The sequence below is a fragment of the Carassius gibelio genome, chromosome B23 (assembly GCF_023724105.1).
Source record: "Carassius gibelio isolate Cgi1373 ecotype wild population from Czech Republic chromosome B23, carGib1.2-hapl.c, whole genome shotgun sequence".
NCBI lineage: Eukaryota > Metazoa > Chordata > Actinopteri > Cypriniformes > Cyprinidae > Carassius > Carassius gibelio.
Window position 1 is genome coordinate 7,238,448 of NC_068418.1, and position 118,174 is coordinate 7,356,621.

Consider the following 118,174-nt stretch of genomic DNA (forward strand, 5'->3'; position numbering starts at 1 on the left):
ATATCATTTTCATGTGGAGCGAGGTCTGTAAGGTAATGTGAAAATAAACAGGGAAGTCTCAAATCCACCCCAATGACCGTGCTACAGTTCCATTTCTCATCAGAGATTTACACTGGAAAATTATGGTTTTCTATAGAGCTGGGGAGGGGAGGGTTCAAGGCACTGTCTGCCCTGCTCCCCACAATGTCATTATATCCAGCTAAATTAATTACTCAGAATTTCACAAAAACTTTAAGTCTTGCAATTTATTATAGATTGAATATATAGAAGTCTACATTTTGCATGAATATTTTGGTGGGGCACTGCCTTTACAGACGAGCCATGTCTGCACATACAGTCAGGTCCATGTATATTTTGACACAGCTGCAGACCAAAACATGTTCAAGTTACAGTAATGCATATGGGCTTGAAGTACACACTTTGAGCTTTAATTTCATGGTATTCTCATCACAATTGGAGGAAAGGTTAAGGAATTACACCTCTTTAATATGTACCAAGGGGGCCATAAGTTATTGGACAGTTGACTCAAAAGCCATTTCAAGGACAGATTTGGGCTATTCCTTCAGTATTTCTACACCAGTTAAGCTGCTCGCCTGGAGCTCAAGTCTCCGAAATTGGTGAAACACATTTTCAAATGGGCGTCATCTTTATAAATAAACCATATATTTTTGTTTTAAACAACTACATTCTCACCTGAAATACTTTTAAAACTACATTTCATGACACAATAACAGTAATGTTTAAAATATATTATGCAAATAAATGGTGGTTGAAATACCATTCAGCATGTTCAGTGCCCAAGTCCCAGTATCACCTTGAGAACAGGGACTTTCTGAGGGACAAATTTTTACTAGAACTTGATTTAGATCCTGGTTCCTTCAGTTATAACACAACAGGTCCAGGTCCAAAGTCTCCAGTTCCTGGTGAAAGTTACAGGTGTGGAAATGGGACTTAAGTGTGTCATTTGCATTTGAAAGCTGTGAATCACATCATGTGGTCAAATGATCTCTTCATACAAGTGAAACAGACAATTGTTAGGTTTCAAAAACAAAACAAATCCATCAGAGATCTAGCAGGAACATTAGGAATGAAAAAATCAACAGGTTGGTACATTCTGAGAAAAACAAAACAAAAAAAAGCACTAGTGAGCTCAGCAACAACAACACAAAATGGCCTGGACGTCCACGGAAGACAACAGTGATGGATGATCGGATGATACTCTCCATGGTAAAAAAAAAAAAATAATAATAATAACTTCCACAACATCCAGCCAAGAGAAGAGCACTCTCCAGGAGACAGATGTGTCACTGTCAAAGTCTACTATCAAGAGAAGACTGCACCAGAGCAAATGTAGAGGGTTCACCACAAGCTACAACCAAAGCCAGATTAGACTTAGCCAAAAATGTTAAAAAAGCCATACCACTTCTGGAAAAGCATTCTTTGGACGGCTGAAATTAAGATCAACCTGTACCAGAATGATGGGAAGAAAAAAGTATTTTGGAGGCTTGAAACAGCTCATGATCCAAAGCATACCACATCATCTGTGCAACATGGTGGAGCAGTGTGATGACATAAGCATGCATGGCTTACAGTGACACTGGTATTTAGTGATGATTAGATTAGATTCATTTTATTGTCATTGCACAATACAACGAAATTAAGTAGCAATCCTTGGTGTTATTCACACATAACATTAACAGTATTGGAACAATATACATTAAAAAGGAGCAGGATCTAATAAATATAAACAACAATAGGACAATGTGATAAAAAATATACAATTTGATACAATGGCATAGCATCTTAGGTTTGGGTTGCGGTGACCCTATGTACAAGTAGTGCAGTGGAAATGTAAACAATTAGTGCAAGAATTCAGTTAAAATCACACCAGCAGTTTCTCTTGCAGGTGGTTCTGCTTGAGGATTCTGAAGAAGTTGAGTCTCTGCTGTGCCTTCTTTACTGCTTCAGTGGTGTTGGTAGTCCAGGAGAGATCTGAAGAGATGTGTGCACCCAGGAACTTGAAAACAGGGACCCATTCCACACAGTCCCCATTGATGAGAAAAGCATTAAAAATGGCTAGATCTGATCACTTTTCGTCTCTTTTACAAGAAAATAAACATAATCCCAGGTATTTATTCAATACAGTGGATAAATTAACGGAAAAAACGCCTCAACAAGTGTTGACATTTCCCATCATCACAGCAGTAATGACTTTATGAACTACTTTACTTCTAAAATCGATACTATTGGAGATAAAATTGTAACCATGCAGCCATCAGCTACAGTATCACATCAGACAGTGCACTATAGACCCCCTGAGGAACAGTTCCCCTCATTCTCTACTATAGGAGAGGAAGAATTGTATAAACTTGATAAATTATCTAAACCATCAACATGTACAGTACAGACCAAAAGTTTGGACACACCTTCTCATTCAAAAAGTTTTCTTTATTTTCATGACTATGAAAATTGTAGAACCAAGAAGTATGACCATATTAGCCTGGTCCTGTCAACACTGCACTGGCTCCCTATCAAACATTGTATAGAATATTGCGTATTACTTATAAAGCCTCTATGAGAAATTTCTGTAATATATTAGTCATATCTGCTTTGCTTATATATATAAAATATAAAATATTTGTTTTTATGATCATACAAAGTGTGAATTTGTGAAAAAAGTTCTATATAAATAAAACAATACTATTATTATTATTATTTTGTCTGGTATTCCACTTTACTGCATTCTGACAGTGATTGATCATTGCTGTCTTGTGCTTTTGGTTGATGTATTTTCCCTGGATCATAATGCAACAAAAATTACCACTTCACACTCTCAGAATGAGCATGTGTGGGCTCAAATGTGTTTGCCAGAAACTTTCATTTTCCCACCTTCTTTTGTTTTGTCCTTTTTCCACCTCCTCAGTCTGTAGGCTGCTGCAAGCTTGGATTCATTTTCTAGCTCTGATTTCATCCAAAACATTTTTTATACAAAACTTGAAAGAATAGTCTTTTAATTATCATCATTTTACTTTATTTCTAACATCTGAACATTTAAGTTCAGTGAACCTGTGTTGGATTAATTTCTATTTGATTGTCATATTCTTGGCAGTGAGAACAGCACTGTGCCATTAATATGCTGCTCCCACACACACTGTGTGTTTGTATTATGTTAGATAAATATGGATTGTTTTTCTCACACATTCCTCCTTACACCGTTACTCATCTTCTGGACATTTTGGTGATGAGCAGACAGATCCCGCTCTTATACACTACATTCAACAGCAAAAATCATTTTCTTAATCAGATTTTTTTTCTAGTAAAACATCTAAACTTTCATAAAACCAAATTAATTCTACTTGAATATTACTGGAATATTACAATTTATAGTCAATGAATATATCTTGAATGAAATCGTTTTTGCTTTTTTTGTTTTTTACCCTATTGGCAAAGAATAAACCTCTAAAATGTATGTTAGATGATTTATTTCAGAGTAAGTATCTTTTTATAAATGGCTTACCATACATTTTCCCACCACTTACCCAATTAATATGATAAATACATTTGGTATATTGTGTTTCCTAGTACAAAGGCCATTAACAGAATGTGTGTATTTATGTATACATAATAAATAAACAAAGTACACATACATATATTATGTAAACAAAAACTTAAATTTTTTATGTGATTAATCGCAATTAATCGTTTGATAGCTCTAGATAAACACACACACACACACACACACTGTCTGCCTGCCCTGTGTTACCCGTTTGGATAAATGAAAGCTGTTCCCTTTCAGTCAGTCACTCATTCTTGATGTGACATCAATGACCGACGAATTGGGATCTTGTTTTGAAAGACCAATCTAGTTTGAGTGTAACTAAACGAGCCAAAGCACACGGGCACTACCCCCTGTTTGTGTTGCAGACAGAAATCTCCCCTGTGCACGCTAAAAATGCTTTTTCCCTAAAATAGCTTTCACAAGTGCGTCTTTTTAAAAACAATGTTGCGTGGCAAACTCAGTGATACATCTTCATAAAGACGATGTGGGTTTTGCTTTAGAAAATGTATCAACCGGGCATTTCTGGATGCGGTCGTTACCTGGCGCTGGGAGATTGTCACGATGCAGAGAGTACTGCTGGTTCCTCCTCCCTTGACGGTGTTGCAGCAAGGGGTTATATGGGGGTCCTCCTGGTGGAGCTCCATCCAGCAGGCTCCTCTTTCCCTTTAGCTTATCCTCTGTTCTGCAGCTCTGGCTCCACCGTGGCCTTCGGGATCCCTGCCTCTGCCTCAGTCGTCATCTGCTCTGTCTTTGACCTCTGGATTCCCCCTGTCGACCTGTCTCATTGATTCTCCATCTTCACCTCAGGCTCCTCCACCATGGCTCCTCCCTCTATCAGCTCCACAGTTGGTCACCTTCATGGCTGAGGCCTGGGTCATGCCTGGCTCCGGCTGCTCCAAGACCCTCCTGGCTCAGTTTAGTCTGCCCTGGCTCCTCCTGTTTATTCCTGGCTCCTCCTGTTTCCTCCCTGGCTCCTCCCTCCATTTGGTCCACCCTGGACTATGTTTGCCGCCCTTCTCCCAGGTGTCCGTCCTCCACCCGAACCTTCTCCCGAGTTCCCCTCCATCCCTCCATTTGTTGATCCTGCAGCCTTCTGGGAGGGGGGCGAACTGTCTGTGTTAATTTTTCTCTGTGACCATTTTATTTGAAATGTTGTCTGTTCCTTTGTCCGATGCCGTCAATACTACGTACTCTGTATTACCTGTCGGATTTATAAAGACTGTTCTGCGTGACTCTTTCAATCCTGAACAACAGACACCTGTGACAAATATAAATACTGAATGTCATTATCTGGCTGCCCCTTATGGAGGTTTAGACCAGAAATGTTTCAGCATGTTTTTAATTAGTGAACTGTAGTGAAGTATCTGTCAATATCATGGATGTATATACACACAAACTAGTTTTTTCAGACTTTGACGCTTAATTTCCATCATTTACTTGCATTGGATTGATTGACTGAGTTATAATGTGTGATTGTGTGTGTGTGTGTGTTGCTCACATGTCTCTTTCTATCTCACTGTGGATTTCTATTGCTGGAGTCACTGAGGCAGGAAAATGAACAAGGTCCAGTTTTCTCCCTGCAAAGTAAAATTAGACAGCAAACTAAATGAGGTAGTGCTGAAAGAAAGCCGAAAACAAAGCTGTCATGTAAGGAGATTGGATGTCTGCCCACTCGTTGCAGATCAGAGTCTCCGACTTCACATTATACATCTGATTCACTTACACTACAGAACAAGAGAGTAAAAAGATTATGTTCACATCATCAGCAATCTTGGAAGTAGTAGTGACCCTAATAACTAATGATTTTTTAGTCATTTATATTTTTTAGACAGCAGCTCATCTCTCAAAATATTGTAGCTTTTCCAAAAAATCATGGAGTAGCTCAACAAAATGCAGCATTGTTAATTTTTACATTTGTGTAAATGTCATTTTTAGATAGTGTAAAAATTTACATTTTGCTGAAAAATAGCCACAAGAATGAGAACTGAAATGAAAAAAGCCTATAATAAAAGCAACACAGTCAAATGCTTTTGCAGTAGGCATAAACTGACATAAACTGGAATAAGAATCCAAAAGGAATTGACAATTTTATAAATATAAACAACCCAGGCTCAGTGGGAAAATATGCATCACCCTACATTTCTGCAAAACGTAAAAAAATACCAATACATACAATTCACTGCCGTTTGCTGCTGAAATGAACATGTCAGTTGAATGTCAGTAAAACACCATCAACTTTGATTCCTTTTCACATAATTAAGACTAATTTTCATACAGTTTGTTACGACCACAGCCATAACACACTAGAGGACATAGACAACACAGCTCATACAATAGAGAATTTATTAACAAAATGATAGACATAACACTAGGAAAATTAAGGGGGGTAGGACACGACAAAAAGGCACACAGAGGTGCCATCCACCTCGCCCGCCACACAGATTTGGCTGCTTGGACTTCTTATGCCAAACATACAGCATCCACAGGTGCCGGCAATCAGTCCCTAATAAAACAAAGACAGAACACACTCGCACTCTAGAGAACAAACATATCAAAACTTAAAACAAACAAATCACAAATACATGAATATGTAACATAGTTCCTTGCACAATTCAATGTTATGACCTTAAAACACTTTTACCAAAGTGTATGAATTATTGGGCCTACTGTTATAATCTTTTGCTATAGTTTTTTTGCTGTAGTAAACTTGCTTGGTAGTCCACCTGATACAGTATTGAACTTGCAATGCAAAGCGCTTGTGTCCTGTGAAACAGAAATCATGACAAAATATGTTAAAAATAACATGATTGATTCACCAAATGTGTTTTTGTTCCACGCTTGCTCTTGTAAGTGGTATGTTATATATAGCAAGTGCAACAAAGTGCCACTCAAAACCTGATATTTCATTTCCGAACAGCTGTGATACTCCAGCAAACTTACAATTTTATTCACATCACTTAATCGCATGTTAGTTGCCTCTGCAAGCAAAAAATATTTTGATTGCACTGCTTGTTACCTGCATCATCCTTGTACTGTAGGTCTGTAAGGTACATGCCATGTTTTTATTTAAAGAAGTGGCTTGCTAAATTGTGTTCTCTGACTGATAAAACTAATTATTTGGTTGTACCAGCTAATACATAAACTAGTACATATTTTAAATGATCACCATGTGTTCTTGCAAACTTTATGCAACAGTACCTGTACTCTGATTAAATCCAAAAAGTGATGAGGTTTTTTTGGCGATAGGAAGAAAATTATGTCCTCTATCCAGGCTTGTCAGTAATCACTGTATGGCCAATATAAGACTGAGGCTATGTCTACATTAATCTGGACACATCTGAAAAAAAAAACAAAAAAAAAACACTCACTGTCCACACTAGCATTTTCAAGCTTTGCAAGCTTTTCTGAAACATCAGAAAAAGATTAAATAATTGTTATTAAGTTTTGCATGTGTAAAACTTCAAGCTAACTGTTACAACACAGAGAAAACAGTTCTTATGCTATTCTTGTAATGTGATAATTTTATTAACAAAATATCTCGCCCTCACTCACCATGGTCACTGGTTTAAAATGCAATTGCCCTTTTCACTGGACAAAAATTGAATTTCTATGAGGATTAATGTGAATGTAGCTAGACAAATGCCTTTTTTATAGGCCACTGTTTAAAAGCAGCTCTTTGTCTTGATCAAACTGAAGTAACATATGAACAACTATTAGCTCTCTGTTTTATTTTTCTGAAGTTTAATCTGGCTTTTTAAGCACTTTTGCTCTTTCATTCCTTCTTAATTACCCATAATAATTTTTTTTTCTGGAACTTTTCAGCAATAAAAATGTCTCAGGTTACGGATGTAACCATAGTTCCCTGAGTAGGGAACGAGACACTGTGTCCTCTAGAAGCCGCTATGGGGAACACCTTGTCATGACCCGTGTCTGAAGCATACGTTGACAAAACACCAACTTGTTGGCCGGCTATAGCCTCTGACGTCACTACCGGTGCTTTTATAAACAGGCACAGGGAGAACACATCATTCACTTCTTCATCTGAAGCTTGCATCCGAAGCATGGCAGGGAGCTAGAGGATGCAGTGTCCCCTTCCCTACTCAGGGAACCATGGTTACATTCATAACCTGAGACGTTCCCTTTCAAGGGAACTTCGAACTGCGTCCTCTAAGGGCATATAAACAAAACAGTCAGTGAAGATGAAGAAGAGGATGACGTGTTCTCTCTGTGCCTGTTTATAGTCGAGCCGGTAGTGATGTCAGAGGCAGTCGCCAGCCAACAAGTTGGTGTTTTGTCAATGTATGCTTCAGACGCGGGTCAGACAAGGTGTTCCCCATAGCGGCCCCTAGAGGACGCAGTTCGAAGTTCCCTTGAAAGGGAACTACTGGTATTCAATGGAGGGCCTGCCAGCTAGTCCCAAAATGCCAGCTCTAACTCACGTCAAGCATGAACTTTTAACTTGATGGAGAGACTGTGGCCCAGTACTTATAAAGGCTAGAGGCGCCTCTTCTAAAAAGTAAGAAGGCGTTTGTCAGACTCTTATTCTGTTTCTAGGGTGCAGAGAGTCCGTAAGTAGTTCGCGGGGATGAAGAATTGTAGCACAGAGTGCTGCTGGGAGAAAGTTATCTTTTAGATCACAATATATTTTCAATGAAGTACAAGGGGAATGCAGTGAAGGCATACTTCCCTGAAACTACTACAATCAGCAATAAGGGAGTGTGAGACACCTGCTTATATTCAATATACATTGTAAATGCCACCCTTTACAAACAACCTCAATTACACTCTAAGCAAACATACATTTGGAAACAGAATTAGATTTTACTGAAATTTCTAACACTGAATCAGTGTTTTCAGTGATATAATATCCCTACATTTGAAAACCACTTGCAAATTCTCCTTTGTGTAGCCAATGTGTCTTCTAATTGGTTTTGGCTGCTTGCGACAAAACCTTCAGAAAGTCTGTTTGAGGTAAGTAGTTGGTATTTCTCTTTTCGCAATCAATATTCAATTTCAGGCAGGTCAGAGAAGTGCCGAACTATGTCAGATATACTTCAGGCTCTGTTCCAGATCCTAGTGAGCTTCACTGCTGTCTGCTGCTCATATCGGCATCTGCTTTCTAAGGTGGCATCTTAACTGAAATGGAACCTTGTTTCATATGAATCGCTCCTCATGTGAAACTTTACACTTTCCTCTCAAAGAAATCAATCTCTTTCTTTAGCAAATAAAAGGGTGTTTGCTCAATATCTCTAAGTGCCAGTTCTGATTTAGGGGATGCACTATACCTCATACACTTTGTGGATCTTGATGTGGATTCATGCTTATTTTAATATTTTACAGAATAGTCAGTATACATTTTTATCAGTGTAACTTATCTGCAAGTTGCCAGGCATCAGAAGAGAATGGCACACCACACATTACTACAGTGATGGGCAGATGAGCGTCTCTGCATGAATAGCACATCAAACCTAGAGCAGCAGAAGACCACAGCAGCTCCAATCCTGACAACTAATAACATGAAATCTGTATGGTGGGCACAGACTCACTGAAACTGGACAGTAGAAGATTGGAAAACACCTGGTCGGGTGACTCTTCGGTTCTGACGTATAGGGTTAGAGTTCAGTGTAAACAACATAAATCCATGTATCCATCCTTGTCTCAACAGATCAGGCTGCCGTTATATTGGTGCAGTAAGTATTTTCTTGGCGTGCATTAGGGCCCCGATTAATTTTTTTTAATGTAAAGATTAAGTCTCAATATGGCTAACATATCTTCCAGCAAGTCATCTAAAGCTGGTTTCATAAACATGGAAGTGAGATTAATTTACTCTTTAGAGAGAGAGAGAGAGAGAGAGAGAGAGAGACCACACTCTAATGCCAATGGAAATAGTAGATTTTTAAAGGTGTTCTCACTTGGGTTGGTTTAACCTTAATCAATTAAGAGCTATCAGGCTGATCAAAGTACAACTTCTCACACTGAGGACTCATGGACAAAAGGTTCAAATGGTCACTGATGCTCCAGAAGGAAACACAGTGTATTAAGAGCCAGGTTGTGAACTTTTGAATGTGTAATTTTTTCTTATTTTGCCTATATATATATATATATATATATATATATATATATATATATATATATATATATATATATATATATATATATAATGTATATATATATATATATATATATATATATATATATATATATATATATATATATATTAGTACAGAACTTACCACAAGAGCTACAGAAGATACATGTTTTCCCAGAGAAATATTAAATACAAAATTCAGGTAAATTTAACCTGATCTTTAAATTCAAAAGATTTTTTCCTCTAGGCACTTAATGCATTGTTTCCTTCGGACCACTGAGCATTTGAACCTTCTGTAACACAGTATTAAGAATCAAGGGGATGTAAACTTTTGAAGGGGGTCATTTTTACAAATTAAACAATTATTTTCTCTTGTAAACTATATGTGAACATCATGTGTAAAATATCTTATTCAGGAAAGTACTAAATATAAAAAAAAACATGCTTTTTTGTACGATCCCTATTACTTTGGTAAAATAATTAATGTTTTGCAGATTCTGTAAAATTCTGACCTTGGCTGTAGGTTGTAGAACAAGGGTTTGGGTTATGGTTAAGTTATCAGTGTACCGACACATGTTAACTATGTGCAAGTAAATTAAAAGTAATTAGCATGCTTGCATGTAACTCAGTTGTATCAAATGATTGAGTACACAGTAGTTAAGGCCACCTAAAATAAAGTGTGTCCCCTGCTTTGGCCCTTGCTTTTTTAATTAATAACAATAATAACAGTAGTTAGTAGTAAGTAATATGTCCTATTTATTTTGATATCTATTTTGATGTCCTTTTATTTTAAAACATCAAAGTCTCAAGCTTTTATTTTGGTGGAAAACTGCAGTAAGTTTACAAATGCCTCATAACTCACATTAGACTAAATCACAGCCTTTTCCAGATTTGATAACATTGCTAAGATACGACCACAATTTCAGTTTAATTTCTATTGTAGGCAAATTTATAGTCGTTATATATATATATATATATATATATATATATATATATATATATATATATATATATATATATATGTGTGTGAACCAAAGATTCAAAGACCCACCATTCATAGAAGGAGCCGTTTACTGAATTCCTGAATGAATCAGCTGTTTGAACGAATCGATTTTTATCGGCATCTGCTGGTAGTTTTAGTTTCTTCTTTAGAGTATAATTTCAATTATTTAAAAAATAAATAAATTCTGTCATCATACAAGCCAGACTCACACTACAGGATTTTTAGCCCAATTTAGGCCAGATTTTCCTCTCCTGAAAATTGGAGCAAAAATCTTCTCGAGCACCTAGATCAGTCCTGATGTTCGGCATGGATTATCTGATAATGTGAGGTGTTCACAGATCAAATCTTGCACCTCCCGATCTGCTTGCACACAAATCGGGGCCACCCCAATCGTATCAAAACAAGTTTGATATTTAGGATTTAAATCGGGATGATGACTACATTTTGCTGTACGGCTCCGTTGGATATTGGAAACAAAAAAAAAATGCTATTAGACGTTTTGTAGTAATAGGACTGTCTGAATAATGTGTCGAAAATGTATCACAACCGTAAGGAGAAAGAGAAAGCACTGGGGTAAAATCACCTCAGATTTGAACGTGAGTGCAGAAAGCTGCTAGCATGCTAGCTAACATACAGTATGTAAACATTGCTGACAAGCTGCTGCAACCAATTAAGGTGCTGTAATTGGCCTCTATTTCTATTATATTTTCCCTTATTAATACATTTCCCCATTTTAATAGTTGATGTACAGTACTTGTTTTTAAACTGATTTAAACAATAACTCTGAGACGTTATGCCTGAACCATCAGATGATTGCCTTGCTTACTACTCTGCCTTCCTCCTTTTACATAAATAGTGACTTTCTGCTGTCCTCATGGATATTGTGCCAAAGTTATCAGCATTTCTACTTTGAATAGTCATGATAGCAGGTTAAAGGCTACAACACATACAACTCCATTCCACCATTCACTGGGAGTTTGACTGACAGGAGATCTGACCAACAATAATGCAGTATCCTCATTTTGTCCAACAAACAAATCAGGCAGGAGAGTAAATTAACATCTGTAGACTTGAAATGGTTTGTACGTATGTCTTTTTCGCAGTTAAAATAACATACCTTTTGATGTTCATTTGTGTTTATTTCATTTTTCTAACTATTAAAGAAGAAGAGATGATTATTTTACGTATTGCTTGAACTGAGGTGCTACACATCTGTCATGACACATTAAAGAGCCGCAAAACGTCTTTTATTGTTTGTATTTCTCACAAAATGACAAAATTTGAAAGCTGAAACTGTTTTATAGCATTCTGTCTGTTGGAGTATTGTCAGTTTCCTCTGCTCCGTGATGTATTTTTCACTGCATGAGATGATGATGTGTGGCGTGAGAGCCCCATGGCTTGTCAGATGTAGCAACAGTAACTAAGGGGGCAGGTCTTTGCGAAGGGTCAATTAACCCTGTTTTTATTTTTAACAGTATGTAACAAATTAAGATGATAGAGCTTAACCCAGATGATCTGAACTCACAACTATGTGCTTACTGCAGAAATCACAGTTAGAAAACTAGACTGGTTCTTTTCATCCACAACTATGATGTGTCTTTTGTAGAAAACACAAACAAAAGACTTCACAATAAAAGCCGCAGACTAAATGTTTGATGGATGACAGCACAATGAGGTAAGCTCTCAATAGATGACTCCTGAATCATGAATGTCTTATATTTACTTACAGAGCTGAGAAAAGTTTTATAGTTTCATTAATTATTTTTATGCTTTAATTCTGTGTCTGTGTATGAAGATTTGTTTCTTTAGATCTGAGCTGTCAGAAGAGGATATGCATCACATTTACTTCTCTGAATATCAAAACTCGTTCTATTCAATTCTTGTTTTTATTCAAGGTATTTTAGATGCCTCTTTTAAAGAAAACTTTTAGGCTACATCTCTTAGATTTGAGGTCATCTATGAACTAGTGTGCTCCTAAAAGTTGATTTGATGACATATTTTGGCACTTTTACTCCTGAAAGCCGACTAGCTGACAACAAATTTTACAACATAAATAAACTGTTCTAGTAAAATGCTTTTTAAAATGCAAACTAATGCCTTATGTTTTTTAAAATGTCCCACCTAATGGAAATACATCATTCATCAAACCATTTGACTTAATTTACAGATTTAAGCAATAGGAACTCATCTTCTCAGGATTATTATTTTTTTGATCGACACCTAATTTATCATTTTGTGATCACTTAATTAAATATCTTGTCATACCCAGCATCTGTTATTCGTTTACAGTGTATTAATTAGTTTGTTTTTGAACAGTGGAAATATAAATATGATGGAGTGAAATATTTTAATGAGGTCTGACAGACAAATCCACATGATGACAAAAGTGACAAAATATGTGGATTCTGATGAACTTTATTAACCATTTACTCATATTTCTAAGAGTGATATACAGTTAAAGAAACAGCCATAACACGTTTACCATGTTATAACACCATAATTACGTTTTTTTTTATTTCTTCATCTTTCCGATTGCAGTCAAATGTGACCTGGACATGTTTTGAGATTCAACATACTGTAATGACTGCTGTGTTTTAATAAATCCTCCACTTAATTGTTTCCAGTTTTGGATGGAAAATGTCTGTTGAAAGCAGTAACATTTCAGTACATTCAGGCACTTTGATTTATTTTGTTGTGTGGGATTACAAATTTAGAAAATGTTAAATCTAGGTTCCAATATAATAGTAGACTTTTTGGGGTAATAAAGTTGAGATCCAAGAAGCTCAAATCAGGAGAATCAAGTGTCTGAGACATTAACCTTTTGTCTTTGTGTTCTTCCTTGAAGCTCAAGGCACAGCTGTGCCTTTTGTCTCTATGATAATGTGAAGGTATCCGTGATACTGTCAGGCACCTCTGTATTTAAATGACACTGTTATGCTGATAAGATCAAGGCTGGGAAGATGCCAGTGTCTGGTATCTTCCTGATTGCATTTGCATGCTTTGTTAAAATGGTCTCCACCTCTACTGTATGGATCCCTCCCACTTGAATGTATATAATCTACAATGTCTTAAGGACAATTTAGACCTCTTGATGACTGCAGCGCCACGCAGAGCGTTCTCAATAAAAGAATCCTGCTGAAGATTACCCAAGAGTCTCCTGGTCTTCGTTTCTGAGTTCCCAACAGTTTTTGGTGCCGTGACCCGGATAGAGCTTCTCACCCGAATCCAGATTGAAACTGCAACCTCAACAAAGATCAGACTTCATTCCAGACTGAATCTTTCTGTACAACCAATGGTTGGTGAGTGTACCTCTATCCAAAAGAACCTTTAAGACCAGAACAAATGTGTTATCCTCTGCGCCGTCAGAGAAGAGTTAACAGACAGCTGTAGGGTTTGGTTAACTAAGTTACCCTCTAAAAATTATATTTTAGAGATGAAAATAATCCTCTGTATAGGCAGGGAATATTAGCATCACAAGCTAATATTTTGCTACCCTCTGTGTCTGGCAGGGAAGTTTAGCGTAAAGTGCTAAAAGTTTGTGTTAAGTGACCCTCTAAAAAGGATATTTTAGAGATGAAAATAATCCTCTGTTTAGCCAGGGAAGATTAGCATCACATGCTAATATTTTTGCTACCCTCTGTGTCTCGACAGGGAAGTTTAGCATAAAGTGCTAAAAGTTTGTGTTAAGTTACCCTCTAAAAAGGATATTTTAGAGATGAAAATAATCCTCTGTTTAGCCAGGGAAGATTAGCATCACATGCTAATATTGTGCTGCCCTCTGTGTCTGACAGGGAAGTTTAGCATTAAGTGCTAATAGTTTGTGTTAGAAGTGTCCTTTTGTGTCAGAAAGACATTACAAAATGTTGAGAAGAAATCCTAATCTGATTCCAACAACTAAGAAAGGTGGACTAGCTACTCCTTCATGGACAGACAGTGAGTTCAAATCATTGTTAGGACAGCACATGGACTCAATAGTGACAGAGTCAGTCAAATTGGATTTGATAAAGAAATTTGGTATTGATCCAGAAAAAGTATGGTCAATTGAAGAATGTAAAAAGGTACTAGGATCATGTATTCGCAAAAACAATGCGAAAGGCATTATCTGCTGCCACAGAGAATTTGGTTTAGCACTAGCTACGCAACATTCTCAGCGTACCTCAGAACTAGAGGAACAGATCAAAGAGCTCAGAGCCAGAGTATCCTCTTTGACTAAGAAACTGAATCGCAACAAAGCTGCAGCAAAAACTGATGTGGAAGTAGTTAGTCAGACTGATAACAATTATCCTGATTTACAAGCTTTCTTTGAAACAGATGTAGCCATCCAGTCAGTAACTGATGTAACTGTAGATTCAGTAAAGGTATGTGGTGCGAGGAGAAGATCTCAGAGAATTGAGGAAACTGAAAGTGTTCCTGCCAACTCTTCTGTTGTCCAAGTACAAACTGTTGCCAAAGGGCTAAGACCTAAAGATATAGAGAGACTATCCCAGAGCTTACCCTCTGTACGCACAAACTTTACTGAATTCAGAAGAGCATTGATCAGCAAAATGCGTCTCTATGACATGTCGTTAACAGAAGTCACACAGCTGATGTCACAAATACTTACTGAATCTGAATTCAACAGTTTTGAGTCTGCTGTTACTTCTGAACTACAACATGCCTGTAAAGATGAATTGAGAGAGGGAGTTCTGAGACAGTTAAAGAATATTGTTGGACCAAAAGTGGACTGGTCAAAGGTAACTAGTTGTGTACAGAAGGAGGCTGAAACTGTGAGTGAATACACTGAAAGATTTTGTCAGTCAGCAGTAACTTACAGTGGAATAATTGATGATAATGAAAGTGTGTTAGAGGACAAGGGACCATTAGTTCGCATCTGGTCAGATGGCCTTGTAGCTGAGTACAGAAAAGCTTTGCCATTCTTAGATCTAACTTGGTCTAACAAAACTCTCCGAAGTAATCTAGACAGTTTAGCTACTTGGGAAAGAAACTCTGATGTCAAAGCCAGAGTAAAGATTGCAGCAGCATCTTTTCAGGTCAAAACAGAGAACCGACCGAAACATAGAAGTCCTAGGAAGGAGGGTAGTTGTCATTTTTGTGGTAAAACTGGACACTGGATGAAAGAGTGTAGAAAAAGCAAGAAGACATTAAGAGAAATGAACAGCTTTACTCAGCTCCTACTCAGTCTACTTACCACACTGAATCTGCCCCTCCCCACGTCACCTAACTGTTGGAGCAGCTTGCTCAGGTGTTAACTGTAAGGGCTGTGAGTGCTTAACTTCCCCAGTAATGTGCAACAAAGATGAAACATCCTTTGTAAATATGTTTACTGTCACTTCCTTTCATTGAGCGAACGTTAAGTACACTCACAGCCTACCTTCAAAGCTATACTAAAGCACACTCCAGTCACTCCTATTCTTTTTTGGGTTATGATGTCTTGTTATGACTGATATTTCATTAGAGGATGGAGATGTCACCCAGTTAAGTTCACACAACAGCTACAGGGACAGACTAGGACACACACAGACCAGTTAGGAGCCCAGGGAAGAACCGAAGTGCAACAGGCCTCGGGGGCCAACCCTGTGGTGAAGACTTCCTAATAGGTTTCCCCTATCCGTAGTTTTATCCCCACCTCACTGGTCCATAGGTGTCAAATTACTTAAAACTAGTTTGAGAAAAACACTATACAATCACCAGACTTAAAACCACTATACGATCAACAGAAGTCTAAAAATGTCTATGCATGAATACTGCTTGTCTGCTGTTTTCTTTGTTTTTCTTGTGTTGCAGGTATGCGTGCATGAGAAGTCATTTCCATATGTGACACCCTGGTGTAAAGCATCACTTCAGACATCCATGAACAAGCTTCATGAGGACAAAGAGTCATCTGAGTGAATCAACATGCGAAATGGACTACAGAAAACAGACTTCACAGCTATTCTTACGCCATGGACTTCAAGACTTCCACTCTTATGCTACAAGATTTTTTCTGTGTCATCATGTAGTTTTTACAACGTGTTACCATCCATGCCATATGTGTCAACCGTTATGGTTCTAAAAATACACCTAAGTAAATCTAGTATAAGACACAGAATAAGTTAGACGTGCCTGTAACCTTTTCAAGTTACATGACTGAAGATGGGGCTTATGTTAACAAACATAGGCCATAGAATGGATTTATGAAAGTTTAAATTTGTATTATGTGAGAGTTATTAGAACTCTCAACGGGAGGACTGTGGGATTACAAATTTAGAAAATGTTAAATCTAGGTTCCAATATAATAGTAGACTTTTTGGGGTAATAAAGTTGAGATCCAAGAAGCTCAAATCAGGAGAATCAAGTGTCTGAGACATTAACCTTTTGTCTTTGTGTTCTTCCTTGAAGCTCAAGGCACAGCTGTGCCTTTTGTCTCTATGATAATGTGAAGGTATCCGTGATACTGTCAGGCACCTCTGTATTTAAATGACACTGTTATGCTGATAAGATCAAGGCTGGGAAGATGCCAGTGTCTGGTATCTTCCTGATTGCATTTGCATGCTTTGTTAAAATGGTCTCCACCTCTACTGTATGGATCCCTCCCACTTGAATGTATATAATCTACAATGTCTTAAGGACAATTTAGACCTCTTGATGACTGCAGCGCCACGCAGAGCGTTCTCAATAAAGAATCCTGCTGAAGATTACCCAAGAGTCTCCTGGTCTTCGTTTCTGAGTTCCCAACAGTTGTAAATATGCTTTGATGAAGCAGGCTGTTCAGGCTTCAAACACAAAGCACTAATTCAGTCCAATGTCTTTGGAGTGGCTCGCTTTGATTGATACTGCTTCAGTTTAAAGCAAAGCTCTTAGTTTGATTAAAACCATAGGAAAAGAAAACAGAGCAAATTTGGGTTGGAGTTTTGTTCACTGTGAAGCTTGGTTTATGAGTTCTTGTAAAGGAAATAGCTTTTAATTTCATTGTTGTGATTATTGCTCCACAGCGTTATCTGAACACTATGTTCCCCAACAAAACCTAATTTTCTCTTCTTCAGAAACAAACTTGCAGTTTTTATATGTAGAACAATTAATAATTAACCACATTACAGCAGCCAGTGATTAACTTACTTGCAAAGAAACACAGATGGTTTTTAATTTGTTTTCAATAAGCAATCAACTAAAGAACAATTAGTTCAGCATTTCTCAGGAGTGGGCCTTTACCTAGCCATACTCTACAAGGAAATGGATTTGCTTTTCATAAGGTACCTGGAATTAGATACTTTTAAATATTTGTTAGGTAAACAGGTCAATTTAGCTCAAAGGGAATCATTTAAGATTTTAAAGGGAATTTGAACAGAATCACTGTTTCACGGCTGTTCACGGAGACGCGCCTGCGGTTCAGTGAACGAGCCGTTTAACATCAAATCTGTGCTGGATATTAATATCCAAACTATAGTTAAACACTATCAATTAGCACAGTAACAAGATCGGCAGTTTAAGACATTAACTTGTAAGCACAAAACACAAGATACTTCTCTTTTCAATATGAATAAGGCTTTATTAGATAAATCTAAGACATATAAACTAATCTAACACATAAACGCACGCACTCACACATTCACACAAGTTGCAGGAAGATCGAAAGTTAGGGAAAGATGAGTTTAAGAGAATGGAAATATGGATTCCCAAGTTGACAGCAATACGTTAAATTGCATAGACATGAACAACCATCAATCACGTAATTAGCGCTCGCATTGAGTTCCTCAGTGGGGTTAAAATTATATTAGATACACCAGCACAAATGTCTGAGTCTGGAGGTAAAGTTACTTGCATCTCCTGTGAAAAAGGAGTCTTGGTGAAAGGGGTATCCCGAGGTCGTTGATCGGCTGGAAGTTCAGTCGCTGAAGTGACGTCTTGGGAAGCCCGTGGTTGTTGGGCGTTGGCTGAAAGTGCAGAGTCATGAATGATAGTCAAATGTGTGGGTTACACATAAATGAATATGGAGTTAAGCAATGGAATGATTCATTTATAATTCTTTTTGAGTTCATTCTGGTCCATATATCTGTACGAAAGAAGTTTCTTTGCCATTCTCTGGCAAAGGACTTTTCTGTGAAGACAGAGGTTTAAAGCCCTTCCCCCCCTTAGGAATTTCAGTCTGGTTCTGCTAGGTGGGGGGGGGGGGGGGGTCAATGGGACTTGTGCAGTACTCTCCTGGGTTTTCATGTGATGTCCAGTGTTGCATTTCAATTACGAACAACAAATTTGACAATCTCTTCATCGAATTAAAATTGTTAATAATTGTTCTATTGGTGTTAATGATGAAAGCTGTTGTGTGAACAAGTTGGTTGGTTGGTTATCTTGCTTGGTTCTTGTGGCACTAGAACTGATTTATGACTTCCTGAGGGAATTCGGCTCTCGCGTTTCAGACGCTTTGATAGACTCTTTAATTTGTCTGGTTCGACTAATTTCTGTTACATATTGTTACCACACTCACTTTTACACAATTCACAGAGCCAAAGTAATGTGTATCTCAGAAAGTTGTAATTCATTTAAATTTCAGTTTTAAACTTTCTGCCCCTCTGGTGTAAACTGTTCTGTAGTTTGTCTGTTTTATAAAACTATGAAAAATAAGATAATTCTAAAAGACGGATGCTAATTTGCCTGACATAGTAAATTGGCAATGTTTTTACATCACTTTAACTTTAAAAATAAGTTGAGTAAGCTACATGAAATTCAGTTTGATCTCTTTTAGTTTAAATGACTTGGATGAAATGCATTCCCAAAAAAAAAAAATTATGGAAGCAACTAAACATTTTAAGTTTTTAATTTTAGTTGAAATAAGCAGATTTTTACCGTGTAACCATATATGTGCTTCACAATTGTATTGCATGTGATTCATTAACAATATTTGCACAAAAAACCATTCCACACCCAATTTTTTAATTCAATTCAATTCAAGTTTATTTGTATAGCGCTTTTTACAATACAAATCATTACAAAGAAACTTTACAGAAAATTAAATTTCTACAATATTTAGTACTAGCTTTTAAAGTGGTGATTGTCAGTTTGTGCGCGTATGACATGATATTTCAGAGAAATTAATACAAGACGTAGTCAGCCAGATGATGAACATTATTAACAGTAGTTATTATATGATGCAGTCACATTTGTAACAGATTCACACTTGAACAATTTTTCATACTTACAGTACCAAGTGATCATGGAATGAGAGAAAACAGACTTCTTCCCATCATTATTAAGCCAACATAAAATTCGAATAGGCCCTGTTTACTTTCTTTATACACATTTATAATGATTTATTTGTGATTACGGCAACAATAGCAAATAAATGTGTGTTATAAATGTCAAATTTGGATGCACTTGTTCATCTTATGTCAATGATATTATGATAAATGAGCAGCTGCTCACCTCAATCTCATGACATGCCTCATCATAATCAACACATTTACTCTCAAAATTCATTGTGAGAGGCACATCAGTTGATTCTCTTTACAAACTCTAGTTTTTCTGACTTCTTCCACTGGCAAAGTGAGCTGTAAATGTGTTAGTGCTACATTTATAATGTCTTCCTCTATTCATTATCATTCAAAATGATAAAATCAACAGAAAAGGGCAGTTATCTTATCACTCACAGTGCTTCCTATTCCTATAAGATTGCATTAAAGAGTACACACACAGTGACTATACTCTCTTTCACAAAAAGTAGCTACAGACATTTCATACACTCTCAGAAAAAGAAAAAGAAAAAGAAAAAAAAGCACATATTGTACCTTTAGGGGCCATAGCTTGTCAATGGGGCAGCACCCCCAGAGGGACACCAATGTACACCTTTGTTATCCCTAAAGGGGTTCATAATAGTACCATAATGGCACACCTTAATGGTACATATTACAATTGTAAGGTACTAATATACGCACCGTTCAGAAGGTAAAAAAGGTACGGAAGGGTTTCTTTTAAAGGTACTGCAGTGACAAGCTGTTGTTATCCCTAAAGGTCCACTAATGGCACTTTTCTGAGAGTGTATGAAGATTGTGACAGAGACTTGAAAAGTGATGTTTTTTTCTGAATTAAAGTTCTTGACAGGTTGCAGTTAAATTACTTTGAATTGTGTGTGTGTGATTCAGAGTATTCTGAACAAAGAGTTTAATTTTGAACAATGCAGTGCTGACTGAATAAATTATGTGGTTATAAGCGCTTGATTTTTTATTTTTATTTTTGAAGGCTTTTTTCTGTTGTTGTGTTTTTTCAATGCTATCTCACGGCCAATTCGTACAAATTTGTACGACCTTACTCGTATGATTTTATACGATTCGTCTAAACCCCAGTGACGGTTAGGTTTAGGGGCGGGGTTAGGTGTAGGTCATTCGTACAAATTCATACGAATTTTGCAACTCGTAAAATACGTACGATTTGGCAACATTCATATGAATTTTTACAAGTGTCGTCTTACGAATTCGTACGAATAAGCCACCTTGTGAAAAATGTACGAATTGCCGTGAGATCGGGTTGGTTTTTTGTTACTTTTGTGGTAAAGTAATAATTTTTTGGTTAAATATTAAAATTTCTTGTATTTCCAATTAAACAATCTGGAAAGTTTCTCAGAGAAATGCAATGTACTGACTTCACACAGACACATGCACAAAATGAGTAATTCATTCAAAACAGTCTATATTTATATTTATATCTGTATTTTTGCAGTTTAGCATCTGTTGCAAATGAATCACCAACCTCAGACGTCATGTTCTTGTTTAGTTCTGATACCTGCTGGATCTTAATTGCATGTAATCAGAAGTCCCTTTTTAAGGGCTGTCAATTTATCTTGTTAACCTAATACAAAAAATGTCATGCGACATAAAGGACAAAGACACAAACCTGCATGTTTACACAGACCAACATTATTAAAACGTCACCTTAAAAAAAAAAAAAAAAATCTACCTTGAGTTCAGTTCTTTTTTTCTTCTAAAGTAACTTGTTTAAATTATAATTTGGGGACTTTCTTCATCAATTATTGCAAATTGTGATTTAATTTGATTTAATTTACAAGTATACATTGATTGATTGATGAAGTCCATGTGGTTTATTTCACTACTGAGCAGTTCAGTACATTTCTGAAAACATTTTGGATTTGTAATTCTAATTTTAAATTTAAAATTATCAGCCATGCGTTTCAAACAGCTATTCATTTTCATTTAGTAATTGTTGTGGTTCATTCACATTCATTTATTCAAAGTTCTGCTCCGTCAGTTCAACCACTATTGTGGGAGTCAACACTTATCTCTCTCAGACACACACAGCATTCGCGTCTCGTTTCTGTTTGTGTGAAATTATTTCAATAGTGTTTATCTGATTAAATGCAGTTCTCTCACAAACTCCATCTCTCTGTCTCATGATCTGATTATCTCTCTGATAGCTGTGCATGCAAGTGTCGAATGCCCTTACAAACATTTGAAGTGCAGAATCATAGTGTTACAGTGTGGCATCAGTATGCACATTATAAATATACTTGCTGCATCCAGAATCAAATACTTCATTACTTTATAGTATGCAAAAAAAGTTCAAAATGTCCAAAAGTCATAGTATTCAAAAAACAGTAGGTGAAAAGTACCTGGAAGACCTATTATTTCAGTGGGATTATGAAGAGCATGTCTGATGGACTCTTTAATATACAATGACAGGTGGGTAATATACAGGCACAGGTGGGTCATGTGACATGGCAGATGTAGTATAGAACTATACTGAACATACATTATAAAAAGATTACTGTGAAATATACAGTAACTTGCTGGCAACAATTGGCTAGTAAGTTGCAGTAATATATTCCACAGTATGCTGACTATAAATTTAATCACAGTAACTTACTGTAAATAGTTTAATTTGTATTACAGTAAACATCACAGTACCGTAATTGCAATCAGAGTAATAGAATGCTGTGTTACTGTTTTATTTGTATGTAGTGTGAAAGGAAGACATGGCTTTTGCCACAAAAATAACATTTATTGACTTTAAAATGTGAAAATACATAAGAAAGGCATAAAATAGATTTAAATTTTGTATTTTTCAGTCAGTAAACACTTTTTATTTTTTCATAAACCTAAAAATATATAGTTTTTTTTAACTATAAAATGCTGTTCCAGTATAGGGTATATGTCAAACATCACATAACAAACCAGAAAACTACTCATTACTGTCGCTTGTCATTGAAAGTGTTAACAACATTATAAAATAACAGCGAAAAATGTTGAGCAGTTTTAAAGTCTTACCTATTGTTACATTTTCTTTCAGTTTTGAAGCAATATCTTTGTGCAGTATCTAACAAGAGAAAAACAAATACACGGCTTCAAATGGCTAATCCACAGACATACACAGACACAATTCCAGAGTTGCTTTTATCCAGCAGTGTTAGTATTTTACCGAACTAATGATGTCATCAGATGCCAAGAATTAATATATATCAAAATTTGATGTGTTTTTTTTTTTTTGTAATAATATGCAAACATTTACCGGCTAATGTGGATGTCCAACCTCTCTCTCACGTGCTCTCTAACGGTGGACTCTGAAAGTAAAAAAAAAACAAATAAAGTTAACTTCATGAGTGAACACTGCAAATATAACAATAACGACAAAAAATATGAAAAAAATTATTAGCAACTTTAACTTTGAGGTCAAAAAAAATTATTTTTATCACATTGTTATATCTAGCTGAAGAAAAAAATCCTGCTCAAAATTACTGTATTATGATTCACAGGAAAATATAATTGTACTGTAACATTTTCCACTATTGTAATTTTAACCATGATGCTTTGCAGATTTACAGCAACGTACAAACATGTATACATGTTCTATATTATGGATTTGTTCATTAAATAGTAATAATGCTGTGAAAACTACATAAATTTGTTACAGTGTACTTTTTATGAGCTGAGTTCGAATTTAAATGCAGTACATACTCAGTATGTGTTTCTGGATGCATCAAGTGTGTTATTTTCCAAGAGGAAAAAATAATATATATATATTTCTCAATAGCATCTGCAAAAAGCAATACCACAGCAAATCCAGTAACAATGTATTTTTTCCTCAAAAGCACTCATTATGAACTTGGCACCTCGTAAACACAATTTCTGGACTAATAACTGGGTTCAGTGTGAGCATTTCTCTCACATTTGTGAGGTATTTACTGTATGTGTGAATTCGGAAAGTTATTTGGACTGGTGGAAGAACTTCAGAAACTGATCAAAACTTACTTAAGAACTTTATATATTTAAATGTAAATGATGTTTCTCACAGCAATTTGCTGCTATTCATTGCTTTCCATCAAAGTCAGTGGAGGTCACACACGTGTTCACTCAGGATGTATTATTGCTTTCTGTCTGCACAGTCATTTTGTTTGGTTGATGCCCATACATTTTTTGTTTCAGGCTTTGTTTAATCAGCATCTCCAATCTCCAGCATTGTCAAAAAAAAAAAAAAAAAACCTGTGAAAACATCTGCTTTGGATGGATAAAATAAATAAGAGTAAAAATGAAAGAGGTGCTTTCTACAGTGAAAAAGTGGTCTTATCTGAATCAAGAGAGAAATATGCACAGATCAGGTACTTTTTGCAAGTAGAGTTATTTTTTTTTGTCTAGAAGTGATGCTTTAGAGTTAAAACATCTCAATGGATTGGTTTCTTACAAACAGTTTTTGGCTTCAGAAGATGTTAATTGATGGACTGGAGCGGTGTGGATTTTTATTTAACTTTTTCTTTCTGAACAACAATCTTTGCAACCCATTCAAATGGAAACTTTCCCATATCTATAGTTTTACGATGAACATGATGATGATCCTGATCGCTGCATGATACAAATCCCATGTAGCCATCGGGATCTTGTTTGAAACCAGTACATGTAGGATGCCAGTTCTGCGTTTTCTGTAGTGGAGGAGTATCAACCACTCAGAGTAGGCATCTGCTCCATAACCAACACTGCTAAAAATAGATGAGGTGCTGGAAAATATCTGCTTCTACACCTCCGATAATAACATAACAATGGAACATGCACACAAACACAGTGACATTTTCAAAGTCATGCCTAAATATCGGTGACTGGTCATCTTCTGCCCCAAAAACACACACACTCTTTCTTTCTCAGTAAATGTAGCTTTTAAACAAAACTGCAATAATGCTTTTCATCTTTATTCTTTATCTGTCTTGCAGTCTAAATAAAGACTTTCAGTGAGACACAAGACTGCATTGGGATTATGGAAATAGATGAATAATATTAGCCTTTTGAAACCAGCTCAAAAAGATCATGTGACTGTAAAATACTTCACTGACAGAGAGAAACTCATACTCAAAACACCAAGCTGCTTGATCTAGTTCCTGGAATATACGGTGTACAGTATATTCACTTCAGAAGTGGTGAGGCTTTATATCAAAGTGGAACAGCAGTGAGTTGAGATGCTAAGTGTGGATCAGGGTATTATTGTGTGAAATAATGCCCACAGTTCGGTGACTCATCCATGATCCTCTTCTGTTTGGTCATGAGCGCTTATGGCTAACACAAATTTAACTGTAGGGTTGGATGACTACACTGCAAAAAAAAAAAAAAAAATTCTTTGTTTTGGTTTTCAGTAAAAAATATTTAAACATACAGACATGCTTTTATTATTATTATTATTATTATTATTATTATTATCAAATAAAGAAATCAATACATTTATTTGGCTTGGGTGACTGATCAAAAGTTAAAGAGCAAAAGATTACTAATAAAATCTGTTCTTTTGAACTTTTTTCTACTAATAATCAGTAATGTTACTTGAACACCAAATAAATATTAGAATATTTTGCATGGTAGTGAATCTTTAAATAGTGTTTTTTGGATTTGTATTTTATTATTATTATTATTATTTACAATTCAAATCAATTTGATTCTATTTTTTGGTTTAAGTAAATGTTAGGATAGTGTTATTGCTATTTAGATCTTTACATATCTTTTTCCTGGAAAAGGATGAAAATTCTGATAAATAAAGTGATTATTTTTGTGGTGTGATTATACCTCTATTGATATTCTCTTTTTTCCATCTCGTGCTTTTCCATTCAATGATTTATTCCTGTTTTGACTTGAGGTTCATTACTGGCATCTTCTGTTCAACCCTGTTCCCTTTATTTATTTCGTTTTTCTTTCTTTCTGGAGTAAAACTTCAAGTTTTCAATTCTTACATCAAGTCTCTCAGTGTGGTGACACTAGTCTTTATTTATTGAAAGGTCGAGTGGAAAGTGCTTTTCATTATGGCAGCTTATTTCAAGGGCAGGGGAACTGCTGTGCTAAATATATAACAAGAATATTGAGTTACATTCATAAATGAATGAAAGTGGCCTGTTAGAGGAGAAAAGGGGCAGATAGTCGAACAATAACCGTCACATTAGCAGTCAAGGGTGACAACTGCCTCAAGGTGCCTTTTCAAATGAAGACCATGTCAAGATGAATGAAGAATACCCAGACGAAGCTGTGAAACATTTCAAAAGATAAACAGAGCAGTAAACTCATGTGCTTACCACAACCATCTGTGCTGCATCTCACATTATGATTCTTGGCAAATAACAGCTAGTATCATCATGTTTAGTTGTTTTATACTCATTAAATGAACATTTGCTATTCATCATTCACAGGGATGTGCAACATTCAAAATGAAGTGAGTCTGGTACATTTTAAGCAAACAAAGTTTAAATAATGTATTTTATTTTCATTATGAATTACTCATAATATTAATATACACTGACATTCCAAAGGTTGGTATCAGTAAGCTTTTTAATGTTTTTTTTTTTCACATTTTTTTAATGTGGTCTTTTGTGCTGTATTTATTTGATTAAAAAAAAAAAAGATTATTAATATTACTTAATATTAATAATATTTATATTGTGGAATATTATTGCGATTTCTAATATTGGTTTCCTATTTGAATATACTTTAAAATACTATTTATTTCTGTGACGCAGCACTGACTTCTCAGCATCATTACTCCAGTCTTCCAGAAATCACTCTTACAAACTGATTTATTACCAGTACATCATTCATCATATTATATATCATATATAGCATGATTTCCGAAAGGATCATGTGACAATCTGGAGTAATGATGCTGAAAATTCAGCTTTGATCACAGCAATACATTTTATTTTAAAGTATATTAAAACGGAAAACTCTTGTTTTAAATTACAGTAATATTCCACAAATTTACAGTTTGTTTCTGTATTTTTGATTAAATAGATACAGCCTTGATGAGCAGAAGAAAAATCATACGTAAATGTCAAAAATCGTACTGATCCCTAACCGTTGAACGACAGATGAAAGTGTACAAACAAGTCCCCTTGTCCTCCCATCCAGTAGAGGGCGCTGTTCTCATGTCTCTGGATTGCAGACAGATGGACGGAGTCGTCCAAACTTCAAATGAAAGTCATTTTCGGCCCTCAACAGTGCTTCTTCATCTATATAGACCGCCGCCCTTCTGGCAGTGAGGTAGTACTGCACTTTCCTGAGTCTCCAGCCTAACACATACATCAGGAGTCCACACACGGCCGCGGTGGAACGACCCACTCCTGCGTTACAGTGAACATACACCGTGTGGCCGTTCTCCAGCAGTCCATAGAGCAAGAACACGGCCTGCGGCAGCATCTGTGTGCGACCTGCAGAGGGCAGAATTACAATACATATATCCAACAATAGAGCTGTTAGTAGTCTACACACTAAAACAAATCAATGCCTGACCTTCTGTGCTCATGTCTGGAGTGGGGATCCAGATGTACGAAAGGCCGTAGTCTTTGTACAGGTGCGTCATGGTCTCCGGGGTCATGGGTTGACTGAGGTCACGCCGGCAGCCATGGGAGTTGTTTACGACGTCCCATTCAGTCTGAAAGTTCATCACTGCTGTAACACCCAGTTCTTGTTTCAGCTTTAGGGTCACATGTTCGACCCGTCGAGGGCAGCTGCCCAACCAGACATGTGGCAGCACCCTAAGAAGAGAGAGAGGAAACATCGCAAACCAGTGACGGCCAATCAGAAGAGGACAATGGGCTGAAGAGGTCACATGTGCAAAAGTAAGAGTTTTTTTTTAGTAAAACTTATTATTTTGGTAACACTTAAAATCTTTATGGATAGTGCAATACAAAAGTAGTTATTTGTTATTTTAAAAGTAGCATAAATTATGCTTTGTAATGCAATTTATAATGCATTGTAAATCTCATGCATAATTTTAGACACAGTTAATACATCATAACACTTCTCAATTCATTGTTGCACTATGCATTTTAAATTTTGTTACAATTATTTACGACAACGACAAGATATAATGTATTACAATGCACATTATGAATAATTATAGAGCATTATACCCTTTAATAACCCTTTATAATGCATTAGACATAAAGGCTTTATGTAAAGTGTTACAGTTATTTTTTATTGCATGGTAGACCAGAGATCATCTGTGTATAGGAGTGTAATGAGAAGCAAAACAACAACAACAACAACAACAACAAAATAAATAAAATTGTATCGGTTTGATCAATATTGCACTCTTCCCTGGAAAATTCCCTCATGTGCCACCGGTGTAACATACGGTCACCCGCGCTTAATAGTTATATCATGGGATCCCAGAGCAAGAAGGAGAAATAGATGTGGCAGTTTGATAGGGGAGATCATAAAACATGTATTGTATTAAATAAATGTGCCTTTAACAGCTGCACAGACAGTGTTACTGCATAGTGATTTACCTTTTAGTGCCTTTTGTCACTGAAACAACCCCTTGACCCTTCGTATTCATCTTAGGACTGCAAACTGAAGGGATAGATTTCCAATCTCCTCCTCTTCTATCATTTAATGAATACACAATAATAGTTTTCTTAAAAACAAATGTACAGTAGCTATTCTAGTTTTTATGTTACAAATAATTTCTGTAATCTGAGAGGTGACTGAGAGCCTATGACAGCGCTGTGTAGATGTTTGTATCGGTGTACTGTGTGAATGTACTGGTCTGTTCCAGTGATGTACTGCCACTCAACCTTGAAGGGAAAGGATATTGCCTATGTTTTATCAAATGGTGTATTTGCAGGGCTTGTTTAGGAATATAATAAGCATGCGATTATGCCAAAGGACAAGTCTACAGAAGAATCAACAACTGCCCAGATGAGAAGTGCCCTCACAAGATTAATGACTCGCCTGCAGCCCTCAGGATCATTCCTAACGAAACTGTCCTTAGAGATAATACGATTTGTGTAAAGATAGCACAGAACAAAGAACACAGTATCTGTACTATTAGCCCAACAGTACCTATAGAAATGACATCAAATGATCCCTAAGACTAAGTACAAGTCTTTCTGTATTCTAAGTTATTTCAAGGCAGTCTCCTTTTACTCATTTCTTTCTCTTTTTGTTTTCTTTAGTAAACTCTGTCAACTGCTTGAACTCCAAATGTGACTCCTGGCCTTTATTGAGCATATTGGTCTCTCTATGGGCTTTAACTGTAACTCCCCTACACAGTTCATTCTGCACTGTTTGTCATGTCATGTCAATGTGTAAAGTTGACTTGGGCAAAGCAATGGTTACAATGAACACTGTAGCAACAGCAAATAAGCATAGCTTAACTGCAAGGCAATGCAAGGCGAGGCAAGGAAATCATTTTAAATGTACATTTTCAGGGTCTATTGTTTCTGAGACTCCCTCTCTTGTGAAAGTGAGAGCTCCAGACTCAAATAATGGAAATGCTAATGAGTGTTTAGTGGTGTGAGGAGACAGACTGACAGCCAGGGGAATGAAGGCAGGAAGGTCAGATACATCAGGTGAGAGATGTGTTTTTACCTCACAAACCCACATGCCTCTTTGAGGGAAAAGAATAAATGAGATGACTGAAGGGAAAGTGAATTTGCTGCAGGTTAATGGTCTGAAGCATTGAGTATGATCTATCCTCTGCCCAAAATCTTCTGCAGGGCAGGGCGCTTGGTTTGATGTCGAAGGCAATGACATGTATATATTTTTTTTTCTGTGGCCTAAGTGTCCAAATTCTTTTTGGTGCTGCTGTACACGATGTGAGAGGTGTGTGCAAAGCATCCCTTCCCTGTTAATGACTTGTTTGTGTGTGTGTGTGTGTGTGTGTGTTTGAGCACTGCATTAGAGGTGGGCACGTGTAGTGCATTTTAATTGAGAAAAGGTGACAAGTACAAGTTATGTTTAATTAGTGGTCAAAGACCTAACAAGCTCTACTTGATTTCTGTGAGAAAAAAACACAAAAAAAAAAAAACAAGATCCTTATATGTTTCCTTGGGACTTTGTGCATTCAACTGCCAGAGTTTATTTCACACTGTCCATTTGGTGTGAATTAGACTTTGTATTTATTACACGACAGACAGACACTGTTTCCTGAGTTTATGGTTGTTAGTTTCTTATGGAGTCAATGACAGACTTCTGTGAGAGTGAACAATGCGAACATTGACTCATACTGTGTCTTGTAGTTCATTTTCCTGTTCTCAGTCCTGTCATTGTAGCTTTTGTAATTCATGTTCCTTCAAGCCTTTAGAGAGAAAGACATGCACTTAATTGTGGGACGTGAGCACTTCAATATATATATATATATATATATAAACCTGTAATTGCAGATACTAATATTAATTAAATAAATGAATTGTTTGTACTGTTACTTACTGTTACAAAAATGCACTTTGTAATGTCCATTAAAAGTATCTATTGAGATGACTGTGCATTCTGTCTTAAAAAGACATCTCTGCCCTCTTGGAGTTACACCAGCCTCTTTGACACTGTAAGTCTGCCATTACTCTAATGGATTCCCCAACACCAGACTCAATGACCCAGAATTTTGTATCCACCTCCACTTTCAAATTTTGAGGTCAGATGTCAAACGAAACAAGCACTTATAGCTCATTGCCAAAGGAGTTAAGCGATTTAGAACCATTGAGCTAATTACATAGCACTGTTGAAACCACACACACAATTAAAAAGAGAGGGGAATAGAAAATAAAGTTAAATGCCTCTGGGTAATTAGATGTTACCATCTGTGGATTTAAGAGTTGGAAAATGCTTATGGCAAGTTAAATTTGCTGTTCACTGAGACACTTTACTCTGAATCAGATGTTTTCATTTTTAATATGACTCGTGTGTCCGCTTGTGTTTGTGAATTATGAGGAATCTTTGGCTGCTAGGTTAATAGGGTATTTGTTGGTTACTATGTGGTTTCTTATCAATGTAAAATCATTTTCAAACTAAATTTTTTAGTGGACCTGACATTACAATCGGATTTCAAAATTCTGCACAGGCAAACGGATGTAATTTTATCATCTGTTTGGAGGAAATCTCTTCTTTTCGCATCTCTTAGAAAAGTAACAGCCACAAAGTTTGAGATATCTTTAATGCCATTGACGAAATCCTCCAACTTTCCATGTTTTCACTGTTATACAGGAGGTGTTTCTTAAAGAGTACTGAATCTCTGTATAAAAAAACTTAAGATATTTAACAAAGAACACTGAACAAAATTGGAGAACACTTACAGATACCTTGAAGATATTGGTTTTAATTTGACACCTGGTGCTAATTTCCTTAATTATCTGACAAACCCTATTTACAGTAACTGGCAGCCTAACTTTCCAGTTTTACTGACCACTGTTAGATGGTGGGCCATTCCAAAGTCACTTATACCCTCCGACGGGAGGTGTTTCTGATAAAGGCCAAAGGGATGACCCTTTTTAGTCATTGCAAGAGTAACTGGTCATTTTAAAACTGCGATTTCTTGAATCAGTTCAACACAGCAACTGGAATTGCTTTCCAGTTCAGCACTGAAGAGGGTACGGATCTGTCTGCAAGTTTAAAGGTTTACATTTTTTGACTTCATAAGCAAAAAACTTTTACTAAATGAATAAATAACATGATATGTTTGTAGATATTTAAGAAGCATGCTATTTTTAGATTGTTTACACTGTTTCTCTGAAAAATAATGCTATAGCCAGTAATTCTACTCTGTAATATGAGTTTCGGGTAGATCGCGGGTCGGAACTGCAGCAATTTCAACCGCTAGCTGGCAATATTACAAACTGCACAATGCAGTTTAATTTGATAATTAACTTATCAAATTAAAGTGCAAGGCTTGACACGTGTCCTCAATCTGGAAAACCTGTTTGAGAGTCGAGTCTGAGTAGAAGGGAGGAGGAGAAACAGCTCTCTCCAATATTTAGAATTTGGACTGCAGAACCCATTTCATCCACTAGCTGCCAATCTTACAAAGTGCACCTTTAAGAGAAGTCGAACTGAAAGTGCATTCTGTAGTGAATCTCTTTTCTCTTCAGTAAAAAAATAAATAAATAAAAAGGCTAATCTAACCTTTGAAGAGCATGTTGTGTGGAGAGAGGAGAACTGGTCCAAACTAGTGATGAAAGCAAGTTCAATTCTTTGGAGTCTGATGGAAAACTGATGGTGTTTGTCGTCAAACTGAGGAAAGACTGAAGTACAAGTGTGCAAAGATGTCAGTGAAAGGTGGAGGAGGAAGTGTCATGGTTTAGGAGATGTTTTGGGGTGGGCCCAAAGATCTAAACCTGATTAAAAATATTTAGAAAATCCTTGGTGACAAAGTTACGGCTAAGAACCCCACTACAGTCAATGAACTGTGGAAGAGGTTGGAAGAAGAGTGGACCATGACCACACCAGAGCAGTGTGAGAGACTAGTGATGTACTGTGGCCACAGCTGTGCTGAAGTCATTCAAAGCATTGGCCTCTACACTTCCTACTAATTTTGCTGTAACCTTCAGAAATTTCACTTGTAATCTTTCTTCCTGCAACAATCATTGATGTTCTCATTTTTGATTACTTGATAAATAAAGGGTTTTTGTTGAAGTGCCTTAGTTACTTTGTAAAACACTGTTCTAATAGTATGGCACAGCCACAAATAAAATTCCTAATATTCTGAATGATGAAGATTACATTATTTCTGGATAAAATCAAGTGTTCATACAGTAAATTGTTCTCTAATTTTGATCTCTACTGTATGTTTTGATCAACCCTCTGAATCACTTCCAGAGGTAAGCTGTATCCCAAAGTGAAGGGTGTGCACTTTGAAGCGAGTGCGAGTGGCAGCGAGAGCGTCCTGGGACAGGTGAGGAAGCGAGCGCCCTGGGAGTGAGAGCGTCCTGGGACAGGTGAGGGAACAAGCACCCTGGGAGCGAGAGCGTCCTGGGACAGGTGAGGGAGCGAGCGCCCTGGGACAGGTGAGGGACCGAGCGCCCTGGGACAGGTGAGGGAGCAAGCACCCTGGGAGCGAGAGCGTCCTGGGACAGGTGAGGGACCGAGCGCCCTGGGACAGGTGAGGGAGCGAGCGTCCTGGGACAGGTGAGGGACCGAGCGCCCTGGGACAGGTGAGGGAGCGAGCGCCCTGGGACAGGTGAGGGAGCGAGCGCCCTGGGACAGGTGAGGGACCGAGCGCCCTGGGACAGGTGAGGGAGCAAGCACCCTGGGAGCGAGAGCGTCCTGGGACAGGTGAGGGACCGAGCGCCCTGGGACAGGTGAGGGAGCGAGCGTCCTGGGACAGGTGAGGGAGCGAGCGCCCTGGGACAGGTGAGGGAGCGAGCGCCCTGGGACAGGTGAGGGAGCGAGCGCCCTGGGAGCAAAAGAGTCCTGGGACAGGTGAGGGAGCAAGCGCCCTTGGAGCGAGAGCGTCCTGGGACAGGTGAGGGAGCAAGCGCCCTTGGAGCGAGAGCGTCCTGGGACAGGTGAGGGAGCGAGCGCCCTGGGAGTGAGAGCGTCCTGGGACAGGTGAGGGAGCGAGCGCCCTGGGACAGGTGAGGGAGCGAGCACCCTGGGACAGGTGAGGGAGCGAGCGCCCTGGGAGCGAAAGAGTCCTGGGACAGGTGAGGGAGCGAGCGCCCTGGGAGTGAGAGCGTCCTGGGACAGGTGAGGGAGCGAGCGCCCTGGGAGCGAAAGAGTCCTGGGACAGGTGAGGGAGCAAGCGCCCTTGGAGTGAGAGCGTCCTGGGACAGGTGAGGGAGCGAGCGCCCTGGGAGCGAAAGAGTCCTGGGACAGGTGAGGGAGCAAGTGCCCTGGGAGTGAGAGCGTCCTGGGACAGGTGAGGGAGCAAGCACCCGGGGAGCGAGAGCGTCCTGTGACAGGTGAGCGAGCAAGCACCCGGGGAGCGAGAGCGTCCTGGGACAGGTGAGGGAGCGAGCGCCCTGGTACAGGTGAGGGAGCGAGCGCCCTGGGACAGGTGAGGGAGCGATCGCGCCCTGGGAGAGGTGAGGGAGCGAGCACCCTGGGACAGGTGAGGGAGCGAGCACCCTGGGACAGGTGAGGGAGCGAGCGCCCTGGGAGCGAAAGAGTCCTGGGACAGGTGAGGGAGCAAGCGCCCTTGGAGCGAGAGCGTCCTGGGACAGGTGAGGGAGCGAGCGCCCTGGGAGTGAGAGCGTCCTGGGACAGGTGAGGGAGCGAGCGCCCTGGGACAGGTGAGGGAGCGAGCCCCCTGGGAGCGAAAGAGTCCTGGGACAGGTGAGGGAGCAAGCGCCCTTGGAGCGAGAGCGTCCTGGGACAGGTGAGGGAGCGAGCGCCCTGGGAGTGAGAGCGTCCTGGGACAGGTGAGGGAGCAAGTGCCCTGGGAGTGAGAGCGTCCTGGGACAGGTGAGGGAGCAAGCACCCGGGGAGCGAGAGCGTCCTGTGACAGGTGAGCGAGCAAGCACCCGGGGAGCGAGAGCGTCCTGGGACAGGTGAGGGAGCGAGCGCCCTGGTACAGGTGAGGGAGCAAGTGCCCTGGGAGTGAGAGCGTCCTGGGACAGGTGAGGGAGCAAGCACCCGGGGAGCGAGAGCGTCCTGTGACAGGTGAGCGAGCAAGCACCCGGGGAGCGAGAGCGTCCTGGGACAGGTGAGGGAGCGAGCGCCCTGGTACAGGTGAGGGAGCGAGCGCCCTGGGACAGGTGAGGGAGCGATCGCGCCCTGGGACAGGTGAGGGAGCAAGCAGCCTTGGAGCGAGAGCGTCCTGGGACAGGTGAGGGAGCGAGCGCCCTGGTACAGGTGAGGGAGCGAGCGCCCTGGGACAGGTGAGGGAGCGATCGCGCCCTGGGACAGGTGAGGGAGCAAGCAGCCTTGGAGCGAGAGCGTCCTGGGACAGGTGAGGGAGCGAGCGCCCTGGGAGCGATAGCGTCCTGGGACAGGTGAGGGAGCGAGCGTCCTGGGACAGGTGAGGGAGCGAGCGCCCTGGGAGTGAGAGCGTCCTGGGACAGGTGAGGGGGTGAGTGGAAGCTGGTCGAGCTTTTTAATTAAACAACCCAATTTCTGTATTTTATTTTTGTGATGCAAATTGAAATTAAATGAATAATCTGTAATTGTAATGTAATTTATTTGTAAATGAGCCCAAGTACTTTCTGTACACATTGTGATTTTTTGTTATGCATGTTCACAAGTGTAAATAAAAGAGTGTTGTATTAATGGTTATGTACATTTTTATTTTTTAATACACCTTGTAGCTTTTACACAAAATATTTTGTATATAAATTGTTTTTTGTCCAGTAATAATTTTTTTTTACACATTAAAACAAATTGTTATATATTTAGAACATAACTGGTTTAACATCAGAAAGACAACATCAATTTTAAACCCAGCCCTACAAACCCAACACAAACACTCTGGGGACCACTCTGTATGATGTACCACTGGCCAGACAGAAGAGAAACACCAGGGTCTGGATTGTGGCACCCCATCCGTGTTAACGTTCACTTCTCAGAAGATCCAGCAGCACTGTCAGGGCCTCGCTGCTCAGCCTAAAACCAATAAAAACCTGTCCAACACTGCCACATTCAGCTTTATCCTGCAGTACAAGGGTCTGGTCTGATTTAGGTAAAGAAGGAAAAGGGAAACTATTTAGACAAAGTAATTGGTAGAATAAATATTGAGATACTTTAGTTAACTAATTTTAGTAACTACCAATACCATATTGGGGGGGGGGGGGGGGACTAGTAGTCATTTTTAAAACCTTAGCTAAAGCGATAGTTCACCCAAAATTTAAAATTCCAAACCTTGAACAACTTAAGGGTGAAGTAAATAATTATAGAATTTTAATTCTTAACTGAACTATCCTTTAATTAAATGTATTATCTTGCATACTGTAATATACTTGAATATTTAAACTGCTTTGTGTGTGCATGTATTTTGTTTCCTTTTGTATCCATCCTTACATTATTCAAGTAAGTTCCAAGTCAATACCTGCCTTTAAAGCTGTATTCCCGCAATTAAGGATGCAGCATACCAGTGTAACTTACCTGCCATCGGTCTTGGCGCCTGAGGTGCGTCATCGGTGAATCATTCTCACCATCTCCTCCATTATGACGTTAAACATAAAAACAAAAATGAGCAAATCTGGCTCCACCTATCCTATCAGGATGACAGCTCTGCTCTCCCACCATTGCTCCATGACAGGAGTGGTAATTGGGAACCCCTGGTGGCACAATTAGGAAATCCTGCGAAGGCGGAGCGTCCTTCATGCACTTTAGAGGTTTGGCCTTCATAGTCTGCGACCTTCAAAGTGTGTGCCCTTAACTTTAAGTCGCAGCTGTGAACATGATTCTCTCAGCTTTTTGTTCAAAATGTTGCTTTTTTAATTACATTTACCCACATTAATGTCTTGACAAATGCATGATGCTAGAATAAAATGGTTTCATTTAAATGCAGAGGCTCTGTTCTTACTTTTGACATACTGCATGTTCAATAATTCATATAACAAAATATATAGAGGGCCATGAAATGTGTGTGAAATTAATAAAAAAAAATGCAGTAATGGTGGCAAAAAAAAACACAAGGAAAAACATGAAGTCTACAGTACAAAAGAAGTCACATGACTTAAGCAGTGATGCTGTGTTTAAATCCCAAGCTTTAAGTATGAGTAACAGTAATACTGATCCTTACCTTAAACACTAAAACAAAAGTGGGAACTGGCATTTGTTAAAATTGCTGCTTAAAATTTCAGAAGCAGCATGACAGTGAACGAGACTACTAGGAGCTCCTTGTAGAGGAACTCTTTGTTACGAGAGACTTATTAACTTTACAGTGTTATGAAATTACACTCACACAGTTTTATGAATATAAAACTAATAAAAAAGCAAACTGTTTTAATTTAGAGAGCAAGGGAGAGGGAGAGATAAAAGAAAAAGGGTGTTTCTGATGTGTATCTCTGAGCAGAATAGGATTGCGGTAGCTTAGTGTCTGATGTTCTGGACTTGTAATCCTTAATATAAAGCGATTAATATTAATGTCTGTTATCAGGATAGTTTCTTTGACCAAGACACTTCACTTCAGGTGACTCTATATCAGGGGTGTCCAATCCTGCTCACGGAGGGCCACCTTCCTGCCAAGCTCCAGCCCTAATTAAACACACATGAACTAGCTAATTAAGGTCAAGAAGATGACTCTCCAGCTGGACTGGACCCCCTGATCTGTGGAGACCGACAGTGATTCTGAGTGCCTAGCGTTTTCGACTGATGTCACGTGTCATTACGGGACCTTTATGGGTTGAGTGTAAATGCACATGTATTCCAGGTAATCACTGGCAGTGTGAAAGGGTCAAAATCTAGTGACCCGGGAACAATTGCCGGGACATATTACCCTTGTATTTTCCAGATTGGCAGTGTGAAACGGGCTTCAGAGAAATCTGAGCTGGGAACTTTCCGCTCATGCAAAAGTTCACACAGATTGTAATGAAATGACTGGATTTCTTAAATGAATTTTGGCAAGCAAAAGTATATGTGACTTCTCATTAAAACTCATGATGGATGGCAAATTCATTCACACATACTGGGAGAAGTGAATGGCCTGCTGTCCTGCTATGCTGAAGTAGAAGGTGGTAGTGTGTTTCATCTCATCTGTGTGGCCGGTCTCTTCGATCCAGTGACCAATCGGATGGCAGTATACCCCGTCCACCATGTTTCTGTCGTCATACACACAGTGCCGGTCATGATGCGGCCCACTGCCTACAGACACACACAGCAAACAATTACCAGTCATTTACAAATCATCTCAATCATTTACACACCAATGACAAACTAGAATCAATTATACAATGAAAAGCATATTCTTGTAAAAATCTAGTTTTTAGTTGTTCGCTCACACTTTATTTAAAGGTTCAATTCTCGCTGTTAACAAACAATTAACTACGATGCTTGCCTCAATGAATTTGCTGATTATTAATAGTTAGTATGGCAGCTATTAAGTTTAGGTAGGACTAGGGGTGTAGAATATGGTCATACAAAATATTGCTTTATAAGTATTAATAAACAGCCGATATGTTTATAATAGGCATGTCAATATCACAAAACTATGGAAGCCTGCATCGACAGACAGACAGACAGACAGACAGGTATATAGCATTTTTGTTCAAGCCTTATATTTCTGAAGGGGAAAGTCAATAGCCAATTAAATTATAATAGCCAATTAAATTGAGTGTTTATCAGACTCTGCAGGTCACCTGTTCCTGACCCCTGAGAGTTCACACTTAAAAGCTAAGGGTTTCTTCAATGATTCAGCAACTTCCTGTAATGGGCATAATCCTGCATAATTTTGATGGTCAAGCCATAAGCATGATTCATAAAACAATAAACATTCAAATGAGTCCTTGAGTTGCTAATACGGTATCGCCGTGCTGATCACACAGCCACACAGCAAACAAGCTCCTCACGCTGACTCATATAGCGTGAACAAAACCTAGGCCATTACCATCATGCTCACAGTCTCAGCTGAAGCCACACACTGTACATACACTGCATACTGTATACACCACACAGTACGAGGATGGTGGAGTTTAAATGTCTTAAAGCAATATTGCCATACAAAGCCAAAATGCAGTAAGTTTACCAAAACTGTTACTTATTTTTGCTTGTTTTGATATTCATTTCTAAAATCTCATTTTAAAAATAGACCGTTTCGACACTACATTCAGTAACAATGATAAAGCATTACAGTGGAATACAGAATGTTTTTGCGCTCAAAGGAATAGTTACCCCAAAAATGAAGCTTTGCTTTTTTGTAGTTAAGTTTGTTTCTTCATCAGATTTGCAGAAATGTAGCATTACATCATTTGCTGACTATCCTCCGCAGTGAATGGGTGCCGTCAGAATGAGAGTCCAAACAGTTGATAAAAACATCACAATAATCCACACCACTCCAGACCATCATTTAACGTCTTGAGAAGTGAAAATTTGTGTTTGTAAAAAACAAATCCATCATTAAGACGTTTTACATTTAAAAATGTGTTTTTTTTATTTTGCCCAAAATACGAGTCCATAATGCATAATAACACTTCCTCCAGTGATAATGTCCATCCTCTGTTGTCCTCTCACGTCACAATCCACCCACATATTAATTTAAAGCTATTTTGGACGTTTTTCACTTAAAAACAGTGATCTGTGAATAATTCTATCCTGACTTTTTCACTGGAGAAAGCGATGTTGGGTAGAAGAGGTTATCTGATGGACTGGAGTGGTGTGGATTACTGTGATGCATTTATCAGCTGTTTGGACTCCCATTCTGATGGCACCCATTCACTGCAGAGCATCCATTGCTGAGACACTGATGCAATACTACATTTCTCCAAATCTGATGGAGAAACAAACTCATCTACATGTAATCATTTAAAAATAAGTTTTGCTATCATTTCCACCCCACATGCAGCAGCTAGTCCTCTCTGAACTAAAAATGGTTCACACTCTATCATATGGTTTTTTCTACAATAAACAGAAAAAAAAAAACGGTGCAGAATTAGAGCCTGCTGAAGTGTACAGGCCAATACGTCCTAAACCAGGTCTGTCCATGTCCCAACTGAAACACTCCACTGATCAGAGTACTTTTATCTCAACTGGAGGACTGTCAATTCATGCTTGCTTACCTGAGGCATGCTCAGAGCAATCAACAAGCATCATTTCAATCCGAAAAACACATCTCAACACAATGAAGATCTTGGTTGTTTTCATATGAGACTGTGTGAATGGACAAGATGCCAGCAAACAATGGCTCAATCAAAACCTCATTCAACAGACGGCGTGAGCACTGGAGCAGATCGTCCATTTGTCAGGCGCAGGCGCATTCATTCAAACAAGAAACAAGACAGAATGAGAGAACCGCCGACAGCAGACTGGCTTCTCTGACAAACCAGGTCATGTTCAGGGTTGAATGACACTGCACTTTTCATCACTTTCAAATATTTGCCACTTGGCTCCCAAAGCAAAGTTTAAAGTTTGTTCTTATGGCAAATACTTTCCTACATGCTGTCTAAAAGAATAACACAAGACCGATAAAGGCAGTTAACAAACACGAATGCACAAACATATACTGGACAACATTTGTATATTATGCAGTATATTCCCAATCGATCCAAATCCTAGATCCTATAGATACAGATACAGTGACTTCAATACACTGTATATGATTTTGCAGTTTTACTTTTGCTGAAAATGACTTAAAAATAAGTGAAAAAATGTAATAAAAAATAGAAAGCAGTGTTAGTTTACTATCACTGATATTAATAGTGTAATATTTTGAATCAATGTTCGAATTCTTTATGTTTTACTTTATTTCAATTCATGTTTATTTTATTTAAAGTAAGAAAACGCCTTTTTTTATGTTTTTAAAGTTTTCAAGCATCTTCTTTTTCCCCTTTAAAAACAAGATTTGATCAAATGGGACCACAAAAGTTATTCAATTAATGAATCGCTGTAAGTCTCTCATTATAGAAGTTTGACCAACTATAATGACTTCCTCTTCTAATAACCCTTCAGATGTTAAAAAGTGTCCCCTTTGACATCATCACTTTCACTGAACACTGTATATCACACAGTACTTGATTCATGAATCCTTTTTATTTCATTTTAGTTTCAACATCCCGCTTAAAGTCGCATAGACGTGTCTCTTTGCTGTGATTCATCACACAGTCTAAGGTCCCAATCAACTGTTCCATAACAAACAAATAGGCCTACAATTAAATACGATAATTAGTAGTGAAGATAGCTTATTATTTCATATTGTATTTCTTGAAGGCTTTGAGGTGCAAGTCGTTATTTCTTAAATAGTGTTCAATAGTACTAACTTAAGAGTTAGCAACTGTAAACATGTTCAATGTCACACGTTAAATGGAAAAGGTTCATAATAATTTAGTGGTCTTACACGTCAGACTTTAAAACATCAGCTCCATCTGGTGCGTCAGTACATGTATTGCACTGTGTCCTTCATTAAAAGTGATGTTTCATTTAAACTGAAGCTGGGTAATCACTAGAAACAGTGTGTTTGTGTCGTGCCCACAGCTCGTCCATCTCCACCTACCTTCCCAAATGTAGTGGCCATCCACGCGCTTTATAAACTTGAAGTACAGCTCATCTGTAGGCGGCTCGGACAGACGCACGTCCCCGGTCCACAGACACGGTTCATCGGGGGACAGGACCGAGCGGCTCGGACTCATCTTCACACCTCGGTCCGGATCCCAGTGTCCCATCTCCGGCCGAGAGCCCACTACAAACACCTCGAGATCCAAACACTCTGGGGTCAGAATGACACCCACCCTGAACACAACCATGCCGTGTAAAAACACACAGGTGCTCTGAAACTGGGACTGATCTTCGTGCGTCCTCGGTCACTGACATTATAAATGTTTGCGTGCGCTAAAAATACACGCGGTACTTTTGACATTTAATGCGATACAGGGGCTGAGAGGGGACAATTGTGCGTTTTATAAGGTTGTAAAGATATCTCACTTTATACAGGACGGTTTGTAACACTGTACGTCAACTGTTCACTGTAAGTATCCTTCAGAAAGATGAATCCTCTATTCTATCTATTTTTGAGCAAATTTGAGATTACACTCGTATTTTTTATTGAAAAGACTGGATTTCTGACAGTAACGTACAAAAAAAAAAAAAAAAAAAACAGATAGGGTGATGTCAGGTAAAATGGGCCATCAGGTAAAATGGGCCATTTAAGGTTTGGGGGTCCTAGTCCCTCTGGAATTTAGAACCAATGTCTTCAAAATATTTCAAACTATTGTCATAACTGTGCTTAACAAGTAACAGGTGATTTAATTGGTTTATGGTTGCTATGGTGGGTGGGGTAATAATTCTTATCAAGACTGCAGCAGAGAGCTGCATGGTAAGTAGCCTGGCATACCAAATGTAACTAAACTATTATAAGGATGATAAATCTATAAAAAAACAAACATGCACATAAAAGAATTATGCATAATATCTGCCTTGATGGCATCAATCAGAAATAATGTTGTTAGTTTGGTATAGGAACATATTTTTTGAAAAAGTGATGTTTTTCTTGGCGGCCCAATTTACCTTAACCCACTCAGGTAAAATGGGCCACATGGTTTCAGCTAAAATGGGCCATCATCTGTGTCACTCACAAACACATATACACATGTGTGTGTGTGTAAATTAGCTGTTTTTTAAATTTAGCTGACGCTTTTATTCAAAGCGACTTACAATTAATATATATATATATATATATGTCAGAGGTAGCACGCCTCTGGAGCAACTAGAGATTAAGTGTCTTGCTCAGGGACACATTGGTGTCTCCCAGTGGATTTGAACCCAGGGCTCTCACACCAAAGGTGTACAAACATAAAATGTGATCCATGTTCTGCCTGGTTTCATGAGAGCTGTGGTGAAGAGAATGGTATCTGTGATGACGATGGTTTAATTTGCAAAGACTGTGTTTGAAAAAAACTTTCATCACACACACACACACACAAATCAGTTATCAGTTATCAATTTTGAATGTGAATTTTTGTAATTTGCACATTTTGTTCTAAATGTATTGTTCACACACACACACACACACACACAAAAAAAACACACACACGCATACACACCCAGACACACACACAACTAACATCAGTTCAATGATCTATGTTGTTCCAAAATTGACTTTTTTAATTGCACATTTGAATATGTGGGTTTGCACCCAAAATGTTTTTTTTTTAATGGCACATATGGATATGTTTATTTAATGCAGTTTAAATGTTATGTGGCTGTATAAGCAGTTGTTTTGAAATTAAAATTGATGATAAATTACTATTTCCCTTTGCAGTTTGACCGGCCCATTTTACCTGAACAGCTGGCCCATTTTACCTTAAACTGCTCATGCAAAAAAAGTTGGCACAACTGATGTTTCAAGAACTGTAGGGCCTAAATAATTATATTTTATTACATAATTTAAACACAAAATGATCAAAAACAGTCATTATTAATCATAAATACACATGGAATAGGCATATATGGTATTGTATTATTGTCCCAAACGATTTACCAAAAAGTGGCCCAATTTAGCTGATATCACCCTACATAAATAATTTTTTTTTTTTAATTTCGTTAAGGCCCTGTGGGCCCTCTTCTGTGCTTATGTGTGTATCGTTCGGCGAATACACAAATAAAGAGATGATTAAACCCATTTTAAGTGAAAAATTATTCATTCATATTTTAAGTTAATAATAATAATTGTTAATGCAACAAAATGTATAAATTGAGAACAGGCTATTATTAAATTCATAGTGTAATCCAATGCTTTTACAGTTCATCTAAACATTTAACTAATTATTGCATATTTTAATTGGCCTATTATTCATGCATTTTTAAGACCTTTCCAGATCCAGAAAATCTGATCACATCATCTGGTTTTATCATCACCGCGTAGCCTGCACTGGCTACCTGTTAAATTGCACATTGATTATAAAATACTGTCACTTAGTTATAAACCCTTGAATGGACTCTCTATCACACAAAACTCTGACCTAGAATATTCAAATCTACCTGTTTGTGAGGTTTACAGGCAAATAAAAATGTATTTTACTTTGCATGTAATTAAATGTGATACTGGAACACGAGTGCAGTTTTGCATACTTAAGTAGAACTTAAATACATAAATGTAATTTCATAATTTTGATGGTTTTGCAATATGGTTGTGTACTGATGAATGTACTGACCGAGTTTAACTGTAGTATAAACCTGTTTAACGTATGGATGAAGAAAGCAATTCATACAATTAAAACTTAATAAAATAACACCGAGCCAAAATAAAGATAATAAAATATATAGCTATTTTTAATTCATTTAAGTCAAAAACCACATGCAACTCCAATCAACGGCTGTACTGGCAATTCACCTGCTTATATCATGAACAAACAAACTAAGATCCAAAAAACAGACTTCATATAACATGGCTTGAGTAATACAATATATGGACTGCATTACCAAAAAAAACACACACACACACACAAAAAAAAAAAAAAAACACTTCAATTTGATTACATGGAAATGAACACACAAACTTGGGTGACACACAATTTGAGAAGCCTAAAACAGCTCCTAACACGAAAATGCTGCATAGCTTTCCATGAACCATGAAGGTTAAAAGAAACAGTTCTGTGGTGTTCCCATTAGCTGCAGATCACACCTTCAAATATTAGCCTCCACAAATTCCCACAGCACACATTTAAATGCAGACAGGTAAAGACATGTCACACATCACATACGCAAGTTATAGAGCAGGTTCTTTGTACTCAAATATATTGTTAGCTAAGCTTTTCCTGCTCACTCAATAGGAAACACAATAGCAGAGCATCTGTTTACTTCAGGTTAGTGAGGATCAGAGTGCAGACAGCCACAAGATTCAGTAAAGTGCAAATATTGACTTTAAATGCTGATATATGGTCGGCATGCTGATATTGAATGATATAGTACTGGAGAAAATGAATTTAAACAAGTTCAAGGTGTTTTAGTGCATATGCTTCAGTACAAAGAAAGCGTCCAAACAAAGACATTTGACTGAAATCCATTGGTGCCATTTCTGGATTAAGTCTTTAGGAGTGTGGCAATTGTAAAACTGCTGTAAATGGAAACCTCCTTTTCTATGATAATGTGAAAGGAAGAACAGCTCTCTTACTCTGAAGCCCAATATAAATCCAAGCCCTTGAAATCTTAAGCCTGACAGCTGTTCCCGGGACAGGGGGAAGTGCACCTGTCTGCAATGTCACCATAAAATGAAGCAAGACTGAATCATCCAAAAATAATCAAAGAAGGTGTCCTTTTTCAAAAAGTATCTTAACCAAACCATGCAAATATATACTATATTGTGGCTATGTACTGACAAGAACCAGAAGTCATTTTCTGATCATCTTTACAGAGATTATCTTGCGGTGTTAAAACTAATAAATCAAGTGCTGTTTGTCAGGTTAAGGATCATAAAATCCCACTGAATCAAGCCTTGTTTATTCTCCTTTAAACCAGTCCTTGGTCTTGATAAAGAAAGCATGGGTCTGTGTCAAAGAAACCATTAGCATCACACACCTTCAGACCAAATTAATCTTTGTTATATTATTAAAAAAATAATCTTAGCATCAAAACAAAAAAATATTTAGTTTTCTTTTATTTACACAGTGATATTATACTGTAGATCGAAGAGGTTAGATATTGAAGTGTTTTAGTTCTGTTTTGCAAACTAAGTTTTTCGTAGTGTTATGATACTGGTTTGAGAACCGACCGAAGCGATCTGCCGTCTCGTGTTAGCTCTCTGGTCGTGCACATGCAGGGCAGTGGAACCGCCTCCACCTGCCGGAGGACTTCATTGTATGGGCAATGTTTCAGATGGTCTGCCATGCTAGAGATGTCCGCAAACTCCCAGCGGTTAACTGGGCTAAAAGCTGTGCTGAAACGCCAAACCTGCAGGAAAACAAAGCAGTTACTTAATTTACAGCTTAACATAAGTTTATGGTAACACGTGTTATCCGTTTAGATGGTTTCATTCACTGCGTTTGGAAAAAGAGTACAGTCAGAAAGAAATAAACAAACTGTTTAACACATAAAAAAAAATATTACATAAAAATTATTCATATATATATATATATATATATATATATATATATATGGAATAGGTGTCTCTATTTCCTTCCACTGTTGAAAAATGAAGCCAAAATCGTATTAGAATAACAAACACTTGAACATACATCATTGTAATACTAAGTAGCTAAAATGACAGAAACCATCTTTGGGAAATAATAATTTTGAAGTGTAATTAGATTTTATTTTTTGTTGGTAATGTCCAATTAGTTTACATGAAGGCCAGGGTTTATAACCTATACTGCAGCCAGCCACTAGGGGCTAGGGGCAAAATGTTTTGGCTTCACTTTTCAGGACATGTGTTGGGCACACTTGGGGTGTGTCTCAATCAGCTCCCTAGTTCAGTAGTCATGTGCACTGTGATTTTCACTCCCTGAAAAATCCCACAATAGACAGCAAAATAAAACAGGGAGCACCAATGCTCACTATGCCCCTTTACCAGAAATTGTCACACTTAACGAAGAATGAAACATAAAATGCCTGAGCCAATGCAATAACTATATATTGAGACACAATAGAAGTTTTGACAAGACAAACCTTTCTTTTGTTTGTATATTTTAGCATAAACACATATCGCTAGACAGGTGGTAAACACATCTAGTTAACATTTATAGTTCAAATTTGGCTGAAATTTTTCAATGACATAATAGAAAATAATAGTACATTGTAATCGAACAATGTGTTTAAGGAGCATAAAACTAATATTAAAAAGTGGGGGTTCTGCCTGTTGTTGATTAATATCAGCGGTGATATTCCACAATGATGTATGTTTACATTGTACATAGTCATGTCACTGGAAATCAAGTAATCACTGTCCCCATGTGTAGTGAGCAAGGGCCCTTACCAGTAGTTGTTATTCACAGTTTTATTCACAATATACTGATGTACGAGCTCAGGAGCTGATTGAGATGCACCCTTGGTTTAACAATAGCATGCTGCTACTCTTTAGACATACTGTACCTTGTCTTTTATCTGCCAGGATTGTCTTCCATCCAAATATTGCTTCTTTTCCCATTGTACCACCACCATGCCACGAGTCTGCAGCAGACTGGCGCAAACATCCCTCATTGTACGGGACACCATCGACAGCTGACATAGGCTAAAGCCATCCAAAAACCGGGCTACATGTTGAAGTACTTCAAATGGCAATCCACTAAGGTGATCACACTTGGGTTGAGTCACAGGTTCCGAGATGGGTTGCACCCCGAAGGACCTGAGGTGGCGGTCGTGAACAACTTTTGAGCCCTGAGAGGATGGGCAGAATCTGCGTTGGGAGTATGTGCAGCCATAATACGCTAAAGGACAACGGTGCTCCATCCAGCTATTGAGTCCAGAATGGATATCTCCATGAACATTGCGAACATGCGAGAGGAACTCTTCTCGACGGAAGAGCTGGCCACACTCAAAGGTAAACATGGAGCCCTCGCGTGGGGCCCAGCTTGGGCGAGGAACTAGCTGCTCCAAGGTAAGATCAAGCCGTAGAGTGCAAAACGGACTTGGTTGTGAAAGGCGTGGAGCGGCTCGATCGCAAGCGGAAGCTGATGCAACCTCGCCAACCATCGTACTTGTTGCCAAGATGGCAGCGGGGAAACTAAACGTCTGGGTGCCGAAGTCAACACGTGAGCCCCCAAACCCATAGACTGTGTCCGATATCCTCCGAGCTCGTGGCGACTCTTCTAAGCAGAACAGAAGAGCGGCTGCCGTAAAGTCAATTTCCCCAAGTCCCATTGGGTCATCCATTGGCTCCGGATTCAAATCCGATGTGTCTACAGCTTTGTCCTCCATTTTGCAATGTGGATTTCTGTGAGGAAAGACTTCTGTAAACGACCCCTTCCGTCCATTAAGAGCAAGTGGCATAAAGTTGCGCAGGAACTGAAGGTTTTGGAGTTTCCTCTCAAAAGCTCTGTCTTCAAAGTCTAATGCCATCGTTGGTACAGCACTGTCTCTCTGGACGGTCAGAGTTTGAGCATGTATAGGTTGCTGCAGTAATGGAGCTTGTGATCCAGAGGCCTCCTGAATCAAGAAAGCATGTTGATCTTGTCTGATCTCTGGCCTATGGGGAATTAAAGGACCAATAAACTCCCAAGAACCTTGAGACTCTGGGATTTGAGGGTGTTCGGTGGTTGATTCCATTAAGTCATCTACAATACTATGAGAGCCATTACAGAACCCTTGTCTATCGATGTCTTCCAACATGACTGGTTGACACTCACCTGTTGCCTCATGAGCAAGAGCATCTAAAGTGGGTTCTCCACCATCAAATCCCCCAACAGCCCCAAGCTCACCATTAACCACTGCTGTAACATCCTTCATATCAACATCTGCAGACTCCAAAGATTCTGACTGAATGAGCATACCATTGTCATTTACTATTGAACCATTAATTGTTTTAGTGCTTTTGACAGCATCTCCTAATGCACCGAGAGCAGAGGCCAAGCTCCTGCCAAGCTCCATGAGTTTCTGGTGCTGTTGAGGCTGTAGCTCCTCCTTTAGGCCATTGACTTCGCTAGCTATTTTATCACAGCTGAACCCGGCATCCTCTCTCATCCTCACTTTTTCATGCAGTTCCCCATTGCGTTCTGTAAGTCCAGCTGATGCATTAGTGTCTGTACCGTCTGTTTCTGAAGAATTAAGGTGGATCAGGACGTTGAGAGCTGCAGACAGGCTTTTGGTTGTCTCTACTGTGGTTTGGTAGAGCTCACCGTAATGTTCTTCTTTAATACCGTTAATCCCATTGGAAATCTTTTCTTTTGAGCAGCCAGCCGTAGGCTCCATCTCAACACTCTCCACCTGCACACATGGAGCCTGAGCAACTGAGACTAGGCCAGGCTTTTTGTTTTGTCCTGCCGCCTGAGTCCTTTTCTCCGGGCTACTAGTTGGTGCCAGAGAGACGAGTTTGAGTGACGCTAACATGGTGCGCTGGTCCTGGAGGGCAAGCGCCATGTCAAGCTGCTCCACATCATTTGCTTCTTGACTCAGTCTCTCATACGAACGATAATCCTCGTCGTTCACTGGCCACCTATTCCACTCCATAGAGCAGCACACCACACCTGCAGGACACACCTCAAGGTGCTCTGCCATCTGGCCACGGGCCAGTGTAAAAGGGCATCCAATGCTTTGGTTAAGACATGGCACCCTTTCAAGTGGGCACAGCAGCTTGTGTTCAACTGCCTTGCAGCTGTGGAAGACAGCACCACACACAAGAGGGCAGCTGATGAGGTCACAGGAAGTGCCGGGTTCAGGTTTGACCATGCATCTTCTGCTTATGCAGGACATGCAATGAACATGAGGCTCCTCCATTATTTAAGATGACAGCAGCAAGACGCGAAAGAGCAGGAGTCTCAACCACTATAAAAAAAATGAAAGAAAAAATGAGATAAGATTCTCCAACATGCAGGCTGTGTGAATTGATTTTAACAGAAAAATATTAGAGGCATCAACTTGTAATATTGTAAATCTTAAAAGTTTTTTATCATATTATGAAAATTCATTTGGCAAACAGACATTACCAGGGATGTGCAAAACTACATATTATCAACACTGATTAGTAGGTGGTTTGTTTGCACAGCTGGCAAACTAAGTCATTAATGTAATGGCCAACAGACATCAACAGGCACAAAGACAGCAAAAGGACACATTTTAAAATGTTTAAATACAAGGTGGAAATCCATAGAGGGTGTCATATCTCATAGATTTTTCTTAACTATGTAGTGCACACTGAAAAAGCTTTAATTTAATACTGAAAGCCCTTCTTGAATTCCTGGCAGACTTCCTCTAGCTTTAATGCAGTCTTGATTTTATCCAACACAGCTTTCCTAGTCAGCATAAACAAAACTGGCCCACTTAACTCTGCTACTCTTCTACGGGTCTTTGTACAGTGAAACCACACTGAACCATAAACCAAAAAGACAGCCAGAACCTTTAGCATTTAATTAAACTTACTGTTAAAGCTATCCCAACACACAATGGTTTTAGTGTTTACAAAACAATAAGTTGATAAACAGACATTTGACAGAACTGAAAACATTAAAGAGACAAAAACTTCATGACACTTCATACAGTACAGAATTAAGTTAATGAGTGTCAGCGGGATTATGGTAGTGGTATTTAGGTCTTTATTTTGTAGATGTTTAACTTTGATTTACTTTATTATTTTCTGATTAGTTTAGCCTGTTAGCAAGCTAAACTTTCTAACGCTACCTTCAGTCTAGATAAACAAACCACTCACTTACCCGCAAGCTATGTCAATTAACTCCCCTCGTTACTCACTGACTCCTCTCGCCTGTTTCTTTCACTTGTCCGATTTTACGTTGAAACGGATCACTTTAAAACACTGCTGTATATACACAATCATCACCGTTTGTCCTGTCCAAAAAAGCTCTATCCGGCCGGGACGCGCGCCGATGACGTCACCGCGCATATTCGAGCGTCATGACGCTGGGGTTATTTTGGTATTACTTTTACAGGACTCCGAAAGAGTATGCTGTTGTATACCTCTACAAGTTATGCATTTTGTAACAGCTTGTGGAAGGCATTCTTCTGAGGCAATATATGTTAAAGAAAGCATGTTTTAAGGAGGCACTGATATTTATAAAGTTGCATAAATATGTTATTATTATTAAAACGGGTGTATTCCAGAAAGCAGGTTATGTAACATACCAGGGTATGTTTAAAAGTACGTTAAGTAAGCGGATAACCTCAAGTTTCGGTTCCATAAAGGGTATCATAGTAGTCATGAACTCACTCTCCAGTCCAGAGAAGGTTATGTTCCAGGGTAAGTTTGTTTCAGAGATGTGACGGAGCATGGCGTGCCCTTTTGAAGACGATCCAGTGGATGTGGAAGCACAGATAATACGAAATCCAATCCTTTCCGCCGTGAGAGGGTGATTCGACCCTATCGATATGTTTTCGTATCCATATGAATATTTGCGGGAGCGTTACCGTTCCTCAAAAGAATCCACATTTTGTGCATTGCCCTTAGTTTATATATATATATATATATATATATATATATATATATATATATATATATATATATATATATATATATAAACACAAACTTTTGGCCAGTCCTTGCCATAAACCACTGAAGGTCATTAAAGAGGAATTCCACAGAGTGGCGGGTTTGTCCGTTCCATGATATTCTATGACAGACCATTTTAGTTACATAGCACTACTTAATCTATCCATTCTGCATACAGTCACAATAATTGTAAATGTTTCTAATGATACAACTTTTAATTTCAGGGTTCCCAAATGCAATTGGGTGCATTGACGGAACCCACATTTTCATAAAGCTCCTTCAGTCAATGAAGGAGATGTTAATAGGAAGTCAATCCATAGCATGAATGTGCAGGTGACAATAGATTTTTTGGGTGCTAAATGTTTGGGTGTTTAAACCATTAAATCACACTCATTACTGGTCCCCACTAACTAGGTAATAGTATGTGATGCAACCCACCTCATAAGTAATGTTGAAGTCAAATGGCCAGGATTTGTACATTATGCCAGAATGGTTAGGGAGTCATCATTGTGCCACAAATTTCAACAGGGTAAGTGTTTTTTATTTTATTTTATTTTTATGCAATTATACACTTTAACTACCTTTATAGGAAACATCAATTGTATACTTGCTGGGGGACAGAGGGTTTTCTGCCCTACATGATGACACCCTACCCTGAACCTGGACCACAGGCACAATTCAGCCTGGCCCACAGCAGAACACGGGTCAAGGTGGAAATGACCATAGGCATCCTGAAGGCAGGTTTCAGTGCCTGCGTGAGCTCAGGATCAGCCCAGAAAGGTCATGTGACATCACAGCTGCTTGTGTTGTTCGTAACAACATTGCCACACTGAGAGGTGAGAGGGCCCCCCTTTCTCTTGATGAAGATCGCCAAGAGGATCCCCCAGAGAACCCAGTAGACCAAAGAGATGGCAGGGTGGTACGAGACATGATTTGCCAAAATCACTTTAATGAAAACCAGTTAACAGTCAAGTGTTGTTCATTGTTTCTTTATTTCCTGTAACAAAATACTTTTGTATTTATTGCTTCAGATTTCATTCAACAACAAAAGACAGATTAATGTTCACGTACTGTTTCCCATCTTAAGCTGGTGCTCCAGCAATTCAATTTCAAGTCTGGCCTTTTTTAGGTTAAGCCTTCTCTCCTCCATTTGAAGCTTTATAAGGTCCATCTCCATGTCACTTTTTCTGATTTGTTTTTGAAGGTGGACCTTATACAGCTCTTTGGCAGGAAACTAGAAAGACAGAATAATTAAACATGACTGATAAAGTCTGTATTACAAACACAGACCAAATGTTTATGTTAAAGGATGCTTGGTCTAGCAAACAGAATCCTAAAGACAATAATCACTTAAAACTGTGACAGAGTGTTGTGTTGCAGGAGGATCCAATAATACAATGTGGCCATCAGCAACTGCCAGATAATTAAACCAATAAGATAATCATGAATGTTCAATACTCAATGTATATTCTTAAACAAATACACCTAATAAAGAAGGACATTAGGAACATCTAAGAGTACTAGTAATAAGATTACAGTATACAGCATATGTAGTCAAAGCAGCATGCATACTGCACAAGTGAACCTTTTAAAATGGTGACAGTGTTGATGATTTTCTTTATAAAAACACTGACAAAAACAGTGAAAGCATCAATAAATCAATTATTAATATGGTACACATTTTACTAAGCCACTTGTTTTGGTAGAGGTGTCTGACGAACTTCCCCCTGGAATCCCATCGACCACAGGTCGCCCTTTATTAAGGGTGAAGTAAGGTGGAGGTGGACCCCCACCTGTTTTACGGGCTTCAGTCTTCTTTCTATTGGCTAGATAGAAAACTAAATCACATTAAATACTAAATAACATGGCGTCAGTAACAAGTTTAGTAAGGTTAGAAAATATTACCTTGATGGAGAATGTTTTTGTGTTTCATTTTACTTTAGCTCACACTTCTTCTGGCTCCAGAAATATTACACCTAATAAAACAAGAAGCCAACATATTACTAGCCAATTATGTGCATTACTATAATATTAAGAAATGTATGGAAGCCAACAAGTAAATACTTGTCTATTTTTACATGCCCCAAATAATTTTTGCGTCACAGTGAAAGGGGAAAATAGCCCATTTATAATTTTATAAACTCACGCATTTACTCTGCCCGTTATTTTTTGCCAAGCCAACTCTCTTACTTTTGATGATGCAGCAGTATTGCTTTTTAGTTATAATGGGCTTATAGTCTTCATAAGCAAGTATTAAAACCTCCAACTCAGTTTCACCGAAGTATGTAGCTCGCTTTTTTCTCTCCCTGAGTTTCCATGGTGACTCCTGAAATCGGGGATCCGGAGTCTTTATGTACTATTTTCAACATTTTTTTCTGAAATCTTAGACTGCAAATATCAAGTTTTTAAAATACAGCTTCAAGTTTTCAAGATGAATATGAAATTCAGAACATGAAATTCAATATTCTAAGATTCAATAAGCCGGAAAGCTGAAGCATTTTGGCCAATCAGTAGTTCCCTTTCGAAGGGAACTTCGACAATACGTCAACGACGCTATGGGGAACGCCTCAGGTGTGACAGGTGTCTGAAATCAAATATCAACTCACAGCAATCATGCTGACCGGCGACAGCCGTGAATCATCAGCTTGAATGATGAGCGTGCGACCTGGATATAAAAAGGGCGCCTTGAAACCATGACAATATCCTTTTCGTCTTCAGGGACTGTTTTGTCTGATTTAAACGTCTGCTTACAGCGAAGAAATGAAACGCACATCTAAGGCAAGTCCTAAAAGTTTTGTGAAATGTGCTGACCCGTGCCCAAGATATTTGTCGCCGGGTGACACTCACGAGATGTGTGTGTACTGTTTGGGTGAAGAGCACGCACAGGATGCTCTTGAGGGAGCGTCCTGTGCAAATTGTGAGCGTTTTCCTATGAGAACGCTCCGGTCTCGTTGGGCTCTCTTCTCGAGGGAAGAGAGTTCAGCGTCTGGTCCTCGCGGATCGGGTCCCGCTCGTGCCGAGGCAGAGCGGCGACGCGCTTCATGGGGCTCCCAGATGGAGCTCGCTGACAGTCTCGAGAGGGGCGTTAACCTCTCCGACGCGTCATCGGCTGACGAGAGGGAGCTGCAGGTGGATGACGGAGACTTTTCTCCTACTAATACTGCAGCGAGTGCTCTTCAGGCCGGGCAAGAGATGGCTGAGGAGGATGATTTAGATCCTCAACCTCGTCAGCCATCCTGCCCTGTATACGCAGAGCTGGTGGAAGTTATGGAGCGCGCCACTGACAAACTTCAGTTGCCATGGCGGCGCGCTCAGGGATAGATCGTTCGCGGTCGATTGGATGATTGGTTTCTCCCTGAACATAGACCACCAGCTCAGCAGAGCCTTCCATTCCTTCCTGATCTCCATTCAGAGATCGAGAGGGCATGGAAGAAACCGTACTCTGCCCGTATTCATCGACATCAGCGGGGCAACTTCGCTGATGTTGAGGGGATCGGTGAGTATGGTTATGTGTCGATGCCGCCCGTTGAAGAGACGTTTGCGAACTATCTCGTTTCTGGGCGGGTGTCGACACTAAAAGCTCCGACTCTGCCATCCAAGCCCCTTAAAGCCACGGCTCGCTTGAATGGCAGAGCGTACACGGCAGCAGGTCAGGCTGGTTCTGCCCTTCATACCATGGCAGTGCTCCAAGCCTACCAAGCTGACCTGCTGCAGGATCTTGACCAGGGGGCAGGGCTGTCCCCTGAGGCAGTCGCTGAGTTGCGCCGGACAACAGATTTGTCCCTCCGGGCCACTAAACAGACGGCTGCCGCGATCGGCCGATCGATGGAGGCGATGGTGGCCACAGAGAGGCATCTGTGGCTCAACTTGGCTGATATCAGGGAGAGAGAAAAATCCCTTCTCCCTGATTCACCAGTTTCGCCTGCTAAATTTTTTGGCACCTCCGTTGAGGCGGTGGTTGGAAAGTTTAGGGAGGCGAAGGAGCGCTCAGCTGCATTTAAGACCTGTATACCTCTGAGATCCGGGCCCCAGCCCAGGCAGGCGGGAGGACCTGGTCCGTCTTGGTCTGAGGACCGTAGGCAGGACCAGAGGTCTAGTGTCGCCTCTCGTGCCCCCCCTCCATGGAGGAGTAGGACACAGAGGAGGCGGGCCTCCCACAAAAAGAGGGACTTAAGGGAGGTCATTCAGCAAGCGCTGCAACGCTCAGCGGAAATAGGGTTTGATCTCCCTGGAGGGCCTTTTTCTACCAGCCCTCTCCCTCTTCTTGACTCCCCAGGCGTTTACGTTACACCAGCCCTGGGGATGGGCCTTATGATGAGAACTATGTTCTGATGGCCCACCGTAGCAACTGGTTGATGTGAGCGCCTCTTTTAGGCATGTAAAAGTGGTGGACCCCAGATTCATTGAGAACTCTCTGGCGAGTCTTCACTCCGTACGCCGCAGGTGAACTTTTGGTGTGTATAACTAACACTGATTGTATTTCTCTACAGACCCTGTTCCCTGTATAGACCTAGGGGGTCATTCTTAGAGGAGCAGTTAAAGTATGGCCCTGAAGCCTCCCCCAGTTGGTGGCTAGAACGAATTAGGAAGAAGCTCAAAGAAGATTTGGCTTCTGTGCTGAGTATGTGATGGCCTTCCTGTCATAACATTTTATATGCGTGGTGGGCCACCGCTCATTTCTGTTTAGCCTCAGGGCTATTAGCCACCCAGAGGGTAGAGTAGTTGGTCTTCCTAAAAAAAAAAAAAAAAACTTTTTTGCTTTAGGTTTAGACTGACGCTGGCGCTTCAGATAGATCTTCAGATAGATGTCCTGCCTATCGGTTTGTGACATTGGTATCCTGAGTACTCGCTCCCCTGAGCTCTGTTGGGTTTCAGTAGGTTGAGTGTTTTCACGGCCTCTCAATCAAGTAGGCTGTGGCTCCTCCGAGCCCTCAGGTAGATCTATGCTTGTAGGTCGGCCCTCATCCGGGCCGCCTCTGTAGCTGGCCTAGGCTATGCTAGGGATGTTGGAGGCGTGTTGCTAAGTATAGCTGCCACATTCATTATGTGTTAGGCTTCCTCCCCTTGATTTCAGCCTCCTCCCTTAAATGGGAGTTGTTGGCCAAGGCCCGCCCCTTTCTCTGCATTCAGGGGTGATAGAGTAATGCAGGGTGGTAGCTGAGGTAGGATCAGTCTGGCAGGGTTAGGCCATCTTTCGCTCTGCGAAGTGAGAGTTTGTCAGACCCTGCCGAACAGAGATGTTTTTGGGCCTCTAGAGCTGGCTCCACTCAGCCCGTTGAGCTAATCGCTCGACCGATGGGTTCAAGTGGGTTGGCTTGCAATTTAGCCCCCCCGCTCCCCTAGGCTGGGCGCAGGACAAATCCCTGTCACCCTTTGGAGCCACTTGCAGGCCTGTTCCCTGTCTAACATTGCAGGGGCATATGGTTGTTACTCCCCCGCTAACTCAGGGTAGTTTTGAGTAGTCCATTCTCAGCTCTGTATGTATTTAGCAACTATTTATGTGTTGCTGATTCCTCAGGAGGAGACGGTCCTGTTCTGTTGCTGACTCCTCAGGAGGAGACGGTCCTGTTCTGTAGCTGACTCCTCAGGAGGAGACGGTCCTGTTCTGTAGCTGACTCCTCAGGAGGAGACGGTCCTGTTCCGTCACTGACTCCTCAGGAGGAGACGGTCCTGTTCCGTCACTGACTCCTCAGGAGGAGACGGTCCTGTTCCGTCGCTGACTCCTCAGGAAGAGACGGTTCTGTTCCGTCGCTGACTCCTCAGGAGGAGACGGTCCTGTTCTGTAGCTGACTCCTCAGGAGGAGACGGTCATGTTCTGTAGCTGACTCCTCAGGAGGAGACGGTCTTGTTCTGTTGCTGACACCTCAGGAGGAGACGGTCATGTTCTGTTGCTGACACCTCAGGAGGAGACGGTCATGTTCTGTAGCTGACTCCTCAGGAGGAGACGGTCTTGTTCTGATGCTGACTCCTCAGGAGGAGACGGTCCTGTTCTGTAGCTGACTCCTCAGGAGGAGACGGTCCTGTTCCGTCGCTGACTCCTCAGGAGGAGACGGTCCTGTTCCGTCGCTGACTCCTCAGGAAGAGACGGTCCTGTTCCGTCGCTGACTCCTCAGGAAGAGACGGTCCTGTTCCGTCGCTGACTCCTCAGGAAGAGACGGTCCTGTTCCGTAGCTGACTCCTCAGGAGGAGACGGTCCTGTTCTGTAGCTGACTCCTCAGGAGGAGACGGTCCTGTTCTGTTGCTGATTCCTCAGGAGGAGACGATCCTGTTCTGTAGCTTATTCCTCAGGAGGAGAAGGTCCTGTTCTGTAGCTGACTCCTCAGGAGGAGACGGTCCTGTTCCGTCACTGACTCCTCAGGAAGAGACGGTTCTGTTCCGTCACTGACTCCTCAGGAGGAGACGGTCCTGTTCCGTCACTGACTCCTCAGGAGGAGACGGTCCTGTTCCGTCACTGACTCCTCAGGAAGAGACGGTTCTGTTCCGTCACTGACTCCTCAGGAGGAGACGGTCCTGTTCCGTCGCTGACTCCTCAGGAGGAGACGGTCCTGTTCCGTCGCTGACTCCTCAGGAGGAGACGGTCCTGTTCCGTCGCTGACTCCTCAGGAAGAGACGGTTCTGTTCTGTAGCTGACTCCTCAGGAGGAGACGGTCATGTTCTGTAGCTGACTCCTCAGGAGGAGACGGTCTTGTTCTGTTGCTGACACCTCAGGAGGAGACGGTCATGTTCTGTTGCTGACACCTCAGGAGGAGACGGTCATGTTCTGTAGCTGACTCCTCAGGAGGAGACGGTCTTGTTCTGATGCTGACTCCTCAGGAGGAGACGGTCCTGTTCTGTAGCTGACTCCTCAGGAGGAGACGGTCCTGTTCCGTCGCTGACTCCTCAGGAAGAGACGGTCCTGTTCCGTCGCTGACTCCTCAGGAAGAGACGGTCCTGTTCCGTCGCTGACTCCTCAGGAAGAGACGGTCCTGTTCTGTAGCTGACTCCTCAGGAGGAGACGGTCCTGTTCTGTAGCTGACTCCTCAGGAGGAGACAGTCCTGTTCTGTTGCTGATTCCTCAGGAGGAGACGATCCTGTTCTGTAGCTTATTCCTCAGGAGGAGAAGGTCCTGTTCTGTAGCTGACTCCTCAGCAGGACGGTCCAGTTACATCGCTGACTCCTCAGCAGGAGATGGTCCGGTTCTGTAGCTGACTCTTCAGGAGGAGACGGTCCTGGTGCTTGCTGGACACTCTGGGACGTCCTGAAGACTTCACTGCAGTCATACTTCTCTCCATGAAGTTCTTGATAATCCAGTAAATGGTTCAGCTCAAACGGTGCAGAGTTTGATAGAATTAATCATGTGCTGAAGAGCTGACACACCATTTAATGTATTATATTATTTTCCCCCCTTTTTCCTTGCAGAAACATTTGATACATTGTTACATCACTAATGAACACCAGCAATAACAATAACTGAATTAACCAATCAGTTAATAATCTGTTTATTCACAACACATTTGTGTAAATTTATGAATATATAAAACAGATATGTTTTATGTGTCAGCATATCTAAATACACTCACCTAAAGTATTATTAGGAACACCATACTAATACTGTGTTTGACCCCCTTTCGCCTTCAGAACTGCCTTAATTCTACGTTGCATTTATTCAACAAGGTGCTGAAAGCATTCTTTGGAAATGTTGGCCCATATTGATAGGATGCACATCCAGGGCATGAAGCTCCTGTTCCACCACATCCCAAAGATGCTCTATTGGGTTGAGATCTGGTGACTGTGGGGGCCATTTTAGGACAGTGATTTCATTGTCATGTTCAAGAAACCAATTTGAAATGATTCAAGCTTTGTGACATGGTGCATTATCCGGCTGGAAGTAGCCATCAGAGGATGGGTACATGGTGGTCATAAAGGGATGAACATGGTCAGAAACAATGCTCAGGCAGCCCGTGGCATTTAAACGATACCCAATTGGCACTAAAGGGCCTAAAGTGTGCCAAGAAAACATCCCCCACACCATTACACCACCAGCCTGCACAGTGGTAACAAGGCATGATAGATCCATAGATCCAAATTCTGACTCTACCATCTGAATGTTTCAACAGAAATCGAGACCCAATAGACCAGGCAACATTTTTCCAGTCTTCAACTGTGCAATTTTGGTGAGCTCGTGCAAATTGTAGCCTATTTTTCCTATTTGTAGTGGAGATGAGTGGTACCCGGTGGGGTCTTCTGCTGTTGTAGCCCATCCGCCTCAAGGTTGTGTGTGTTATGGCTTCACAAATGCTTTGCTGTATACCTTGGTTGTAACGAGTGGTTATTTCAGTCAAAGTTGCTCTTCTATCAGCTTGAATCAGTCGGCCCATTCTTCTCTGACCTCTAGCATCAACAAGGCATTTTCTCCCACAGGACTGCCTCATACTGGATGTTTTCACCTTTTCACACCATTCTTTGTAAACCCTAGAAATGGTTGTCCGTGAAAATCCCAATAACTGAGCAGATTGTGAAATACTCAGACCGGCCCGTCTGGCACCAACAACCATGCCACGCTCAAAATTGCTTAAATCACCTTTCTTTCCCATTCTGACATTCAGATTGGAGTTCAGGAGATTGTCTTGACCAGGACCCATACCCCTAAATGCATTGAAGCAACTGCCATGTGATTTGTCGATTAGATAATTGCATTAACGAGAAATTGAACAGGTGTTCCTAATAATCCTTTAGGTGAGTGTATAGCTATATATTTATTATTGATTGGATGTCCTGATTAGGTCTCTTTGGGTTTTTGAACTAATATGGTAAAACATGTTTTTTTTATCTGGCAATATGTCATTTATCTGGAAACAGCTGCTACAAACCAATAGGTTTTCTTGTTGACCGTGTGCTATTTTAGTTGAATATTTAATGGAATGTTGAATATGTTACATTTTTGTTATGGACAATGTATTGTTGAGATTTTACTACCCCTGTAACAGAAATCTAATTTTAATGCAATGATAATCGTAAAAAATAATATGTTTGATTAGCATCCAATCTTAGTTTTAGATTTCCTGTTCTTTTAACATCTTGGATTGCTCACAGAAAACACTTTTGGGGGTTAAAAGGACAAAACCTGTGGGTCCCGGACTAGTGCATCTACTTTCATACATCTAAACAATTATAATGTGTTATTATTCTGATCATAAACTATCTCTCTATTGGCTATTTTAAGATAGCAGATGTATTTTAAGTGTCTTAGGGTCATCTGTGTACAGAAGCATAGTTATCAGCAAATATATTTCAATAAAATATTAATTAATAAAGAAATAAAAAGGATGATTTTCTCATTTCTAATTAAGATGCAGGATTATATTGTATATGATATTGTATATGATATTTTTAAGGGTCCACTCCATGCTCAACTGTAAAAAACATTTGTGTGGAGAACATGACCTCAAAATATATATTAGTAGGCTATAAACCTTACAGATAACCTTAAGTTTAAATAAATATATCACAGCTAAGTCCCAAAGTGGACAAAGGCAATGAAAAAGAAAAGAAAAATACCTCAGTTAGACATTAGGTGGCTCCCTTTAACTGAATTCAGCCTTTAGCAAAGCATTGCTTCAGCTATCAGCAAGCATTTCTTGCTGATATAAGAAAGAGAAGATGCTAGTTAAGAGAACACCACTGGTTTGTTTTGTATCTGCAGTCCTGTACAGTGCACCCTACAGGAAGGCTGTTTACTCAGAGGCATCAGTAATGATACGCACAGGCTGGGAATAGGTGCTCTGGATGTTGTGGTTTTTGGCAGACACGATGATGCAGTATAGTGTTGCAGGTTCAAGGTCAGTAACTGTAGCAATCTCAGTCCTGTACACGGACACAACCTCCTTCAGATGTTCTTCGTTGTCCTCGTATACAATCAGAGTGTAGGACTCCGCCCCCAACACCCTGAAACCACTCCATCTGTAGTGACTGTCCCATCACAGCAACCCTCACCTCAGGGACGGCCAGCTTTTCTGCAGAGGCAACAGAATTTGATTAAAAACAACTTCTGCCTGCTGTCTATCTTAGGCCACACTAGACGATTTTCAGATCTTAAAGGAAATCTTCACTTCTAAAAAAAAAGAGATGAGTTTTACCATTTTCGAATCCATTCAGCCAATTTTTGGGTCTGGGGGTAGCACTTAGCTTAGGATGGATCAATGAATCTGATTTAACCGTTAGCATCACGCTCAAAAATAAACAAAGAGTTTCTATATTTTTCCAATTTAAAACTTGACTCTTCTGTGGTTACATCATGTTTTCTTTCTTTCTTTCTTTCTTTCTTTCTTTCTTTCTTTCTTTCTTTCTTTCTTTCTTTCTTTCTTCAAGATAGTTTATTTGTTTATTATCGACCTCTTTACTCATCCACCAGTTTTCAAATTTTAGTTTTATAATCTTCAGATAAACAGATCCTGTAACATTCTCAGATATATCTGTTTGTATACCTTCTCCTCTCTGGATTGGCACAGTGAGGGAGATGTTGCAGGTTCCATCTGAAGCCAGGGCACTGAAATTGTACAGTGTCCCACAAGTCAGTTTGTGAATGCTACAGGACGTGTTCGTGGTGTTGTAGTGAAATGTGTGCCCACCTATAGTTTGAGCCGTTGTGAAGTACTGCAGAGAACCTCGGCCCTCCACCCAGAAGAGTGTAGCAGTTCTGGTGTCACACTGCACTTTCACAGTCATGTTCTGGGGCTCACAGGGCACTATGTAGAGCAGAAGAAATTATTAGAATTACAAATTAGAATTACATTTGAATATTTACACACATCCACATTCAGATTTAATTGATTTCTTTCCCAAATTGCACTATTCTGAGACATACCGCCCTATATTTTCCAATGCGGAAAACACTGTTTGGTTCGAATTCATTCCCAGTGGCCTGGCAGCAATTTGTACCGCTATTTTAATATTACTATTGGATAATTGCATGCCGAATGTACTAAAGCGATTATTTCCGAATCCGCCATTCGATAATTAAATCTCTAATAAATCATGAATCGGTTAGTCGTAAATGCAATGCATCGGCTCGCGCGCTCTCCGCGCCTCCGCCACACGGTCTGGATCAGACTCAGAGTCATCAATGCAAGAGAGAGAATGGAGTGGACCTTCGAAGCTCACAGCTGGAGCAGAGAAACTAAACGACTATTCAGGGTTTCAAGTGCAGGTCAGTTTCATCTGTAAATATGCTATTGTTGCTTCTGGAGTTTAGTAGCTACACTGCCCTTACGAAAAATAACCATGGTTTTGTTATAGTAAAACTAGTAACCCATGGTTTTTTGGCGTGTTGACTACCATTTGTATAACCACAGATTTACTACAAATACCATGGTTAAACTATGGTTAATTTAGCAAAACCATGGTTAATTTGTGATTACCATGGTTTAACTATAGTAACCATGGTTTTTTTGGTTTTATTTGTAGTAAAACCATGGTTAATTTTCATAAGGGTGATACGGTTATCTAATAAGCATTTTTCCTATTCTGAATTGATGTAAATGCTTTTATTTATTATATTTTTTTAATTAACTATTTTTGATAATCTTAATTCTAGTAATGAAGGATTTTCTAAGTCTGACAGTGTTGAGCACTACTGTAAAGGTTAACCCTGCATGGTGTAATGTTTGAAAATGATTAACATTTGAAAATAAACATTCATTAGACATTTAGAAAAAGTAATCAGTTACATTACTTTAATAAAGAAATTGAAAAGGTTACACTACTATTACATTTTAAATAGGACGTGCCAGTGCTGTTGCGTTTCATATCAAAAAGCTTTGGTCATGACCTTCAGCTGTGGCCACATAGAAAAAAGATCCCTCATTCATCTTCCAGCTAACTGTGATATGGCTGCTGTAACAGTCCGTGTGTGCAGTGATGGAGGAGAGGGCACATGGAGCTGCAGACTGAAACGACAGGGTTCTAGCTAGTCCACATTTCAAAATGGAAAGCAAGAACATTTGAGTGTGTTTGCCCCTGTCTGAATCTGGAAGGCTTTGCCGGGTGCGCTTCTGCAGAATGAGTTCACAGCAGTAATTGGGAAGGTGTAGGTGGCTCCCCACAGCAGGTTGGGAACATTACAGTGCAGATCTGTAGCCGAGCAGCTGGAGTTGGTTCCACCCATTTCCACTGCCATTACACAGCACATAAGGTACAATACATGTGCAAGTTACAAGGAGAAATGTTGACTTTTCCTTGTCTTATACTGGACACAAGCGATGCAACACAAATCAAAGAGTTCCCGAGATATTGTCTACACTGGATGTGGCATAATGGTAAACGAAGACCCTCCTCTATTTCTGACTAATGCTGGTATCGAGTTTGATACTTTTAGGCACCAACCAGATTTAGAGTATTGATAAATGTTTTGTCGTTTTGTAAGATGGTGCATAAAGAAGATCTGTAAAGTTGCAAAGACTAAAGTCTAAAACCCAAAGAGGTATACTTCATAAAAGTTAAGACTTGTCCACACCCTCCTAAAATGCCTCGTTTTAACACACCCCCACATGTCTACATCACAATGTGAGCAAATTTGTATAACACTGACCAAATGTTCACGCAAAGAAAGAAGGCGTAACTTTTATTCTCCTAGTATTGTTGCTGCCGCCACAGCCATGTTATGGAGACGCTGTGTTTCATTTTGAAAGCGAAACTACTTTGTTTGGCCTTCGATAAGTGGTAGATATCTGCTTCATCATGCCTAGAGCTGATCCATGCTGGACACTGAGGAAATACATCAATTTTGCGCTTTCCGAGTCCAGCCCGGGTCATCACATGTGGTTGCTTCAAGCCTGCTGGCTGGTCCTTCATTGAATCCGCCCACCCCGTCGCAAGTCTGACAGCTGTTCCTCACTCAAGCCCACAGTGTGTGACGCATTTTATGGAGGACGGTTTCCTAAACCTGCAGAATAGCCTACAATGGGTCTGTGCTCAAAGCCTTTTCTATAAAGTGGGACAGTTTCAACTTTGCAAGGACAGTCTGGCACTTCTGGCTCACAGCCTGTAAGTACATTTTTTATATTGTTTCTCCAGTCACAAATGCAGACATGATATGCAATGCTACGCAACACGTAAAAACACAGTATAAGTCATTATAATCAGTAATTATGTCCCCACTGGATGCAACAAATGCCTAATTTGTAATGGATTTTATTGGTTTTGCCTCATCGCACTGGGAGACGGCATCACAGTATGTTAAGTGACATAATATTTCTGTCACACGCTTGAGGCATTCAGCCAATCACAATGCACTGGATAGCTGGCCAATCAGAGCACACCGCGCTTTTCAGAATGATGAGATTGTTAAAAAACAACATGAGGGGCATAGAGGAGCAACAATAATGTACATTATATGAAAAAAATATATAGATATATATATATATCTTTTTAACCTTAAACCGTATAAACACCAAATACACAACATAATGTTCTTTTTAGCAACGTCATATGACTCCTTTAAATGTTAATAAATCTAAATGTATTAACATTATTGAGGGTTTTATATTTTAGACCGTAAAAGAAGCCTCTAAAGATGTTGTATAATTAAATGTTACATGCATTCATGTAGTAAGTATTAAAAGTGGGTCATTAACAGCAAGCTTTATTCATGTGAATTATTTTAAACATGATTACATGCTAACAGGACTGTTATCAGTAGTGTAACTGTAATCTACGAGGTGCAGAGAGAAAGATCATGTATAGTTCAATCCAGTTCAATTCAAGTTTATTTGTAATTGCTTTTTACAATACAAATCATTGGAAAGCAACCTTACTGAACATTAAGTTTTTACAATATTTAGTAGTAGCTTATGAGTAGTGACTGTCAGTTTATGTGCATATGGCAGAAATGTACGGAAAAGTCAATTAAAGACATAATCAACCAGATGATGAACACTATTAACAGCAATTATTATATGATGGCATCAAACGTACAGCAAAATGTGTTAGTTCTGTGTGTTGTTTCAGGGTAGGCATCATCTGAGGTCCTCTGAGGGGTTGGTATCACCTCTTCTCTGGTGTTCTGGATCCATAGTTGGAACAGGACTTTATGGGGCCCATTTGAAACTAATAGGCAATAATCTTTCTGACTGTGTGGGATTTCCAACTACTTTCAAGAAGGGGTGAAACTGATTTACAAATGCGATAATGTCAAATGAGACTGTACAGGGGCTGAGGCAATGACAAACGACAACAGTAAACACTACAGGATTTCAAACATCCATCACCATTTACAATGAGGGTCTTTTGTGTGTGCTGTACTGGTAATCCCTACATTATTGGGACCAAATATCCCCACAAGGATAGCAATACCAGTCATTTTTGACCTCCATGAGGATAACAGCTAATAAGTCATACAGAACTTTTTTTTTTATGATTTTGGAGCTTGAAGCAGTGCAGTTTGAGAAAAGTGTCTTGAATTACACAACTCTCAATCTGTATCATGATATTAACAGTTTGGTTGTCTTATACTTCTGTCATTTTACCCATAAAAATGCCATTTCTGTTCAAAAAGGAACTGAATACCACAGACAAAACACTGCATGACGATGAAAGGCATCTCATGCTAAGAGGACACTGTAGATGTGATGCTGAATACCTCTGCTCTGTAGTATGTTACCTTTTTTCTTGCTTTTTTTACTTAGGGCACCAACATGTCAAAGGGATTGAATTAATAAGAAACTTAAAGCGTCAACATTGAGCTTTCTATTTACAAGACTAAATGTCGATTAGCTACTCAAATGGTCCATGTTCTGTTACATTTGAGAAACATGATTGATTGACACTGGTGTCAACTAAGAAACGTGAAAAAGTTAGCATGTTTATGGATACTCGTTGCCGCATAAGAGATTCATATAGAATCATGCACTGAGTTTCCCAGAGAATTAGGAACATATTTGTTGCTCTATTTGATGACTGGGTGGTCCAATATGACCGAAATGCAGCCTGATGTACAGAAAGTCCTGTAGAAAATAAAGCAAATAGACTCAATTCACTGAAAACAGAAGTAGATGAGTCTAAATAGTGCAGAACTGATTGGATGGCCCTCAAAACCATTTTCATCAACACAGGACACTGTAAGTTGCGCTCAATAACTTTTAATCGTTTTTTTTTTTTTTACAATGATTGGTCCAGTTGATTTTTTACAAATCACATAAACAACGAAAGACTCCCATCATTCCCAACACATTTCCTGTTATGTCCGTGAGTATAATAATAGCAGGACTTTGTTGTATTAAAAGGAGTAGGACATAAAAGGCTGTTTTGTCTGTGAATGCTGAAGATGTGGGAACCATTAACAGACCTCCATTGGGAGCATTTACCACACAAAAGATGTGTCACCACTCCTCCTGCCCCAACACATAAAAGTTAACACTCAACAGTAAAGATAACTGTTCATTCCAGTATTATAAACACATTCAATTAATTGATCTTGATTTATTTGACATTCTGTAGACAGATTACTGCACTTTCTGCAGTGTCCATATGTGACCACAAGAGGAGCACCTGAATACCTCAAAGGTGAGAGTGATCACCCAAAGTCCCTTCCAAGGGATCCGAACTCATCTCTCTCAACAGCCTAATATAACTGCTGCTAAGAATATATCCATGGCCATGATTCTAAGAAGTATATGTATATATTATTTTTGCATTATAAATTCCTCATCCAGTTATATTGGTTTAACACTCCCTGGTCCAGCGTATTGGCTGGTTTTCAAAGCATTTTAGCCACTTCTCAGTTAATTATATTGCCATTGTTGTATGCCATTTATTTAGCTAGTATTCCCTGTCTGTTTACATCTGTAACTATCAGTCTTTCTGTTGTAACTTTAATACTCATACTGCCTTTACAGAAAATCCACCCCACCTCATTTAAACTAAAAATATGGAAACAGAAACAGACACATATTATTAATGCAGGGGATGAATTTTACTGTCAAACTATAAGTGTTCATTTGTATCCCAACAAATCATGCATTTGACAAAAAAAAACAAGGGAAGGTTAATGAACTTAAGGTAGGTTTCCCTCAGAGGCACCGCACACTGTAGGGGAGTTCAAATTCAATTACCATTCAGACAAATCTTTTTATTTATTTTTTTTTTATTAAATTTAGGAAATTATTGTTTGTTTGAATGATTCCTGGAAACTGATGTATAGATGTAACCACTGTCAAATTCCTTTTTTTTTTCTTCTTTCAACGTGAGATGTCCGGATGCTAAGAACTAAATGTTCTTTGATAACATAACTGCTTCACCAAAATAACTTTGTAAAGTTACTATCAATTGCTTTTCAAGTGGAGAGTTAAATAATAGGACACACAAGATCATGAATTGTCTTTAGAGAAAATCCCTGAGATAACATTATAGGGATCCCTGAAAATTAAGTTTTTGTGTGTTTACGACATTGTAAGAAAATTGCAAATTCCTCTGAAAAATTCTCCCATTAAACTAATTAAACCATATTACATGATTGACATAAATTACATTACATCTTTAGAGCAATTTATATATATATATATATATATATATATATATATATATATATATATATATATATATATATATATATATATATATATATATACATATGTGATTGGACAGTGTTGAATCCTGACTAATTACGTTATTCAGGTAATTATATTCAAATGTGTACACTGCCTGACTTCTGAAGCCAGTGCACACAGTAAAATTATTTAGTTGTAAAGCATTCATTTTCTTTCCTGGTTTGGGGGCGTTTTTTTGAAGGATCCAGTCATCCAATATTATCAGAAGCTGTAAAAGAGAAACCAATAAATCAAAGTTATTTAAAATACTGTTCTTGTTTCAGTAGTATGGGGCTGTGCCCTCTACTGTGCAGACATGAATATGGAAATAAATTTACTTTCATATATTACAAACAAACAAACAAGCTCAGCACAGATGTAAAAAAGTATAACACAAAAGTACCATAACACATAACCTTCCATAAAATGTAATGTAATTAGTTACTTTTTTAGGGAGCAACGCAATATTTTAATGCATTACTTCATTTACTTGTAAAAGTAACTTTCCCCGACAGTGGTGACCTTTTATCTCACAATTCAGACTTTTTTTCATCATAATTTGGATTTCTTACCAATAATTTAATTTAAAGTTCACATCCCGCACTTCTAAGGGAAAAAAGTGAGATAAGTCACAATCACCATTCTTTTTTAAATTAATTTGTCCATTCATCCATCCATCTATCCATCTATTCATTCTGACACCCATCCATTCATTCATCCATCCATTTATTTTCACATTCATCCATCCATCTATCGATCCATTGATTCTCACACCCACCCATTCATTCATCCATTCATTCTCACACCCACCCATTCATTCATCCATTGATTCTCACACCCACCCATTCATTCATCCATTCATTCTCACATTCTTTCATTCATCCATTCATTCTCACTTCCATCCATCCATTCATCCATGGATCTATCCATCCATCCATCATTCATTCTCACTTCTATTCATTCTCACATCCATCCATCCCATCCATCCACCCATCATTCATTCTCACATCCATCAATCATCCACTTACATTCATTCATTCTAGATATAGATAGATTATAGACATCCATTCATCCGTCCGTCCGTCCGTCCGTGTATCTCACATTCATTCATTCATTCATTCATTCTCAAATCCATTCATTAATCTATCCATTCATTCATACATCGATCTATCCATCCATCCATCAAGGATTATTAGGAACACCATACTAATACTGTGTTTGCCCCCTTTCGCCTTCAGAACTGCCTTAATTCTACGTGGCATTTATTCAACAAGGTGCTGAAAGCATTCTTTAGAAATGTTGGCGCAAATTGATAGGACAGCATCTTGCAGTTGATGGAGATTTGTGGGATGCACATCCAGGGCACGAAGCTCCCGTTCCACCATATCCCAATGATGCTCTATTGGGTTGAGATCTGGTGACTGTGGGGCTATTTTAGTACAGTGAACTCATTGTCATGTTCAAGAAACCAATTTGAAATGATTCGTGCTTTGTGACATGGTGCATTATCCTGCTGGAAGTAGCCATCAGAGGATGGGTACATGGTGGTCATAAAGGGATGGACATGGTCAGAAACAATGCTCAGGTAGGCCGTGACATTTAAACGATGCCCAATTGGCACTAAGGGGCCTAAAGTGTGCCAAGAAAACATCCCCCACACCATTACACCACCAGCACCACCAGCCTGCACAGTGGTAACAACGCATGATGGATCCATGTTTACGCCAAATTCTGACTCTACCATCTGAATGTCTCAACAGAAATCGAGACTCAATAGACCAGGCAACATTTTTCCAGTCTTCAACTGTCCAACTTTGGTGAGCTTGTGCAAATTGTAGCCTCTTTTTCCTATTTGTAGTGGAGATGAGTGGTACCCGGTGGGGTCTTCTGCTGTTGTAGCCCATCCACCTCAAGGTTGTGCGTGTTGTGGCTTCACAAATGCTTTGCTGTATACCTTGGTTGTAACGAGTGGTTATTTCAGTCAAAGTTGCTCTTCTATCAGCTTGAATCAGTCTGCACCATTCTCCTCTGTCCTCTAGCATCAACAAGGCATTTTCGCCCACAGGACGGCCACATACTGCATGTTTTCACCTTTTCACACCATTCTTTGTAAACCCTAGAAATGGTTGTGCGTGAAAATCCCAGTAACTGAGCAGATTGTGAAATACTCAGACCGGCCCGTCTGGCACCAACAACCATGCCACGCTCAAAATTGCTCAAATCACCTTTCTTTCCCATTCTGACATTCAGTTTGGAGTTCAGGAGATTGTCTTGACCAGGACCACACACCTAAATGCATTGAAGCAACTGTCATGTGATTGATGATTAGATAATTGCATTAATGAGAAATTGAACAGGTGTTCCTAATAATCCTTTAGGTGAGTGTATATATTGTTTTATTCTCTAATTAAATGTAAGTTTATTTAAATGTTTTTAAATGCTGCCACTTTTTTCTTGTCATATCATATTTGTGCCACTGCAATACAATTATTTTACTATTAACCGAAACAATACTGCAACAATATAATTTATTGTTGCAGTATTTGTAAAGTTGCCAGTGAGGAATAACGAAAAAATAAAGCTCATACAGTAAATTATTATAGATTTTTTTGGGGTGTCTTTTTTGTGTGAACTACCCTTTGAGTCTATAACAGAATCCTGGTTTGTGGATTTGATGTGACACTGAAAAGAGAAGTGTATTATATTGGACTTGTGCATGTACTGTGCATTAGTCTGTAATAGGACCGGCAGTCCTGTGCTCAGAGAGGAAGGACTCGCTCTATTGTTTTTAATGAACACACGTGTTTGTAATGACCGTACCTCACTGTTTGAAGGACATCCATCCCATCATTATCTTTTTCCTTGATAGAGCACTGAGGGTAAAGAGAGGCTTCAATTAAGTAGTGCCAAAAATGTCATGTCCTCAGTTTTGAGGAACAGAGCATTAAGATACTTTATATGGATGTTTGCCTTATTTTTGAAATGACATTATATTCAAATCAGTTTGAAATGTAGATGTTCTCAGTCTTACCCAATCCAACACTGCTGCCCACACATGTGACTGAAAGACAGAAAATACCACAAAAAAAAAAAACATGTATTTTAAAAAACAAGTCATTTCAGTTATTTACTGTTGAATCACAACAGATATTCTGAACTATAGTGGCCCAAAAATATTCGGACTGGTGCTGTACTTACAAAAATCTGAATGTCACTGCATTATATGATAAAATAGCAAAGCAAGTGGCATTTGTTTGAAAGAAAGATAAACAAACATTTTACACAAACATTTTTAGTTTGATAAAGGAAGACAAAAAGAATTGTCACACTTCCGGTTCAATGTTCATATGATTTGTTTCCTTTTGGTTTGATATTTTATCTAATGCAATGAAAAGACAAAAAAAAGGGCTTCTGCACTGAACTTAATTACCTGAATACAGCCTGCTGTTACAGAACGGGACCTTGCTTCCATCTGGATTCAGTGGGGCGATGACCACTGTGTAGACCTGACCGCACACGATCTCTGACACAGTGCATGTGTAGATGCCGGGATCTGGGCTGCAAGTGTGAGTCCTGCCGCTTCCGGTGACTTCTGCTGTGTATTTAGTGAGGGCACTGCTGGACCTCCAGCGCACAATCAGTGTGTTATTGCTTCCTCTATAGAGACGGATGCCTGAGGGACAGCACTGACCTTCAGAGAGATGGGAACATTTGATGAACCTTCACACTTACATGCTACAGGTGACATTTATTACTGGCAAAATTGTATAAATGCTGCATTCACTACGGTACAACAATGCCTATATATCTATTTGGCTGTTGGTGAACATTATTTCCCTATCATAAGGTAACTCCTGTTGTGTCGTCACTGAAGACTGTACGGGGAAACTCCTGTAGTACCAGAGTAAACAGGAGTTTCCCCATACAGTCGTGAATGAAGACACAATGCTCGTTCCCTTATCTCATGGAACTGAGGTTATGTGAGCAACTGGAGCGTTCCCCCAACTGTGTGGCCTAGAAGTAGTCAGCTGAAAAGAACAGAGCAAGAACAAAACACCTCCATTATGGAAGGGGAGTAGGAAATTTCCAATAGCACACGAATGTAGGTTTAAAAAAAAATCACTCATAATAAATTTTTGGAAGCAGTGCATTTTTTATATTATTGATGTGTAATGAAAAAACAAATATACTTTTGAGAATTTTGACTTTTTTTAACATGAACTTAATGGCTCACCTTAACTTAATGATGTGTAATGACAGAATTCTGTTGACAATATGATGCTAAAGATGACTAATCACGTTATTTTCTATAACGTTTGGTATGATTTTATGCTCTTGAGTCATTCATTTTTGGACATATTTTTCACTGGACACTGACTCTGTGTATTTGTGTTAGTTTTACCACTAATGGCATCACGGTCAGTTCTGAGGACGTACTGGCAGAGAATCCGTGGTAGGTGCACTCCGCCTTGTGTCCGGTGCGACTGATGGCTTCCAGAGAGACCGTGTAGTTAGTGCCACAGGTGATGCATCCCATCACGCATTCTGTTCCCATAGTGTGACACTGCACATGGCTGCGTGGTGAAGACAGAGAGGCGATGTACGTCTGGGCGCCGTTAGCGGGCATCCAGGTCACGTTGGTCATGGCCTGGGTCACATGGCTCACAGTGAGATTGTCTGGACAACAAGGTGCTGAAAAAATAAAGCAAATAAAGTCAACTGTTAAACTTATACTGTAAATGTGTAGGTTGTGTTTCAAAACACAAGACAGCATTTTAATAGAATAGAATAAGTGACCAGGAAGTACACAAGAGGCTTGCCTCACATTTTATTTCAGTTGTTTTCTGTTAGCATGTTGCTAAGCTAATGCCACTATGAGCTTAAGCATACAGCACATACTCCACAAATACTGGTTAAAATATCCCATTTGAAATTTGATTCAAGTATTAGGTCTATACTGATACTCAAAGGGACCATTACAGTTTCCATTAAAATTAAATCAATTCCTTTATATAGATCAGTGATTTTAACCAGTGAAACTATTAAAATCACAGATTCTGTGATGGTTTCCATTGTTTATTTTTTCAGAAGGTAACATTTCTCCTTTTCTAGTTTCAATCATCTTGAATGTAGCTATAGGTTTTGGAATTGCTATTTTTGACCCAACTGGCTTCATGTCTGTTTGAGAACCAAACCTGTTTCCAGTGGAGCGGTGTAACTGGGCATGCTCTCTCCAGCTGAGGTTGATGCGATGGCACTGACTTCATAGACAGAGCCACAAGGCAGGTTGGACACCAGACAGGAATTGCTGTTTGAATGACAGATGTGTGTGTCGCCCCCTGACCCAGTCACAGTGACGGTGTAGGTAGCAGCTGTGTTATCAGAAATCCAGCTAACCAGCACACTAGAACTAGATGTGTTAATCTGGCTCACAGTGGTGATCTCAGGCATGCATGGAGCTTTCCAGGAAAAAAGAAAAAGAGAGAGAGAGTGTGTGTAAAGTATATCTGTGAAAGGTTGGATGTATGTTCCACTTTGTGTGCTTAATTTACCTGTTTCATGTGTTTGAGGACGGCAGGTGAGGTTGCAGCCGCTCATGTCGTTGCAAGGTATGATGACTACACTGTATTTTCTGTTGCAAGTGAGGTCAGAGAGGGCACACCTGGGCGTTGTGTCGTTACACAGAATCACTTTGTTTGCATCCACAGCACGGGTCTCATACAGATCCGCACCACGCACAGGAGACCACTCCATTATCAGAGTCTCCCAAGAAGCTGCGGAAACCGTTGTAAGTGCTGGACAGCAGGGCACTGTGGATAGCAGGTGGAAATGAATAAGGTTTTTATGTAGCTATTGCTACTGGGGGAAGGTCATTCTAGAATAGTAGATTTTTGTTTTTTTAAATAAGCCTGTGAGTGCAACATGATGTCAGCAATACTTATACCTGGTAAAAGTACTTTATATTTTTAATGTGTGTTTCTTTAAGTAATTCACTGGAAATTAGATTGCCATATATTGTATATATGTTGCCATATATGTTCCTGTGGCTCAAGTGGTTGAGCATTGCGTTAGCATAGTAGCGCAAGGTTGTGGGTTTGATTCCCAGGGAACACTTTTTAGGTAAAAACTGTTATCCTGAATGCAATGTAAGTCACTTTGGATAAAAGCATCTGCTCAATTAATAAATTTATTTTAAATTTAATTTAATGTATGTGACCCTGGACCACAAAACGAGTCATAAGTTGCATGGGTATATTTGTAGTAATAGCTGACAATACACTGTATTGTCTTGGGTCAAAATTGTAGATTTTTCGTTTATTCCCAAAACCATTAGGATATTAAGTAACGATCATGTTCCATGAAGATGCTTTGTAAATTTCCTGATCAAAAACGTAATTTTTGTTTAGTAATATGCATTCCTAAGAACTTCATTTGGACAACTTTAAAGATGATTTTCTCAATATTTAGATTTAGTTTTGGCACACTCAGATTCCAGATTTTCAACATACATGGACAAAAAGCCATATTACAGCATCTTTAACACTCACAGGTGGTGTGGTTGAGGAGAGGTCCCGGGGGACTGTGTCCAGCATGATTGTGTGCAAACACACTCATGATGTACGAGTATCCGCAGTGGCAGTGAAACAGACAGTACAGCTCGGTCGAGTTGCACATCCCCTCGACGCCGTCATCACTTTTAATAAAGGTGGTGTAGTACTCTGCATGAGGGACGGCGCTCCACTTCACAGAACAGTTACCGGGCACCAGTTCCTCCACCCAGATGGGCTGCGGGGGACAAGGGACTGACAAACAACAGATTAGGCAGTGATGGCATGACTGCTTCAACACTAACTGCAGTTAATGAAACCACATCTCCTTTCTTTGCGTGAACATTTAAGCAGCATTACGCAAACATTTCCACATAGTGACGTAGACATGGGGGCTTGTTTAAATGAGCTGTTTTAGTGGGGTGTGGCAGAGTCTTAACTTTGATAAAGAATATCTCTTTGGATTTGTGACTTTGCAAATTTACAGATCTACAGTATGCAACTTTACAGATCTTCATGCACCAAGAGCTTGCAACACTCCAAAGAGAAAGAAAAATTTTCAATAGCCAAAAAAAAAAAAAAAAAAAAACATTGTTCGGGTGAAAATTATTATGCCAAAAATCATTAGGATATTAAGTAAAGATCATGTTCCATGAAGATATTTTGTACATTTCCTACTGTAAATATATCAAAACTCAATTGATGATTAGTAATATGCATTGTTAAGAATTAATTTGGACAAATTCAAAGGCGATTTTCTCAGTATTTACATTATTTGCACCCTCAGATTCTAGATTTTCAAATAGTTGTATCTCGGCCAAATATTGTCTGATCCTAATAAACCATACATCAATTCAGGCTGAACTCTGCAGGACGTTCACCATCCACGAGCAGGACTTAAAGTCCCCATAAAGTCCAAATGTAATTTTTTTTAACTTTTAGTATTAACATTTTAGCCTTAAGGTTATGAAAAAGCTGGTGTGTTCCAAAATAATGACAAAATCCGCATTTAGGAGATATGAACATTTAAAACTTACAGTCTCTCAATTCCACCAAAATGGATCACAGATTTTCATGACATCACATCGCACTTCATCTTCTCATCAAATCTTTTGACTAATCAAATGCTGAAGCCACGGCTGTAATCGGTCACTTGTTTACAGATTTAGTATTTTCTGTATGGTGAATGGCACGTAGTGCACTATAAAGAGGAAAGGGAATGGTTCAGACAGTGTAAATATGCTTTCCATTGAGGAAGAAGAAGACTGGTTTCGCACTGTGTCACGCTAACCACCACACCCCACACACTGTGCACCGGTCCAGAGGTACGATAGCATGAAGCGGATCACATGCATGCGTTGGTGCAGACCACAAAACGTATCGGACCTATTTGAATTCTACACAGAATGCTATATTTTATAGCAATATGGATGTGACAAATGTGATTTGTCAAATGCGGCTTTACAGAGGTCAACGACTCTGAACGGTCTGGCCAAGCTGTGGTATATACGAACGCTATTGGCTATTTAAAAAAGGGCCGGGGCTGCTTGATATTTCCCCACCGTCTTCCTGTTTCAGTTAAAATGACGTCAACACATAGAATAACGCTGTGTGTTTCAAAGCATTTCAGGGACCTTTAAATGCACCCTATCCTGCAGAGTGGCTCAAGCCCTGATTAAACAAACTAATCAAGGTCTTTAGAATTATTACAAACTTCCAGGCAGTTGTGTTGGAGTTCAAATCTACAAAAAATAGGTCCTTCAGAAGAAGAATTAAACCCCCTTGATATTTTACATTAAACTGAGGAAGAAAGTCCGGTTATCGGTGATATGACAAACTTGCATCTGTGAATAGGTTTACTCACATGAAATAATTTGTACTAGGTATGAGGGCACACTGCTTCCAGCCTGGTTGATAGCGATCACTATGACAGAGTTTGTCTCTCCACAGCTCAGAGGAATCAGGATGCAGGAGTTAGTAGATGAGGAGCAGTTCTGTCCGGCCAAGCTCATGGCGACATACTGCTCTGCACCCTGGGCTTGGTCCCACGACACCACAATACCTGCATCAGGGGGGCTTGTCACCACCAGCTCAATGGACTGAGGAGTGGGAGGACCTGCGGAGACACACACACACACACGCAACGTTTAATGTTTCAGCTATCGCAGAGTTTTAGCAGTGAGATTTCCTAACCTCAGGGGATGCCCATTCCTGCTCCTGAAAGGTCACGGTCTTGCACAGCTTCAAGGATAATTAAACACAACTGAGTCAGGTAATCAAGGTCTTGGTCCTCTATCAGAAACTTTAGTTCAGGGGCTTTGATCAAAAACTTTTTTTAAACTTTGATTAAAAAAGTTATTCATCTAATTTTGTTCTTTAAGACTGATCAAAATGTTTCAAATTCAGTTACATAAAAACGTAGATTATTGTAATCTTAATCCAAAATATAAGACTGATTACATCTTGGTGTAAAACTGCGAGTTGGTCAAACTACTAAGACATGTTTTACCATAGAGGCTAAGTTTATGCAACTGGCCCCTGGTGTTAAACAGAAGCTAAACTCTATGACAAGTTTTGCAGTACAAGGAGCAGAATTGGACAACTCTGCCTAACATGCTGTACTTGGTGTGCATGCTTTGTTGTCTGATCTTTTACTCACCCCTTTCTTTACCTTAAGTGTTACAGTATTTACAGGTATGACAGAAACTGTATGTATCAAGTGCAACAGTAAACTCGCCTTTCAATCTCTTTTGTCTTACGTGTGATCTGGCAAACTGTGAAGTCATCTCCAGGGATGTTCTCAGGACTCCAGCCATTTCCTTTAATGCAGTATTTGCTTCCTGCCTCCAGGTCTGAAAAGTGAACCTGATTATCTGTGACGTTGAGGCTAATTTTGCTGTACGAGCCATCCTTGATGATGCTGAGACTGTAGAGGACAGCGTGATTCACTGGCTCCCACTTCACCAGAATACTGCTGTTGCTGGGAGAGCTGGTGTTGACCTGAGGAGCAGAAAGGACTGGGGTCCAACAGAAAAGGAAGAAAAGATGATAGTGAGAGAAAAAACGGACATCTGCATTGTAACCAAAAGTATTGAATGTAGTGTTTGACTACCGAGCTATGTGATCTAATTCTGATCCTAAATTAATTTATTGATAAAGGATATTAGGGACAGGTGTCAGATGGCTTAATGCAACAAGAGCAGTACCTATTCCTTTCCTTTCCTGCCTTGTTCTGTTTATTGCTGTCATGTCCTGTCTCATAAGTCCTGTCTATTCATGTCCTGTCTCATCCTTTCCTTTCCTTTCCTGAATGTACTGTCTATCCATGTCCTGTCTCATCCATTCCATTCATTTCCTTTCCTTTCCTTTCCTGAAAGTCCTGTCTATTGATGTCCTGTCTCATCCATTCCTTTCATTTCCATTGCTTTGCTTTGCTTTCCTGAATGTCCTGTCCTGTCTCGTCCTTTCCTTTTGTTTCCTTTCCTTTCCTTTTCCTTTCCTGAAAGTCCTGTCTATTCATGTCCTGTCTCATCCTATCCTTTCCTTTCCATTGCTTTGCTTTGCTTTCCTGTCTATTCATGTCCTGTCTCATCCTTTCCTTTCCTTTCCTTTTCCTTTTCCTTTCCTGAATGTCCTGTCTGTCCATGTCCTGTCTCATCCATTCCTTTCCTTTCCATTGCTTTGCTTTGCTTTCCTGAATGTCATGTCCTGTCTCGTCCTTTCCTTTTGTTTCCTTTCCTATTATTTCCTTTCCTTTCCTTTCCTTCTTTCCTTTCCTTTCCTTTCCTTTCCTTTCCTTTCCTTTCCTTTCCTTTCCTTCTTTCCTTTCCTTTCCTTTCCTTTCCTTTCCTTTCCTTTCCTTTTCCTTTCCTGAATGTACTGTCTATCCATGTCCTGTCTCATCCATTCCTTTCCTTTCCTTCTTTCCTTTCCTTTCCTTTTCCTTTCCTGAAAGTCCTGTCTATTCATGTCCTGTCTCATCCTTTCCTTTCCTTTCCTTTCCTTTCCTTTCCTTTCCTGAATGTACTGTCTATCCATGTACTGTCTCATCCATTCCTTTCCTTTCCCTTTCCTTTTCCTTTCCTGAAAGTCCTGTCTGTCCATGTCCTGTCTCATCCATTCCTTTCCTTTCCTTTCCTTTCCTTTCCTTTCCTTTCCTTTCCTTTCCTTTGCTTTGCTTTCCTGAATGTCATGTCCTGTCTCGTCCTTTCCTTTTGTTTCCTTTCCTTTTGTTTCCTTTCCTTTCCTTTCCTTCTTTCCTTTCCTTTCCTTTCCTTTCCTGAATGTCCTGTCTATTCCTGTCCTGTCTCATATATTCCTTTCCTTTCCTAAATGTCATGTCCTGTCACATCCTTTCCCTTAGTTTCTATTCCTTTAGTTTCCTTTCCTTTCCTTTCCTTTCCTTTCCTTTCCTGAATGTCCTGTCTCTTCCTGTCCTGTCTCATATATTTCTTTCCTTTCCTAAATGTCATGTCCTGTCTCATTATTTTCTTTAGTTTCCTTTCCTTTCCTTTTCCTTTCCTGAAAGTCCTGTCTATTAATGTCCTGTCTCATCCTTTCCTTTCCTTTTCCTTTCCTTAATGTACTGTCTATCCATGTCCTGTCTCATCCATTCCTTTCCTTTCATTCTTTCCTTTCCTTTCCTTTTCCTTTCCTGAAAGTCCTGTCTATTCATGTCCTGTCTCATCCTTTCCTTTCCTTTCCTTTCCTTTCCTTTCCTTTCCTTAATGTACTGTCTATCCATGTCCTGTCTCATCCATTCCTTTCCTTTCCTTCTTTCCTTTCCTTTCCTTTTCCTTTCCTGAATGAACTGTCTATCCATGTCCTTTCTCATTCATTCCTTTCCTTTCCTTTGCTTTGGTTTGCTTTCCTGAATGTCATGTCCATTCTCGTCCTTTCCTTTTGTTTCCTTTCCCTTCCTTTCCTTTCCTTTCCTTTCCTTTCCTTTCCTTTGCTTTCCTTTCCTTTCCTTTCCTTTCCTTTCCTTTCCTTTCCTTTCTTTTCCTTTCCTTTCCTTTGCTTTCCTTTCCTTTCCTGAATGTCCTGTCTATTCCTGTCCTGTCTCATATATTCCTTTCCTTTCCTAAATGTCATGTCCTGTCACATCCTTTCCTTTAGTTTCTATTCGTTTAGTTTCCTTTCCTTTCCTTTCCTTTCCTTTCCTTTCATTTCCTGAATGTCTTGTCTCTTCCTGTCCTGTCTCATATATTTCTTTCCTTTCCTAAATGGCATATCCTGTCTCAGCATTTTCTTTAGTTTCCTTTCCTTTCCTTTCCTTTCCTGAATGTCTTGTCTCTTCCTGTCCTGTCTCATATATTTCTTTCCTTTCCTAAATGTCATGTCCTGCCTCATCATTTTCTTTAGTTTCCTTTCCTTTCCTGTCTTGCCCTGCCATTGCCCATTTCCTCTCTTATTCTTTTCGGTTCTATCCCATTCCTTTCCATTCCCTTTAGGTACATTCTGATCTCTTTCATCACCTCTAGTCACTCTGTTCCCTTCCCTCTCTAGTCGTGTCCGTTTCTATCCTGCTCTTCACCTGAAATGTCCTGTCTGTCCCTCTCCTGGTCTTTACTGGTCCCTTCCCTTCCACAGTTTCATTTGTGAACTGGATTCTTTTTACTAAACCCATAACTGCAACATCTCTCACAATGCTTAATTGGTCTGAAGAAAACACGCCATTGTTCTGTTTTGAATCATGTGGATATTTGTGATTGGATGCCACATCGAACCTATTCTGAGAATTAAGGTCCCTTCCTTTATTTTTTCCTTGGTGACCATCTCAGGTGGAAAACGTGCTATCTTAACAATGGCATTGACAGAGAATACATTTTCTGTGCCCAGTCCCTTGAAGAGGACAGGCTGTTTTTCATAGTTCAACTTCTCATATTTTGCCTACAGAGCAAACCCAGATATTGTTACTTATGAATACACGCGTGAGAAACCTATTTAATTGAAAATGTGAACACAAGCTATGCATGATGCTAAAAAGCCCATGAGATCAGCCCTCTAGCTTATCCTGATCCTTCTCAGTGAAAGGATAAAATTACAGCACTGGGTGAGGGTTAGAGAATAGCCAACTCTGTCCCTTCATGAATGGATCATTTATTTGGCCTTGAGGTCAAAGAGGGTGTAGAGAGAGTAGAAGAATATACCTGTCTTAGCCTCCATGGAGAGGGAAGGCTGGCTTCTGCCTGCACTGTTGATGGACATGACAGTGAGAGTGTAGTCTGTGTATGGCTGGAGGTTGGTGACAGTCCCTGGAGAGCCGGGTACAGAGATCTCTGAGAAGAAAGATCCATCATTTGTCTCAGCACGCAGGATGTAGGAAGTGGCACCGGAGACCAAAGTGAATTCCACAGTGATTCTCTGGCTTTCTTTAGAGGAGGCCATCAGAATGGTGGGCACATCAGGAGCTGAACAAAAGATGAGAATTTTTACAATTACATTAATTCTACACATCATAAGTTCACACTGGGAGCCTAACAGACTCAAAAGTATTAAACTGCAAGCAAGGTCAATTCAACAAATAAGATGCTTAACCTTAAATCATGGATTGTATATGGAAAACCTGGAATTATGAGTAAATTAAAAAATGGTCATTTCCAGGCATAGAAAGATCATGGAAATTTCTTTCAATTCTGAAAACGCTTAAAGTTTTTTTTTTTTTTTTCACACTGATGTGTTACCTCCTAGATCCCATAACTACTCTTTAGCAAGCCATGTGATTTCAGTACGCACCAGTGGATCCATCCACAGCAGCATCTGTCAGCATGTTCATGTGGCTGCCCAGGACTTCAACACGAAAAGTGTATGCAGTGTTGGGATTCAGGGAATTAACGGAGCCCATAATGGTGTTTTGTCCAAAGCTGGCAAAGACCACAGGGACTTGAGAGTTTCGGAGAGAAGCTGTTACTCTGTAGGTCAATGCGCCATCATATCGGCTCCAGTGCAACACCGCGCTTTTTGATGTCACCGAAAAAATACTGACAGTTATTGTGCTGCCTGTAAAAGACAAGAAACTTAGCTGTCTGAGGTATTCATTTAATAAAATAACTCAAATCATAATGGAGAGCAGTGTATTTACGAGTATGAATTTGAATTTAAACAGATACTGTGAATTTGATCCCGATGAGTAGTACCTGATGCCTGTAAATGAAACAATTAACTTTTATTAGACTGTAAACATTTATAACAAGTATAACTTGTACATATTGATTGTTTAATTCCAAGTGTTTTTCATAACTGCATTAAATTAAAAATTACTATTATTGCATTAAAAGTTTTAATGCATACCAGAATCATTTATTTTATTACTTCTTTTTTATTCAAAGAAGTACCATTTCTCTTTCCATTCACATCATCATATGCTGCATGTGATAAAGTATTTATGAATAAAGGGAAATGTGAAGTGAATAAATGAAATTACATAGCTTACCTGTGAGACTACTCCAAGCAAAAGGACCAGGCCCTTGATTCTCCCGAGGCCTGCCATCTGTTTTCTCGGTCTGAATCCTGCTTTCTCTTTTTTTAATCTAAACTCTGCACTCTCTTCAGTTTCTTGTGTTTTGGTTGAATATACATGGAGCTTTTATTTAAGGCATCCCAGATACTTTAACCTAACCGCACCTCCTCAGAAGAGCTGGCCAATAAGAGCTGGGGATGAGAAGGAGCTAGCCAATCAGAAATGAAGATGAGACATGCATCTAAACAGTGTGTGTGTGTGTGTGTGTGTGTGTGTGTGTGTGTGTGTGTGTGTGTGTGTATAATGCGTTTATACTGTCTTGTGGTTCATGCAGACGATGGTTGTTGTGAGGAGTGCATGGTGAAATAATTATTAATTTTCAGACATTTTTAATTGTAATATTGTAATTGAACTTTGATCGTAGTCCGTACCAGGGCTTTTAAACATAAAAGTAATGATGGAAATGTAGTTTTTGTAATCCAGACTTATAAAATAAACTTTTTTTAAGTGTTGCCGACCAGTGTTTTTTTTTTATTATTATTTTATTTTTAATAATTTTCAGAATCTAATAAATTAAACATTTTGAGCACGATATATGCTTGATATGCATTTATAAATCTGCACATATCTTCTTCTGGCAAAACTCTCCACACGTGCACGCGCTTTCCCTCACCCCTCCCAGATGACGGAGGCGCGCCGTAGACTTGTTTCGCCTCAACTCAAGATGGCAACTGGAGCAGATCACGGCTTGAAAAAAATTGTTTGGCAAAGTAAGTGCATTGAGTAATCAGGTGATTTTTCCACAGACCTCTTACATACATCGTTATTTATAAGAGTTCAGCTCAGTGGAAGAGCTGTCAGAAGTTTAAAGAGATGGGGTTATGCTGAGAGAGTTTCAGTCGTTTAATGAAGTTGTTTAGGCGTCGTTTTGGTGCCAGTGGAGACAAGCTGCAATATGGATTGGGTCCCGTTTTATTTTTTGCGCTATGTTTGCCTCAGTAAATTTCTCGCGTGTGTCATTGAGTCACAGTTTCCGTTAGCTGCTGTGCTAACGTTAGCCAGTCCAGTCCTGCTCCGGGGGTTTCCGTTTGTAACGGGGAAAGGGTCAGTAGCTGCAGGGTTCTGTAACCTCTCATTTTTGGAGACGTCATAATGGAACTTTAGTTCTCACGCGCGCGTGTTCCATTCTGTGAACTTTAATGACTTCCGGTCGGCAGAGTTATGGACTGGCAATCTGGCATTTATGTTCACAACACTTGATGACAACTGGCCATAACAACACACACACACACAAAGTAATTTTTCAACGTTTAAGATATGGATTCAAACGTAATTATAAGCTGATGATAATGTTGTATATGTGTCTGTTTTTTTAAAAAGTATTATAAATGGTTATATGCACTTGCACATATCTATACTCCTACTGCAGTGATTCTAGGGGGGCCTCAGCAAATTCCCAACACTGTGATATGGCTCAAATCATTTAAAATGTTTATTTTATTTATATATGACTTCCATATAACTCAGAATAGGGGACATCCACAGTTCCAGATCTACATAAAATAAAAAAATAGTATTTTACACACATGCTTATTTATAATATTTCGAAGTGGTTTTATGTATTTATTTATTTACATGTCTGTGCACTCTTCAAGCAGAACAAACTCTAAACCGAAAGTAAAGCTTCTTATAATTTTTGGGGGGGATTTTCAGTTTCCTGTTGCATCAGCAAAACTGATTCATTGGCACAACTAACAGATCCCTTTATTCGTCATCACAGGAATCAAGGACACCCTCATTGCCGACTGCAGAAAGTCAGAAGTATGGAAGGTCAGTTTGAATGTTTTCTGTGTAAATGTTGCACATCTGTGGCACTGAGGGCTGATTGGACTCCCTCTGTTTGCTAAACACAGGCTGAGAAGGTCACCGTCACCACATTCACTTTACTATATACTAATCAAACCATACTATCCCTGCTAATACTTTATGGTATTTTTTTTTTTCATTTATTTTGACAAATTCATTAGAAAGAACCGGTTCGTAAGAACTCACAAATCAGACTCCACATCTCACACTGTTACACTGTACTTACACAGCTAATTAATTTAATATTATTAATTACCAACACGTACTTATTATAGGGTTAGTGTCAGGGTTTGGTTTAGGGTTGATTGTTTGTAGTTATGCATCAATGTCCTTAAAAACATGATACTGACGTAACCATTACACTGATTGACCCTTTGGACATTTGTTATAATGAAGGCTATTTTAATCTGAAAAGAAAAGTGTAATTGAAAGCAGTAGATTATTCACATACAATACAATGACTGTTTCACATGTCAAACCTGTCCTCGCAGATCCTCATTCTGGACCAGTTCACCACGCGCCTCCTCTCCTCCTGCTGCAAAATGTCCGACCTCATGTCGGAGGGCATCACAAGTACGTTATAGTTCTGTTGTGTATCATGTGCGCCAGACAGAAATCCAGCCGTCTGCTGATTCAGTGCTTGAACTTCATTCTGTTGCGAGAGTCGGACGCTCTTCCTTTCCCTTTGTTTTCCAGAAGGGAAGCTTTCGGTTTCCTCCACATCGAGCAAAAGAATAGACATGTGCTGGACGGGGGGTTATTGTCATAACGTGTTACTCTCTCGTTCACAGTTGTGGAGGACCTGCACAAAAACAGAGAGCCAGTTCTAGAGATGAAGGCCATCTATTTCATGAGACCCACTGCTGAGGTCAGAGCTCAGCTGACACAAATAGTAATGTCACGTACTTGACTGTGCTGATCTGTGAGTGACCCGGATGCTTTATATCTGCAGTGTATCGATGCATTTATCAATGACTTCAAAACGAAACCCAAATACAAAGCTGCCTATGTCTTCTTCACCGACTGTGAGTTCACAGATACGAGTATCTCAGAATTGTGTTAGTGCTGTCAAACGATGAATCGCAGTTAATCACATCTGAAATAAAAGGTTTGATTACATAATGTGTGTGTGTGAACTGTATATAAATACACCCACATACAGTATATATTTACATGTATTTATATTCCTGTAATTTACATGAAATATATATATATTTCTAAACATATTTTTATTAAATATATACATGCATGTGTATTTATATATTTATATACAGTACATACACATATTATGTAAACGAAAGCATTTCTTTTGGATGCGATTAATCGTTTGACAGCACAGTGTTATTTTCAGCAAGAGTGATGTTTTTATTACTTTTCTATCTAAATGTCCACAGACTGTCCTGATGATCTCTTCGACAAGATGAAGAAGAACTGTGCCAAGCACATTCGGGTGTGTAAAGAGATCAACATCTCGTTTCTCCCTCTGGAAGCACAGGTGAGTGTGTCTGGAGATTCATTCGCCTGTAATGGCTGAGAGCTGTGTTGTTCATGACTGTGTGTGTGTTGTATGGGTGAGCTGTGCAGGTGTTCAGCTGTGATAACGCAGAGGCCTTCAAGAGCATCTACTCTCCGAACAGTCAGGACCGCGATCAGACGCTGGAGATGATAGCGGATCAGATCGTAACGCTCTGTGCCGCGCTGGACGAGTATCCTGGAGTCAGATTCAAGAAGTACAGTGCTCAGACTACACCTGGTGCTCGAATGGATGTTTAATCTACCTTTCTGTAATGAATTTTCTGTTCCATGTAGGGATCCGAATCTTAATTATGGAAAGAAGTTGGCTGAACTTGTGGATAATAAACTGGCACGACATTATGAGTTAGATGAGAATTCAAAGAAAAAGGTGAGCATTACAGTGTAACTGATTGATATATGGTTAGATTAGAGCTAGGGATAGATGATATGGGCTTAAACGTATATCACCATAATTTCTGGTATTTATTGAGTTAGTTATATCAATGAATGTAATTCGGGGAATCTTATGCGTTCATATACACTTGAAATTCCATGAACATTTTTGAGGATTGATGACAATCCTTTCTGAAACAGATTCATTGGAAAAGATTGAACTGATTCAGGAAAATAACTGGTGACTGTATAAGCCCAAGTTTTGTAGGAAAGCCCTGGTAGTATTGGTGAATAAGATCGCGTTCTCCCTGAAGCTTGCTCTGTAGTCTGTGAAGTTTGTAATCTTGCTCTTTATCCGATAAGGGATATTTCTGCTTGCACAAACTGCCTCATCAGTACTTTCTCTTCACATTCAGGATAAAACGCCGGCTCAGCTTCTGATCGTCGATCGTGCGCTGGACCCTGTTAGCCCTATTCTTCACGAGCTCACCTACCAGGCCATGGCTTATGATCTCATACCAATAAAGGACAACATCTATGAGTATGACACCACAACCTTATTCAGCCTAATCCCTTGATTTCTATTTACTTAAACAGGAATCCTTGCTCTTATTCTAATTCTCCTGTGTGTTTGTGTTTTTCTGTGCGTCTTCTCTCAGGTATAAGTTAAAGGATGGCTGTAAGAAAGAAGCTTTACTGAATGAAGAGGATGAATTATGGGTCAAGCTGCGTCACATGCACATTGCTGAGGTCACTGGGTGAGTTCAGTCTCCACCGTCTGACACGCGGTCACTGGGAGGAGTGAGCAGTTTGGTTTCGTTTATTTTGGGCTGTTGTAGCCTAAATGTTTGTGTGAAATACATTTAATGTTATATTTTTTCGAAAGCTGTTATTAATTAACACATTCTCATTTTTATTGTTATTTATAGTAATAAATAAATAATAATAATTCACCCTGATCCCAGACTCCTTCCTCCTCCTTGGAGCTTATTGCAGTACATTATGGGATTGCTTTAGCCAGTGTCAGACACAAAACCTATTACTGTCATAAATATACTTGTTAATGTAACCAGCACTATTGTATTTATTTATTCCAAAGGCAAATCCCCAAACTAGTGAAGGAAATCTCTGCCAGCAGAGGTGAGAGGAAACAGGCCGATGAGAAGGTACAGTGTATTTGTACTATGAATTATTCCTCCAAACAATAAGAGTAGTGTCCAGCTGCAGATTCCCTCATGTGAGTATGTCATAGATGCCCGTGTCATTGGCAGATCTCAATCGGAGGCCTATCGCAGCTCATGAAGAAGATGCCAGGCTTCCGCAAGCAGATGACTCAGGTACTCATGTCTCTCACGTGATGGCTGTGACTGTGAAGATCACATTCATACTACGTATATGTTCAGCAGCGGTGGTGGAGGCTGCCTAATACTCTCTCTTAGAGTTTAATGTTCCCATTTCTCTCCCTCAGAAAACTGTCCACTTAAGTTTAGCTGAGGATCTGATGAATCATTACCAGAAGAATGTGGAAAAACTCTGCAAAGCCGAGCAGGTAAAGCTTAATGATGCCTTGAGTGAAAGTCTAAGACTATTTTTTTTCAGCCCTGCTCCCACAAGGTTATATTCTGCACCTACCCGCTCCTGCTATATATTCACTCTTTATTCACTCGCTCTCCACTTAGAATAATTTTCTTCAACGATGCAAAAGTTCCCGATAAATTTAGATCTCGTTTCCAGAGTCTCACATTTAAATTTCCGCTGCTGAAAGAAAGATAGGCTAACAAATAAAAGTGTAGTCTGCACAAACTTGTTGTTTTATTCGTCTTGTCTGAAGTCTTGATTTTATTGACTTTGACTTTAATTTATATGAATTATCTTAAGACACAAACATTGTTTAATATTGTATGCAACACAGTGGGGTAAAAAAAAAAGTGTCAGAGAAGATGAAAATGTTAAAAATCAGAAATTGTATTTCTTATTTTTATTGTCTTGTCAGGATACAATTCGTTTAACCTTTTCAACACAATAGGAGAAAGTGTTGCAGAAAGAAAAAATGTAGGTTGTACAAAAATAGCCTATTAGCTATTTTTATCCGTCTTGTCAAAATACTAAATTCCTTTGAAGTTTTTAACACCGCAGGAAAAGTGTTGCAGTGAAAAATAAATGCGACATATTTCATTTAATATTATAGGCTAAGAAAAATATAAACAAAACAGAGTTGAACATCCTTCAAGGACAGGACACGTCGCTCTATCCTTATTCTGGTCTGTCTCTCATTGACAACTTATAATATATGTATATGTAAATATACGCAGTGCAAAAAATCTGGTTGGGTCCCGCAGGAGAGCCATGGGAATGCAGACCTCTAGTGTGTCTCACATGGTCTTTTTGTGCTTTGCTTGTAGGATCTGGCTGTGGGTGCAGATGCTGAAGGACAGAAGGTCAAGGACCCCATGAGGACGTTACTTCCTGTGCTGTTGCACCCACATGACACCACTGATAAGATCCGGGCCGTTCTTCTCTACATCTTCAGTCTGAACGGTGGGCATTATTCTGTTCTTGACATGTAGTGATTGGGAAACTGTCAAGCTTAGTACACTGCCTTTCAAATGTTTGGGATCAGTAAAATCCACAAGGCAGGATTCGAACTCGGGACACCCGAAAGCTCAACTGTGACATGTGTGACCCTGTACCACAAAACCAGTCAATTTGAAATTAAGATTTATATGTCATCTGAAGGCTGAATAAATAAGCTTTCAATTGATCTATGGTTTTTCAGGATAGTACAATATTTGGCTGAGATCCAGCTATTTGAAAATAGAAAAAGATTACAAAAGTATTGGGAAAATTGCCTTTAACCCCTTAACTGTCACTCACATTTTTGAACATTGACTTTGTAGTGCACAATCCAAACTTAAATTTGTATAATTCATGAATGAAAATATTTTGTAACATGATATTGATGTACCATTTTCATGGTAATGCAATGTCTGATTTTAAAATGGGTTTTAAAGGATGAATTTTGAGATTTTACGTTTTCAGTCGATGTATAATTTCTGATGATTTCTAAAATGTGATAGAGAAAAAGGCAACAAAGAAGTCTTTTTTTTTTAAACAAAGGTCAAACCTCCAGTTATAATTTAGATTTTTGAGGGTGCACTCTTGTCATACATTAATCGATTACTTTTCCTACATAATTTTTAACAAAAAGTATTTGTAAAATATATATTTAGGAGTCTTAGACCTTTCCAACGATATATAGTTTGTCAAGATTACATTAGATGTAATTGTAATATAGTGAAGTAAATGTAGGCGTCCCACAGGGTGGACGGGTGACAGTTAACAGGTTAAAGTTGTTCAAATTAAGTTCTCAGCATTGAGATTTTACTAATCAAAAATTTGGTTTAGATTAATTTATTGTATGAAATTTACAAAATATCTTTACTTAATATCCTAATGATTTTTGGCATAAAAGAAAAATCATGAAAATAGCTAAAATAATAGCTAAAACCACTAAAAATAGCTGGTCAGATGATCTCAGGGGACTAACAGAGGAATACTGGTTCAGTACCTTCAGATATGTTGGTGCCAACCAATTCAGAGATTTAAAAACACACACTAAAAATGTTATGTTCAATTCGGAGATGGACCGGCAATGATTTAAGAGGAGAAAAGATAGGGTTAATATGATTACACTTTCGAGTGCTGGTCAGCAATTTTGCTGCTGCATTTTGAACTGGCTGTAGACATGCCCGGGCTTTCTGGCCAACTCCCATACAGAGAGAATTACAATAGTCTAAGCATGAAAAAATAAAGGTCTTTTCAAGAGAGAAAAGGCTATGTTTTTGCTAGAAGTCTCAAATTAAAAAAAAGCAAGATTTTACCACAAAATGTAATTTCTTGGCAAATTTGAATTCTGAGTCAAAAAGTACATTTTTCACCACTGCTTTATTATGTTTAGCCACGGAGCTAAGAATATAATTGACAGTAGATTGATTGCTGACTGGGCCCCCCCAAAAAACGTAATCTCCATTTTATTTTTATAAAATTGTAAAAATTTAAAAGCTCATACCAGACCCATTGTCTTTTTGAAGTGGCAGAAAAATTTGCATATCATCGGCATAAAAATTTAATGAAACTCCATGTTTCCTAAGTATAGTTCCTAAAGGGAGAAGGTACAGTGACAACAGAAGGGGGGCAACAATAGATCCTTGAGGGACTCCACACTAGTGTAGCTGATGCTGACATACATTCACCCAATTTTACAGTGAAACTTCTATCTGCTAGATATGACTTAAACCATTTAAGAGCTATTCCAACATGGTTTTCCAGTCGAGAAACCAAAATATTATGATCAACGGTGTCGAAGGATGCACTCTGGTCCAATAACATTAAGGATCTACAAGGTCCCAAGATCAGCATTTAATAGTATATTATTTTAAACCCTTAAAAGGGTTGATTCTGTGCTATGTTTTGCCCTAAACCCAGATTGAAAAAAACTTCAAAAATGTTATTATTTTCTTAAAAATGATTGTATTTGAATAAAAACTACCTTCTCCAGAATCTTAGAAAAAACAGGCTGTTTTGAGAGTCGTCTAACATTCGTCTATTTTTATTAAATAAATATAACCTTGATGAGCAGGAGAGACTCCATTAAAAAAAACATTTAAAATATTACTCATCGCAAACTTTTGAATGGCAGTGTGTTTTCCTGCTGGGTGAGTGCAGCTGAATGTGTGTTTGTGTGTGATGAACAGGTACGACAGCAGAGAACCTGAATAAACTGATTCAGCATGTGAAAATTGAGGATGAGAAAGGGTATATTCTGAACTGGGAACATCTGGGAGTTCCCATTCTATCCACGGTGAGCCGGCGGATGCTTTCTGTCTCCTCTGGCACTCCTTCTTTTCCTACTGATATTTCATAATTCACTCATACTGGTGACTTATTATTTGGTTCTGATGCGTTTTAAATTACAGTTTTGTAGTTTGAAATGTATTTGGCATCCATACCAACATTTCCTGACACTCAATGGCATTTTCTAAACCACAGTAAAGGATAAATTTACTATTTATTTAAGAGTATCAAGTTTTGACATTTCTGATTAGATGTGTGAAATACAAATGCTGTTTAACAGGGACTTTACCTCCATCTCTCTTCATAACAGCCGAGCATGTTCTCTTTTCGTAAACAATCTCGGAGAGACCGGTCAGATGAAGAGACTTACAAAGTGTCTCGCTGGACACCTATCATTAAAGATATAATGGAGGTGAGTGACACTTAATCCTAAACGTCAGTTACCAAACTGTGTCTAAAGCACTGTTAGACAAACATGTAGCGCTCAGCAATTAATTATTTTTTTTTTCATATCTGAGTGGTTTGTTTGTTTGTTTAAAATGTAATTTATTTCTATGGTGCAAAGCTGAATTTTCAGCATTAAAAAAAAGACCTTACTGAGCCCAGAACCTTGTGAATGGTTGTGTGTGTGCGCGTGTGCTCTTGTTCTTGTGACATATCAGGACACAGCTCTGTATAATGACATGGGTATGACACAGGTATTTTTTTTTTTTTTTTTGAGAAAGTAAAACTGCACAAAGTTTCCTGTGAGGGTTAGGGTTGGTGTAGGGTTGGTGTAGGGCCATAGAATATACAGTTTGTACAGAATAAAAACCATTACGCCTATGGGATGAACACACTTTTCACAAAAACAAATGTGTAAAAGTGTATAAGTAGTTAGGGTAGTTATAAGTAGATAGGCCATACTACAGGTGCTGGTCATACAATTAGAATATCATCAAAACTTGATTTATTTCACTAATTCCATTCAAAAAGTGAAACTTATATTACGTATATTATATTCATTCTTTACACACAGACTATTATATTTATTATATTTCTTTTAATTTTGATGATTATAACTGACCACTAAGGAAAATCCCAAATTCATTATCTCAGAAAATTAGAATATAACTTAAGACCAACACAAAGAAAGGATTTTTAGTAGGGATGCACCGAAATGAAAATTTTTGGCCGAAACCGAAAACCGAAAAAGAGAAAACCAAGGCCGAAAACCAAAACCGAAACACCGAAAGAAAATATGCCAATTATTAGTACCGTTGCATTTATTGCTATGACCGTGTACTAACTTTACTAAAATTAAGACATTGCAATTGCATAAATTAATATTAAAGTTTCAAAAATAATTACAATTACATAACTTATTAAAAAAAAAAACATAAAAATCCATAATTACAAATGATGCAAATATTTATTAAGCACATTGCAACAATGCACAGTAGAAAATAAAATTCAAACTAAAAATGTATCCCACTCATGTGTATATTTAATAATAATGTACAGGCCTACTGGCCTGCAGAAAGGTTTTAAAAGGAACAGTTCTCTCATAAAAACAAAGTGCATTTAGGTGAAGTGCATTTGAAATTTTTCTCTGTAGGACTAGAAAGTGCATTACTTCTCCAGTAGGCAAGACTGTTATCACTTCTGCGGATGGGGACTTCAGACAGATAACCATCTAGCTGTTGAGCAGTTGAGCTTGTCTTCTGCCTGACATTTGAGAAATATTTGAGAGAGTGTATTTAAATAGGGCCAGGGCATAAATAAACATTTTTATCAAATTAAAGCAGAAATCTAGCAGAAAATCTAGCATAAATATGGCTACAATCTGATATTATGTATGTATATATGTTTGTGTGTGTGTGTGTGTGTATAGTAGCCTAAGAACAAAATAGCCAACCTATTATTATTATTTGAGGCACTTTCTTGCAGAATTCCACTGAACATATCAGACAACGATGGTGCATGCCACTCATCTGGTGCAGAAACGAGTCTTTTCTGCGCTCTGGTCTGTCTCCTGCGCTTGGCGCTTCTCCGTCTCCACGCGGGTTCTCCGCATCCAGCGCGGCCTGGATCATTTCTCGTGCGCGCTGCCTTATTTCTGCATCCAAGTAATTGTCTTTATAACGCGGATCAAGCACATTCGCGATGAAGTGCAGAGGATCCGAAAAGATCTCAGCGAGACGTGTGCTAACAGACTCTATAAGACTGTACTTTTCTTTGTTTTTACTTCGTGGTCCGTCTTAATCTCTTTGTTAGGAGACGTTTTAGTGCTGCGAATAAAGGAATACGAAGAATACGAGAATGTTCTCACTGGTGTTAAGTGAATGTCGCGTGGAGCTCGTGGTCTTTGCTATGCAGGTGCACGTGCAGGTCGCGGTTTCTGTTAGCGTCATCACAACATTTCGGCCGTGTTGTTTCGGTGATAAAAGTCTATCGGCCGAAAACCGAAAAGGCCATTTTCGGCCGAAAATTTTCGGTGGCCGAAATTTCGGTGCATCCCTAATTTTTAGAAATCTTGGCCAACTGAAAAGTAAGAACATGAAAAGTATGAGCATGTACAGCACTCAATACTTAGTTGTGGCTCCTTCTGCCTGAATGACTGCATCAATGCGGCGTGGGATGGAGTCGATCAGTCTGTGGCTCTGCTCAGGTGTTATGAGAGCCCAGGTTGCTCTGATAGTGGCCTTCAGCTCTTCTGCATTCTTGGGTCTGGCATATCGCATCTTCCTCTTCCCAATACCCTATAGATTTTCTGTGGGGTTAAGGTCAGGCGAGTTTGCTGGCCAGTTAAGAACAGGCATACCATGGTCCTTAAACCTTAAAGACCTAGAACATGTTTGGGGCGCCTGACACACCAGCACTTTTCTTTGTTTTTCAGACCTATTCTAGCAGTCAGCATCAAGTGCCATATACCATTGTAAACAGGAGGACTTACAGTTTAAGTTAACTAATTTTAAGTCTCTATTTTACTTTTGTTTTCTCAAAGAATGAATGAAATTACAGAATTTTAAGAAAAATGCAAGCAACGGTTGGGTGTTTTTTTACTGTGTACTCAAACAGAAACTCCTAAAGTTTGGATATTTTTCTTTAGAAAGTTGTGTCTGGGTGTTTTACACTTTCAAATAAAATTTTGTTTAGGTATAGCATCCCCCAAGCAAATTCTAGCCATTTATTACAATATTGTTATCTGCGTTTTTAAGTAATAAACAGGCCTATTTCTAAAACTAACAATAGAGATGTGTCCAAAAACATTTTAATGAGTAAAGAAAATGGAAAGAGTGTTATTTGATAACAAAACCAAACAAAACAATTTTTTTCTTCTTCTGAGAAATAAATGTTCAGTGTGAGAATGAACAATAAACACAAACTATGCAGCATAAACAGTAGTAAAAACAATTGAAAGTGACGTGACATTCAGCCAAGTATGGTGACCCATACTCAGAATTTGTGCTCTGCATTTCTCGATTGGGAGTCCGACTCTCTAACCATTAGGCCATGACTTTCCAAATTGTCTTCAACAATACACTGCAAAAACAGAGCAAATGATTCACAAACTACACAAAACGAGTGAGAAACTTTCAGAGTGCAACAGAAAAAAATGATGCAAACTTTTTGAACCAAATATTTATATAATTGTTTAATCATTTATCATATAATCATATTATAATTTATCGATCCGCTACCTGTATTCTGCGTCAGAATCGCCTAGTGAACCAATTTAGAAATCCAAGTGCTTTATCAGATATGTACCATTGTTTCATCCTTGGTTTTGATTTGTTTTATTTCAAATTTCTCAGCCGTGTTTTTTTTTGTGCTTTTTCAGAGCGTTTTCTCATGCAAATGTGTTAGTTTGTGTTCGTATCCATGCACTCGCGACAGACTTCACTTTCACTTTGTGTTCGTTCATATTTTAAAAGGAATATGTTAAGTAGTAGTTCAAGTGACTACTTATTGGTTGAATATGGTACAGTTTGAACCAATCTGTGCTCGGGGGTGGGACTACGAGTCAACAATCATTTCTGTTTGGCTCAGAGGAACGAAAGCATTGGTTTCTTCTGACGAACCAATGTTGTCAAAATGCGATGACATAATCACGTGCACTACGGCGCCTCTGAATATCCAAATTAGATACATAGGACATCTCCGAAACATGGTGAATCTCTGCTTTACATCTTAAACTTCCTGGAATACGGCTGTGTGGTACCCCAAACCATCACTGACTGTTGAAACTTAACACTGGACCTCAAGCAACGTGGATTGTGTTCCTCTCCTCTCTTCCTCCAGACACTGGGAACCTGACTTCCAAAGGAAAAGCTAAATTTACTTTCATCAGAGAACATAACTTTGGACCACTCAGCAGCAGTCCAGTACTTTTTGTCTTTAGCCGAGGCGAGATGCTTCTGTGTGTAGTGGTTCTTGAAGCACTGACTCCAGCTGCAGTCCACTCTTTGTGAATCTCTCCCACATTTTTGAATGGGTTTTGTTTCACAATCCTCTCCAGGGTGCGGTTATCCCTCTTGCTTGTACACTTTTTTCTATCACATCTTTTCCTTCCCTTCGCCTCTCTATTAATGTGCTTGGACACAGAGCTCTGTGAACAGTCAGCCTCTTTTGCAATGAACTTTTGTGTCTTGCCCTCCTTGTGCAAGGTGTCAATGGTCGTCTTTTGGACAACTGTCAAGTCAGCAGTCCTTCCCCATGATTGTGTAGCCTACAGAACTAGACTGAGAGAACATTTAAAGACCTTTGCAGGTGTTTTGAGTTAATTAGCTGAACCTTTTCACAATATTCAAATCTTTTGAGATAATGAATTTGGGATTTTTTTTTTTTTTAGTTATCTGTTATAATCATCAAAATTAAAATGAATAAACATTTGAAATGTATCAGTCTGTGTGTAATGAATTAATGTAATGTACAAGTTTCACTTTTTGAATGAAATTAGTGAAATCAACATCTTGATGATATTCTAATTAAATGACCAGCACCTGTAGACTGACTCAGGGGCGTTTATTGAGTGAAGAAGCACCAAAGTTTCGATACTGTAGCACCAACTTGTTTAAAAACCATGGGTTCTGACTAAACTATCAAATGTCATGTCTTATTTTCTTGTCCGCTATATATAGCACTGGTAAAACCATTGGGTTTAGACACTCATGTGTTGATTTGCAGGTTTTTTTTTCTTCTTTCAGTGAAAAGAAACATTCAATTGCACAAATTCGGTCAGGCAGTTCACAGCAGTCACCAAGAGAACAGTATTAATATGAGTTTCTTTTGTACACTTGCATAGCATTCGTTTTTATTCCATGAACTTCTATAATGCCCCTTATTTAACTGTAGACTGTTTTTTTTTAATGTATCTGTTTTTTTTACTGTATCTTTGTCTTCTATATGTAAATGACTTTGTATCCCTGCATAGGGCAGATCAAGTTGCTGAATACTTAAAATATATTACACGTTGGTCATATGTAAACGAGCTCATAGTTGTGATGTGATATAACTGTGAAATGATAATCCTCTCATTATTTACTCATCCTCATGTCGCACCAAATCTCTACGGCTTGCTTCTGTGAAACACAAATGAAGATATTTGAAACATGAGAGATTTCTGTCCCTCCATTGAAAATCCATTCTACCGTCTTTAAGTTTCAAACTTAAACTTGCATGAATCGAGTGGTTTAAACCAAATCTTCTGAGGAGACACGATGACTTTGAATGGATTTAAACACATATTATGTTTTAGTCATTAGTTAGAAGAGCCAATAAAGAGGAGAGTCATGTTCCATACTGATAAATCAGCTTGTCAGTTAAACCTCTCTCTCTCTCTCTCTCTGTGTGTGTGTGTGTGTGCGTGAATGGCAGGATGTGGTGGAGAACAAGCTGGAGGTCAAGGAATGGCCGTATCAGTCTGAATGTCCGTCTGTGTGGAACGGCTCGCGTGCTGTAAGGTAGGGCAGGAGAGACTGATTCACACAAATCACTCACACTTCACTAGTGTCTTGCATAACAAATTAATAACCTTAATTTCCTTTAAGAGACACCCTTAAATAAATATTGTACATTCAGTAAACAGCAGCTGTGGCATACGTTCTTGTCAGCTCATCCATCAGTTTGAACTGTAAATGCCCAATGTTTCGTCATAACTGTTGAGTGTCTCTCTCTTCATTCCTCTGGCTGTCAGGGTGGTGAGGTAAGACGAGAGCGAAGATCAGCCCTTTGGGGGTTTTCTGTGTGCACATACAGCATTAAGTTTATTTCTTCATTTTAATAACATGGGCCTACCTAAGGTTTAAAGCCTGCTCATTTCCTGCTGATGATCTCATTGCTTGATGTGATAGATCATACTGTACCGTTCAAAGGTTTGGGTCCGAAAGATTGATTTATTGGTTGATTGAAAGAAATTAATAATGTTAATCTGAGCTTTTATTCAAATTGATCAAAAATGACAGATTAATATAATATTTTTCAGATGCAGAGATTAATTGCTAAGCAGTTTTCTTTGTTCTTTTTTTATTATGGATTTTAAAAAGATTACAAATATTGGTATTCAAATATTTCTATTCGTTATAAAAATTCTGTATATATATTATATATTATTTTATATTATATATTTAATATAATATAATTAAATATATGAGCAAAAGAGACCTCTTTTATAAATGTATGATCCCAAACGTGTGAACAGGTGTGTGTGTGTGTGTGTGTGTGTGTGTGTGTGTGTGTGTGTGTGTGTCTGAAGCCCCCTGTGGTTGAGTGTGTCGTCTCATGACGGGGTCTGTCTCTCTCTCAGTAGTGTGTGTGTGTGTGTGTAGTGTGTGTGTGTGTGTGTCTGAAGCCCCCTCTGGTTGAGTGTGTCCTCTCATGACGGGGTCTGTCTCTCTCTCAGTAGTGTGTGTGTGTGTGTGTGTGTGTGTCTGAAGCCCCCTGTGGTTGAGTGTGTCCTCTCATGACGGGGTCTGTCTCTCTCTCAGTAGTGTGTGTGTGTGTGTGTGTGTGTGTGTGTGTGTGTGTGAAGTGTTGTCTGAAGCCCCCTGTGGTTGAGTGTGTCCTCTCATGACGGGGTCTGTCTCTCTCTCAGTAGTGTGTGTGTGTGTGTGTGTGTGTGTGTGTGTGTGTGTGTGTCTGAAGCCCCCTGTGGTTGAGTGTGTCCTCTCATGACGGGGTCTGTCTCTCTCTCAGTAGTGTGTGTGTGTGTGTGTGTGTGTGTGTCTGAAGCCCCCTGTGGTTGAGTGTGTCCTCTCATGACGGGGTCTGTCTCTCTCTCAGTAGTGTGTGTGTGTGTGTGTGTGTGTAGTGTGTGTGTGTGTGTGTGTCTGAAGCCCCCTCTGGTTGAGTGTGTCCTCTCATGACGGGGTCTTTCTCTCTCTCAGTAGTGTGTGTGTGTGTGTGTGTGTGTGTGTCTGAAGCCCCCTGTGGTTGAGTGTGTCCTCTCATGACGGGGTCTGTCTCTCTCTCAGTAGTGTGTGTGTGTGTGTGTGTGTGTAGTGTTGTCTGAAGCCCCCTGTGGTTGAGTGTGTCCTCTCATGACGGGGTCTGTCTCTCTCTCAGTTGTGTGTGTGTGTGTGTGTGTGTGTGTGTGTGTGTCTGAAGCCCCCTGTGGTTGAGTGTGTCCTCTCATGACGGGGTCTGTCTCTCTCTCAGTAGTGTGTGTGTGTGTGTGTGTGTGTGTGTAGTGTTGTCTGAAGCCCCCTGTGGTTGAGTGTGTCCTCTCATGACGGGGTCTGTCTCTCTCTCAGTAGTGTGTGTGTGTGTGTGTGTGTGTCTGAAGCCCCCTGTGGTTGAGTGTGTCCTCTCATGACGGGGTCTGTCTCTCTCTCAGTAGTGTGTGTGTGTGTGTGTGTGTGTGTGTCTGAAGCCCCCTGTGGTTGAGTGTGTCCTCTCATGACGGGGTCTGTCTCTCTCTCAGTAGTGTGTGTGTGTGTGTGTGTGTGTGTGTGTGTGAAGTGTTGTCTGAAGCCCCCTGTGGTTGAGTGTGTCCTCTCATGACGGGGTCTGTCTCTCTCTCAGTAGTGTGTGTGTGTGTGTGTGTGTGTGTGTGAAGTGTTGTCTGAAGCCCCCTGTGGTTGAGTGTGTCCTCTCATGACGGGGTCTGTCTCTCTCTCAGTGCGCGGCAGAAGCACAAGGGCAGTTCTCCGGATGATCTCCGGAGCGGCACGCGGCTCATCCTCTTTGTTCTGGGCGGGGTCACTTACTCAGAGATGCGCTGTGCTTATGAAGTCACGCATGCTAATAAATCCTGTGAAGTCATCATTGGTAAGAGTCCATACAAGTGCTCGTGGTTCTCTAATACGTCCTGTGGTTTGCAATGGTTTAAATAAAGTATTTTCTGTCGTCTGTAGGCTCGACGCACATCCTGACTCCACGCAGTCTGCTGGAGGACATTTATAACCTGGGCAAACAACCCATGGAAAGATTCACCATCGAGGAGGACAAACCCTGACGTCGCTCCTCTCAGGACTGAAGGGAACCAATCTCAACTGCTCTCATCACCTCATACAGCATTATTTCTCATGCACTTAAAAGATTATCACATGAAACTAACAAACCAATGGCTCTACATGAAATATTTTGAGGTCATTTCATTTCTAAAAGTTTCATTTCTCTCAGTCGTGCTCAATTTACTCTATACACACACACACACACACACATATATATATAAAACATTAACTCTTCACAACTAGCTGCAACTTTGTTGAGGTATTTAGGCTTCTTCTTTATATTGTGTTAAACAGAGCTTTATAAAATATCTAAAGTTAAAACATTATATAGTAGTATTCATCATGATTAAGGACTTGCTTGACACACAGTTAGTTTAATAACCCTTCAATTCAAAAGCTAAAAACAGATCAGCTCGTGACTAGAGCCTTACAGACTGGTGCCTTTATGAATCAGTGATGACTTTTTGTGTTTATAGCTCACACTGATGGTAGTTACTTCTAAACTCCTCCTGACTGTCAGTTTGAGATGATGTTTTAATGTTGGCCGGTTTGTTTCTGAATTAGGTTGAATTGTACATATGTATTGTTTGCTTTTGTGCTGCTCCAGAGTTTTGCTTGTATAAAACGTTTAACTCATAAATGAAAATTTAGGGATTTAACAGATTTAATATTTTATATTGAACAACTGACATAACTTTAATGACGTGGTTCAGTTCTTAATTGCTTCGTAATATTTGTGCAATGTTTATAATATGGTCTGTCTAATGTCAAATGTACTTATAAAAATATATTGTATCTATCCGTAGTTTCGTGGATTCTGTTCTACAAGTTTCTGAAGAAAATACAAGAGAGGATTTTTAGGCCGTTTCTTGACGTCCAGTGAGCTTTTTCAGGCATTTAGCTATTGAGAATTATTGCACTATTATTCTGTCGCGCTTTTTATTTAAATTGAAATAGAAGAGATAATAGAAGTATCATATGAATAGATATGTCAGAGGAGGGCGCTGGTGAGCGTCAGGTTGATGATGTGTTTTTGTTTGTAGTACAGCTTGCATCTATCATAAGCAGGGTTGCATATTTTTTTGAAGCACCCCAGGGCGCCGCCATTGTCTAGCGGACCCCCACCTGCTGTTAGCATTCCATTGACTCCCATTCATTTTGGCTTCACTTTGACAGCGAATAACTTTACATCTGAAGCATTTGTCCATTAATTATTTCTAAAGAAATAAGACACCATTACATTGTATCTTACGTTATGGTCCTGTAGAAGCAGTTTTTGTAAAAAAAAAAAAAAAAAAAATAGGCTAACGATTGCGTCATAACCAGCGACTCTCCATCGCACAGTAGAGAAATTACCTTATGGACAGGAGGAGAAGCTCACAGGCAATCTTTTATTGTCTATAAGGCAATCGGGGGACGTTGAGGCATGAAGTCAAGGGAGATAATTAATAAGAATACTTACCGAAATTTGCTCCTGTTCACGCTCGCCTTCTCTGCTAGATTCGGTGGGGGATTCAGATTTCTCTTGGCACAGCGATTAGAAGATTAGCATTTTTAAAAAGCAGTAAATGCTCATCGTAACGTCATTGGGCCATAGGAACATAGACAAAACTAACTAGGCCAAAAAAAAAAAAAAAATCCTTAATATATTATGATTTTGTCAAGAATTATAAAAAATCGTCAATAAGTTCATAATTTGTACTAAAATATTCTAGTCTGGCTATGTCTATTATGTTTCTGCAAGGTCAGCAGTCATTGAGGCTGGGTTTTGTTCAGATCCAGTCTATGGTTCAGATCAGAGCCCGTGAGCTGAGAGCGCATTTCTGAATATCCCGATCCGTTTGCTCGTCCCGTGGGGTCTCACTCAACCCAGAATGGCCTGCTGGTTTGAAAATATGTCATTTTATTGTTCAGTAATAAACTGGTGTTTTCTGTGTCGCTGCAAAGAAGAAGTTGACGCTGCAGACTCGCCTTTAATGCCAGAGAGGAATGCACATTTCATATTTATTACATCATCAGAGAGTAGCTCATTTATTTTGGTTTGAATATTTTCGTTTAAAAGAAGACATTTCAAGCTTTCTGTAATATATTGCCCATATTTCTCAAATCTGAGGCACACGCTGGTTTAGTTTACATGCAATGCAAGTGATCGTGCAGGCGCCTTATTACATTGTCTGGGCTATATATTTGCTTCTTATTTATTAAATTACGGGCAACTGATTCATAAAACATTGATCAAAATTAAGATACAATTCATACAAAACGAAAATCTTTTAAAAAGAGTTTTCTATAAAACAAAACTTTACCAAAAACAGCTACACTGCTCCCCATGCAGTTTTCTTTGCCGCCTCCATCTCTTCCTGCAGACTGAGCTTGTGCGTCATCTTCACCAGTTATTCAGCCAATAAAGTGTAGGCCTATGTATTTCAAAAATGTGTCTAGTACTATATAAATTACAAAGGTTCAATTGCCATTTTCATTTCAAACGACCCGACCGACAGCGACCTGAATATCATTAAAGGGGGGGTGAAATGCTATTTCATGCATACTGAGTTTTTTACACTGTTAAAGAGTTGGATTCCCATGCTAAACATGGACAAAGTTTCAAAAATTAAGTTGTACATTTGAAGGAATATTTTTGTTCCAAAATACTACTTCCAGTTTGTCACAAGTTTCTGAAAGTTTTTTTTGAGTATGGCTCTGTGTGACGTTAGATGGAGCGGGATTTCCTTATATGGGTCCTGAGGCACTTCTGCCGGAAGAGCGCGCGCTCCCGTATAGCAGAGCAGAGAACACAACAGACTTCACTGATCAGAGCGAGAGCGTCGCGAAATGAGTGTGTTTTTGGTTCCCAGGGCAAGACAACCCTGCACAGATTACCAAAAGAGAAACAGCATTAAGGGACCAGTGGATGGAGTTTATTTTTACAGAGCATCAATGGAGTTGTTCAAGTGTTTTTGTTTGTTCCCTGCATTTCGAAGATGCTTGTTTTACAAACAAGGCCCAGTTTGACGACGGATTTGCACATCGTTTATTTCTTAAGGATGATTCAATCCCAACGAAAAAGGGTCACGATCGTGTGTTGGAACCACAGGCGGTGAGTAAAACTGCTTCAAATATCTCTGTGTTGTTAACTTAGCTATCGGCGCGTAAGCACATCAAGTAAACAACATGCGATGTTGTCATCAAACTGCACTTTCCACATGTACAGCTTAAAAAAAAAAAAAAAAGACGACATAAAGTGGAACTTAGTCATTTTCCAAAACCGCTAAGCAAATATATACAGTTTCAGTACATACCACATAGAGATGTCGTTGCTGATGCTGCTCTTGTTAAATTTCAGCCTCAGGATCTGATTCTGGATCATAAATAAACAGTTGAATCTGACTGTAAGCCCTGGTTTGTTTTGGATGATGTTTTTTCCCTCACGGTAATAATGTCACAGCTTCCAAACGCTCTCAAGGCAAAAGTTTACTTGCGCTCGTGATTCTTTAGCTCCACCCACACGTCACGCCTCCAGCCGCTCGTGTTTTTCCGGGAAAAATCGGTACAGACTGTCTTTCTCTTATGAATATAATAAAACTAAAGACTTTTTGGAGTTATGAAGGATGCAGTACTACTCTATAGATACTCAAGATTAACAGGAGATTGAGTGAAAACGAGCATTTCACCCCCCCCTTTAAGGTAAAAGTGGTAATTTAATTTAATTTATTTATCGTCATGAAAAGTGACATCTCTGTGTTAATCTGGAGTGCTGATTGGCTGCCGTGGCTGAGAGTAGGCTACACGTCTACATCATCAGAGAACTTTTTGATTAAACTAAAAAAATCTTGTTTTTGTATTGAAAATAAGTTTTTCTGCTTAAATGCAGAAATTATAGAAAAAGTATTATGATCTAAATATTTTTGACTGCTCTATGACATACAAGTTTTGTGTGTGTAAATGTTAATAAAATCCTAGTGTGAGGACATAGCAGTAATGCTTATAATCAACTGCATTTATTTACATCAAAACAAAATAAAAATAGTCAAAAAAGTAAGTCATTAAAAATGCCACCCCCTCATCAGATAAGAGCAAAAGACAGTGGTATATTTCTCTCTGCGTCCTCTAGAGAGAAGGACGAGGTGCAGAAGCTGTACGAGTCTGAGCTGCTCTTCATCGAGGCCTGTCTAAAGGTGAACCCCAAATCCTTACGGCTGCTGGCACCACCGCACCTGGGTAAACACGCACCTGTCCCAGCCTGACTGGACCCGAGAGCTCGTCCTCTGTGACCGCTGCCTCAGCCTGGACGAGCACAACCGAGACACAGGGCCGTCGCCAGAACAAACCAAATGGGGGGGCATTTAATTTTCATAGGGGGGCACACTTTTTTTACAGACCAAAACATAAACCCATATTAGGCTATAACTAAAATAGACCACAATAGTCTTGTTTTGTTAAATTATTCAAATAAAATACTTCACCGTTTGACCTCAACGTCTCTGTTTATTGTCTCTTAACATTTCCAAAACCGCCAAAAATTTATTCTGAGATCGCATGCAACGCGCAGCTCAGCTGCGCAAAGGAATTGCATATAAACAATACAATACTGTATGCTTAACTAAATGAATTGCATGATTTATATATACATATACATATACTTATACACACAAACTGCATATTGTAATTTGAATTAATAAAACTACTAACACAAAAATAACATATTGAAAGGTCTGCTGCTGGAGACTTGCCATTGGCTGTTGTATTTGAATAATTAATGAGGTAGGTCTTTGCAAGGTTTGGGTGCTGTTTTGGGATGTTTTAACAGTCATTTATGAATATAATTATATTTAAAATTATGTTCTGTGTAATAATGCGTTGAATAATGAATCATCTGAATCATTTCTGAAGGTAATGTGTTATGCATTTCTAGTGTTACCGTTGTAGTGATTACTGTTCATGTGAGCCAAGCTCTGCTGAAACAACGATGTTAGTGCAATGATCTAAATCAATAACTATCAAGATCAAACGTCTAACTGCGCGTTCACACCGGCGGCGTCGGGAGCGTCAAAAATCACTATTGCTACTCTGCTTACCACGATGCAGAAAGATTCGTGAGCGCTCAGACGTTCTGACGTAGATCGAATGCTTATTTTGTATTAAAAGTGGCGCAAACAGACTTGTTGATCTTATGCAGACTAACCACAAAGAGGTTAAACGTTATAAGTTAATCTCATTAAATATTATTGTGGACGAAATATTAAGATCCTTTACTTAAAATGAACGATCTCAGACACCTTGGTCCACGTATCCCTTTAATTATTTTTTTATGTCCCTGTACGCAAACAGGGACACATCATAGATTACTGCAAACGCGAAACAGTAATCAACCTGTCCTCTATTTTGCTTGGGAACTAATGTGATCGGAGCTGCGTCCTCTGGAATCCTCTCAAGCGGTTGACTTCTACGTTCCGATTGGTTGCTGCCCAACCGCGTCATAGCTCATTACCATAAAGTTGCCTTGATTTCAACTCTGCTCGACGCTCTCAAAGGCCAAGTCGCGCCGCGCCGCTCCTCGCCGCTGGTTTACATTGAAAATGAATGACTTCCGGCCACTTAGACGCTCTCGACGCCGGCGGTGTGAATGCACAGTAATGCAAGTTTGGTTAATTGTTCTGTGCGTTACGTTTAGGGGGGCACAAGAAGTCATTTGGGGGGGCACTGCCCCCCGATGCCCCCCCTTGACGACGGGCCTGCCGAGACAGCCAGGGACTGAACAACATATATGAGAGAGATCAGATTTTCATTCTCTCCTGTTCTGATGTGTGTCTTTCCTCAGTCCACTGCTGGGATTACCGGCGCGTGGTGGTCAAGGAGTCTGATGTTTCTGACGAGCAGGAGCTGCAGTTCAGACACCGGCTCCAATTTCTCCAACTACTCCAGCTGTCATTACAGGAGCACGCTGCTCCCTCAGCTCCACCCACAGCCTACAATGACCCCGCCCCCAACACAAGCCCCTCCCCCTCCGCATCTCAGACTCACTCAGGCAGAGTCTGAGGGGCAGCTTCTTAAAGGTACAGGAACTCATTTAGAGCGGTGTACAGAATGTTAGCAATAAGGCACTGGTTTATCTTCTATTCCACACTTCTGTCCGTTTTTCATCTCTGAATTATGGCACAGCAGTAGTACATGAGCTCGTGATGTACCGCTCAAAAGTTTGGTTTTGGTAAGATTTCAATATCTAAAGAAGTCTCATATGCTCAACAAGACTGCATTTATTTTAGAAACAAATGCAGTAAAAAGTAATTTTATCAAATTTTATTACAATTTAAAATTAAGTAATTCAGTATTGTATAATAAATAAAATTCCAATGTACGTATTCTGATTAAATATATTGTAAAATGACATTTATTTCTTCGATCAAAGCTGTATTTTCCTCATCATTACTCCAGTCTTCAGTGTCACATGATCTTCAGAAATCATTCTGATATACTGAATGATAAAAACAGTTGGTTAATATTTTGAGGAAACCGTGATATGTTTTTCAGGAATCTTTGATGAGTAGAAAATTAAAAAGAGCAGCATTTATTTGAAATACAAATATTTTATCAATTAATTAACCAGTTTAATGCATCCTTGCTATTAACTCATTCTTTAAAAAATAATTATATTCTTACTCACCCCAAATTTTTAAACAGTAGTTTGAATCTGGCCTAAAATCAATCAGTCAGTCAATCAATTTACGAAATAAATAAATCATACATTTTTGTACAGATTTTTTATTTTTTATTTATTATTATTATTTATATTAGTTGTAATTTAAAATGAAAATATTTTCTTGGTGATTATGTGATTATTAAAGATATAATAATCTCATTATGACACATTATATGCTGGGCTATTATCAAAAATATCTGACCTCAGGTTGCATCTCAGTTTACCCTTCAGAATAATTTCAGTGAACCATGTTGTACATTTCTGATTGTTTTTTTCTGTAGAATATGAGCTGGCAGATAATTCCTTCTTCACCGACCCCAACGACCAGAGCACCTGGTTCTGCTACCACTGACTGCTGGGCAGAGGTGTGTGTGTGTGTGTGTGTCCGTGTGTGCGTGTGTGTGTGTGTGACATATCAGGACACAACTCTGTATAATGACATGGGTATGACACAGGTATTACAAGGAGAGGGTGACTTATGAGGACATAACCCATGTCCCCATTTTTCAAAACGCTTATAAATCATACAGAATGAGTTTTTTTGAGAAAGTAAAAATGCACAACGTTTCCTGTGAGGGTTAGGGTTAGGTGTAGGGTTGGTTTAGGGCCATAGAATATACAGTTTGTACAGTATAAAAACCATTACACCTATGGGATGAACACACATTTGGAGCGAGAGGAGATGATCAGCTGTGTGTATGTCAGCCGGGAGAGAGAGAGGGTGTCTGTGGTCCTCTCCAAACCATGTTAGTGAATCCTGAGACAAGTTGAGCTGCACTGTTTCACCTGAGTATGACTTAATGAGACCCCCCCCCCCCCCATCTCAGGCTCAGTCAGAGGGTCTGGTGTTGGACGCGTCTCTGTCACAGTCCCGTCTGGGTATCCTTCCCTTCAGCCTCTCCAAGCAGCTTCACTCCTGTTTAGAAGTAGTTCGTCCAAAAATAAAAATGTGCTGAAAATGTACTCACCATCAGGCCGTCCAAGATGTAGATGAGTTTGTTTCTTCATCAGATTTGGAGAAATGTAGCAATGCATCACTTGTTCATCAATGGATGCTCTGCAGTCAATGGGTGCCGTCAGAATGAGAGTACAGCTGATAAAAACATCACAATAATCCACACCACTCCAGTCCATCAGTTAATGTCTTGAGAAGCAGAAGCTGTGTGTTTCTAAATCCATCATCAAGGCATTTTAACAAAGACATTTTAAGGCCATAATTCATAATAATGCTCCCTCCAGTGAAAAAGTCTATCTCCATGTTTTCCCCTCACAACAAAATCTCTCCATATATTTGTCTACAACTGTTTTGGCTTGTAAACAGTGATTGATTTGTCCGTGTTTTTCTCCTGCTTTTGATAAGATAACTTTTCCACTGGAGACATTGATAGTGTGGATTATGGAAACAACAGTTTGAAGTTTAAACAGCCATAATGATGAATTAATTTCTTCACTTCACGGGACTGGAGTGCTGTGGTGAGCTGATTGTTTTTATCAGCTGTTTGGACTCTTATTCTGACGGCACCCATTCACTGTCCCCATGAAGAAACAAACTCCTCTCCATCTTGGATGACCTAAGGGTGAGCACATTTTCATTCTCTGGGGACTATTCCTTTAAACCTGTGTGACAGAAGAAGACATTTAACAGATTTTTTTCTGATGCTTTTTTATATAATGAACTCTTTCTTTTTTAAAGCACTTGATCTATTAGTTGTATTCATACATTCACGTGCACACAGATCTTTAACTGTCTCTGTCAGCTGTGTGATCCACTGGCCAGAGAAACACACACAGAGACAGGGCTCTCCACACAGGCGAGCGTCATGATGGAGTGTTAGCTGGGAAACACAGCTGAGGAGGAGGATTTTGTGTTTGTTGAACAGAGCTGGATGAAGATGGGCAGAGAGAGCGGGTGTAAACGTCTCTGTCATGTTTTAGGCTGTGCTGAACGCTGGTGCAGAGACTGATCAGGAGCTCTTCAGGTACTGCTGTGTGTCTGTTTGTGTTGATGCTAAGAGACTGTTCAATTGATTTTTTTGACACAATAACTAAACCATTCATCTCTAAAATGTGAAGATGAGCTTATTTCTTAAGATTAATACTGTGCTTATGCAATAAACAATTAAATTAAGCCATTTTATTGGCAACACACCCCTGTCCGTCAGTCTTAGCCTAATTAAAACACTACCATTTTAAAATTAAATTTTGCCAACTTTTGTTTAGTAAAGATGCATTAAATTTATCAAGAGTGACAATGGAAATTTACGATGCTACAAAGATTTCTTTCAATTTCTTTTGATCATTATGAACTCTGTGTTTGAAGAATCCTGAAAAATGAATCAGTTTCCACAAAAATATTGTGCAGCACAACTGTTTTCAGCATTGACAATATGTTCCTTGAGCAGCAAATCAACATATCAGAATGACTGTACTTTTGATCAAATAAATACATAAAAAAAAAAAAAACATTTTCCTAGACCTCAAACTTTTAAATAAATTAAAATATACAATTCTAAAAAAAAATAGGTAACGTGATATTTTCCTACCGTAAATATATCCAAACTTAATTTTTGATTAGTAATATGCATTGTTAAGAACTTCATGTGGACAACTTTAAAGGCAACATTATTAGTTGTGTCTCGACCAAGTATTGTCTGATCCGTACAAACCATACATCAATGGAAAGCAAATTTATTCAGTAAATATATTCACAATATATAAAAAATATGAATCTCAATGTAAAACAATTTGTACCCTTATGACTGGTCACATATGTAAAATGTAAATATTTTATGCAAACAATACATTGAATATTAAATCATAGCATAGTGTGTGTGTGTGTGTGTGTGTGTGTATATACATACATCTATATGTTGCAAAGACAGCCTCCTGCTATGTTTGTCTTCACATACAATAAATGCTTCAGATTATCACGTTTTAATTAAATGCTAAAACTTTTTTTTTTTTTCCCTCAAGACACGGGAAAACTAAACGCTCAGCAAAAACCAAATATTATAAAAAGGATCTCCTCTTAATGGACTTTATCAAGCATGTGTAATGTTTTGCTGCTGCACTGCTCCGGTGTCCACATTCATGTTTCACTCACGAATGAAATGAAGTTGAACTTAAATGAGAATTAAAGTGACTGCAGGTGATTTGGTTTTGGAAAAGCAGAAACTGATGTAGGTGTGCTGAGAGATCTGCTGTCAGGGTGGTGTCCCGCCCTCTGCCTGTCAATCATTCCACAGATTCAGGTTTGCCCACATGTCTGTAGAGGGCAAGGTTTTGGTGGAGGTTAGATGAAACTGTTATAATGTCAATGCTGTACATACAAATAAAAAAATAACGGCATTTAATCAAACATCAGTTTGATTTAAACTACCCCATAATAGACAACTGTTGCTGACATCAACAAGTGAAATAATCACTTATCAGGTTTTACAAAATTCATGTGTCAAAGAGGTCTTGTGATGAGGAGAGTAATATCTAACTAATGTTTGATTGTGCTGGCTAATTTATTACCAGAACTTAGATCAGTGCGTGTGCGTGCGTGCGTGCGTGCGTGTGTGTGTGTGTGCGTGTGTGTGTGTGTGTGTGTGTGTGTGTGTGGCAGCAGTGAGCTGTCGGTCGAGAAGACTTCAGTGTTACAGGAAGAGCTTCAGTCCTGCAATCAGCTGCTGGAGCTCGAACCGCAGAACAAATGTAGGTCTGTGTCAGTGTGCTTTTATTTGGGTGTGTGTTTTGTACATGCATACTTCACATTGCATTTGTATTTTCTGCCTTCTCTTTGGCAAAAGAAACTGTTGTAAGTGTGTCTGTGTGTGTGTGTGTGTGTTTCAGGGTGTCTGCTGACAATCATACTCCTCACGAGAGCTCTGGATCCTCTAGGCCATGAGAAAGAGACTCACATTTCAAATTTTCAAACCCTTAAAGTGAGAACATACTATCACTACCTCAATGAAGGATGCTCTGAAGCAGGAAATAACAACATACATAATAGAAATCAATATCAAGGTTCTGGAAATAAGACATGCCTCTTAAAATCTCAGGATTTGAGTTGAACTCTAATAATGTCTCATTCATGTCTATGATGACTTACACGTTGGAGCTGTTCCCTTCAGTATGAGCAATGCAGTAATAGTAATGGCTTTGTAAACACTTAAAAGAAGGCATTTTAACTGGCCTCTCTCTCTTCACTCACTCACACACACACACACACACACACACACTCACACACACACACACAGGAAGTGGACCTGATGCGCTCTTCCTACTTCCTACGACACCATTCTGAAAATGGAGTATGCAGAGGTGCGAGTGTTTAGCCTGTCAAATAAGGTTTTTATTTATTTTGTAAAGTGCTTTTTACTATACAAATCGTTACAAAGCAACTTTACAGAAAATTATGTTTCTACAGTATTTAGTAGTAGCTTATAAGTGGTGACTGTCAGTTTGTGCGCGTATGACCTATTCCAGAGTTTGGGAGCCAAATGTGAAAAAGCTCTACCTCCTTTAGTGGACTTTGCTATCCTAAGAACTACCAAAAGTCCAGCGTCTTGTGACCATAGGGAGCGTGATGGGTTGTAGCTAGTTTAGTTAGGTATGCAAGAGCTAAACCATTAAGGGCCTTATAGGTAAGTAATGATAATTTGTAGGCTGTCAAATAAGGTAAGAGAGCCCAGAATTTAATTACGTTTTAATAGTTTTATTTAGTTATAATTATTTAGTTTTCAGTTGAGGTGTTAATCGAATCACAAAGCAGTTGGTGGTGGGGTTTATATGAATGTATCTCTGAGTGGAACTGACCGTTTTAGAAAGTCTTTTTATCTCGCCTCTACATCATGCATGTTAAAGGGCGCCTGATGTATTATGCAAAAATCACTTTTATAAGGAGTTTGAACACGGTTGTGTGGCTGCAGTGTGTGAAAACCCATTTAATTAAATCATAAACGGTCTCTCTGAACAAGTGTTTTCAGAATCTCTCCACATATACAGAGTTTAATGTGAAGTATAGATGAATATTTAAGTCGCTAAATTCAAGTTCACAGAAACACTTTTCTCTGCTGTTGCTGTATGTCATAGATGATAAATGTATTTTTTCATTATTTTCTTTAAAAGAAGTTGTCTACTTGCACTACAAAAGACGCTCTTCAACATTATTGCTACTCTCGACCCCTCAACCTGTCTTTTTACTGGGGTTACTATCGTGTCAAGAATTTGTATTATTTTTGGGTAGTAAGATTAGGGATCTCTGGCTGGGGATAATTCGCTCTTATTCCTAACCTCTCTATATCCACTATCTTTTTCAGTCAGTTCTTCCCCATTTAAGCAAGTTTTTATTGATGCTGCTCTGTATCTTCTGATCATAATTAATCTCAGTTTAGAGTCTGGAAATAAGCCTGACTGACTGTTCAAAGCACTGTTTAATGCAGTAGTCTACCAAGTGTTTAAACAACTGAACCTGCACTCATCAGTTTTAACAAACTTAAGGCCTATTTCTAACCTGCCATTTATCTCCAAGATTCTGGGAAAAAAAATTCACTGTTTGAAATATTTCAGTCTTGTTTCGTAGATGTCATTCTGCTGAGAATGTGCTCTTGAAGGTTATTATGTTTTAATGAAGTGTAGAGCTTGGTTTATACTCGCCGTGTCAGCAGGAGCCCAGAGGTGTGCATCACGCGGCAATGACGTGCATACTGAGGAAATGATAGTAAAAGGAGGATTTGGTTTTCACACTAAAGTAAAGTAAAAGACTGCTTCTTTAACTAGAGGAGGTGAACATGTTGGTTTTCTTGTAAAAGAAAACAACCTTCCGAGTCCCCTCACTGATAGCCAGTTTAGTTTCTGTTTGTTTTCATTTTAAAAATCTTATTTTTGCTGTTTACCTCATGTTGCGGTATTATGGAGGCTTTCTTTATTATTTTTCTTTATTTATTTCGATTTCTCAGTGTTTGATTAACGTGTGTATATTAAAGCATGTAGTGTAGGGTGTAGTGTCATGCCTCATCTTATTCATTTTTGTTAATAAATGTTATGTACGCTAGTTTGTCATCATAGCCCAATATATTGATTTATTGTTGTTGTGCTTTTTAATTAAGAATAACAATGAATCAGTCTTTGGTTTTAGTCTTAAAAAGTGAAATATGTATACAGGTGCTGGTCATATAATTAGAATATCATCAAAAAGTTGATTTATTAAACCAATTCCATTCAAAAAGTGAAACTTGTATATTGTATTCATTCATTACACTGATATATTTCAAATGTTTATTTATTTTAATTTTTATGATTATAACTGACAACTAAGAGAAAATCCCAAATTCAGTATCTCAGAAAATTTGAATATTACTTAAGACCATAATGACATTTACCGCCAACTGCTGGAAGATTTAGTTTCTTATTTGCAGCATTATTTATTTATTTATTTATTTATTATTTTAAAGGGGAAAGGGGGTGGACTTTAAAGGTATAATTCACACAGAAAATAATAATAATAATGTAATAATTTACACTTCTATAGCATGAATGGAGAATAGGACCATGGATGCAATCAAAATTAACAAAAGAGCAATGATATACAAGTGCTATAACACAGTACACGTAGCAAGTTTTTTTTTTATCATATAATAAAAGAAAACTGATAGAATTTAAAAACAATAGAGCAAGCTAGTGTTAGAGGCATTTTTTTTTCTTTTGTAATAAATAAAAATGTATATGTATAACAATTAGTTTACACCAGTAATCCTGTCATAGTTAATATGTATGAATGTAACCAAAATTGTAATTATGTTAATTGTATATATTTAATTAAAATAGCTCCAACATTAATGTCTAAACTTATTGTAAATATTTTCAGATATGTTTTTCTGATATCATCAGAATGTTTTAAAAATGGCATGCTTTCCTGTTCTTGAGTAATGAGTGACGCCATTGTTTAAATGTGTCCACCTGTGTGTAGAAACTGATTTGACACATGAATGTGATGACACAAACATGAGTAATGTCTTGCTCAAGCACTGGCACGTGAGCGATTATAGCTGTTTAACACTCAAGACCTTTAACAGGGATTTCAGTCATTTAATAGAGCATGTTTTAAATGGGAAATCCTTATAAAAATGTGTCTACTCCACTCATTTAGTCATCATAACCAATTGAGTATTAAATGTTAAGCACAAAAATTAATTGGTTATCACAGTAGTCTAAACTGTACTTGAAACTCTTTTCATAAGCAGCAATGAAATCTGTCACCGGATGTGAATCGTTTATGTGAATCTTTCACAAGCATACTCCATGATGTAATATCAAAGATTATTGCCTCCCCCGCTCCCGTTGTACATATATAATACACACACTCCAACCTAATATATATAAAATTGAAAACACACGTGTGTGAGGGAAGTTTTGCTCCAAGTAAGAATAGCATTGAAATAAAAACATTTTTTTTAATTAATAGCTAGTTTGCCTATACAATATATACAATAAAAATATATAATATAAATAATATATATATATATATATATATATATATATATATATATATATATATATTATTATTATTTTATTTTTTTTTTTAAGTACAATTTATATCTATTTCCAATGTCACAATTTTTGTGAATTTATTAAAGTTTTGTTGTGGGTGTATTGTATTATGTTGTTGTTGCTATGTAATGACTGAATTTCAATATGGCATTAGTTATCTTCTATACAAGGAATGATAAACTACAAATAATTAATGCATTTTTTTTCCGGGTGTGCCCATTAAAGGATTAAGAAAATAGATTAGGAAATAGATTTAAGGGCAATGTGATATTATATAGAAACACCCATACTGGTGTTCTGGATTTAGTCACTGTATAAACACACATATCTTCCTGGTTTCTATCAGTGAAGTGACTACAGCAGTTACACCCTGCTGATCAGAATACATAGAGGACAAGAGGAAATCATCTTACAAGCTCTGTTACTGGTATTACACCAATCCCTCGTTTGTGCTTGACTTGTTTTCTTGTGTTCAGACAGCCACTCAGTTTTTAATGAGTCTCTCTTGAGATGTTTTTAAGTGTGGTGGCCTCATCCTTCTCCAGAAGATCTTCCAATCTTTTCAGTCAATGACACAGTGCTTGAAACGAAAGATTACCTTCTTTCTTTGTCTTTCTCTCACTCCTGACACAGAACCTGACTAATTAGAGCTCACTAACCATTTATAAACTGTACCTCATGTACTGAACCTCAGTAACTGGAAATAAAGTCATTTATCTGTATTTTGATAGGTTGAATGATATTTTATTTATGCAATAACAGTCCTGATGTAATGCAAATGAAATCAAAGGGGAATATTTTCAGTGCTGTTATTGGAGGTGCTGAACTGGCAAAAATAACATAAAGGTTATTTAAGACTTGAGAAAGAGAACAAAATGTATTTTTGGCTCAACTATGCGTTTAAAAATGTTCAGCATCTTGTCTGTATGCTTATGTGTTTGAGTGATAAATGACGGTTCACATTTCAAATAAAGACAAACTCCACACTGCATGCCGATCGAGGGAGAATGTTTTTGTCCCGAGGGTAGTTACTGTTTTAGGCAGGGATATTGTTCGTGCAATGTATCAGTGAAGATGCAATTGTTCCGCTAGTTTCTTGTACTGTATGAATTAGACTTGTTTTTTTTTTTTAAAGCTCTGCAAAAGTCGAGCATTTGTGGTGTGAAAGCTGCAAGTATAAGTCTCTGTCAATAAAGAAACATGTTTCTTCCCTATGTCTGTGTCTAGTTGGTTTTTATGGGGACATCTACTGTCTGTGGGGTCTTATAGTATACAGTTCTCGTAAGTTTAGAATATGTTAATAATTTTAGTAAAATAAGAAAGCTGAAGAAAATTGCATGTTATTTTTTATCTAGTACTATCCTGAATAAGCTATTTCACATAAACGTGTTAACGGGGTAAAATAATTATTGAACCTGTTGACATTTTTTTGTTTTGAAATTTTCACCAGATGTCGGTAACAACCCAAGTAATCCATACATACAAAGAAAACAAAACAAATACATTCAGAAATTAAGCTATGTGTAATACTATTGAATGACACAGGGAAAAAGTACTGAACACACGAAGAAAGGGTTGTGCAAAAAGTCATGGAAAGCCAAGACATCAGCTGAAATATATCAGTAATTAAAAAAACAATCCTACAACTTGTCAGTGGATATTAATATAAGCTGGATCAGTCTCAACACCTACAGTACCAGGACCATGAAGATGAAACAAGGGTGGACATTTCAGCAAGAAAATGATCCCAAACACAGCCAAGGAAATTCAACTGGTTTCAGAGAAAGAAAATAAAGCTGCTATAGTATAAATATATATAATGGACTAGCAATCACCTGACATGAATCCAATAGAGAATAAGAACGAAAGATCAGAGTTCACACAAGAGACCCACAGAACACATCCAGATTTGAAGACTGTTTGTGCGGAAGAATGGGCCAACATCATCTGAGTATGCCACTAGTTTCTGCTTTTTCACTGTATCATTCAATTATCACAAAGGACTTAATTTCTGAACTTATTTGTTTTCTTTGAAAGTGAAGTGACATAGAGTGACCCATACTCAAAATTAGTACTCTGAATTTCTCCCATCCCAAGTACACACAAACACATCGTGAAGACACATGATTGCTGCGGCACCCAGGTTGCAGTCGGGGGTTCAGTGCCTTGCACAAGCGGACCTCAGTCGTGTTATTGTAGGTGGGAGAAAGTGCTGTACATTCACTCCCCCTCCTACAACACCCACCAGCATGAGACTCAAACCCTTTGGGTTACGAGTCCAACTCTCTAACCAGTAGGCCACAACTTCCCCTTGTGTGTATTGATTATTTTGGTTTTTATCGACATCTGGTGAAAATTACAAGTCAACAGCACCTTTAGAAATATATTCACTTTGAAAAAAATCATGACGTTACCCTTACAAGACAAAATAATAACTGGATTTACAAAAATGTCCCCGTTCAAAAGTTTACATACTCCATGAATATTTATACTGTGTGTCATTTCCTGGATCACATGTTAGTTGTGTGATATTTAACTAAGGGTATGTCCAACCCTGTTTCCTGGAGATCTATTTTCCTGAAAAGTTCGGCTCCAACCCTGATCAGCAGAGCTTAACCAGCTAATCAAGATCTTCAGGAGCACTTGATAATTACAGGCAGGTGTACTGAAGCAGGGTATGAACTGAACTGTGTAGGTTGGTAGATCTCCAGGAAAAGGGTTGGGCACTGTCTGTCTGTTGGGGTTTTCCTAACTACCACACTCCTCCCTGTCTCTGCTAGGCCTACCATAGCATCCTTCCTCACAGCACTGATACAGGAAAACCAGTGGACTCTGGCTGTACTGATTCCAGCAACATCCTAGTTAATGAACACAGTATAGCACGTAAACATTACAGCTAAATATTTTCTTACTGGCTGCTCTCAACATTGGAATACAAACGAATAATAATAGCACAGAAGGGAATAGAATATATAACAAAAACTATAAATAGTAGCAGCAGTAATATTTTACATTTTAAAATTATTTTTGATATACAATCATTTGTGAATTGAAGTATGCTAAAGTCTTGCTATGTGCTGCGTGTGTGTGTGTGTGAGTGTGTGTGTGTGTGTGTGTGTGTGTGCGTGTGTGTGTGTGTGTGTGTGTGTCATACATGTACATGTTCCTCTGATGTTAAGGGTTAATAGATGAAAACACGATCAAGACAAGGGAGAACATAAGTTAGACAATTTCAGTTAGACAATTCATCTAACTGTTGCATATGAGTGCCTGATTAATTGCATACTGTAAACGTGCATACTGTAATTATGTATTCAGTGTTTTATTTTAATATATGACTGTCTACATATCCAAAGTAAAGTTCAAAAAAAAAAAATTTAATAGAAATATATGTAGTTCTACCACAAGCTTAAAACTATTTAATACAATTTAGGCTACTGTCAAAAAAATTAATAATAATAACAATAATTAAGCTTTTACTGAAAACTAGCTTGTTTCGCACTCTCTCTGATGACTTGCTTGATTTTGACTGAACATCACATAACCTCTAATTGGTTCAGTCGGCCCTTCTCGGGCTCGCCATTGCCGACTGGGCCAAATGCTCAACATTTATTATTATTGATATTATTGTTAACCATTGTGAAATCTTTCAAGCGATAAAAACCTTTGTGCTGTTGGAATTATGTTCAGAATTGCCAGATGGACAATCCGCTCCTGCAGGTAGGCATTTGAAGAAAATAACTGATAGTTGTGGTATTTGTGACTACAAGAGGCAAATTCTAGTTAATGCATAGATGTTTAGTATGTATTTTAAAGCATCATTATAAAACAGTTATGTTTGTTGAGCAGTAATTACAGTGAAGGTTTTCATTTCATATTGTGTAGCATTTTATGCTCCACCTTCTGCTCCACTCTTACGTGTTGTTTAGACAGTGTCTGCCCCTTCACTTCCAAGCCAGCTCATATCACCTCTTCTGCCCCTTGGATATCTGATGTTCTCTGTGAGCATCGTTCTAAGCTCAGAGCTGGAGAAAGAGTATGGCGCAAATCACAAAATCCTACTGACCTTAATGTATATTGATCACTCGTAACTAAAAGGACATACTATCACAACAAAATGAGCAATTTGCCTAACTTTCGCATGCTCTTTAAAACATTTTCCTCCCTCCTTTGTCCTCCTCCTCCTCCCCATCCTTCATCAACTCTAACAGCTGACGACTTTGACACATTCTTCATTAATAAAATTACAAACCTCAGTGCGCAATTTACCACACCACAACTGTCAAACACATATCACCAGCAAACATAGACTCATTCACATCCTTCTCTTCATTCTCTGAGGCAGAAGTCTCAAACCCATCCTTTCTAAACATCTTGTTACTTGTCCGCTTGATCCTATTCCATCTCATCTCATTCAAGCCATTTCTCCTGCAGTTGTACCTGCACTCACTCACATCATCAACACATCCCTCCACACTGGTGTTTTTCCCTCATCATTTAGACAGGCTCATATAACTCCACTACTTAAGAAACCCACTCTCAACCCATCTCTTTTAGAGAACTACAGACCAGTTTCCCTTCTTTTCATTGCAAAAACACTTGAACGAGCTGTGTTCAAACAAGTCTCTGCATTTCTCACACAGAACAACCTCCTTGACAACAACCAATCTGGCTTCAGAAGTGGACATTCAACTGAGACGGCCTTGCTCTCTGTTGTTGAAGCTCTAAGACTGGCAAGAGCAGAATACAAATCTTCAGTACTTATCCTGCTTGATCTGTCTGCTGCTTTAGACACGGTTAATCACCAGATCCTCCTATCAACCCTATTGGCAAAGGGCATCTCAAAAACCTCACTCCAGTAGTTTGAGTCCCAGATAGGTCCTTCAAAGTATCTTGGAGAGGTGAGGTGTCCAAGTCTCAACATCTAACTACTGGGGTGCCTCAGGGATCAGTTCTTGGACCACTTCTCTTCTCTGTCTACATGGCATCATTAGGTTCTGTCATTAAGAAACATGGCTTTACATACCACTGCTATGCTGATGACACTCAACTCTACCTCTCATTCCATCCTGATGATCCGACGGTAGCTATTCGCATCTCAGCTTGTCTAACAGACATTTCTTGCTGGATGAAGGACCATCACCTTCAACTCAACCTTGCCAAGATAGAACTGCTTATGGTAAAAAAAAAAAAAAACATCACTTTATCAAAATTTCACCATCCAGTTAGGTTCATCAACCATAACTCCTTCAAAAACAGCCAGAAACCTTGGAGTTATGATTGATGATCAGCTGAATTTCTCAAACCACATTGCTAAAACGGCCTGGTCCTGCAGAATTGCTGTATACAACATTAGGACAACATTACTTCTTGCTCAAGTTTTTATTCTGCCCAGGCTAGAATAACGCAAAGCTCTCTTGGAAGTTCTTCCATTCACTTCTATTAAACCTCTACAATTAATCCAAAATGCCGTTGCAAGAGTTATCTTTAATGAGCCAGTAGGAACACACGTCACACCTCTATTCATCAATTTGCACTGGCTACCAGTAGCTGCTTGCATTAAAATTCAAGGCAATAATATTTTTGGCCTACAAAACCACTACTGGCTCTGCAACCGTTTACCTAATTTCATTACTTCTAGAGTTATGTGCCTCTAGAAGCTTGCGTTCACTTTCACTGACTTTTACATCAAGAAACTACTAAACACATATCTTTATTTCACCCTCTAACTCTAGCCCTTTCTATTCTATTTGAATTCTACTTAATCT

At 39.0% G+C, this 118,174-nt stretch overlaps 5 protein-coding genes and 1 long non-coding RNA gene across 8 annotated transcripts; 3 read left to right on the forward strand and 3 right to left on the reverse strand.

The window, feature by feature from the left end:
• Positions 1–25,848: 25,848 nt before the first annotated feature.
• epm2a (EPM2A glucan phosphatase, laforin) lies at positions 25,849–41,314 on the reverse strand. Of its 2 annotated transcripts, none has more exons than XM_052593064.1 (4): positions 40,951–41,314; positions 37,436–37,610; positions 27,381–27,625; positions 25,849–27,298 (listed from the first exon to the last, which is right to left on the reverse strand). In XM_052593064.1, the coding sequence occupies exons 1-4, from the start codon at positions 41,198–41,200 to the stop codon at positions 27,015–27,017; spliced, it is 954 nt and encodes a 317-aa protein (XP_052449024.1). In that variant the 5' UTR covers positions 41,201–41,314; the 3' UTR covers positions 25,849–27,014. The 2 variants fall into 2 exon arrangements, with proteins under 2 accessions (XP_052449024.1, XP_052449026.1); XM_052593066.1 differs by lacking the exon at positions 40,951–41,314 and adding an exon at positions 39,521–39,709.
• On the forward strand, positions 33,181–34,592 carry LOC128011036 (uncharacterized). Of its 2 annotated transcripts, XR_008182458.1 has the most exons (5): positions 33,181–33,218; positions 33,417–33,511; positions 33,945–34,073; positions 34,186–34,271; positions 34,470–34,592. It is a non-coding gene; the product is annotated as an uncharacterized LOC128011036 (long non-coding RNA). The 2 variants fall into 2 exon arrangements; XR_008182459.1 differs by lacking the exons at positions 33,945–34,073; positions 34,470–34,592 and adding an exon at positions 34,315–34,388 and having other exon boundaries at positions 34,100–34,228.
• Positions 41,315–43,697: 2,383 nt separating the features above from the next.
• On the reverse strand, positions 43,698–49,930 carry fbxo30b (F-box protein 30b). Its single transcript, XM_052595116.1, has 3 exons — positions 49,751–49,930; positions 46,479–48,866; positions 43,698–45,341 (listed from the first exon to the last, which is right to left on the reverse strand). The coding sequence occupies exons 2-3, from the start codon at positions 48,816–48,818 to the stop codon at positions 45,138–45,140; spliced, it is 2,544 nt and encodes an 847-aa protein (XP_052451076.1). The 5' UTR covers positions 48,819–48,866; positions 49,751–49,930; the 3' UTR covers positions 43,698–45,137.
• Positions 49,931–67,160: 17,230 nt separating this feature from the next.
• LOC128011647 (fibronectin type III domain-containing protein 7) lies at positions 67,161–81,140 on the reverse strand. Its single transcript, XM_052594293.1, has 14 exons — positions 81,084–81,140; positions 80,788–80,794; positions 80,387–80,650; positions 79,801–80,061; positions 76,408–76,665; positions 75,513–75,764; positions 73,649–73,903; positions 72,653–72,910; positions 72,296–72,559; positions 71,538–71,792; positions 70,531–70,791; positions 70,132–70,161; positions 69,921–69,973; positions 67,161–67,329 (listed from the first exon to the last, which is right to left on the reverse strand). The coding sequence occupies exons 1-13, from the start codon at positions 81,138–81,140 to the stop codon at positions 69,951–69,953; spliced, it is 2,445 nt and encodes an 814-aa protein (XP_052450253.1). The 3' UTR covers positions 67,161–67,329; positions 69,921–69,950.
• A 620-nt stretch (positions 81,141–81,760) lies between these two features.
• Positions 81,761–98,972, forward strand: stxbp3 (syntaxin binding protein 3). Its single transcript, XM_052594704.1, has 19 exons — positions 81,761–81,880; positions 82,891–82,940; positions 83,468–83,549; positions 83,768–83,844; positions 83,929–84,001; positions 84,371–84,471; positions 84,561–84,706; positions 84,786–84,879; positions 85,301–85,425; positions 85,544–85,642; positions 85,984–86,050; positions 86,156–86,221; positions 86,353–86,433; positions 87,287–87,422; positions 89,639–89,745; positions 90,049–90,150; positions 95,598–95,683; positions 97,840–97,988; positions 98,075–98,972. Exons 1-19 carry the CDS (start codon positions 81,793–81,795, stop codon positions 98,173–98,175), a joined length of 1,830 nt encoding a protein of 609 aa, XP_052450664.1. The 5' UTR covers positions 81,761–81,792; the 3' UTR covers positions 98,176–98,972.
• Positions 98,973–102,222: 3,250 nt separating this feature from the next.
• Positions 102,223–109,533, forward strand: rabggta (Rab geranylgeranyltransferase subunit alpha). Its single transcript, XM_052594294.1, is given in 16 exon segments — positions 102,223–102,363; positions 102,365–102,473; positions 103,992–104,064; positions 104,066–104,142; positions 104,145–104,205; positions 104,207–104,226; positions 105,152–105,237; positions 105,544–105,616; positions 105,698–105,702; positions 106,648–106,681; positions 106,806–106,830; positions 106,832–106,849; positions 108,481–108,569; positions 108,708–108,799; positions 109,115–109,143; positions 109,145–109,533. Coding segments are annotated over 16 exon segments (1,092 nt in total). The 3' UTR covers positions 109,305–109,533.
• The last annotated feature ends 8,641 nt before the right edge of the window (positions 109,534–118,174 follow it).

Excerpts from the sequence above, each read along its gene's own strand:
- epm2a (XM_052593064.1), bottom strand. The coding sequence starts at position 41,200 with ATGGTTGTGTTCAGGGTGGGTGTCATTCTGACCCCAGAGTGTTTGGAT. Across the intron at positions 37,611-40,950 it reads TGGCCACTACATTTGGGAAG|GCAGTGGGCCGCATCATGAC; the intron begins GTAGGTGGAGAT and ends GTGTGTCTGTAG. Across the intron at positions 27,626-37,435 it reads CAGGCCATTCACTTCTCCCA|GGTGCTGCCACATGTCTGGT; the intron begins GTATGTGTGAAT and ends CTCTCTTCTTAG.
- stxbp3 (XM_052594704.1), top strand. The coding sequence starts at position 81,793 with ATGACGGAGGCGCGCCGTAGACTTGTTTCGCCTCAACTCAAGATGGCA. Across the intron at positions 85,643-85,983 it reads CACATTGCTGAGGTCACTGG|GCAAATCCCCAAACTAGTGA; the intron begins GTGAGTTCAGTC and ends TTTATTCCAAAG. Across the intron at positions 87,423-89,638 it reads CTACATCTTCAGTCTGAACG|GTACGACAGCAGAGAACCTG; the intron begins GTGGGCATTATT and ends TGTGATGAACAG.
- LOC128011647 (XM_052594293.1), bottom strand. The coding sequence starts at position 81,140 with ATGGCAGGCCTCGGGAGAATCAAGGGCCTGGTCCTTTTGCTTGGAGTA. Across the intron at positions 75,765-76,407 it reads CACAGTTTGCCAGATCACAC|GTCCTCCCACTCCTCAGTCC; the intron begins GTAAGACAAAAG and ends GTGTCTCCGCAG. Across the intron at positions 73,904-75,512 it reads CCTAGTACAAATTATTTCAT|TCCCTTGTCCCCCGCAGCCC; the intron begins GTGAGTAAACCT and ends GTTGTTTGTCAG.
- fbxo30b (XM_052595116.1), bottom strand. The coding sequence starts at position 48,818 with ATGGAGGAGCCTCATGTTCATTGCATGTCCTGCATAAGCAGAAGATGC. Across the intron at positions 45,342-46,478 it reads CCTGGCAGATAAAAGACAAG|GTTTGGCGTTTCAGCACAGC; the intron begins GTACAGTATGTC and ends GTTTTCCTGCAG.